Source organism: Theropithecus gelada, chromosome 20, assembly GCF_003255815.1.
Source record: "Theropithecus gelada isolate Dixy chromosome 20, Tgel_1.0, whole genome shotgun sequence".
NCBI lineage: Eukaryota > Metazoa > Chordata > Mammalia > Primates > Cercopithecidae > Theropithecus > Theropithecus gelada.
In genome coordinates this window covers 71157133-71300825 of record NC_037688.1, presented here as the reverse complement: position 1 = coordinate 71300825, position 143693 = coordinate 71157133, and the positions used below count along the sequence as shown (strand labels likewise).

The 143693-nt window shown below is 49.3% G+C and overlaps 2 protein-coding genes and 1 pseudogene across 9 annotated transcripts in view; 1 reads left to right on the top strand and 2 right to left on the bottom strand.

The window, feature by feature from the left end:
- Window positions 1–22574: 22574 nt before the first annotated feature.
- LOC112613897 (vitellogenin) lies at window positions 22575–108142 on the bottom strand. The gene is made up of 34 exons (XM_025369763.1): window positions 108076–108142; window positions 107913–107945; window positions 102762–102922; window positions 99378–99448; window positions 96563–96728; window positions 96351–96485; window positions 94715–94895; window positions 88631–88770; window positions 81721–81824; window positions 80447–80612; window positions 74132–74317; window positions 73717–73869; window positions 71796–71940; window positions 68790–68948; window positions 67289–67413; window positions 65370–65564; window positions 58994–59152; window positions 57608–57792; window positions 56556–56738; window positions 55420–55511; window positions 51064–51227; window positions 48935–49094; window positions 48613–48692; window positions 41154–41361; window positions 40007–40162; window positions 39503–39636; window positions 38916–39074; window positions 36221–36401; window positions 29719–29930; window positions 28023–28211; window positions 27079–27218; window positions 25898–26060; window positions 25700–25786; window positions 22575–22616 (listed from the first exon to the last, which is right to left on the bottom strand). Exons 1-34 carry the CDS (start codon window positions 108140–108142, stop codon window positions 22575–22577), a joined length of 4881 nt encoding a protein of 1626 aa, XP_025225548.1.
- LOC112614898 lies at window positions 47096–47184 on the top strand (annotated as a pseudogene).
- Window positions 108143–129334: 21192 nt separating the features above from the next.
- Window positions 129335–143693, bottom strand: part of LITAF (lipopolysaccharide induced TNF factor) — an 82523-nt gene continuing 68164 nt past the window's right edge. For all 8 annotated transcript variants that reach the window (XM_025371576.1, XM_025371577.1, XM_025371572.1 and 5 more), the window contains 3 exons: window positions 138145–138369; window positions 134881–135037; window positions 129335–131089 (listed from right to left, as the gene is read on the bottom strand). In XM_025371576.1, coding sequence (XP_025227361.1) covers window positions 130981–131089; window positions 134881–135037; window positions 138145–138364 — 486 coding nt within the window. In that variant the 5' untranslated portion in view covers window positions 138365–138369 and the 3' untranslated portion in view covers window positions 129335–130980. The remainder of the gene's footprint in view (window positions 131090–134880; window positions 135038–138144; window positions 138370–143693) is intronic.

Below are 143693 nucleotides of genomic sequence, written 5' to 3'. Positions count from 1 at the left end.
TCTGGCTCAAGCGATCCCCTGCCTCAGCCTCCCGAGTAGCTGGGACCACACACCGGTGCCACCACACCTAGCTAAGATTTCTATGTTTTAAGCCAACCGGTGTGTGGAAAACTAATCCGCCTGTCTCAGGAATTAGGTCATTGATGGGCAAGGCTGTCCTGGTTGTCCTAGAGCCCAGAGCCACACTGGGCTTGATGGGGGTGCCACCTGGGTCCAGGCCTGAGGCTGCTGGGCTGGCCCAGGCATGGAGGAAGCCAGCTCCGCAGTCCCGGGGCTGTGCACTGGGTGCCTCACCGTGTATCTGCAGCTCAGCGCTCAGGCAGGCCTCGCCTGGGAACCCTGCCCACAACAAGGCCTCACTGTTATGCCAGCTCCGGCCGGAGAGCTCCAGGTGCCCATCACGGTAACAGCAGCTCATGGAGTAGTTGAGGAACGTGGGCCCCATCACGACGCGTCCAGAATGCTCGAAGCCGGAGCTGCCGTTGTGAATGTCCACAGAGACCTGGAACGACACCGAGGAGACGCTGGACCGCCCTGTGCAGAGAGAGCCAGCCTGGGGCCAGCTGGCACTGGCTCCCACAAACCCTGGGGTTATCAGTGCCATTCACGTCACTGTGGTGGGAGGAACTCACACCCTCTTGCAGGAGATTTGATGACCAACGTGGTTACTCCAGCTAATTACACATGCACCCAGGAGACCACAGAGAAAACCCGCAGAAACCAATCAGGAAGCGGGGCAGGCAGGGGAGAGTAGGCCTGGGGAGGATGGCTGGAGAAAGGCTTTGGGAAGACCAAGATCTCCTGGCTGGTGCGAAACAGGTTGCAAACCACAGCCTACATCTGTTCTTGTAAACAAAGTCATTGGAACACAGCCCTGCCTGTTTGTCGGAGGCATTTGAACCAGAGCAACTCCATCTTGAATAGACGCTGCGTAAAATAAGGCTGAGACCTACCAGGCTGCATTCCTAGGAGGTTAGGCATTCTAAGTCACAGGACGACATAGGAGGTCAGCACAAGACACAGGTCATAAAGACCTTGCTGATAAAACAGGTTGCAGGAAAGAAGCTGGCTAAATCCCACCAAACCAAGATGGAGATGAGAGTGATCTCTGGTCGTCCTCACTGCTACACTCCCACCAGCGCCATGACAATTTACAGATATCTTAGCAACGTCGGGAAGTTACCCTATATGGTCTAAAAACGGGAGGCATGAATAATCCACCTCTTATTTAGCATATCATCAAGAAATAACCATAAAAATGGGCAACCAGCAGCCCTGAATTGTTTCTTGCCCAAGATCCAAGAACCCTCCCTTGGGGTCTGGATTGAGATTCCCTTCCGGTAACATGTTCACATCCTATTCCCGTGACTGCTTTCACAACACAACAGCAGCGGAATGGAGGCGCTGCGGCACAGACTGCAGGGCCACAGAGCCTAGAACGTTTACCATCCGGCCCTTGATGGAAAAAGTTTCTCAAACTTTGCTGTGAGATGTAATTCCCTCCCATGCCACCCACAATTGTCTCGGTAAAACCTTCAGCAAGGCCAGGCGCACTGGTTCACGCCTATAATCTCAGCACCTTGGGAGGCCAAGGCCGGTGGATAACTTGAGGTTAGGAGTTTCAGACTGTCCTGGCCAACATGGCAAAACCCCATTTCTACTAAAAATACAAAAATTAGCCAGGTGTGGTAGCAGTTGTCTATAATCCCAGTTACTCAGGAGGCTGAGGTGGGAGACTCTCGTGAACCCAGTGGGCGGAGGTTGCAGTGGGTTGAGATCACGTTACTGCACTACAACCTGGGCAAAAGAGCGAAACTCTATCTCAAAAAACAAAAACCTTCAGTGAAATCTCCACCACCTCTTCCACCACTATCAAAGGAGCTACCAAGGCATGAAGGAGCAGGGATGAATGAGGGAGGTGGAGAGGACACCTTGGGCCCCTGTGACCCAAACAATGAGCTGCGGCCCAGCCGTGACTACATCACCTGGACTGAGAAATGCAGGGTCTCAGGCCCCACCCCAGACCTGCTGAATCAAGCCTGCATTTTAACGCCCTCCCTGGTTATGCCTGTGTACTGGGTGTGCAGGAAGCCCCACTTTAGGCAGAAGGCCGCATCTGCCGTGTGACCCCACAGGAGGTCCAGGTCTGCTGGGCTCTGATCATGTGCCACCCACCCTCTGGCATGACAGCCCAGGACTCAGGGCTGGACTTATCGTAAGTTTCAGGGGCTCTGTACTGCTGGCCAGCTCTGCAAGACCTTCCCCGTCCATCCTGGGCCACACCCAGGCCTGCCTGCTACGCCTCTGCTGGTGTCACCGCTGACCTTGATGGCACCAAGGAGACTCAGTGTGAGAGCAGAGAGGCCATGGCTGAGCTCTCTGTCACTATCCACGGAGCGCTTCCCTGCACCCCAACCCCAGAGGGCAGAGCTGGGGAAACTGAGGCCTGAGCCCTTATCAACACATAGCTGGCTCCCTGGACTTTCCCCCCAGGACTGGGCGTTCCCAGGGTCCAGTCAACCCTAGACCAGGGGTTGCAACTTAGTGGCCCTTGAGCTGGTAAGTTTTATGTGGTCACTCACTCTGATATTTTTTGTGTTGTTGTTTGTGAGACGGAGTCTTGCTCTGCCACCCAGGCTGGAGTGCAATGGCGCAATCCTGGCTCGCTGCAATCTCCGCCTCTTGGGTTCAAACAATTCTCCTGCCTCAGCCTCCCAAGTAGCTGGGACTACAGGCACACACCACCACGCCCAGCTAATGTTTTTGTATTTTTAGTAGAGACAGGGTTTCACCATGTTGGCCAGGCTGGTCTCGAACTCCTGACCTCAAGTGATCCACCTGCCTTGGCCTCCCAAAGTGTTGGGATACACGACATCATGTATAATTCCGTTTGTATGAAATTTCCAGAATAGACGAATGCATAGGGATGGAAGGCAGATTCATGGTTGCTGGGGACCAGGGAGGAGGGGATGGGAGGGACTACTGATGGATATGGGGTTTCCACTGGAGTGATGAAAAGTTCTGGAACTTGCAAGCACCGATGATTGTAGAATAGTGTGAACGAACATAGCGTCCCCGAGTTGTATGCTTTAAAACAATTTTACATTATTACACACATTTTACTACAAGAAATGTGAAAAGATACATATGATGTAGAGGGTCTGAGACGTGGCACACACTCTGTAGTTCCCCACACAGCTCAGTGACACATTTCAGTTCTCCGCCTGGCCCCCAAAGGCTCTCAGTTTGCAACCCCTGCACCCAACTCACACAGGTTTATCATTGAAACAGCAGGAGCAGGCCAGGTGCAGTGGCCCACGCCTGTCATCCCAGCACTTTGGGAGGTTGAGGCAGGCGGATCACTTGAGGTCAGGAGTTCAAGACGAGCCTGGACAACATGGTGAAACCTCTCTATTAAAAATACAAAAATTTAGCTGGGCGTGGTGGTGGACGCCTGTAATCCCAGCTACCTGGCAGGCTGAGGCAGGAGACACTTGAACCTGGTAGGCAGAGGTTGCAGTAAGCTGAGGTCATGCCACTACACTCAAGCCTGCGCAACTGAGCAAAACTCCATCTCGGGAAAGGAGAGGGGAGGAGAGGGGTGGGGGGGGAGACGTTTAAGACCCTGTCTTAAACCTGGGGATACTACCAGGCACGAAATAGAAATGCCTGAGCCCATGACGCTTAGGTGGCAGTGGTGGGAGGCAGACAGGACAAGGAGAAAGGCATGGTGCTTCCTGCCTGCTCCCTAGTCAGAGAGAGCTTGAAGCCACCTGAGCCGAGCCGCACGCCAGCCCTGAGCTCCATGGTCCACTTGTCTCATGATGCTAGGACATGCCCACCACCAGTCCAGCTGTCCACTAACCCAGCTGCCCATAACAGAGGTGGGCTTGCAATCCTTGGGGCCTGGTTGACGTCTACCTGTGTTTGCAGATGGGACCACGCGAAGACCCTCAGGTTGAGCTGATGCCCCTGGGAACTGGGAGTCCAGGTGCATGTCACCAGGGATGTGGGGGGTCTTGAAGGAGGGGGACCATGTGAGTATCTCCTGGCAGTGACCTCAGCCCCGGGCCACACCACAAGCAGCCCCTGTGATCAGACTGTGCCAGCCCTGCTGAGGGGGTCCACTATGGACCACAACCATCCCGCCCAGGACAGAGACCCCATACCTCGAGAGGCTGCCCAGCGATGTCTCCTCGGCACCATCCTAACAGCTGGGTGGGCGAGGCGTCTCCACTGCAGTTGACCTACAGAGACCAGTGGGTGGGAAGGGGCTGGCTTCTTTCCCGACCCCACAGTGAACTGTCGTGGGTGCCAAGATCCCACTTGACCCTACCCTGTGGGGAAGCCACCGAGGGCAAACAACCCGAAAGAGAGGTTTGCACAGAGACTTGAGGGCGAAGCCACAGCCTCATCATCAGATGAAGGTAAGCAGAGCTCCCCCCATGCAGGGCCTCTGCGCCAGGCACGGTGCTCACTGAACCTTAGAGTAACCATGGAAGGAGGTGGCAGATGAGGAAACTGCGTCACCCGAGTCAGGGAAACAGGAAGCATCTTGCGTGTGGTCACACAGTCGGCGATGGTGCAGCCTGGCTTCAGGCCAGCAGCCCTGGTCACTCACATTCCCTCTCCCACCATGGACGGTTTAGCCACCCTCAGGGACGGGCACCGAGGTGGTCTTGCTGCTTTTCGTTTATGAGAACAATGAAGAAGACAGCTGCAGGTGCGGGGCTTCTCCAGGGTGGCGGCCCCAGGGAGGAACTGAGGGACCAGGGCCTCCATCGTCTTCATTCTACCAGGCAGGGCCTGGTGCAGGCTGAAGCCTGGCCCACATGGGCACCCGACCCACTCACCTCCAGCTGGGAGGGCAGGGTGCCCTGCAGCCCCGAGAGGCCATGGTGCAGCCCCAGCACCAGCCACTGGCGGCCATCCTCTGCCTTCCTCTCCAGGGCTGCGAGGAGCTGCTCACCATCCAAGTTTACCGTCAGCCCGGCCGCCAGACTGTGTCCCGCACTCTGGGCAGAAGCAAAGCTGTTGGGTGTCCCTGGGACCTGGTGTCCCCTGGGAGGGCCTGGGTGCAGCCCCCTCCTCACTCACCTGGAAGTGCCCGTGGCCGTCTATGGAGAAGGGGAGGCCCCAGTGCTTGAGGCTGGGCATGGTGTGGGTGTGGCGGAGGCTGGCATGGAGCTGGTGGCCTGGGGACTCGGGGGTCAAGTCCTCCAGGCCAAGGGCAGCATCTAGCTGACCCCCCGCGTTCCGCAGTGCCAGGCGTGCTGAGCAGTTGGAAGCCATGTGGGTGAGAGACAGGAGCATCCCTGCCTCGGAGGGGAGTCCTGGAGGAAGAGGCCAGAGGGCAGGAGTGGGCAGAACCCCAGAGGCCACTGAGACCAGTCCACCACATTTAGTCACGACGGAAACATGACAGGGGCCTGGCCAGCACACCTGCTCCCTAGAGGATCCCCTGAGCTCCACAGCTCCAGGTCCTACTGTCCCCAATACACCAGGTTAAACTATCTGAAACTGTCCACATCTCACAAAAATGGCGATTTCATCTGGTCCAACCTCACGGCACAATTGCCACATGCAGCCGGTGATAAGACCCATGTCCCCTATAAGATTTCTAGCTCCCCAAGGCAAGAGCCCAAATCTCAGAGGGAAACAGGGGTCTGATCATGTGTCCTCCCCTCGCTGCTGTACCTGGGGGCCCCTCCAGACCTGGAGGGAACATCTGGGAGCTCGAGCAGGGGCTGCTGGGATTATTTCATACTGCGGTCCCAGGGGGCATCTTTTGGGTCCTGGCTAGGCCAGGTATCCACGCTGCATGAGCTGTCCCAGGGAATGGGGGGTGGGAGGCCTGGAGGGGGCTGGTGGCAGGGGCTGTCACCATCTGATTTGAAGCATGTCAATATGGTAACAACTGGTGCCCTGAACCTGAATCACAGCCCAGGGAAGGAGATGCAGGAGTGCTGGGGAAGCCAGCAGGGGAAAGAAATGAAGGTGGAATGTGAATCAGGGTTGGAGGCTCATTTATCCCCTCCCTTGGCTCCAGGACTTAGGAGTCTTGGAGGAAGAAGCTGTTCTGCCTGGACCACTCGTCCTACCTGCATCACTCAGCGTGCTGATATTGTGTGTCAGGCCAACCACAAGCTGGCCGTGCCTGGGGCCCCAGGAGCAAGCGCCACCCAGAGCCAGGCTGGCCGCATGAGCCCGGATGCTGGCCTGGGCCATCAGGTTCCTCGTCTGGGCCTGCAGCCGGCCCTTCAGCTGGAGCTCTCCAGGCAAGGCCTGGCTGCTGTTCTGGGCAAGGACACAGGTCACGCTGCGCACACTGGTGCCATTCCCTGCCTTCTCATGCTTGTCCCGCAGGAGGAAGCCCAGCACAGCTGAGTCAGCAGTGACCCTGAGGGTGCCTGCAGAGGATGGTGGAGAAGAACAGAGTAGGGGCGGCTCAGGGAAACGAGCCGTTTTGGAGAGGAGGGAAAATAATTTGGGGGCAGGAAGTCGCTAAATTCACGATGTCACACTTGTAACTCATGTCAGAAATGGTACATTTGTGAAATCCAGAGTACACTAGCTCCCTCCCAGGACGCTCTGAAAATCAAGTGAGCTAATTCACAAAATAATTCAGAAAATCTGAATAGCTCTCTATTTATATAGGGCTATACATTTATATAGCTCTGTACGTTTTTCAAAAAACGCTCCAGACGTCTTTGCTGGTAGAGGCGATCAGACGTTTAGGGAACATCGCCACCAATCTCACAGAAACTCCTTCAGAAAAGAGAAGAGAATACCCGACTTGGTTTATGAAAGTGGCATAAACCTCATCCCAAACCTGACAAGAGCTTTGTGAAAAAAGGAAACTTACAGCCCAATAGTGCTATAAACACATACACCAACTTTTTTTTTTTTTTTTTTTTTTTTAGATGGAGTCTCACTCTGTGGCCCAGGCTGGAGTCCAGTGGTGCGACCTCAGCTCACTGCAACCTCCGCCTCCTGGGTTCCCACCATTCTCCTGCCTCAGCCTTCCAAGTAGCTGAGACTGCAGGTGCCTGCCACCATGCCTGGCTAATTTTTTTGCATTTTAAGTAGAGATGGGGTTTCACCGTGGTAGCCAGGGTGGTCTCGATCTCCTAACCTCGTGATCCACCCACCTTGGACTCCCAAAGTGCTGGGATTACAGGCGTGAGCCACTGTGCCCGGCCAACACCAACTTTCTTAACAAAGTATTAGGAAACCAAATTCAATTACGTATAGAAGGAAAGAAAAATACATATGAAAAAATGCAGGGAATCCCACTAAAGCAAGGTCGGTTTCACACTGAAGACCAATTTAATTCAGTCTATTAAGAAAATTAAGGTGGAAAACCATATGAATATGTACTAGATTCAGAAAAGGCATTTGATTACATTCAACATCCATTCTTAAGAATAAAATCTGGCCAGGCACGGTGGCTCACGCCTGTAATCCCAGCACTGTGGGAGGCTGAGGCAGCCAGATCACTTGAGGTCAGGAGTTCGAGACCAGCCTGGCCAACAAGGTGAAACCCTGTCTCTACTAAGAATATAAAAATTAGCCGGGTGTGGTGGCGTATGCCTGTAATCCTAGCTAGTCGGGAGGCTAAAGCAGGAGAATTGCTTGAAACTGGGAGGCGGAGGTTGCAGGTTGCAATGAGCAGAGATTGCACCACTGCACTCCAGCCTGGGAGACAGAGCAAGACTCTGCCTCTAAAAAACAAACAAACAAAATAACTCTGCAAAACTAATACCAAATGTTAAAATTATTCGTGGAAATTTTGAATGTCTTCTTTGTAAGATTGAGAACAGGTAAGAATGTTTGCTCTTAGCATTTTTATTCAATATTATACTGTATTTCTTTGCCAAGGCAATAAGAAAAAAAAAATCTAAATGGCATAAAAAATATCAGGCCAGGCTGGGCACAGTGGCTCACGCCTGTAATCCCAGCACTTTGGGAGGTTGAGGTGGGGGAATTGTCTAAGCTCAGGCATTCCAGACCAGCCTGGGCAAAAAAGGGAGATCCTGCCTCTAAAAAAAAAAAAAGTATCTGGGCATAGTGGCATGTACCTGTAGTCCCAGCTACTTGGGAGGCTAAGGCAGGAGGATTACTTGAGCCCAGGAGTTTGAGGCTGCTGTGAGCCATGATCATCCCACTGCACTTCAGTCTGGGCAACAGAACAAGACCTCATCTCAAAAAAAAAAAAAAAAAAAAAAAAAAAAAAAAATCAAAACGGAAGAAAATATTCTATTCCAGAATATATAAAGAGTATCTGCAACTCAATAAAAGACAAACAATAAATGGGCAAAAAAAATTAATGTGACCTGTCTCAACTGTCTCAAAGGAAGCTACATGAACAAATAACACACAGGAATAAGTGCTCATCCAGGCGCAGTGGTTAACACCTGTAATCCCAGCACTTTGGGAGGCCTAGGTGGGCAGGTCACCTGAGGTCAGGGGTTCAAGACCAGCCTGACCAACATAAAGAAACCCTGTCTCTACTAATAATACAAAAAAATTTAGCCAGGCATGGTGGCACATGCCTGTAATCCCAGCTACTCGGGAGGCTGAGGCACAAGAATCTCTTGAACCCAGGAGGCAGAGGTTGAGGTGAGCTGAGATGGCACCATTGCACTCCAGCCTAGGCAACAAGAGTGAAACTCCATCTCAAAAAAAAAAAAAAAAAAAAAAAAGTGCTCAACATCATTCATCAACAGGGAAATGCAAATTAAAGCCACAAGGAAAAACCACTAGATACTAAAATGATTATTTTCTTGAGACAGGGTCTCACTGTTGCCCAGGCTAGAATGCAGTGGTGTAATCATGGCCCACTGCAACCTCAACCTCCCAGGCTCAAGCGATCCTCCCAGCCCAGCCCCCACGTAGCTGGGACTACAGACATGCACCACCATGTCCAGCTAATTTTAAAAATTTTTGTAGCGACAGGGTCTCCCTCTGTTGCCCAGGCTGGTCTGAAACTCCCAGCCTCAAGCAATCTGCCCTCCTCGGCCTCCCAAAGTGCTGGGATTATAGGTGGAAGGCACTGCTCCCAGCTGAGATGTGCACATTTCATTGTCTGTAAATTTTACATCAGAGGAAGGAAGAAAGAGAGGGAGACTAAGAGCAGGGAGAATTGTAAGCAAATTTTGAGCTTTAGTTCATGATGTGTATGATAATCCGTTTAGTAAGTAAGGTGTTCTGATGTCTACAACTCACTCTGAAAAGCATCAAAAATAACATAGATGGACGTGTTACAGGAAAGGGGTCTGGATCCAGACCTCAAGAGAGGCTTCTTGGATCTCCTGCAAGAAGGAATTCAGGGTGAGTCCATGGTGCAAAGCAAAAGCAAGTTTATTAAAAAAGGATAGGAATAAAGAATGGCTTATTAAAAAAGGAAAGGAATAAAGAATGGCTACTCCAGATACAGCAGCCCTGAGGGCTGCTGGTTGCCCATTATTACGGTTATTTCTTGATTATATGCTAAACTAGGGGTAGATTATTAATGCCTCCCCTAAAAAAAAAAATTAGTTCCTGTAATCCCAGCTACTCCGGAGGCTGAGGCAGCAGAACTGCTTGAACCTGGGAGGTGGAGGTTGCAGTGAGCTGAGATTGCTCCATTGCACTCCGGCCTGGGGGACAAGAGCAAAACTCCATCTCAAAAAAGAAAAAAAAAGAATTACGTCTGCAACCTGGAAAAACACAATTCAGGAATAAAATAATACGTTAAATATATGTACATATAGAGAGAATATGAATATGAGAATGATAAAGGAAATGTAAAATGTTAGTAGCTGGTTAATCTGGACAAAGGGCCTGTGGGATTCTTTGCACTGTTCTTGCAACTTTTCTACAAGTCTGGTGTTATGTCAAAATAAAAGGTATTCCAAAAAATATGCCTGGGAAACCCTGCACCCAACTCTTCCTTCTGGAGATATACAATGTCCATTAGCATGTTAAAGGCTCTGACAAATCCTGCATAAGGAAACCTATTCAGTTTTTAATGGGTAGATTTTTGTCAGAATGTATATTTCTCACAAAGGGGAATCATCCATACCCCTTTATCTAAACCTATGGATATGCCAGTGTGAGATGCTGGAGTTGGAGCATCACTGGACTTGGGTGGAACTGAATCTACCTTGCAGTTCCATAGAAAGTGCTTGCCCCGCCCCCATGGCGTTCCCCAGGCCCTCACCCTCTTGAAGTGTCTCCTTCTGCTTCAGCCTTCCTGTGAGTGTCAGGAGGTGGGGCATCGCTGCCCAGCCAGCCACCGTGTGGCGGGTTTGGCTCTGTAAGGTCAGGACCCGGCCTCCCCTCCGTTCCTCAGATGCCTTGAGGAGCAGCTGTGCTGTGTTCTGGTCCAGCAGTGCCTTGGAAAACAGCCAAATCCTAGGCAGTGAAGTGAGGGGGTTAAGATCATGGGCTTTGCAGTCAGGCAAATCTGGGTTCCAATCTCAATGCTGCTACTCACTAACGGGATGACCTGGGAGAAGGACACAACCTCTCTAAGCATCAGTTTCTCCTTCTGCAAAGTGGGGAATAAAGTGGAGAAACTGATACTTAGCTTTTTTTTTTTTTTTTTTTTTTTGGGAGACAGGGTGACTCTGTCACCCAGGCTGGAGTACAGTAGAGTGATCTCAGCTCACTGCAACCTCCACCTCCTGGGCTCAAGCGATTCTCCTGTCTCTGCCTCCCGAGTAGCTGGGATTACAGGGATCTGCCACAACAGCTAAGTTTTGTATTTTTAGTAGCGATAGGGTTTCACCACATTGCCCAGGCTGGTCTTGAACTCCTGACCTCAGGTGATCTGCCCGCCTCAGCCTCCCAAAGTGCTGGGATTACAGGCATGAGCCACTGCACCTGACCTTGAACTGATATTGATATTGATACTGACAGGTACTCACCCAGATGTGATACAGTGTGTTTGCACCTATGGCCGGCTCTTCCTACACACTCTCCTGCAAGGTGACTTTGCCACTCCTGCATTAACATGTGAGATCTATTTCCTCTCCCTCTGAATCAGGGCTGCCCTTTGACCTGCGTTTTGGTCAATAGAATGTGGCAGAAATGACACTGCAGAACTTTCAAGGTTGGGCCCTAAGATCTGCAACTTTCACCTTCTCACATGAATGCTCCCTCTTGGAACCCAGCCACCTGGTAAGAAGTCTGAGCAGCCTGAGACCGCCATGATATGAGGAAGCCCAAGCAGCCACTTGAAAAGAGTGGGGGGGTTTGCACATGGAAGAGCACCGAGGTGCCAGACATGTGAAGGAAGCCTTCCTAGACTTCCCAGTCCACCCCCGCCCTCAGCCCATGCACACATCTGTCTAGGAACTGACTCAGCTGAAGGCTGATGTTAGCCAAGAGTCCCAGAGAATGACCCCTGCCAAAGTCACACAGAGCAGAACTGCCTAAGCCTTGTGTAAGTTCCTGACCCACAGAATCATGAGCAAACAAAATGGTTGTTCTTTAATCTCTATGCTTTGGGGTAGCTTGTTATGCAGCAACATCTAACCAACACACTCTGCCATGCACTGTGCACTTTAGATGCATTGTCTGACTCCTTACAAAAGCCCTGTGAGTTTTGAGAATATTATGATCCCCAATATACAGATGAGGAAACAGGTAGAGAGAGAGAGTAATGAGCTCAAAGCTCAAATAGGCAGTTAGCAGTACCTAAAGCACAGTATTGTTTAGAATTAAATGAACTTTGGAATATAAGATGCCTGCTCCTGGGTCAAAATGAGTGACTGATAAATGTGAGAAAAAGAACAGCCCCAAGAAGCTTGCTGTTAAACTTCCTGGAAAACTGGGGCAGGGGATGCAGTCCCTATCATCACACAGTGAGTTCCTGTATGACACCATTGGAGAGATTTCCCTTGAGCTTCACCACCAGGAACAAGATGAGCCATGCATTTCATGGTGCACAGCTGTTAACTGTGTGTGTGTAAACTTCCTGAGGGCCACTGCAAATATTACTACTTGTTGGTTTCTCTCTCTGCATTGGCTGCTAGGAAGCTCAGATCCAAATCTTCAGCTGAGCTGTACATAACACAGATGAACTCATAGCATGAATTTTGTTTACTGACACTACTTGGAGCAGCTTCCCATTTTTCCTATTTTTCTTTTCCCTTCTCCCTAGCTTCCTCATGTATCTTTTTAAAATTTTGAACAAGGGTTGGAAAGCTACAGCTTGTGGGCCAAAGCTGGCCCACCACTTCTTTTTATAAATAAAGTTTTATTGGAGCACAATCATGCCCATTATTTATGAACTGTCTATGACACTCTTGTGCCGCCATGGCAGGGTTGAGTAGTTGCAACAGAGACCATACGGCCCATAAAGCTGAAAATAGTTGCCATCTGGCCTTGAGAGTTTGCCAACTCCTGACCTAGAACAAGGTACATTTTAATAATTTGCCTCAAATCCTTTTCAGACTGGGGATAAGGATGGACAGTTGGACAGGTGGAGGGACAGCTGTGGTGGCAATTCTGAGGACACGGTTATCTAGGATCATGTCCACAGCCCAGGGGCTCCTTAAATCCATGCCAAACCTGGAACAAACATGGGACTGCAGAGGACCATGTTCTACAAAAAAGACCCTGTTCCTACAAAAAAAAAAAAGTACAAAAATTAGCCAGGTGTGGTGGTGAGCCTGTAGTTCCAGCCACTAGAGAGGCTGAGGGGAATGGTGTCTAAAGTTGGGGGCAGTCTTGCACACTTAACCTGTGGGGGTCTGATGCTACCTCCAGGTATATAGGGTCAGAACTGAGTTAATTTGTAGGACACCCAGTACGTGTCCACCAGAGAACTGCTTTATGGGGAAAAAGACCCCTGCTCCTGGCCACAGAATTATCCTGTACTGAGCATTAAGAGGATAGTAGCCAAAAAGAGTTTGTTTTTTCCGATTACACCTGCAGCAAAGATGGTAGCCAGCTATGGAGCGTGCTCACTGGCCCTCGCTTGGAACTCACATGCAGGGCTCAGTTCATCCTTAGGAAAACCCTAAAAAGCAGGTGGAGAAACTGACGCACAGAAGGGCGAGTGGTCCCAGAGGCAGCAGTGGCAGAGTCGGACTGGAACCCAAGTGGTCACCCCTGGCTCCTGAGCACCTCACCATAGTGGACACATCAGTAGGTAAATATATACTCAGACATGAGACCAAATGGAGATACACATTCCTTGGGATCACTAGTGATTTTTGGTTCATTTCTCTTTACATGATGATTATTATTAATACTATTTTAGAGTCAGGCTCATTTCACTGTCACCCAGGCTGGACTGCAATGCTGCAATCACAGCTCGCTGCAGCCTCCAACTCCCAAGCTCAAACAATCCTCTAACCTCAGCCTCCCGAGTAGCTGGGACTACTGGTGCACGCCACCACATCCAGCTATTTTTTAATAAAATTTTTGTACAGATGGGGTCTATGTTGTCCAGGCTGGTCTTGAATTCCTGAACTCAAGCAATCCTTCCACCTCAGCCTCCTGAGTAGCTGGGACTACAGGTGCACCCCACTATACCAGGCTAATCTTTTTTTTTTTTTTTTTTTTTGAGACGGAGTCTCGCTCTGTCAACCAGGCTAGAGTGCAGTGGTGCGATCTTGGCTCACTGCAAGCTCCGCTTCCCCGGTTCACGCCATTCTCCTGCCTCAGCCTCCCAAGGAGCTGGGACTACAGGCGCCCGCCACCTCGCCCGGCTAATTTTTTGTACTTTTAGTAGAGACGGTGTTTCACCGTGTTAGCCAGGATGGTCTCAATCTCCTGACCTCGTGATCCGCCCGCCTCGGCCTCCGAAAGTGCTGGGATTACAGGCGTGAGCCACCGTGCCCGGCCTAGCAGGCTAATTTTTATTTATTTTTTGGAGAGATGGGGTCTTGCTATATCGTGCAAGCTGCTCTTGAACTCCTGAACTCAAGCAATCCTCCTGCCTCAGCCTCCCAAAGCCCTAGGGTGTGACTCATGGTGCCCAGCCCTTTATACATTATCGTTTAAGCCGTCTACAATGAACACTCTCATAACAATGCAAAAAAAATAAAGGGTAAAAGTGAAAAACTGAAAACCACCCGCTTTTCATGCCCTCAGTGGCACCGATGGGGCTGACTTGGGTGTGGTCTCGGAGGGAAAGAAGAGGGGCCTCTCAGTGAGGACTGCCCAGGCCTCAGCCTTTTGGCCTCTGTGGTCTCCCCGCCTCCTTGCAGACCACCTGGGGACCATTACCTTGCTGGGGTGATCTTTCCAGACAGCTGCAGCCGAACAACCCTGGGGGCACTGAGGACAGCCTGGTGGAGAAGGACACTCACACCCCAGCCCCGGCTGCTTCTCCGAGTGTCCTGGCTGGCGTCGACCTCCAGCAGAACCAGCTCCCGGCCAGACATATGCACAGATAGAGACACGTTGAAGCTGCACACTCTGTAGCGCCTGGCAGCTGCCTGCACCTACAGGGAGGCGGGGGAGGGACAGGAAGGGTCTATGGGATCCTGGGTGTGGGGTAGGGCTGCCTCCTCCTCCAGGAAGCCCTCCTGAGCCACTCCAACTTTGAGCAGTCACCAATCATGGTAGACAGCACACAATCAGGAGAAATGAGACAGAGGGAGGGATGAGGGAGACAGCCTACCCTGGCTCCAGCACCTGGCCCAGGGGTACAGTCCCATCTTTCCACATGTGAAATGGGAGTTCTTATTGTACAAATGGGGAAACTGAGGCTCTGAGAGGGTCATATATGCCACCTGAGTCTGCCTAGCTCTACAACTCGTGCTGGTGGGGGAAGCAGAGGACATCTTTGCAACTCCTCCACGGAAAAGGAGGCCCTGTAGAGTGCCCCGCGGGAACCAGAGAACCCAGAACTTCTGGGGTTCAAAGAGGATGGCATCTCGGTACCCAAGCAGTGAGGCGGGGGTGAACACGTAGTCAGCCCCAACAAGGGTGTTGAAGGGAGCAGTGGGGAGGGGAGCAGTGGAGGGTGGGAGCAGAGAGGCCCAAGGCTCCACCAGCTCCACAGGACCTGAGCCTCTCCTTTTCCTGAACTGAGCCTCAGTTTCCCCATCTGCAAAGCAGGTTTAGCCCCATGGTTCTGAATCCAGCCTGTGTATTGCAATCACAATGAATTTTTTTTTTTTCCCCTGAGACAGAGTCTCATTGTGTCATCCAGGTTGGAGTGCAGTGGCGTGATCTCAGCTCACTGCACCCTCTGTCTCCCAGGTTCAAGTGATTCTCCTGCCTCAGCCTCCCGAGTAGCTGGGATTACAAGTGCCCGCCACCATGCCCAGCTAATTTTTTTTTTTGTATTTTTAGTAGAGATGGGGTTTCACCATGTTGTCCAGGTTGGTCTCAAACTCCTGACCTCAGGTAATCTGTCCGCCTCGGCCTCCCAAAGTGCTGGGATTACAGGCATGAGCCACCGTGCCTCGCCTGGAAAGGTTTTAAAAGAATGCCTGGTGCTTCCACAGATGAACTGCTGAATAAAACATGATACACCCAGACAATGGAATATTATCTAGCACTAATATAAAATGAGCTATTAAGCTGAAAAAGACATGAAGGAAACTTAAATGTATATTACTAAGTGAAAGCAGCCCATCTGAAAAGGCTGCACACTATATTCCAACTCTGTGACATTCTGGAAAAAGTCAAAACCACAGAGAGTAAGAAGAACAGTGGTTGCCAGGGGGTGGAGTGTAGGAGGAGGGATGAAAAGGTAGAGCCCAGAGGATTTTTTAGGGCAAGGAAACTGCTCTGAATGATGCTGTCAAGGCAGATCCATAATGTCTGTCAAAACCCATAGACTGGTAGCGCACGATGACTCACACCTGTAACTGCAGCACTTTAGAGACCAAGGCAGGAGGATTGCTGAAGGCCAGGAGTTGAGACCAGCCTGAACAACAGAGCAAGACCCCCATCTCTACAAAAAATTAAAACATTAGCTGAGTGTGGTGGCGTGCACCTATAGTCCCAGCTACTCAGAAGGCTGTGGCGAAAGGATGGCTGGAGCCTGGGAGGTGGAGGCTGCAGTGAGCCATGTCATGCCACTGCACTCCAGCCTGGTTGACAGAACAAGACACTGTCTTAAAAATTAAAATTAAAATTAAAATTAATGTTTGAGCTGGGCACAGGAGCTCACACCAGTAATCCCAGCACCTTTGAAGTCTGGCGCAGGTGGATCACTCGAGGTCAGGAGTTCAAGATCAGTCTGAAATCCCATCTCTACTAAAAATACAAAAAATTAGCTGGATGTGGTGGCGCATGCCTGTAATCCCAGCTACTTGGGAGGCTGAGGCACAAGAATCACTTAAACCCGGAAGGTGGCGTTTGCAGATCCGAGATCATGCCACTGCACTCTAGCCTCGGTGACAGAGCAAGACTCGGTCTCAAAAAATACTAATGATAATAATATTTGCACCCATTAGATGACCCAGCATCCAAGCTTCCAGGGGAACCCACCCCCAGTCCCCGATGAGTTCGGGGGATCGATAGCACGGGCTCTGAAACCAGAACGCCTGGGTTCCCACCCAAGATCTTCCACTGCTGAGCTCCATGATCTTGGGCAAGTCACACCACCTCTCTAAGTCTCAGAGCCTCATCCACAAAATGGTACAACAGTGCTCCACGCCTCCCCACAACAGCATCGTGAGGTGACCATGAGATAATCCACAAACAGGGTTTAGAACAGAGCCTGCCAAGCAATCACTCCACAGACATCAGCCCCTAGAACAAATGGTTACTATGATGGCATTTCCTCCCATCTAAAATGCCAGCAGCTCTCAGATGGGCCGTGATCTCAGGGAACTCCACAAAAGCAAAAGGCTGCTAGTGAAATGGTGACCTGTGTCAATGTGAAGATAGAGCCTGGCTTCAGGGACATCAACCTGTGAAAACTCGTGCCTCTAAGAATAAGCAGTTCCCTCCGTTCAGAGCCACTCTCGGGCTCCATTCGAGTGTCAAAACCCAACACACAGGGAATGCACAGCAGGTGTTTAAAAAATACTATCAGGGCTGGGCATAGTGGCTCATGTCTATAATCCCAGCACCTTGGGAGGCCAAGGGAGGAGGATCACTTGAGCCCAGGGGCTCATTGCCAGCCTGGGCAACATCGCGAGACCCCGTCTCTGCCAAAAAAAAAAAAAAAAAGTACAAAAATTAGCTGGGTGTTGCGGCATATGCCTGTGGCACCAGCTACTCAGGAGGCTGAGGTGGAAGGATTGCTTGAGCCCAGGTGGTCAAGGCTGAAGTGAGCTGTGATTACGCCACCACTGCACTTCAGCCCAGCTAACAGAGTGAGATCCTGTCTCAAAAGAAATTTTAAAATGCTATCAGGCTAGGTGCGGTGGCTCATGCCTGTAATCTTAGCACTTTGGAAGGCTGAAGCAGAAAGACAACTTGGGGCCAAGAGTTTAAAACCAGCCTGGGCAACATAGTGAGACCCCACCTCTAATTTTTTTTATCGCTATCAAATTAAAGGTCTGCCCCACGTCTCCTAAGGGCCTCATCCCTGTTGGGATTTCCTATTTACACCTCCACATCCTTGAATTAGTCACCCTCTAATTCCTATGGCACACACCATGCACAGTCTGCTCAATGAAGCTGCAAACTTGGTGGGGGGACGGGGCTCCCACCTGGATGTCTTTCTCCACCTCCAAAATACACTGGATCAACAAAGCTCTCTTGAAGGATTACACAGCTTCGCCAAAGCCCAAATACAGGGCAGAGTTTGGAGGAAAACTCTGTTTCTGTCCATTTTCAAGAGTGAAATGAGATCCTTCACCCCCTTCAGCCTGGACCATCACTTCCAAATGATGGATGTGGAAACCTCCCTGCCATCTGTTCTTGATTCTGCAGAGGCTGTTTGGCTAAGCACAACACTACAAGTGTGGCCTCCCTCCCTCAGGCCCCCATCCTGCCTTCCTTCCGCCCATCCCCAGCAGGCCAGCTGCTCACAGACAACTCTTGGCAGGCAAGTCAAGGTCATCCGCAAGGAAGCAACGTCCATACCTGGAAGTTTGGAGGAAATGTTGGTCTGTGGGGATGCTTGAGCTGGAAGAAAAATGCAAAGTCGAAGTCAGATCCGTTCAGCTGGACCGAGACCTGTTGTGGGGAGAGTTGAAGAGGGGTCAGAGGGAACAGAGAGGGAGATGCAGAACCCTAGGAGGTGGCTACTAGGCAAACGCATCCCAGAATTTGCCCAAAGCTCAAACCAGAAACTTCTGTCCTCCCTCAGTGTTCCTCACCCCTCAATCTTACTCAGGCTGTGCTACTGAACAAGGTTGCTTAGGAAGTGTTGTCCTGGATTTGGGGCTGGAAGACCACTTTGGGACCCCCTACTCCCTGCCATGGTGCCTGCTCATGCCTCCCACAGCCACACCACCTTCTAGTTGACCCTGACTGTGAACCAGGCACTGTGCTACCAGGTTCACAATGACTACTTCATTTAAACCTCAACACTGCTTTGCTGGGTTGCTGTTACCATCCCATTTCCCAGCTAGGAAAACTGAGGCTCAGTGGGACTCAGTAATTCACCCAAGGTTACACAGCTAGTTAACAGTGGAACTGGGAATTGAACTTGAACTTACATAACACTAAACTGCCCACTAGATTGAAACCTGTCAGAGATGGGAACAGAGATGGGGACAGAGTCACCCATGCATCCCCAGTGCACATCACAGAGCCTGGCACACAGGAGATACAACCTATCCATGCTGAATGAATGGATATGAATGCACATGCCCATGGATGAACAAATGAACAATCATGAATGAGTAAATATACCTACAATGGCTGCTATATATTCACCAAACTGCATTTCCTTTTCTTCCTGGACATACAGCTAAAACTACATTTCCCAGCCTCCCTTGCAGCTAGGTGGGATCATGTGATGAGAACCCAGGCAGGAATGACCTTTCCACTTATGGGTCTGGCTCATAAAAGCCTCCTGCATAATTCTCTACTCTCTCTCCCTCTGTCTGCCCACTGGGGCAGAGCCACAAGGTGGGGAGGCCTGGATCCTGAGAGACTGTATGGAGCAGAGCCATGGTGAACTGAGACGTGAACACTGGCCTTTCACAAAGAGCCAAACATTTGTTTACAACAGTCAATGCATCCTGACTAATCACAAACACATTGCCAAAATAAGGACTGTGCTGCTGGCTCTCCAGGGTCATGTCTCCTGCCACCTCCTCAGACATCTCATATAGGTCACCTTCTCTAAAGGTTATTAAGACCCGGCCTCCCTTGGCAAGGGAGCAGAATTCAGCCTCCTGACCTGGGATGTGACATTGTGGTTGACGGCAGCTCGTGCATCCACACCGAAGTTGAATGTTCCTTGGGGACTCTGTCTAAAGATGATGCCCCCATCCAAGTTCAGGGCCTGGGGGAAGCTCAGCTGGGAAGAAAGAGACAACACCCTTTACTTCTGCTAACAGTCAAGCTCTGTGTGGAGGGCACAAACCAGCGTCTGCCCAACCTGGGGACCCATACCTGGTAGGAATGGGCCAAGTCCAGGGCCAGGCTGTGCCGGATTTCCCCATGCTGAGATCTGTCACGATGTAAACCCTTCAAGTGCAGCACAACTTTCCGGTTGACTTTCAAAGTAGCCTCAATCTCCCTGTTCTTAGCCTGAGTGTGTGAGAACCAGAGGCACTGAGAGAGGTCTCATACCATCTCTCTGTGCCTGCGGAAGCCACCCTGGGAACCCAGCCGTCAGAAGAAAGTGGTCCAAAGATTGATGGGTTGGCCGGGCGCGGTGGCTCAAGCCTGTAATCCCAGCACTTTGGGAGGCCGAGGCGGGTGGATCACGAGGTCAGGAGATCGAGACCATCCTGGCTAACATGGTGAAACCCCGTCTCTACTAAAAATACAAAAAACTAGCCGGGCGTGGTGGCGGGCGCCTGTAGTCCCAGCTACTCGGAGGCTGAGGCGGGAGAATGGCGTGAACCCGGGAGGCGGAGCTTGCAGTGAGCCGAGATCGCACCACTGCACTGCACTCCAGCCTGGGCGACACAGCGAGACTCCGTCTCAAAAAAAAAAAAAAAAAAAAAAGATTGATGGGTTATGGAGCAGTCTACACTCCTCCACTTATAGGGCAGGAAGTGGGCACGGGTACACAGGAATGGTAAACTCCAGTGCCTACAGCTAAGATTAGCAGGGTGGGCTTGATGGAACAAATGTGAATGTCTGTGTCTTGTTCAAAGAAAGTGCCTTGGGAGTAGTGTATTTTGTTCATTGCCATATTCCTAATACTTAGCACGGGTCCTGGCATGTAGTAGGTGCTCAATAAATACTTGGACAAACACAGAATCACTAGCTACAGCCTGAAACTCCAAGGACAAAGCTGAGCTAGAGTGAAAGAATGTGTAACTCATAGTGGAGCTGGCAGAAGATCATTCCACGATGAAATCCATGTCCTCATCACTGGAACCTGTCAATATGTGACCTTTCATGGCAAAAGAGACTTTGCAGTGTGACTGGATTGAGGATCTTGAGATGAGGAGATTATCTGGGTGGCCCTAGAGTAATCACAGAGGTCCTGTGAGAGGGAGGCATGAGGGTCAGAGTCACACAGAGATTGGAAGATGCCACGCTGCTGGCTTTGAAGATGAAAGAAAGTCCCATAAGCCAAGGCATGCAGGCAGCTTCTAGAAGCTGGAAAAGGAAAGGAAATGGACTCTCCCCCAGAGCGTCCAGAAGGAACACAGCCCTGCTAACACCTTGATTTTAGCCACATGAGATCCATTTTGGGCTTCTGAATTCCAAAATTGTAAAATAAATTTGTGGCGTTTTAAACCATTAAGATTGCAGCGATTTGTCATGGCAGCCATACCAAACTAATACACAATGGCTCTATCGTTTATTCACTCAACAACCATTTAGCTTCTGCCATAGGCCAAGTACATAGTAGCACGTTACCATCTTTTCCTACCTGTGTTGACTGAGAAGTTAAAAATGCCTGCCAAGGAGCTTTATCATTGGAATGCATCTTTAAAGGGGTGCATCTTTAAAGGGGTGCTCGGCTTTACTTTAAAACCAAGACGGAGGAAGAGAAATAAGGGTCCAAGAGGGGGGAAAAAATGCATGTCATTAAACAGACTTATTTTATTTTGAGACAGTCTCTGTCACCCAGGCTGGAGTGCAGTGGTGCAATCTCGGCTCACTGCAACCTCCACCTCCCGGGTTCAAGCGATTCTCCTGCCTCAGCCTCCCCAGTAACTGGGATTACAGGCGCCTGCCACCACGCCTGGCTATTTTTTTTGGATTTAGTAGAGATGGCGTTTCACCATGTTGTTCAGGCTGGTCTTGAATTCCTGACCTCAAATGATCCGCCTGCATCGGCCTCCCAAAGTGCTAGTATTACAGGCGTGAGCCATCTCGCCCAGGCTAGACACGGTTTTAAAAAGAGTAGACAGCCAAATTATATGAAACTAAACGATTGCCATTTACTCAGTCTGAGCCTGTTGTTGTCAGCTGGGATTTGAGGCCTGGTGTGGTCACGCCTTCTCAATTTTTTTCTTATAAACACCAGAAATCTGGGTTTTACTCAAAATCTTCTGATTTTCAGTGGTAGCAATTAATTTCCTTAAAACATTTAAATGCTAAGCAGACCAAACAAAACCCATCTGCAGATTGAATTTGGCCCATAGTGCCGGCTCTGCGATCTCCGGTTTAAGAAACAGCAAACACCATCGGGAACCACTTCTGCAGGTGTCTGAGGCTGTCATCCTGCCGTCTGTTTCCCCCTAGAAGCTCCAAGAACTGTACTACCTTATCCCTGGGGAGCCGCACGCAGCCTCGTTTAACTAATGGTGAAGGGAGCCCCCAGAAGGGTGGGTCTCACTGCTCAACAGCTGCCTGGTTCATCCTCCTTCCCAGGGGCTGTTTTGTATCTTGCAAAGAGAAACGGCCAGGTGCAGTGGCTCATGCCTGCAATCCCAGCACTTTGGGACGCTGAGGCGGGGGGATCACCTGAGGTCAGGAGCTCGAGACCAGCCTGGCCAGCACGGAGAAACCCCATCTCTACTAAAGGTACAAAAATTAGCCGGCTGTGGTCATGGGAGCCTATAATCCCAGCTACTCGAGAGCCTGAGGCAGGAGAATCACTTGAACCCAGGGAGTAGAGGTTGCAATGAGCTGACATCGCGCAGCTGCACCCCGGCCTGGGCAACAGAGCGAGACTCGGTCTCAAAAAAAAAAAAAAGAGAGAGGGAGAGAGAGACACAATGACTATCTTCCTTGCATACAGTAAATCCTCCATAAATGCTCGCTGAAAAATACGGTGCTCTCCCAGAGTATCAACTCCTCCAAAAGGTGTCAGGGAAGGCAACCTGGATCAGGTTCTAGTAGGCATTTTACAACACTACATTGTAATCCTCACAGCCACTGCATAGAGATAAGCACTGCTGCTCCCATTCTGCAGACAAGGAAACTGAGGTCCAGAGACACGAAATAATTAGCCAAGGATGCACAGGCAAAAATAAGTTTCACCCCCAGGGAANAAAAAAAAAAAAAAAAAAAAAAAAAAATGGTGGGAGGGGTCTGTGCATCAACCTGGGAGGTGGAGGTTGCGGTGAGATGAGATCAAGTCACTGTACTCCAAACTCCAGCATGGACAACAGAGTGAGACTCTGTCTCAAAAAAAAAAAAAAGAGAGAGGGAGAGAGAGACACAATGACTATCTTCCTTGCATACAGTAAATCCTCCATAAATGCTCGCTGAAAAATACGGTGCTCTCCCAGAGTATCAACTCCTCCAAAAGGTGTCAGGGAAGGCAACCTGGATCAGGTTCTAGTAGGCATTTTACAACACTACATTGTAATCCTCACAGCCACTGCATAGAGATAAGCACTGCTGCTCCCATTCTGCAGACAAGGAAACTGAGGTCCAGAGACACGAAATAATTAGCCAAGGATGCACAGGCAAAAATAAGTTTCACCCCCAGGGAACCACAAGCCAAGATCCTCAGCCAGGTTTGGTGACTCTTATCTGTAATCCTAGCACTTTTTTTTTTTTTTTTTTTTTTTTGAGACCAAGTCTCTCTCTGTCACCTAGGCTGGAATGCAGTGGTGGGATCTCGGCTCACTGCAACCTCCGCCTCCCGGGTTCAAGTGCTTCTTGTGCCTCAGCCTCCCGAGTAGCTGGGATTATAGGCACCCGCCACTACACCCAGCCAATTTTTATAGTTTTTTAGTAGAGATGGGATTTTGCCATTTGGGCCAGGCTGGTCTCGAACTCCTGACCTCAAGTGATCCACCCGCCTTGGCTTCCCAAAATGCTGGGATTACAGCTGTGAGCCACCACGCGTGGCCTAATCCCAGCACTTCGGAAGGTGAGGCAGGAGGATCCCCTGAATCTAAGAGTTCAAGACCAGCCTGGGAAACATAGTGAGACCTCCATCGCTACAAAAAATTTTAAAATGAGCTGGGTGTGGTGGTGTACACTTGTGGTCTTAGCTACTTAGGAGGCTGAGGTGGGAGGATCACTTGAGCTTAGGGTGCAGTGAGTGAGCCATGCACTCTAGCCTGAGTGACAGAGCAAGACCCTGCCTCAAAAAAGACCCTCTAAGTCAGGGGTCAGCAACTACAGCCCCGGTCCAAATGTGGCCTGTTTTTGCAAGTAAAATCCTGTTGGGACTCAGCCACGCCGTTCATTACGTATTATCCACAGTGTTCTTGAATTGCAACGGCAGATATGAGTCAACAAGACCTGAACCATGTGGCCCATGAAGCCTCAACTAGTTACTATCTGGTTCTTTCCAGAAAAGTTTGTTGACTTCTGCTCTGGATCCTGGCATGCGATGGGTGTTAAATAGCATCATGGCAGCAGCTATTCATTGAGCACCTACTGTGTACCAAGCCCTATGGCTACAGTGTAAAGTACTTGTGGAGATCACGAGTTTTCCAGAGTAGCAAAGAAGCCAGTGATGGATGAATCACAAAAATAGAACTGGGGCCAGGTACAGCGGTTCACATCTGTAATCTCAGCACTTTGGAGGCCAAGATGGGAGGACTGCTTAGAGTCCAGGAGTTCAAGACCAGCCTGGGCAATATAGCAAGACTCTGTCTCTACTAAAAATAAAAATAAAAAATAACCAGGTGTGGTGGTAGTGTGTGCCTGTGGTCCCAGCTACTTGGGAGGCTGAGGTGGGAGGATCACTTGAGCCTAGGAGGACAAGGCTACAGTAAGCCGAGATTATGCCTCTGTACTCCAGCCTGGGTGACAGAGCGAGACTTTGTCTTAAAAAAAAAAAAAAAAAAAAAGAACTGGGATTTGTGATAGGTACTAGAAGCAAAAGATACAGGGCAAGCTGGGTGCAGCGGTAATCCCAGCACTTTGGGAGGCCGAAGTGGGCAGATCACTTGAAATCAGAAGTTTGAGAACAGCCTGGCCAACATGGTAACACCCAGTCTCTACTAAAAATACAAAAAACAATAGCCAGCAGTGGGAATGCACGTCTGTAATTCCAGCTACTCGGGAGACTGAGGCAGGAGAATCACTTGAACCTGGGAGGCAGAGGTTGCAGTGAGCTGGGATTGCACCACTACACTCTGTCTTGCGTGACAGAGTGAGACTCTGTTTCCCAAAAAAAAGAAAGAAGAAGATATAAGGCATCGCCAGGGTAAGCAGGGGTGTGTGTGAGGTGTTCTGGGGGTCAGGTGAGAGGATGCTTGAGCTCAATCCTAAAAGATGAAAAGGGAAGAGGCAAAGCTGAAGGAGAGGGTGACGGCTCCAGGCACACAGGACACACAGAGGTCCCGAGGCAGGAAAGAGCCAGGTGAGGAAATGAGAAGAGGCTGGAGGAGGCGGATGCAGGCCACGAAGCGGGGCTGAGGTGGCGGGAGTGGGGCTTCATCCCAAGAGACGTTGTCAGAGTTTGAGAGCAAGCAGGTGGCAGGGGTGTGCTGGCCTTTAGAAAATATCCCTCTGACTGTCACACAGACTGTACTAGGGAGGACCAAATTAAACAGGGAACCCAGGCAGGAGAATTATTTTTTTTGGGGGGGCAGAGTCTCACTCTGTGGCCCAGGCTGGAATGCAGTGGCACAATCTTGGCCCACTGCAACCTCCACCTCCCAGCTTCTCCTGCCTCAGCCTCCTGAGTAGCTGGGACTGCGGGTACCCACCACCACACCCAGCAAGTTTTTGTATTTTTAGTAGAGATGGGGTTTCACCATGTTGGCCAGGATGGTCTCAAACTCCTGACCTCAGGTGATCTGCCCGCCTTGGCCTCCCACAGTGCTAGGATTACAGGCAGGAACCACCACGCCTGGCCAGGAGAACTTTTTTTTGTGGGCCAGGGTGCGGGGTAGGTGTCTGAGTCTTGCTCTGTTGCCCAGGCTGGAATGCAATCGTGCAATCATAGCTCACTGAAGCCTCAACCTCCTGGGCTTAATTAGATCCTCCTGTCTCAGCCTCCTAGGTAGCTGGGACTACAAGAACATGCTACCACGCCTGACTAATTAAACAAATTTTCTTTCCTTTTTTTTTTTTTTTTTTTTTTTAGAAACAGGGTTTCCGTATGTTGCCCAGATGGATCTCCAGTTCCTGGTCTTAAGCGACCTTCCCACCTCAGCCTCCTGAGTAGCTAAGATTACAGGTGTGACTCATTGCACTCAGCCCAGATAACATGTTTTTAATTCTACTGAGAGATGGCAGCAACTCGAACCAGGGCTGACTGGGATGCAAAGGTCCCTGGGGTCTCCGCTCTTACCATGTGCTGATTCCAAGCAACCAGGCACCCCTCTGTGTTCCTGGGGATGACTTTGCCATCGTATGGATGCATCAGACCTGCACAGACCTGGGAGGGACAACCACATACATGTACACACGCACACAGGGGGTCAGGAAGCAGCTGGGGCCTTCCTCCGGCTCTCAGACCCCTTCCCAGCTATGCCCTGGACCCACTCACGTAGGGGTGTCCAGCCTGGCAGCCCAAGACCACAGTCTGCAGGGTTTCCTCTCGGCCATTCAGGACAACTCTAGTCTCCAGGGAATAGCGCTGGTGTCGCCTATCAGCCGTGAAGGTCTCCTGCAGGAGGAGGCTCTGCGGGATGGGCAGGTGCAAGGGGTGCCTGGTGTGCAGAGGGAAAAACAGGCCAAAGCCATTAAAGCAGCTGGTAGTGTTGGGGGATAATTGTGCCCCACGTTCTCAGCCTGGGCCTGTCACGAGCTTGCAGAGTTAAGATTATCACAGAGAAGAGAATATAGGACACCTGGCAGCCCTGTGCTTTACAATTTGGCATCTGGAAGCCTTCACCACCTCACTGTGCCAGTGAAGTGGGCATGGCTGGGCTCCCCATCGCCATCTGACAGCAAAGACCCAAGGGGATAGATGGCACACAGCATCTGGTGTCACTGACTGGGACTGGAATCCAGGCACGGTCGTTCACTAGCTGTGTGACCTTGGGCAAAGGACTTGATTTTTCTGTACCTCAGCTTCCCCATCTGTAAAACGGGGTCTAAAATAATATTGATTGGACACAGTGGTCGGGATTAGAGATAACATATATGAAATGAACGCAAGCTCCCCAAGGGCAAAGGTTTCTGATGTTCTGGTTCTCTGCCATTTTCCACGTGCCCAGAAGAGCCCTTGGTCCATAGTAGGTGCTCAACGAACGTAAGTGGGATAAAAACACAAATGAACACCATGCAAACGATGCTGCTCTTCCTTTGTCATCACTGCTGCTGTTTAGGCTGTAGGTGACTTATCTGAGGCCACAGAGCTGCTCAATGCATAGCCTGGAGTCCAAGATGGCTCTGCTCATCCCAACCTCGTGCTGTTGCCTGCACACAGGGAACTGCTTTTCTAATGAGCTCTGTCTCTAGGAAATGAGAAGACTACCCAAGCAGCTCCAGGCTAGGATGATGAGACTCACTTCTGCTCCCACCTCAGCAACTAATGGAGGGGGCGAGGGATGTGGGAGCTTTCAGGGGAGGTGGCTCTCCTCTGGCATTTGGGTTCCATCTGGGCCCTAGCAGGTCAGCAGGGTTTCTCCAGGTAGCTCTGCCCATCCTGTTCCCCTGGGGACCCTCCATGCTGGAGAAGGGGAAACTTGCAGGGTGTCAGCCGAGGAGAAGGGACGCACACACCTAAGGAGCAAGGTCCCCCGTTTCCGGTACAATGTCCTGTCTTGCCTCAGCTCCTCCAGCTCTCCCTCCAACTGCAGGCCCTGAGCTTGGCCCTGGGCACCAGTCCGCAGAGCCGTCAGCGACACCTGGGTCTTCTGGGGCTGCAACAAGATCCAGGCTGAAGGGAGGGACGGGCCAGCAGGACCATGCTGCAGACCTGCCTTGCAGTAAGGCAAGGGGTAGCCCCCCACAGCCTGCCCATCACCCCCAGAAATGACTATCCGAGAATGACTACCAAACTCCACCCACAACCTCCACCCTGATTAGATCACATGATCCCACCGGCACACCACCATGTCTAGACCTCCCTAGGTACCCAGGGGGAATGAAGAACTTGGATTTCTCAGCTAAAGGAAGCCAAGCTTCGCTCCCGGATCTGTGCTAATGTGACCAGGGTTCATTTCACAGAACAAGAAACTAAGGCTTGTCTGGGCGCAGCGGCTCACGCCTGTAATCCCAACACTTTGGGAGGCTGAGATGGGAGGGTAACTTGAGCCCAGGGCTTTAAGACCAGCCTGGGAAACAGCAATACCTTGTGTCTGCCAAAAAAAAAAAACCAACAATGCATGGTGGCATGGGTGGCATGTGCCTATAGTTCTAACTACTTGGGAGGCTGAGTGGGGAGGATCCTTTAAGCCCAGACGTTTGAGGCTGCAGTGAGCTATGACTGTATCACTGAACTCCAGCCTGGACAACAGAATGAGACTATCAAAAAATACGTAAGAAGAAAAGAAGGAAAAGGAAAAAGGAGAGAGAGAGAGAGAAATAGAGGCTCCAGGAGGCCCAAGGTAACGGGCCAAGCCAGTGGCACAAAACCGTTCTCCATCCCAAGCAGGGAGAGAGATAGGAGACCCAGGTGAGGCATTTGGTGGTCTCTTGGCTGCACAGGCCTCCTAGGCTCTTACCCACTCCAGGTGCCTGTAGGCGGCTGTTAGGTTCAGCTCCTGCCGGGGGCCTTTCAACCAGCAGTTCAGGATCTTACGGTCCCGGCTGTTCTCAGCATGGATCTCACCCTGCACTGCTGCGTTCCAGGATGACTCGACTTCACTCCAGCTGTGGAAGAGGCTCTGTGCCAAGACTGTCACCGTGGAGACCTGCAATGAGGTGAAGAGGGGGACCAAGGACTTTGCACACCCTATTTCCTCCCCCGCGGATACCCTTTCATCTCTTTCCTGCTTGGTGAACTCCTATTCATACCTCAAAACCCCTTCAATGCCATTTCTGTGAGACCTAACCTGACTGGGGCAGGTAGGCTAGTTTTCCTACAGGGCCTTGAGACCAAAAGAAAAACTCCTCTCTGTCGTCCTAACCCTGAGCAAGCATAATTTCCTTCTCTCCTCTTCAGTTTGGGGAGGGAATCTGACCTTGCTGGGCCGCTATTACTAGTAGCCAGGGTGTCTGTACCCTGAAGGGCACATGCTGGCGGGTGGCCTTCTCTCCCTGCACCATCACCATTGTCTTTGGGAGTCCTAGGAAGAGCTGTCTGTGATCTGGCTCGTTTCAGAGCTGGGGAAGATAGACCACTTGCAGCCACCACCCTGGCACAAGCCCTGCATGGGATGGTGCCCTCTTGGCCGCCCTCCCTTGTTCACACAACTCGGGGGTCTCACAAGGAGAAGTGACAAGGACAAGACAGGGTTTAGGACGTGGCTGAGCCTCCAACCCAATACCAGAACTTCATAACACTTTGTCCCACATCACTGATCCTTGGTTCCCCACCGCCAACTTCTCCATTTCCTAGAATGGCACTTCCATCCCACCAGACGCTTGGGCCAAAACCTCAGAGCCATTTATTTCCTTTCTTTCACCCCCTCCCCACCGCCAATCCATCAGCAAATCTGGCATCTCCAGGATCTGGACACTTGCTGGCACCTCCATTGCCACCACCCTGGACCAGGCCGCCATGCCCTCGGGTTGGGTGAAAGGTGGGAGCCAGCTAGCCAACCGTACCTCGCTCTCCTGTCTTGGCACCCTCGGCTACACGGAGGCCTCCTCGTGGTTCCTAAGATTATCACCGCTCTTGACTCTACCCTGGTGCCACCCAGCCCTGCCTCAGAGGGGACTGCGCTGCCCTTGGATGAGCCCAATCAAGCCCGGACCTTCCCCACATTCACGCATCAGCCAGTGCAGGGAGACAGTCCATCCGCCAGGCTCCCTCAGCCCTGCAGATGACACTAATGGGTTTTCTCCCAAACCTGTTCTTGCTTCTGCACCAAACGCATGCAGAGAAGCAACTTCATTACAGTCGGTAGTTGGGATCAAACCGACTTATGTCCTAGAAGTTTTCACTTTTTTTTTTGGCAAAAGCTGAATGTCTGCCTATTTCCTAAGTCCTGTTCGACTTGCTTTCCTATTTTATATTTCTCTCCCCTTCAGCTGCTAAGCAGGCATATGGGAAATCTAGATTTTCTTTTTTTAGGTCTAATTTTTCTACGTCACTTAGGAACTAACTCTGATAGTTGTAGGCACTGGGAGGGCCCAACTTCACACATGTGTGAGCTGCTATCTGCCCACAGGCCTCAGATTTTATCCACCTCTGCACCAGAAAAAGGTCTCAGTGGCAGGGGATCAGGCATGTGCTGGGGGCCGAGCACTGCTCACCCGGAGGTAGGTGGTAGCTGGGGTGTAGACCTGGATCTTGCCTTCCCTGTTGGGGCCCTGACTCCTGCAGGCCACGCTGACCACCAGGTCCTTCAGGGTCCAGGCCTTGCCCAGTGTTAGCTCCAGGACAGCCTGGAACACAGCTCGGTGTGGCCAGTATAGCCGGTGACCTGCAGAGACCATCAGCCATGGACTATCCAGGTTCAAGGCTCCTGCAAGGGAAAAAGGAGAATCTGGTACGCAGGGGAGAGGAAGCTTCTAGCAGGGAGCAAGAGTCTCATCATAGCCACAATGGACAAATCTCAAAAGTGGGAATAACTAGGCATGAGGGAACTTTCTAGGACATTGGTGATGTTGTGACTTATGACAGGTGTTTGGATCACCCAGGGGTATACGCCTGTCAAAACTCATCCGATCATACTGTAATTTATGCATTTCACTCTGCTTAATGAACACATACTGAAACGTTTAGGGGTGAAATGTATCAATGTCTACAACTTACTTTGAATTGCACAGAAAGAATAAGAGGGCTGGATATGTGGATAGAGAGGTGATGAGGCAAGTGGGGTCAACTGTCAATAGCAGAACCTAGTATGAGAGGACGCTGGTGATCACCGTACCATTCACCCAACTCTCCTGAATGTTTGCAGTTTTTTCATAATAAAACGTTGGAAGGTCGGGCGCAGTGGCTCATGCCTGTAATCCCAGCACTTTGGGAGGCCAAGGTGGGAGGATCACTTGAGTCTAGGAGTTTGAGCAACAAAGTGAGACCCCACCTCTACAAAAAATACAAAAATTAGCCAGGCACGGTAGTGCTCACCTATATCCCAGCTACTTGGGAGGCTGAGGTGGAGGTTGCAGTGGCTGTGATGGTGCCAGTGCACTCCAGCCTGGGCAACAGAGGGAGATCGTGTTTCAAAAAAAAAAAAAGAAAAAAAAAAGAACACAGGTAGAAATGCTGAGGGCTGTGAAGAAAAACAATACAGAAGGAATTTGATAAAAACTGGGTAGGTCAGCAAAAGCTTCTAGGAGGACGTTACCATTTACCTGATACCTAAATGAAAGACAAGGGGGAGTTAATAAAAGGGGCAGGCAACCCACCCCTGCTGGAGACAGGAGATTTACTGTCTGGGGAAACTGAGGCAGACAGGCTCAGATGCAGGGACAAAGACACAGTAAGGGGAGGGAGGAGCTGCTCAGTTGAGAACAGGGAGACGCTGAAGAGTGGGCAGCCTAGTCCCTGCCCAGTTGCTCCCTTCTCATGGGAAACGGGAAGATGGCACCACAGAAGAACAGAAAGAAGGCATGGATCCCTGGAGAGCCAGGTCCCCACCCAACTGCTTGATTGACAGGGAAGCCTACCAGTCCGCACGTGCGCCCACCTATATGTAGCGCCTCCTTCCAAACAAGTATTGAGTCTCCAATTTGTTTTCTATTTCATTCATGTTCTTTCATAGTGATAAAGATCTTATTTCACTTTATAGATCACAGTTGCGACCTGGCAAGCTCGGGCCCTCCAGAACATATCTCTGGTTGCTCAGTTTTTGTTGTTGTTGTTGTTTTGCTTTTGAGGTCATGGTCATTCATTTATTTCTCATTACACTGGGCTGGACCAAGGGTCATGTGCCAGTGTATAGATTATGTTATTCTGTTGCTTTCAGACAGAATTGGGATCCAGGTTCTAATTGTCTCCCAAGTTCAAGACCTGGATCACAACTAGAAGAGAGCGGCTGCTGCTGCAGGCGGCTAGGGGCTGCTGGAGGAAAGGCAGGAAACAGACTTAGAGCTGACCACACACAGGGTTCATGATCAAGGGCGCCCCTCTGGGTACTACAGGATCCTGCACACAGCCTATGGATTGGGGAGCCCACAGCAGCTTCTCAAAGTGAATGGGGATGGCACAGGCCTGGGTTTGGAACTCCGGAGCTGGAAGGACAACTGCATCTGCCCAGGCAGGACCTGAAAACATTTTGTCCTTCCATCTGTATCCGAAAATCCTGTGTAGAGCATTTCCATGACGACAGGGCCAGGGCTGGCTCCTGGGTCTCTGGATGGCCTCATGGGTCATCTGGTAAAAGTTCTGCAAACTTGTCACCATCTGGGGACATTCCTGCCAGTTCTTCTCCATGCCCTTCTGTGTGAGACACTGGGCAACTGCTTTAGGCCATTCATGATTCTTCTTCCTCAACTCTTCAAATTCAGTAGATTTCTAATCTTTTAGAAAACTCTAGATCTCCAGTTACTCCAAAGGTGAATTAACTGGTCTGATGATTTTTCTGGTTTCTCAGTTTCTTTTTCCTTCTTTACTTGCTGAGGGCTTCTAGTCATTTTAGCCAGATGTCTCACTTTCTCCACTTTTATTCCTGAGTTTTCTACTGGGATCCTTGTTATGGGCAGTCTTAGGGCCTAATCCTGGGTTGGCAGAGAACTAGCACTCACTCTCCCCTAATGGGATCCAGGAAAGTCAAGAGGCGCCCAAGTGTGGAAATGTGTTCTCTCCTCTCTGTTTCGGCAGGTCTCTTACTCTAAGTTTCATAAAAGGATTTTAAGAAGAATAGATTTTTTTAAACAAACTTTTAAATCTCTGCTCCAGAATATGAGATCCCTAACTTTGCTAAACTGCTGGTTTTAATTAAGTCCTCAGGCAGCTTCTGAGTACACTCAAAACATAATTACCCTGTTTGAAAACAGGGTAACCAATATTTAGCAGCCGACTCAAACATAAACACATATCCAAGGCTGGCTTAGCATTTGGGGGAAAGCCTCCAACAGGAAATACAGAAATAAAAAGAAAAAAGAAACTCGGAGGAAACAGATAAAAATCCCCGAAATTCTGTAACTTATACTCTAAGAGAAAACAATTGCATTCATGGAACAGGACGATGTTAGAAAGGAACAAAAAAACAGAGCTCTTGAAAATATAAGATAATCCAAAATAAAAATGCCAGCAGAAGGGCTGGCATATGAAGTTGAGGAAATCAGCATTTAAACAGAACAAATGGACAAAGAAATAGAACAAAAGAGAAACAAGGAGGCCGGGTACAGTGGCCCACACCTCTAATCCCAGCACTTTGGGAGTCAGAGGCAGGAGGATCACTTGAGCGCAGGAGTTTGAGACCTGCCTGGACAAAATAGTGAGACCCCAATTCTCCAAAAAAACAAAAAGAAAAAAGACAAAAATAAAAACTAGTTTGAAAAGAGAAACAGAGAAAACATTAGAAGCTCATTTTTCTGAGGACCGACACCTAACCAATAGGAATTTCAGAACAAAGAAAGGAAATTCTCAAAAAAACTGTAAGAGAAAATTACCCAGACCAAAATGACACGATTCCAAATTGAAATGCCCTATGCTAAAGACCCAGTACAACAGAGGAACATAGGTCCATACTAAGGTACCTCGTAATGAAATTTACCACTACCAGGACTAAGACGAGTTCCTAAAAGCTTCTAAGACAGTGAGAAAAGGGTCACATACAAAAGATGCTAAATCAGAAAAAGCATCAGATCTCCCAAATAATTCAAAACAATGGAGCAATTCCTTCAAAATCCCAAGAGAAAATTATTTCCAACCTAAAATTCTCCACTCAAACTCCCCCAGTATTATCAACATTTAGGGTCTCAAAATGTTTGTATTCTGTTATGGATTAAATTGTGTTCCCCCAAAAGATTAACTGAAGTCTTAATCCCCAATACCTCCCAATGTGACCTTAACTGAAAATGAGGTAATTGCAGATATCATTAAGTCAAGATGAGGTCATAATAGAATAGGACAGGCCCTTAACCCAATAGAACTGATGTCTCTATTAGAAAAGAAAAATCTGGACACACACACACACACACACACACACACACACAGGGAGAATGCCATGTGACAAAAGAGGCAGACATTAGAGAGGATGTGGTTGTAAGCCAAGGAACACCAAGCTTCAACATCCATCACCAAATGCTTGGAAAAGGCAAGGGAGGGTTCTCCCCAGAGCCTAAGAGGGAACATGGCCCTGGGGGCTCCTTGACTCAAACTTACGGCCTTCAGAACTGTGAAAGAATAAATTTCTGTTTTTTTTTTTTTTTTGAGACGGAGTCTTGCTCTGTGCCCCAGGCTGGAGTGCAGTGGCGCGATCTCGGCTCACTGCAAGCTCTGCCCCCCCCAGGTTCACACCATTCTCCTGCCTCAGCCTCCCGAGTAGCTGGGACTACAGGCGCCCGCCACCTCGCCTGGCTAATTTTCTTGTATTTTTAGTAGAGATGGGGTTTCACCGTGTTAGCCAGGATGGTCTTGATCTCCTGACCTCGTGATCCGCCTGTCTCGGCCTCCCAAAGTGCTGGGATTACAGGCTTGAGCCACCACGCCTGGCCAAATTTCTGTTGTTTTAAGCTGCCCAGTTTAGTAATTAGTTACAGAAACCCTTGGGAATGAATACACCTCCCATCTATGCTTTCTCTGGAAGCTACTGAAAGATGTACTCCATCAGAACAAAGGAATAAACCAAGAGAGATGACACAGGTTTAAGAAAAAGGGGTTGTGACCCAGAGGAGAAGTGAAAAGAAATCCAGGTTGATGGAAAAGGGAGGCTACAGAACCACAACTGTGCAACTGGTCTACTTTGGAGCAAGACACAGGCTCCAGGAAGAGGGTCCCCAACAAAAATATCAGAACTAATTGAAGTCAATGAACAATCTGATGTGTCTGACCACCTGGAAAAAAGTTTTGCAATGCTGCTGAAATTCTGTAATTATTTATCAAAAATTATAGAAAACTAATCAAATAGAAAAACAAAGGCAATTACAAACTCCAGAAAAAAACAAAAAGTCACCATGATAGTACACCATATATCTAAGCTATATAAGACATTTATAGTTATAATTCTGTAAGCATCAGATGTTAACAAAATGTAATTCTTTTAAGAAAATGGGGAGAAATACGTATTTGAAAGGGGCACCAATCTAAGAGTTAAATTCTTATCCTCTCTAGTAAGAAACCTATGGAGAATGACCAAAGCTGAATATTCAAGAAATAACTGCATGATTATATTATTTTAAAAGATGGAGAATATAAACAGAAAAATTGGCTGAAAGAATTTAGAGTGCTTGCTGTTTTAAGCAAGACTTGGGGTAGGTGCCAGTCACAGCAGCTCACACCTGTAATACCAGCACTTTGGGAGGCAGAAGAAGGTAGATCCTTTGAGCTCAGGAGTTCAAGACCAGCCTGGCCAACATAGTGAAACCCCATCTCTACTAAAAATACAAAAATTAGCCAGGTGTAGTAGCACACACCTGTAATACCAGCTACTCGGGAGGGTGAGGCAAGAGAATAGCTTAAGTCTTGGATGCAGAGGTTGCAGTCAGCCAAGATCATGCCACTGCGCTCCAGCCTGGGTGAGAGAGTAAGATTGTCTCAAAAAAAAAAAAAAAAAAAACAAAAAAAACCCCACAAGGTAGGCAGGTGTGACACTGAGGATATCTTTCTCTTATAAACTTTAATCAACTTTTAGAAAACGTAGTTCAAGTCTATACAAGAGCAAAGAGCATAATACAATGACCCCCCATGGGACCCATCTTTGACAATGAGCAACTCAAAATCAAATTCACTTTTAAACAAGGTATCACCTTAAATAAAAATAAAAATTGAAAAAAAAAATTCATAGATAAACTATGGTGAATTTTTTTTTTTTTTTTTTTTTTTTTTTTTTTTTTTTTTTGAGATGGAGTTTCACTCTTGTTGCCCAGGCTGGAGTGCAGTGGTGTGATCTCTGCTCACTGCAACCTCTGCCTTCCGGGTCCAAGTGATCCTCCTGCCTCAGCCTCCTGAGTAGCTGGGATTACAGGTGCCTGACACCACGCATGGCTAACTTTTGTATTTTTAGTAGAGATAGGGTTTCACCATGTTGGCCAGGCTGATCTCGAACTCCTGACCTCAAGTAATCTGCCCCCACTCAGCCTCTCAAAGTACTGGGATTACAGGCATGAGCCACATACCCAGCCAGTGGATCCATTTTCCATTTTTTAAAAGTGAGAGATGGTGTTTTCCAGACACAAAGATCTATAAATGCAAAGGCCCTGGAGTGTGTCTGGGGAGCAAAAAAAGGCTTCTGAGTCTGCGGGATAATGAGCAATGGGAAGAGTGGGGTGGGACAAGGCTGGAGAAGGAGGCAGGGACCTGACACTTGACTGGCAAAGGTAAGAAGTTAGGATGTAATTATAAGCATGATGGGACTCTTTAAAGATAAGGGTTTTCATGTGTTTGTTTCTAAAATTAAGACAGGTTCCCACTATGTTGCACAGGCTGATCTCAGACTCCTGGCCTCCAGAAGTCCTCCTGCCTCGGCCTCCCACAGTGCTGGGATGACAGGTGTGAGCCACTGTGCCTGGCCCAGTTTGAGTCTTGAGTTAGCCTAGCCTATAAAAGGAAAAGGTGTTCCAGGAAGGAGGCATAGCTTGAGGAAAGGCCTGGAAGTCAGAAATCTGAACTGCTAGCCAAGGAGGCCCCACAGCCAACACTCACCTTCCCACTTCCACAGGGTGGCCCGAGATGTGTCCTTCCACTGCCCGCCTGCCACAAACAGCGGCCGCCCATTGTACTGCACCTTCAGGTGACTGCTTCTCTCCACATAGGGCAAGCGGAGGCTCAAGTGGTGCAGTTGCACACGGCAATCCACCTGCCTCTCAGGCACCTGCAGCACAAACTGGAGAATGCCCACCCCCCCCCCAAGATGCCAATGAGATCATGCCATCCCCGGCCTAGAATGTGCCCAGGAAATCGAGGCAGCAGTGAGCCAAGATTGCACCACTGCACTCCACACGAGCAATGAGAATGGAACCCAGTCCAAAAAACAGAAAACAAGAAGCTCTGGTAAGGATGTGGAGAAATCTGAATTCTCAAACGCTGATGGTGGGAAGGTAAAATACTGCAGCTACTGTGGAAAACAGTGTGGCAGTTTTTCAAAAAATTAAAGATCGAATTACCATATGACCCCAGCAATGACACTTCCAGGTGTATATACAAAAGAACTGAAAGCAATGGAAACAACTGAAAGCATCAGTTCATAACAGCATTTATTCACAATAGCCAAAAGATGGAAGCAACCCGCATGTCCATCAACAGATGAATGGATAAATAAAATGCTGTCTATACAGACAATGGAGTATTCAGCCTTAAAAAGGAAGGAAATTTGACACATGCTATGATATGGATGAACCTTGAGGACATGCTAAGTAAGCCAGCCAAAAAAAGGGCAGGTAAGGCATGGTGATTCACACCTGTAATCCCAGCACTTTGGGAGGCTGATGTGGGTGGATCACCTGAGGTCAGGAGTTCAAGACCAGCCTGGCCAACATGGTAAAACTGCGTCTCTACTGAAAATACAAAAAATTAGCTGGGGCTGGGCGTGGTGGCTCACGCCTGTAATCCCAGCATTTTGCGAGGCCGAGGCAGGCGGATCACCTGAGGTCAGGAGTTCAAGACCAGCCTGGCCAACATGGCAAAGCCCCATCTCTACTAAAAAATACAAAAATTAGCCGGGCGTGGTGGTGGGCGCCTGTAATCCCAGGTACTTAGGAGGCTGAGGCCCAGAGAATTGCTTGAACCCAGCGGCAGAGGTTGTAGTAAGCCAAGGTCATGCCACTGCACTCCAGCCTGGACAACAGGCCGAGACTCTATCTCAAAAAAAAAAAAAAAAAAACTAGCCAGATGTGGTGGGCAGGTGACTGTAATCCCAGCTACTTGGGAGACTGAGGCAAGAGAATCGCTTGAACCTGGGAGGTAGAGGTTGCAGTGAGCCATGATCGCGCCATTGCACTCCAGTATGGGCAATAAGAGGGAAACTCCATCTCAAAAAAAAAAAAAAAGATAAATACTGTATGATTCCACTTCTGTGTGGTAGCTAGAGTAGTCAAAAGTCCAAAAGAGAAAGTAGAATGATGGTTTCCAGGGACTGGGAGCAGGGGAGAATGGGGAGTCAGCATTTCCTGGTTACAGACTTGCAGTTTTGCAAGTTCTGGACATAAGTAGTGGTGATGGCTGCACAAGAATGTAAATGCATGTAATGCCACTAAACTTCAAAATGGTTAAAATAGTAAATGTGGCTGGCCGTGCTGGCTTATGCCTGTAATCCCAGCACCTTGGGAGGCTGAGGTGGGTGGATCACCTGAGGTCAGGAGTTCGAGACCAGCCTGGCCAACATGGAGAAACCCCATCTCTACTGAAAACACAAAAAAATTAGCCAGACATGGTGGCAGGCGCCTGTAATCCCAGCTACTCGGGAGGCTGAGGCTGGAGAATCACCTGAGCCCAGGAGGCGGAGGTTGCAGTGAGCCAAGATTGTGCCACTGCACTCCAGCCTGGGCCGCAGAACAAGACTCAGTCTTCAAATAAATAATTAAATTAAATAAATAACATAAATAGTACATTTTATATGACATATATTTAACCACAGTTAAAATCAAAGTTAATATTTAAAAGACCATTTGCAGGACTGGATCTGAAAAGGGAAAAAAAATTCCAAACCAATTTTTAAATAAACATACAAGGTTAAATAGTGCTGTTTAAGAACCACCACCTGGGCTGGGTGCAGTGGCTCAAGCCGTAACCCCAGCACTTTGGGAGGCCGAGACGGGTGGATCACGAGGTCAGGAGATCAAGACCATCCTGGCTAACCCGGTGAAACCCCGTCTCTACTAAAAAATACAAAAAACTAGCCAGGCGAGGTGGAGGGCACCTGTAGTCCCAGCTACTCGGGAGGCTGAGGCAGGAGAATGGCGTGAACCTGAGAGGCCGAGCTTGCAGTGAGCTGAGATCCGGCCACTGCACTCCAGCCTGGGTGACAGAGCGAGACTCCGTCTAAAAAAAAAAAAAAAAAGAACCACCACCTATTCAGCTGCTGAGCACACCATCATTCCTAACTCAGCAAAAGAACCCACCCTCAGGGAAAAACTAAACGCGAACCCCTCTTTCCAAAACACATTTTTACAGGTGGAAATCTGTGTTTCCCAAGCCCTCCTGCCAGTCCTTGGCCCTATGAGAAGCGTTTCTCACCCCTGGGGACGTGGCGCTGGAGGTGCAAAACGGAAAGTCACCAAGGCTGAGTTTCAGTTGGCTGCATCCTTGTAGCCAGGGCCAGAGGGCCATGCGGGGGTTCCCCAGCTCCCACCATCCATGCTGGACTCATGGGGCATGGCTCTGCTGCAGTGGCCAGGCTCACCTCCATGAAGTGATTGCTCAGGGCGGGCCCGGAGTCATTCTTGAAGGTCTGGCTAACACGGAGATGCCTCTTGTTGCTGTTCTTGTCCCAGTGCTTCCCATAGCTCACCTCCAGCTGTGAGAGCAGGTGGCCCGAGTCCTCCTCGTGCCAGAGCTGGACCTGGGACACACATGGGTGGTGAACTGCCCATGGAGGCTCTGCCCACTCAGTCCCTGGGCCTCCTCACAGCCACCCACTCCAGGGATATCAGCTTTGTTTTCAGAAGAGACGGTTCTGTAGGAAGCACTATTATGGTTTGTTTGTTTTTAATTTATTATTTATTTTAGAGACAAGATCTCACTCTCCCACCCAAGCTGGAGTACAGTGGCGCCATCTCGGCTCACTGCAACCTCTGCCTCCTGGGCTAAAGCATTCCTGGATGAATAGATGTAAGACTGAGGCTGAAGTTCCAGCCCCGGATCCATTCCCATATGGCTATGTGATTTTGAGCAAGTCCATCTCTTCGGAGATGAGCTCAGGGTACTCAGATCACCACTTGCCTGACTCTGGTGCTCTCTCTGGATGTCGCACCTGGCCTGGGCACCCACCTTGTGGCTGAAGGCTGGGATCTGTGTGCAGTGGAGCTCGTGGCCCAGCTCCAGCCTGTAGGCGCCATTCGAGCTGCTCTCTGCCTGCAGCTTCTGGCTGGTGCTACACTCGTGTGCCGGCTGCTTCGCCTGACCTGTGTGGATTAACCTATAGACCCCTGCCCTCCTCTGCCAGGCAGCCCTCCACCAGGGCTCCAAGAGGAGGAGGGCCTGGCCCACCCTGGCCTCAGCCACAACCCCATGCTCTACTCCACCCGTCACTCCATTAGAACCTGACGATGGGAAGGTCTTAAGACATGGGGGTGAACGTCCCCTTAAAAGATACACCTTTTTTTTTTTTTTTTTTTAATGGACAGGTACTCAGTCCTACTCAGAACCAACAGAGTGACTAATGGAAAAACCCTGTGGTGACAGCGTATCTTAGCTAACGGAGCCACAGCCCTAGGAAACGGGGCAGGCCCTGTCACCTCCACCTGCCCCGCAGCCAGGCACGCAGCACCTTACCCAGAAGGCTGTACTGGATCCTCAGGTAGTTGGTCCAGAGCCGGTCCCATTGCTGCAGCAGGCCAATGGCACGCAGCCCCACCAGACCTGGCACGAAGAGCTCGGCACCCAGGGTGGCCACCCACCGTCCATCCTCCTCTTTCCTCTCCAGCAGTGCTGCAGGGACAGAGAGCAGGCAGATGAGAGGACCAGCTCCTGGGACCAACATCCCCACCCCCAGGCAAAGAGGGGACTCGGGAATCACCGAGGGGCCTTGGCGTTGGGGGCTCCTTGAAGAGCCAACACATGTGCACCCTGCACAACAGGCCACAGACAGGCCTGATCACAGCTTACTGTAGTCTTGACCTCCCAGGCTCAATCGATCCTCCCACCTCAGCCTCCCAAGTAGCTGGAACGACAGATGTGTGTGCCACCACACTTCGCTAATTTTTGTATTTTTTGTAGAAGCGGTGGTCTCACTATGTTGCCTAGCCTGGTCTTGAACTCCTGGGCTCAAGTAATCCTCTTCGCCTTAGCTTCCCAAAGTGCTGGGATTACAGGCGTGAGACACTGCGCCTGGCCCAAAAATAAACTACAAAAAACCAAAATCGAACAAGACAGAAGAGAAAAGAAATAACAGCGCATGGTGGGTTGTCGGGTCAATTTCACCTTTGGAAGCTTCTGAGACACAGAAGCTCAGCCAGAACACACAGGTGAAACTGAGCCAGCTGTTATGACTCCCAAACGCCCACATCAGAGGGTCGACAGCCACTGCTCCAAGAACCCCCAGCCCCAGCTCCTGTCCTTACCCTGGAATCTTCCGGAACACCCATGAGAGGCACACCCAGGCGCCACCACCCCACCTCCAGCACCAGGGCCAGCACCTGCTCTGTCTTAAATGCCCAGTGTATTTTAGATCAAAACATTACATGTGTTTCTTATCATGGATCAGAATAAAAACACTCCAAAAGCTGCCATTTGAAGGTTTGTGGATGCAGTTGGAGGTTGGGGGAGGTTCTGGGGGCTCACATGGAGCCTGGATCTGCCCTTAGATGGGATGTTGATATTAAGAGAGGCTGGGGAGATGAGGAGCATAATGAGGCACTTGGGCCACCACACCTTACCCTGGCCACAGAGCAGAGGGCGCAGAAGGGGTCTCATCTCCTACCTGTCATGTGGGCCTGGTCACTCAGTGGATGGCTCAGCCATGCGGAGAAGGCCAGCTTGCTGCCCGCCTGCCGTGTGACGTTCCCGGCAAAGACAATGGGGCTGCCCCCCGTCACCAGTTTCACCTCCAGCTGCGCCTGGAACCACTCGGCCTCACCACCCACGGCTGGCTGCAGGTCACTCCAGCCCTGAAAAGGCTTCAGTGTCACCTGGGAAGACAGGCTTGGCCAGCAGGCCCAGCCCTGACCACATGAGCTGGGACCAGACAGGGCAGCAGACAAGCCAGCTGACAGCCTTCTACACTGATCCTTCCCCAGTTTTTGTTTTTCCTTGAGACGGAGTCTCACTTTGTGTCCCAGGCTAGAGTGCCGTGGTGGGATCCTGGCTCACTGCAACCTCCACCTCCCGGGTTCAAGTGATTCTCCTGCCTCAGCCTCCCGAGTAGCTGGGATTACAGGCACGAGCCACCAAACCCAGCAAATTTTTTAATTTTTAGTAGAGATGGCGTTTCACTTTGTTCGTGAGGCTGGTCCCAAGCTCCTGAACACAAGTGATCTACCCGCCCTGGCCTTCCAAAGTGCTGGGATTACAGGCATGAACCACTGTACCCAGCGCTTCCCCCAATTTTTTAAACTCCGGATTTCTCAAAATCAGAAACCTGTGTTACAAATTTAGACATAAATACAAGGGACTCCTCTTCTCTCCTTGACATCCCCCTCTTTCAATCCATCAGGAACTGGAGTCCACTGTCCCTATGGAATGGGTCTAGAATCAACCACTTCTGCCACCTCTGCTGCCTCACCAGCTGGAGCCCCGGTCATCGGCCTGTCTCACTGCAACGTCCTCCTGGCTCTCCCGGCTCCCATCCCACCGCTGGCAACTGATCTCCACATGGCAACCAGACACGTTGAACAATGGCACACTAGCCTTTCTTACGGTACAATCCAAACTGCTTGCGAAGGCCAACGAGGCCAGAATTTTCTCTTTTGGTCAGTGGTGCAGACCTGGCCATGGGAAGACACTGGCAGATGGACCATGGGGACAGCTCACTACACACTCCACGGCCCCGCAGAGAAGATTCTCTGGAAAAGCCATGAGCAACTGCAAATATAATCTTTCACGGCCCTGCCAACCTGCAGTCCCCCAACCCCACATCCCTCTGATGGCCACCAGCTGGTCAGTTTACCCAAAAGACGTCAAAGCAACGCTCGCTATTACCAGACTGCCACTACTTAACGCTCTCTTTCCCTGCTCCCCATAGATGTGTACAAATGTGTGTGGATGTGTGTACAGATGTATCTACATGGATGTGTGTGTATACAGGGGTGTGTATAGACATGTATGTATACAGACATGTGGGTGCACCCAGGTGTACCTACGAATGTGTTTGTACATGGATGCGTCTGTATGTAGATGTATGTATGGACATGCGTATAAACGTATGTGTACGGATATGTAAAGAGATATATATATATGGATGTATATATATGAAAGTATGCATACAGATATGTCTACATGTGGACTGTGTGAATACGGATGTGTGTACGGACATGTAAACAGATATGTATATATGGATGTGTGTGTAGAAATGCATACAGACGTGTATATATACGGACGTGTATATATGAACGTATATCCAGATGTGTCTACATGTGGATGTTCGTGTGTGAATATGGACGTGTATGGACAAATATGTGTATGGACACGTATGTGTATGGATGTGTGTAAAGAAGTGTATATATAAATGCATGTATATGAATGTGTACAGATAATGCCCACACGTGGATTGTGTGAATACGGATGTATATGGACATGTGTGTATGGACATGTAAACAGACATGTATAAATATGGATGTGTGTACATAAATGTGCATACAGATATGCCTACATTTGGATGTGTATATGCAATGTCCTCATGACTCTCCCAGCTCCCATCCTGCCACTGGCAACTGATCTCTACATGGCAACCAGACATGTCGAATGATGGTACACTAGCCTTTCTTATGGTACAATCCATAGCCCTTGCAAAGGCCAGCAAGGCCAAAACTTTCTCTGTTGAATGTGCACACAGATGTATGTACGAATGTGTTTGTACATGGATGTGTCTGCATGTAGACATGTGTATGGACATGCGTGTGTATGAACGTATGTATGTGTAAAGAAGTGGATATATGGATGTGTGTATACGAACATATGCATACAGATATGTCTACATGTGGATTGTGTGAACACAAATGTGCGAATATGTTGGATGTGAATATGGATGTATGTGAATATGAATGTGTGTATGGACTGTATAGACGTGTACAGATATGTATATGGATGTGTGTATATATGAATGCATATACAGATGTGTCTACATGTGCATGTTCATGTGTGTAAATATGGGCATGTGTATGGACATGTGTATGAACATGCGTATGGGTATGTGACATGTTTATGGATGTACATGCGTGCACACACGACTACAGAGACACACCCTTCTCCTCTTTTTGCAGAAACAGATGCTGGCTCTCTACTCTGCTCCCAGCTTTTCCTGCTGGCAGGCACATTCTGGCGATGGCTTTCTCCAGTCTGGACCAGACGCTGTGTGGTGCTCGTCAGAGCTTCCTCAAGGTGCACATGAACAGGGTGAACACAGAATTTCTCACCCAAACCAGAACACTTTGCAGTTAAAGAGAATGCTACTTGTAAATGTGTCAGGTCAGCAGGCATAACCTGGGGTCTCCAGGCAACCCAGGACCCAAACCCTGCACACTAGCGGGAGGGGGCACAGAATAGAACACTCTTCCCTAAACCAATGTTAAATCCCATAAGCTTTGAGACAAGATGAACCCAAGCTCTGGCACTTTGTATTCATGAGCTCATCTGCCTCAGTTTCTTCATCTTGTATGGGGTTACAGAGAGGACTTGAAGGGGGGACCTCATGTCTGCTGAAACAGGCTCCAGAAAGTTCCAGAGTTCTGGAGCTCCAGCTGTTACTGTACTTGTGATGAGTCTGGGGCAGGTGGAACTAGAATTTCTCCAAACGTTTCCAGGCTGCAGGCAGCTCTATAGGGACCAGCAGGAAGGTCCGCGGGGAGGTAGAGGCAACTTGTGCTTGTACATTTGACAAACAACTAGAAGTTCGAGGGCCCCTGATAATTCTGGAAATGAGGCATAACTCTCAGCCACCAGGCAGGTGGGGCTTTAGGAGGACAGCTCTCCCCTGACATAGATCTTCCCCCAACCCAGGCTGACGGCACAGCTGGAAGTAGAGAATGTATTTTTGCAGCAAGAGATCCAGCTCCAGCTTCAGATGCTCCACTCCAGGCCTCTCTGAGAAGACACTGGGAACTGAGGCAGAATCAGGAGATCCACTGCCAAACTTGCCCAGCAATCATGCCTGTTGGGATCACAAGTCTAAAACTGCTATTTGTACCCTGGCTCTAGTGCAGTGTCACGATCTTGACTTACTGGAACCTCCACCTCCCAGATTCAAGCAATTCTCCTGCCTCAGCCTCCCGAGAAGCTGGGACTACAGGTGTGCGCCACCATGCCCAGCTAATTTTTGTATTTTTAGTAGAGACAGGGTTTCACCATCTTGGCCAGGCTGGTCCCAAATTCCTGACCTCCAGTGATCCTCCCACCTCAGCCTCCCAACATTTGTACACTTTTTGAAGTCACAGATCTGCTTGAAAAGGGGATGGAAGTTTTAAATCTTCTCCGCAGGATGGAGGGTAGACACAAAACTTCAACAGAATGACAGGGGCTTCAAGTGACTCACTAAGTTTCGACCAGGTACCCTTGGGTAAGAACCCTAGAAAAGCACCTACTAAGATGTAAACAAGCCTAGACAGCATAGTAAGACCTCATCTTCACACACACACAGAAAGAAAGAAAGAAAGAAAGAAAAATAGAAGGGCGTGGTGGCACAGGCCGTAGTCCCAGCTATTTGGGAGACTGAGGCAGGAGGATTGCTTGAGCCCAGGGATTTGAGGCTGCAGTGATCTAGGATCATGCCACTGCACAGAAGAAGATGTTATAAAAGAAGAGAAGGCGGGGAGGTGGGCAGAGAGGGAAAAGAGAGACAGGCGAAGAGGGAGAAGACATGGGGGAAAGTGGGGGAAAGAGGTGAGAACAGAGAGGGAAGAGAGAGGGAATAGACGGCGGGAAAGAGAGAGAGAGAAAGGAAAGGAAGAAAGTAAGAAAAGAGAAAAAACATATAAACCTTGTGGCCAGGGAATTCCATTGTTAAGAATTTACTCTGCAGAGAAAATGGTGTTCACAGCAGAATATTTGTAAGAGCGGAAACCTGGCAAAAACTCAAGAGCCCTTCATTATTAAACTAGCTGAATAAATTCCATTCCACGGACTATTACACAGTCATTCATGCTACACAGGAGGCACTTATTTTCTTTAAAGTGGATATATTAACTCCATGTGCTGACTGTGTGCATAGACCATCTCAGAAACGAATCACCAATAAAACCCTAACAGTGGTTGACTTTCAGGAGGGGTGGGAGAGAAGTTTTAAGGCTACACCAGCACCAACGAATAGAACTTTCTGTAATGAGGGCAATGTCTCAGGGCTGCATGAAGCTTTAGAGCACCTGAAATGTGGCCCATGCAGCCAAAGAACCAAATCTTTAATTTTCTTTAATTTTAATTCATTTAGGTTTTTTTTTTTTTTTTTTGAGATAGTCTCGCTCTGTTGCCCAGGCTGGAGTAAACTGGCATGATCTTGGTTCACTGCAACCTCCGTGTCCCCACCCCCATAGGTTCAAGCAATTCTCCTGCCTCAGCTTCCCAAGTAGCTGGGATTACAGGAGCCCGCCACCACACCTGGCTACTTTTTGTATTTTTGGTAGAGATGGGGTTTCGCCAAGTTGGTCAGGCTGGTCTTGAACTTCTGACCTCAAGTGAGCCACCTCCCTCGGCCTCCCAAAGTGCTGGGATTATAGGCATGAGTCACCGCACCCCGCCTCACTTAGATTTCAATAAACATGTGTGCCACTGGCTACCATATGGAAGAGTCAGTTCTATACCCTTTCATAGCTTTTGAACTTTGAATCATTTAAATGCATTGCCTATTTAATTGTAGAATGTAATAGTATTTAGATTGAATTAATCTAAATGAAATCTACAATAGAATTTAAATTGTATCAGCGCATGCTGGTCTAAAAAGATTGCCACGGTGTATGTACATATATGTGTATTACGTGTGTATGTATATATACATATATATATACACACAAGCGTGTGCGCACACACATATATATATATATTTTTTGAGACAGAGTCTCGCTCTGCCACCCAGACTGGAGTGCAGTAGTACAAAATCATCTCACTGCAACCTCTGCCTCCTGGGTTCAAGTGATTCTCCTGCCTCACCCTCCTGAGTGGCTGGCATTACAGGCGCCTGCCACCACACCCGGCTAATTTTTTGTATTTTCAATAGAGATGGGGTTTCACCATGTTGGCCAGGCTGGTCTCCAACTCCTAGCCTCAAGTGATCCATCCACCTTGGCCTCCCCAAGTGTTGGGATTACAGGCATGAGCCATGGCGCCCAGCTGCCAAGGTATATTTTTGAGTTAAAAAAAAAAAAAAAAAAAAGTCCTTACAAGTTAAAAAAAAGAAAAAAACTGGGAAACTGGGAGTGGACGCTCATGCCTGTAATCCCAGCACTTTGGGAGGCCAAGGTGGGCAGACTGTGTGAGCCCAAGAGTTTGAGACCAGCCTGGGCAATGTAGTGAGACCCCATTTTTACACAAATATAAAAAAAATAGCCAAGCATGGGGGCACATGCCTCTAGTCCCAGCTACTCGGGAGGCTGAGGTGGGAGGATCGCTGGAGCCCAGGAGGTCAAGGCTGCAGTGAGCCATGTTTGCACCTCTGCACTCCAGCCTGAGCGACAGAGCAAGACCCCGCCTCAAAAAAAGAAAATAAAAATGAAAAAACAAAACCTAAGCATGAAAATTGGGTTTTCATGCTATTGTATGATGTGTGCCTCCCTCAAACCTTGTTACATCATCACATCACCCACCTGATGTGAAAAAGAAAAAATAAAACCCAGAAACCCAAACTAAAAATATTTGCAAATCTATAGTGTTACGGGTTGCACTGTGTCTCCCTGCAAGATGCTGAAGCCCTAAGCCGCAGTATCTGTGAATGTGACCTCATTTGGAAATAAGGTCTTCACACATGATTAAGCTAAGCTGAGGTGATGAGGGTGAACCCTAATCCCGTGTGCCTGATGTCCCTGTAAAAAGGGGATGTGTGGACATCAGACACCTACAAAGGGAAGATTATGTGAAGACGGAGACAGAAGAGCACCTCCAAGCCAAGGAGCTCTGGAGGTTTGTAGAATCCAGGAGCGAGACCTGGGACAGATCCTCCCTAACAGCCTTCACGGTGGGGGAAAAAACAGAAAAACCTCGATTTCAGACTCCTGGCCTCCAGAACTGTGAGAATAAATCCCTGTAGCTGAAGCCACACAGTTAGGGTACTTTGTTAAGGCAGCTTTGGGAAATGAATACAGATTTCTCGGCACGTGCATCAATACTTCTGCAGGAAATTTCGGACGCGGCATGCTTTAACTTACAATTTATACCTTTCTCTATTCTGAATTCTTTTTTTCAGAGACAGGGTCTTACTTTGTCGCCCAGGCTGGAGTGTAGTGGCACAAGCATGGCTCACTGTAGCCTCAAACTTCTGGGCTCCAGCAGTCCTCTTGCCTCAGCCTCCTGAGTAGTTGAGACTACAGGCACACGCCACTGTGCCTGGGTAACTTTTTAAAATGTTTTGTAGAGACTGGATCTTGCTAAGTTGCCCAGGTTTATCTCGAACTCCTAGCCTCAAGTGATCCTCCCACCTTAGCCTCCTAACTTTCTGTAATTACAGGTATAAGCCATTGTACCTGGCTTTTATTTTTATTTATTTATTTATTTAGAGACAGAGTCTTACACTGTCTCCCAGGCTGGAATGCAGTGGCATGATCTCAGCTCACTGAAACCTCCACCTCCTGGGTTCAAGTGATTCTTTTGCCTCAGTCTCCCAAGTAGCTCGGATTACAGGCACCCACCACCACACCCGGCTAATTTTTGTATTTTTATCAGAGGCGGGGTTTCACCATTTGGCCAGGCTGGTCTCGAACTCCTGACTTCAGGTGATCTACCCGCTTTGACCTCCCAAAATGCTGGAATTACAGGCGTGAGCCACTGCATCCCGCCTGAATTCTTAAAAGCATGTTTTTGTGTTATTGATATCCATTTTTAACATCAACGACGGTGGAATTTGAGCCCATTTTTTTCTTCTTTATACATTTCTGGGTAACAGAACTAACACTTCTTAACCGGCAGGTAGAAAGGGAAGATCCCAGAGGTGGTGGCAATAGTTAACAGGGCTCTGGGACCCGGGTAGGAAATCCCTGGGGAGGTGGCAGGTGCCGACACAGGTGGGCCAAGGGTGTGGAGCAAACCTTGATGTAGTAGACATCCCTGTCATCCAGTATCAACTCCAAGTGACCCACATGGGCACTCCCAAGAGCCTCCATCTTTCCTGGGGGTACAAAACCAGAGTTTAGAGACAAGCGTTCAACATCTAGATCTGGCCCCTCCATTCCCCTGGGAGGACAGCCTGCCCATTTTTTAATCTCTGAGCCTAAGATGCATCACCTGTAAAATGGGGCTGGATTTCAGGAGGTCACAGACAAACCTATGAGCCAGCTCACTGTAGGGGCCCAGCCCTGGGTGTGGCACCGAGTCAGGGGCGCAGGGAGCAGGGAGGGATGTTGACATTACCGTCCAGCTTGATTTTCTTCTTGGGATGGAGAAGCTTGAGCCGGAACTTGCTCTGGGGCAAGCTGTAGCTGACGTCCACCCCGACATCCCTTGGCACTTCTGACCCCGGCGTGCCCATGAAGATGTGGGCTGTGGCTTCTTGAGGGAACCAGCTGTCCTTCTGGAAACAGCAGAGTCCTCAAGACTGAGAGCCTCCACCTCCACCCTTCAGACCCTAGCACAGTTATCCTCGTAATTCCTCAATGAGGAGTTTCTCGGGCTTCAAAATCGCCTGCAGAAGTGTAAAGCTCTGCAGCACAGCCCAGGTCCACGCCCACAGGGTCGCAATTTATCCAGCAAATGGCCAGGGAGAAGCAGCTGCAGGGCATACCCCCGGTATCCTGTACAAACCCCTCCCATCCTTTTTTGTTTTGAGACCCAGACCCACCCTGTTGCCCAGGCTGGAGTACCGGGGCATGATCTTGGCTCACTGCAACCTCTGCCTCCCAAGTTCAAGTGATTTTCCTGCCTCAGTCTCCTGCGCAGCTGGGATTACAGGTATGCACCAACAAGCCTGGCTAATTTTTGTTTTGTTATTTTTAGTAGAGACAGGGTTTTGACCATGTTGGCCAGGCTGGTCTTGAACTCCTGACGTCAAGTGATCCACCTGCTTTGGCCTTCCAAAGTGCTGGGATTACAGGCGTGAGCCACTGCACCCGGCCTCTCCCATCCTTTTAACCAGCTTTGTGTCCTTGTCCCCCAGCTTCTGCAAGCTCTGCACTTCCTGGCTGTCACCTGAGGGCTCCAGAACATTGCCCTCCAGCACTGCAGCCAAAACTCCCAGCACCCTAGCCCAGAGGGGAACACACTCTGCAAGTACCTCGTGCTCTGGGGCTCCCCGTGGGGCCAGGCTGAGGCTGCAACTTCACCTGAAATTGCACCCCTCCCAGCATCTTCCCCCGGCCTGTCCTAATTTCTCCGCTCTTACTGGGTCCCCCAGAGCCTTTTCTTAATAAATCACTTGTACCCGAGTCCAAGGCTTGGGTCTGTTTTCGGGAAAGTGCAGCCTCAGCCACAAGCCCCATTCTGAAATGCCACGGCAGCGTACATCTGTTCAACACCAACAGAGACGCGCTGCTGAGTGGAAGATGACTGAGCATGACATATGCAGAGTCCCCGACCGCACGGAGCCTGCGTCCCAGTGAGGAGGCACAGGCCCACCAGACGCAAGAATGGTAAGATAGCAACCTCCGGTGAGTGTGCTGGCAAAGTCAATGGTTTAGGGGCCCTAACTAGGGCACTGGTCTAGACAGGGGGGCCTGGGAAGGCAGCCTCTGAGGGGTCCCATTGAAGGACACTTGAAAGGAGCGAGGGAGGCAGTTAGGTGGCTGTGCCAGGCAAGAGTGTTCCTGGCAGGGGAAACAGCCAGTGCAGAGGCCCTGGGGCAGGCATGCGCATGGCCTTGAAAAGGGGGCCAGTGTGTCTTCAGGGCAGTGAGTCTGGAGGAGAGTCAGGGAAGGAGGCCAGCAGGGGCGGGACTGCCAAGGGCCTGTGGGTCACGGCGTCTGGCTCTTACTCTAAGGGTAACAGGAGCTACAGCGGGGTGTTTCATGCAGAGGAGGGACACGATCCAGCTAGGATTTCAGAGGGCCCATCTGGCTGCTGGTTAAGATGGTTAGGAGACCAGAGCAGGAGCTGGGGGGTCAGACAGGAGGCCGCTGAGTGCCTCCTCTGGACCAGATGCTGATGACACAGGGGTAAGTAAAACAAACCCTGAATCTGCTCCCAGGAACTGAGTCACCAGCAGGGAAGACAGACATTAACTAGCTAGCTTCACTGAGAAACAGAAGTGATCAAAAGGGAAGAAACGTGGATGTCTTAAGACAAGTCACAGAAGAATATGATGTGCTCTGGGGTAACCAAGGCAGGCTTCCCTGAGGAAGTGACCCCTGAAATGAGATCTGAAGACTGATTCAGAGTTAATGCGTCATACAGCCCCAGACAGAGAATCAGTATGTGCAAGGGTCCAGAAGAAACCTATAGCAAGAGCAGCACAGCCCAACAGCGCCACAGAGGAGCCCCACATCCTTTTGGGTGAGCCCAGTGCTGACCTAAGGAGACCCACCACATGGCTGTTCCCTAGGGCCCACCTGGGGCTGCAGGGTATACGCAGCTTCCAGCAGATACTGTCGGAGCCCCGGGTCCCGCTTCTGCAGCATCACGGCCGCAAACACAGGCAATGAGAGCACGTAGGGCTGGCCAGGCACCGGCCAGGTCACTTCAGTGCACAGCCGCCAGCCCCAGGTGTAGGACACTGCAGAGAGAGGTAAGCAGGCAGCACTGGTCAGTGGAGACCCAGAGGGCTTTGGGCATGGGCGCCTACCGCTGCCACATCAGCGAAGAAAGCACTTCTCTGATTTCTTCTGAAGAAAGGCACCATGTAGACAGGAATCCTGTGAGGCAGTGGTGTGTAGACCAGGGTTTCTCCACCTCAGCACTACTGACATTTGGGGTCAGATCATCTTATCTGGGGGGCTGTCTTGTGCATTATAGGATGTTTTGCTGCATCGTGGGTCCCTATCCGCTAGATGCCAGTTACCCTTACCAACAATCAAATATTTCTGCACATATTACCAAATGTCTCCTGTGGGGTCAAAACTGCCCCAGCTGAGAACCCCTGGTAGACTTTTTTTCCACACAGAGTCTCGCTCTGTCACCCAGGCTGGAGTGCAGTGGCACAATCTCAGCTCACTGCAACCTCTGCCTCCCAGGTTCAAGTGATTCTCCTGCCTCAGCCTTCTGAATAGCTACGTCCTAGAGAGGAGGCACAGGACGACCACACACAAGAACGAGTAAGACGGCAGCCGCCAGTGAGTGTGCTGGCAAAGTCAATGGTTAGGGGCCCTGACAGGGGTGCTGGTCTGGACAGGGGGTCCCGGGAAGGCAGCCTCTGAGGGGTCCCATTGAAGGACACTTGAAAGGAGCAAGGGAGGGAGTTAGGTGGATGTCCTGGGGAAGAGTATTAGTGGCAAGGGAAACACCCAGTGCAATGCCCTGGGGCAGGCATTAGTGTGGCCTTGAAAAAGGGGCAGTGTGTCTTCAGGGCAGCGAGTCTGGAGGACAGTCAGGGAGGGAGGCCAGCAGGGGCGGGACTGCCAAGGGATGATTACAGGCATGAGCCACCATGCCTGGCTAGTTTTTGTATTTTTAGTAAAGATGGGATTTCACCATGTTGGCCAGGCTGGTCTTGAACTCCTGACTTCAGGTGATCTGCCTGCCTTGGCCTCCCAAAACGCTGGGATTACAGGCATGAGGTACCGTGCCTGGCTCCTGGTATACTTTTTAAAAAGAGTGTCAGGCAATACTGTGTAGAACACAGGCTCTGGAGCAAGAATGCCTTGTTCAAATTCTAGGCTCAGCCACTTCCCAGTTGTGTGACCTTGGACAAATTACTTAACCTCTCTGGGTCTCAAAGTTTCTTTTCCATTATTACTATTGCTATTACTCCCTTGACTGACTGTAAGGGCGTCAGTGTTTCTCATCTTGTACTGCTAATGATAATAGTTCCTGTCTCATGGCATAGCTGTGAGGACTAACAGGTCAGTAAGTGTTGAGAACAGCACCGGGCCTACACTAATGTCTTTTGTAGTAACTCTTAACCCAATTATAAAAATGTACTTGTTGGCTGGATGTGGTCACTGATGCCTGTAATCCCAGCACTTTGGGAGGCCAAGGTGGGCAGATCACCTGAGGTCAACAGTTCGAGACCAGCCTGGCCAACACAGTGACACCTCCATCTCTACTAAAAATAAAAAAAATTAGCTGGTCATGGTGGCAGGCACCTGTAATCTCAACTACTCAGGAGAATCACTTGAACCCAGAAAGCAGAGGTTACAGAGAGCCAAGATTGCGCCACTGCACTCCTGTCTGAGCAACAGTGCAACACACTGTCTCAAAAAAAAAAAAACAAAAAAAAAAATGTACTTGTTGCAGAAAGTTAGAAAAATTGAAAGATTTTAAAAATTTTTTCTGTATATGTTCTGTATTGTAAATGAGTTTATTTACAATTCTAAATACAAGTTAAATGCAAAAAAGGAAAATTATCATGAAGCAAAATTTATATCACTTCATTAAAAAGAGCCCTCCCCAACCTTACTAATATATATGTATACACATATATAGACACATATATATGTATATACACATATATACACACATATATATGTGTGTATATATATTGCAAGATGTGCTATTATTTCGCACATTTATTTCCTGTCTTTTTACCCAGTTGAGATCATATTCAGTGTTGCTGCCTCACACTTGGTATTATTATTAAAGAAGTTTCTCACTAAAACAGCTCACTCATAATGGAATTTAAAAGTTTGGGAGACCAAAGCAGTCAGATCACCTGAGGTCAGGAGTTTGAGACCAGCCTGGCCAATGTGGTGAAATCCTGTCTCTACTAAAAATACAAAAATTAGCCAGGCGTGGTGACATGCACCTGTAATCCCAGCTACTTGGGAGGCTGAGGCAGGAGAATCACTTGAACCTGGGAGGCAGGGGTTGCAGTGAGCTGAGATTACATCATTGCACTCCAGCCTGGGTGATGAGAGTGAAACTCCGTCTTGAAAAAAAAAAAAAAAAAGTTATGCAGTATGTCAATCACTTACCAACCCAGGAGCCAGCAAACGTTCTTGGTAAAGGGCCAGATTGTTTAGTCAGTTACCTAGCTAGCTAGCTAGAGACAGAATCCTCCTTGGGCACCCTGGCTTGAGTGCAGTGGCATGAACACAGCTCACTGTGGCCTCGACCTCCTGGGCTCAAGTGATCTTCCTGTCATCCTTCCAAGTAGCTGGGACTACTGGTGCATGCCACCATGCCTGGCTACTTTGTTAATTTTTGTGGAGACAAGGCCTCACTATGTTACCCAGGCTAGTCTTGAACTCCTGGACTCATGGAATCCTCTCACCTCGGCCTCCCAAAATGCAGGGATTATAGGCGCGAGCTAGCTGTCCGCCGGCCAGATAGTCAACATTTTATGCTTTGGGGTCATACGGTCTAGCTTGCAAGTACTCAGTTTTGCTGTTGTGGGAGAAAGCTATAGGTTATATGCAAATGAAGGGGGTGTGGCTGTGTTCCCATACAACTTTCTTTCTGGACACTGAAATTTCAATTTCATGAAGTTTTCATGATACAAGATATTCTTCTTTTGACTCTTTTTAACCACTTAATGTAACAACCTACGCTTAGCTCACTGGCCCTTATAATTACCCATTTTGCCTACTCTGGAATATTTGAGTTGCTTCCTATTTTTTGTTCTAAATAATGATGCAACGAACATCTCTGTGCACAGAGCATTTTTAAGTGATTTTGCTTTGCTTTTATAGGGTAGAGTTCTAGCAGCATTATCATTGACAGAAGTGGTTGGTAAAGGAAAAGAAAGCCAGATGCAAGTGGCTCATGCCTGTAATCCCGGTACTTTGAGAAGCAGACGCAGGTGGATCACTTGAGCCCAGGAGTTTGAGACCAGCCTGGATAACATGGTAAAACCCTGTCTCTACAAAATACGGAAAAAAAAAAAAAAAAAAAAAATTAGCTGGGCAGGGTGGTAAGTGCCTGTAGTCCCAGCTACTCAGGAGGCTGAGGTGGGAGGATCACTTGAGCCTGGGGAGATGGAGGCTTCTGTGAGCCATGATAGCACCACTGCACTCCAGTCTGGGCGACAGAAACCCTGTCTCAATAATAATAATAAAAGTACAATCTTGGGATCCCAATTCGCTATGCCAAAGGAAAATATTAAGCTGGAAGCGGAGTCATGCAAAAAGCTGCCTTCTCTTTTGTTCCCAAGCAGGTAGCTACAGATAAAAGGTTAAATATTTGCGCAGCTATTCTATGTTCACCTTATTTTATGTAAGGCGTTGATTTATTGAGCAAGGATGAATATGTAAGTGACTATTCCCCTCCCTGTTCCTTTCCTCTTATAGCCTGTGGATTCAGTCATGTGACCATACCCTCCCCTCTTTCCCCTCCAGCCTTCTTTTCTCCTTTAAACAAAGGGAGGGAGGGTATTAGGACAAATACTAATGCACGCAGGGCTTAAAACCTTGATGACGATGGGTGCAGCAAACCACCATGACACATGTATACCTATGAACAAACCTGCGCATTGTGCATATGTATCCCAGAACTTAAAGTAAAGACAAAACAAAAAAAAGCAAAAACAAAACAAACAAAAAAAAACCTTGAAGCTTTCAGAATCATCTCTGGAAAAAGGCAAAGACCACAGATTGTTCTGTGGATTTGTGTTCCTTTATTTCCAAGCATGTCCTTAACCTTGGCAAAGTAAACATCTAAATTGATTGAGACCTGTCTCAGATACTTTTTGGTTTGCAGAATATGAATACTTTTAGGGCAGGAGAGCAACTCTGGGATCTGGAGCTGGCATTTCTCCCTTCAACCCCAGGATGCCCACCTTGGGACGATGGCATGGAGGCCCCGCTGCCTACCTTCCTCACCAGTACAGGACTGGGCCTCAGAAGGGCCAGGGATGTGTCTGAGGCTCCTCATGCCATCCCTGGTGATGAGGTATAGCTGAGAGCTGGGTAGGGAAGGAGGACAGTGTCAGACACCTTATTTTCATTCATTCATTAGAGAAGTAACACCTTAAGCTGCCAGAGCTTGGCACAGGGGCAAATTCTACCCTGAACAGGGCCAGCCTTTGGGCAGTGCACAAGCTAGTGGAGTGACACTCCATGGGCACAGGGACAGATGCTGAGGACCACAGAGACTGACAAGTGCTGTGAGAAACCCACATGGAGGTAGCATGGCAGGGGGCTGTCTCAGAGATAGAGCAGCGCCTCCCCTAGCTGCAGTAGAGGGAGTTCTCTGCAGAGATAACATTTGAGCAGAAATCCAAAGGATGAGAAGGAGCTATTTTCCACACAGAGGACACAGCAGGTGCAAAGACCCTGGGGTAGTAACGAGTTGGCCGCTTTAGGAGCATGGAAAGAAGGCTGGCGGGAGGGGGTCAGGATGGAGGGGGACAGTGAGTGAGGGGCAGCAAACAGGGGCAGGTGGGAGGAGGGAGGAGCCAGGTAGGCAAAGTCCCCATGGGACAGGATTAGGGAAAGAATGTGGGTAGGTAGGGCAGCCTGGACTCTCACTCCCTCTGAAATTGCCCCTCTCCAAGAGTCACCTCGCTAGAGGTCACAGACAAGCATGCCCCAGAGGGACTGCAGGAAAGAGCTGAGGGGTCTGAAAGTTCTCCAGCTATCATCTCTCAGCTGCCCACGGTCCCTGTCAGACACACCCACCCCTCACAGTCAACAGGCACACATGCTTGTGGACACACACGCACTCCCATAACACACTCACTCCTCACTGACACACTCACGGACACACCCTCATGCACACAGCAGCTCACACACGCGCTCATATGGCAGATTATGTGTACTCAGACACAGGTTCAAGGGTGCACATACTAACACACTTGCATGCTAATGTCACATCCATACCCATGCACGTCCCCATGCACACATGCAGACATGTGATCACACACTCACATGCATGCACACACACCACACACCTGCTCACCTGCACCCTGGCGCTCATGGTTCCCTTTCTGCCAGCACTGGGCACCCACCTGAACCTGAGCAGCTCCATGGCCTCCTCGGGCATGTTCAGATGCACCTTGAGGTCCTGGCCCTTCTGCATCTGGATCCCGCCATCCAGGCTGGTGGCGCCACGGACGCTGGTCACCCACCTCAGCCCGGCCTGCCCCAGGGTGCCCGCTGTGCCCATCTGAGCCGAGATCTGGAGCAGGGCACTGAAGGACAGGCATGTACCAGCTACATCCCGAGGGCCCTGGGGCCACAGACCCCGCCTACCACCCCCAGCAGCCCCCTTCAGTCTTGAGCCACAGCAGCCCCTCCACCACTGCCCCCCACAGGCTGTACGTGCACCAAGCACTTTCCAGTCCTCACCAGCACTAATCCCTCTTACGGATGGGGAAACTGAGGCTCAGAGAGGTGAAAGCACCTGCCTGGGTTCCATGACTGGGACAAAGCATGCGGCTGGGACACGTGAACCCTGGCTGTCTAAGTCCCAGCCCAGGCTCTTCACACCAGAGAGCACCCAGCCTAGGGCATCCATGTTCCCCATGTCAGACCCAGGACCCAAGGACAGCTCAGCTGAGGGGCTGGGGACAGATGCTCAGCAGCACCACAGCAGGTTCTGGAATCATACCAAATATTGCACACATTCTGCTCAGGTGCTCTGGCGCCATGTGGCCCCAGGTTGTCAGTGTCCTCACCTTCAACCTTGGTTTCCTCATCTGTCAGTGGGAAGAAGCAGCACCAGCCTTGCTTGGTCGGGAGGGGGTTGCACGAGTTCAGTGAGCTCAAGGCTAACTGCTCTCCTCCCTTCTGAGTGGGGTAGATGGAAGGGCATACGGTTGTGGCCAGCCACCTTGCATTGCAGTGTGACCTTGAACACGTGACCGGACCTGAGCCTCAGTCTTCCCACCTGTAAACTGGATCTAACCACCTAGCATCTCTGCACACAGTCTCTTGGCACAGGTGTTCTGCAGAATAGGGATTCCCTTTTGCCCATGTGGATGTCACCCAGGCCTCTGCAGCCCTTTGTAGGGATGGGATCATGCCACCTAATCTGTGCCAGCTCCCAGGAGCTAGATACCTGGGCTTGACATAACCATTCACGGAGAAATCCGAGCGCTGCTGGAAGTCAGCAGTTCCTCGGACCCGAATGCTGATGGCAGCTGAAGCGTTTAGGGTCAGCCGGGCAGGAAGGCCAGACACCGTGGGAAAGACCAGCTCCTCTGTGGCCAGGCACAGCCTCCGGTTAATCTGCACCTCCTGCCCCTGCAGGCAAAGAACCATAAGCGGGGGCCGGGCGTGGTGGCTCAGGCCTGTAATCCCTCTACTTTGGGAGGCTGAGGTGGATGGATCACTTGAGCCCAAGAGTTCGAGACCAGCCCGGCCAACATGCGGAAACCCCATCACGACTAAAAATACAAAAATTAGCTGGCGTGGTGTTGCATGACTGTAGTGCCAGCCACTTGGGAGGCTGAGGCAAGAGAGTTGCTTGCACCGGGGAGGCAGAAGTTACAGTGAGCCGAGATCATGCCACTGCACTCCAGCCTGGGCAACAGAGCAAGACTCCATCTCAAAAAGAAGAAAGGAAGGCATGCAGAAAGACAGATAGACAGAAAGAAAGAAACCATAAGGGGACACGTGGCCACCCCTGTTGTGAGCCAGGCACCCTCTGAGTACTGAGTACAGTAGATTTCATTTGTCCTCAAAGGGCACGTGATCCCAGTTTCTGGATGAGGAAACTGAGACCACAAAGATAAATGTCCCATCAAGGCCTGGTAACTAGAAAGGGATGGAGCTAGGTATTAACCCAGGCAGTTTGCTTATGAGAAAAGGTCAGGGATCAGGTTCAGTTAGGTGGGGAGGAACGTGGATCCTGCCGTTAGTATGCACCGGGCAAGCTGAAAGCATCTTGCTGCGTTTTCACCATATTAGCTCCTTTAATACAATTGCTCTATGAATGGATATTCTGGGTTTTTTTGTTTTGAGATGGTGTCACTCTGTCGCCCAGGCTGGTGTGCAGTGGTGCAATCTCTGCTCATTGCAACCTCTGCCTCCCAAGTTCAAGCGATTCTCCTGCCTCCGCCTCCCAAGTAGCTGGGACTACAGATGCCCTCCACCACGCCTGGGTAATTTTTGTGTTTTTAGTCGAGATGGGGTTTTGCCATGCTGGCCAGGCTGGTCTCAAACTCCTGATCTCAGGTGATCCACCCACCCCGGCCTCCCAAAGTGCTGGGATTACAGGCGTGAGCCACTTCGGCCAGCCAGATATTTTCTTATTTTTTATTTATTATCCCCGTTTCACAGATGCAGAAACTAAGACCATGGTAAGTGAATCAACAGGTTCGAAGAGGTAAATGACAGAGCTGGGATTTGACCTTGGGCAGCCTGACTCCAAATTTCATGCCCTTAACTGTTATGTTAAAGTGTCACAGGGCAGATGGCATGGGCAGGGGCAGGCAGGAGCTACCTTCATGAGCCTAATGACGAGCTCGGCCAGGTTCAGGGACCGGTGGTTCACGTGACTCCCTGTGGCTCCGCAGTTCACAAAGCTCAGCTCCTGCCCCAGCACCTTCATGCTCAACTCGCATCGCAGAGCCCGCTGGGTGGCCTCACGCCTCCGGGTCACCTGGGGGAGGGCCCAGACAGGTCACAAAGAACAGGGTCAGGGTTAGCAGAGTGATATGCTTTGGCTGTATCCCCACCCAAATCTCATCTTATAGCTCCCATAATTCCCACATGCTATGGGGAGGACCCTATGGGAGATGACTGAACCATGGGGGCGGGTCCTTCCCGTGCTGTTCACGGGATAGTGAATGGGCTCAGGAGATACGATGGTTTTAAAAATGGGAGTTTCTCTGCACAAGCTCTTTCGTTGCCTGCTGTCATCCATGTAAGATGTGACTTCCTCTCCTTGACTTCCACCATGATTTTGAGGCCTCCCCAGCCACTTGGAACTGTAAATCTACTAAATTTTCTTTGTTTCGTAAATTGCCCAGTCTCTGGTATGTCTTTATCAGTAGCACGAGAACGAACTAATACACAGGGCCAAGTGCCTGTACTTTGGGAGGGGGAAGAGGTGTCTGGAGAGAAACGTCAAGAACTTGTGGGGTCCAGATGAGGCTTGCAAAACTCCTAGAGCATGAACCAAATCCCAACCCAGATGTGTTTTCTCTGACTTGCACAGTAGTGTGTGTGTATGTTTTCATAAAGGTTTTATTCTAGAATAATCTTAGATTTATGGAAGAGTTGAAAACTGACTTGGCATAGTAGCTCATGCCTCTAGTCCCAGCACTTGGGAGGCCGAGAAAGGAGGACTGCTTGAGGCCAGGAGTTTAAGACAAGCCTGGAAAACATATCAAGACCCTGTCTCTACAAAATTAGGAAAAAAAACAAAAACAAAAACAAAAAACCCAGGTATGCTGGCAACCGTCTGTAGTTCCAGCTACTTGGGAAGCTGAGGTGGGAGGATCACTTGAGCCCAGGATTTCAAGGCTGCAGCGAGCTATGATCATGCCACTGCACTCCACCCTGGACAACAGACAGAGCAAGACCCTGTCTCTGAAAAAAAAAGAAAAAGAAAATAAAAAAAAGGAAAATTTGCAAAGACAGTACAGAGAGTTCCCACGTATCATTCAACTGATTTCCCCATTGTTAACATCTTACATTACCAGGATGCACGGTGCAAGCTGACAAATCAACATTGGTATGTCTCCATTAACTAAACTTGAGAGTTCATTTACATTTCACCAGTTTTTCCATTAATGTCCTCTTTCCACCCCAAGATGCAATCAGGCAAACCCCACTGCCTCTTGTTGCCGTATCTCCCTGGTGTCTGGTTCATGGCAGTTTTTTAGTCTTTGATTGTTTTTCATGCCACGTACGTTTTTTTATAAATTGAATTTGGAAATTGGGAGATTTTACATAAAACCCAGCTCTCCGGCTTCTCTATAAAGAGAAACATCGGGCTGCCCACCCTCCCCACAACAAGGGACAACAAAGGACCAGAGCTGAGCAGTGGCTGCCACTTTAGCTGGGCCACAGGCTTCCTCTGTCCGCCACAGTCCCCACCACTCCCTATTGTCTCTCCAACACTGAGGCCAAGTATCTGCTGCCATTCATCACTGCGCTCATGCAGAATATTTCTCGGGATGTGAGTCTCTAGGAAAAGTGAGAAAACAACAGACCAAGGGGATTGTGCATTCTATGAAAAACTGTTTATACCTAGCCCATCTCCCTCTTTCAAGTCTCTTGCTGCCCCCAGCTCTAGTCCAAGATGCTTTTAACAGCAGAGATTATTGCCCTGCTCATCCTGGTATTCCCAGGCCCTGGTTTTATACTTGGTGGTTAGGAAACATGTGACCAAGTGAACCAAGGTCCCAACCATCCACTTTGGTCACTATCAGATGTACACGGCAATGACATTTCATAAGAGCAAAATGTTGTCAATAATCTAAAACTCCATCAATGGGAAAACGGTTAGGTAAACTGTGGTCCCTACCCATAGGATGAATATTAAAATACCTGCACATGTTGAGCTTCTAAGTAAGAAAATACTCAAGTGATAATAATAAGAGAAAAAGTAGGTTAAAGATATATACACCCTAAGACTAAGCAATTTCACTCCTAAGTGTATGCCTGACAGGTATGAATACACACGTCCCCTAAGAAGGCAGACCCAAGAGTCTTCACAGCACTGTTCGTAATAGCCAGCAACTGATGGATACAGAAATTGTTTTATGTTCACACAATGCAATACTATGCAGCTATGAAAAGGAACAAATTATAAATCCAAACCACAGTATAGCGAAATCTCACCAATTTTAAACCAAAGTCAGACACAAAGGAAGTATAGGAGCAGCACTATTCAGTCACCAAAAGGCAGAAACCACCCAAATGTCCATCACTGAATGAATGGATAAACATGTGGTACATCCATTCAATGAAACATGACTTGACCTTAGACAGGAATGGAGTACTGAGCTACGCTACAATGTGGGTGAACTTCCAAAACACTAGGCTAAGAGAAAGAAGCCAGACACAAAGGTCACATATTATATGGTTCCATTTATATGAAATATCCAGAAGAGGTAAATCCACAGAGACAGGAAGCAAATTGATGGCTGTCGGAGACTAGGAGGAGGAGCTGCTGGGGAGCGACTCATGGATACAGTGTCTCCTTTAGGGGTGATAAAAATGTTCTGGAACCAGACAGAAGTGGTGGTGGTATAATACGGTGACTATACTAAACACCACGGAATTGTTCACTTTTTTTTCTTTGAGACGAAGTCTCACTTTTGTTGCCTAGGCTGGAGTGCAATGGTGAGACCTTGGTTCACTGCAACCTCTGCCTCCTGAGTTCAAGCAATTCTCCTGCCTCAGTCTCTCAAGTAGGTGGGATTATAGGTGCCTGGCTAATTTTTGTATTTTTACTAGAGACGGGGTTTCACCATGTTGGCAAGGCTGATCTCAAACTCCTGACCTCAGGCAATCCCGCCCACCTCAGCCACCCAAAGTGCAGGCATGAGCCACTGCACCCAGCCCTATTCGATTTATTATTATTATTATTATTATTATTATTATTTTTGAGACACAGTCTTTGTCACCCAGGCTGGAGTGCAGTGGCGCTATCTTGACTCTTGACAATCTCTGCCTCCCCGGTTCAAGTGATTTTCCCGCCTCAGCCTCCAGAATAGCTGTAATTACAGGAGTGCACCACCAGCCCAGCAAATTTTTTTTGTATTTTCAAGAGAGATAGGGTTTCACTGTGTTGAGCCGGCTGGTCTCGAACTCTTGAGCTCAAGTTGTCTGTCTACTTCGGCCTCCCAAAGTGCTGGGATTACAGACATGAGTCACCATATCCGGCCAATTGTTCACTTTAAAATGGTTATTTTTACATATGAGAATTTCATCTCTTATAAACAAGAGTACACTGTGAATGATTCCATTTATATAATGTTTACAGAAGGAACTGGATGTGATTTCTACTGCTGACCAAATTGGACTCATGAAGACTGGGATCAACCTCCCACAGGAAGCAGCTGGTAACCCAGATGACACAGGCTCAACAATGGTCCCCAAGACACAGACATCAGGCAACCCAAGATGATGCACTCCAAGAGATGGAAACAAGTGAGATGAGCACAGTTTCCCACCTGGAGTCAGTGTCCAGGCTGCAGCACAAGGAAGGGGAATGGAGGCTGAGCTGGGGGACTCCCTGAACTGAGGAGCTGGGGGTGTGGGGAGACCCTGGCAGCTGGACTTTGCAGGGGAGGGTACCAGAAAGCAGAGAGCTGAACAGAGAGCATGCTCGGAGGTCTGCAGAAGGTCCTATGAGAATCTCTGTAACATCCCATCGGGCAAAAATGTCTGAGCTGTAACAGTCGAAGCACTATCAGTCAAAGAAACTAATAAACTTGACTTCATCAAAATTAAGACTTCCTGCTATTGTTTGAAAGACACCATTAAGAGAACAAAAAGACACACCACAGACTGGGAGAACATATTTCTGAGTTACATGTCTAATGAAGAACTTGTTTCTGGTCAGGCGTGGTGGGTCACACCTGTAATCCCAGCACTTTGGGAGGCTAAGGCAGGAGGATCGCTTGAGGCCAGGAGTTCAAGATCAGCCTGGGCAACACAGTGAGACCCCATCTCAACAAAAAGAGAAAAAAACTTCGCCAAGTGTGGCAGTACTGCCTACAGTCCCAGCTACTCAGGAGGCTGAGGCAAGAAGATCACTTGTGCCCAGCAGGTCAAGATTGCAGTGAACTATGATCACACCACTGCACTCCAGCCTGGATGACAGAACCAGACCTCAACTCTAAAAAAAGAAAGAAAAGAAAAAACTAACAACATGTTTCTGGAATATAGAAAGAATTCTCAAAACTCAATAATAAGAAAACAAGCCAACAAAATAAGATGAGCAAAAGATTTGAATGTACATTTCACCCAAGAAGACGTACAATAGCAAATGAGCACGTGAAAAGATGATCAATGTCATTAGTCATTAGGGAAATGCAAATTAAAGCCACAAGATACAACAACACATTATTGGAATGGCTAAAATTAAAAAGTCTAACCATACCAAGTGTTGGTGAGGATGTAGAGAAACTAGAACTCTCACATACTGCTGGTGGGAATGCAAAAATAGTACAACCACTTGGGAGAATGGTTCAGCAGCTTTAAAAAAATTAAACATATACCTGCCATATGATCCAGTCACACCTACTAATTATTCAAGAAAAACAAAAGCACATGCCTGAAGACTTGTACACAAATATTCATAGCAGTTTTATTTTTAATAGCCAAACCCTGGAAACAACTCAAATGTCGACCAACAGGTGAATGGAGAAACAAACTGTGCTATATCTATACAATGGAATACCACTTAGCAATAAAAAGAAACAAACTATGTTATAATCTATAGCATGGGTGAGTCTCAGAATAATTATGCTGAATAAAAGAAGCCAAACAAAAAAAGAGTACATGCTTTTTTAAAAAAGGACATGTTCTCAAGCACAGTTACTCACACCTGTAATCCCAGCACTTTGGGAGGCCAAGGCAGGTGGAATGCTTAAGCCCAGGAAGATTGATATCAGCCTGGGCAACATAGTGAGACCCCATCTCTACAATATTTATTTTTTAAAAAACTAGATAGGCATGATGGCACATGCCTATAGTCTCAGCTACTCTGGAAGCTGAGGCAGAAGGATTGCTTGAGCCTTGGGGGGCAAAGGATGCAATGAGCCGAGATCACGCCGCTGCACTCCAGCTTGGAAGACAGAGTGACACTGTCCAAAAAAAAAAAAAAAAAAAAGGACATGTTGTGTGATTTAATTTATGTAATATTCTAGAAAATGCAAACAAGTCTACGGTGACAGAAAGCCTCTCACTAGTTTCTGGGGACAGAGGAGGAGCAGGAGGAAAGGGTTTTTTTTTTTTTTTTTTTTTTTTAGACGGAGTCTCACTCTGTCACCCAGGCTGGAGTGCAGTGGTGTGATCTTGGCTCACTGTAAGCTCCGCCTCCTGGGTTCACACCATTCTCTTGCGTCAGCCTCCTGAGCAGCTCAGACTACAGGTGCCCGCCACCTTGCCCAGTTAATTTTTTGTATTCTTACTAGAGACAGGGTTTCACTGTGCTAGCAAGGATGGTCTCGATCTCCTGACCTTGTGATCTGCCTGCCTTGGCCTCCCAAAGTGCTGGGATTACAGGCGTGAGCCACCATGCCTGACCGGAGGAAGGGATTATTAAGGATCTGGAAGAGACTTTTGGGGGTGATGGGTATGTTCATAAGCTTTATCATGGTGATGATCTCATGAGTGTGTACATGGGTCAGAATGTATCAAATTGTTCACCTTAACCATGTGCTGCCATTCACCTTAACCGTGTGCTGCTGTTCACCTTAACCATGTACTACTGTTCACCGTGTGTCAATTAGATCTCAGCAAAGCTCATTTTTAAAAAGTAGAACGAATTGATGCTGCCAGAAGTCAGAAGAGTGGTTACCCCTGGTTAAGGACGGGTATTAACAAGAACAGGAGGACAAAGGGGAGGCTGGGAGCTGAAGACGGTCTGGGTGCTGGTGACATGCGTGTGTTGAGGTGGTGGACAGGCAAGCTGTACACTTACAACTTAGGGACGTTCCCATGCATAGGATCTATTTCAAGCAACAGTTTTTCCAAATAAAGCCAGTTGACTACTCAGATTTGAACCAGCCACTCAGTTCTGTAAGGAGGGGACAGGGTCAGAGTTCACAGACACCCAAGTCTCAGGTTCAAAAGCCCAAGCATGAAGTGAGGTGGCCTGCCTGGGGGAGTAGGGTGGGTGTGGCCACCTCCCTTACCTTCTGCTGTAGGTCTCTCATCCTTCTGTCTCTGTCTCCTGGACACTCGGGGCTGGCTGGCTGTGGTGCAGGCCCTGGTTTTGGCCCTGGGGGCTTCTCTGGCTTGGCCTCTCTCCTGTCTTCCTGGCCCCAGAATGACTTCCTGCCAAACAGCCTGTGAGCAATTTCCTCAGCATTTTCCAGCCGGAGCCCAAGCTAGGAAGGGAAGCCAGGGGCTCAGGGAGGAACAATTCAGTTACAGGGGTGATGATGAGCTGTCAGGCTGGGGATATGAATGGGGGACCCAGAGGCTTGAGCAGGCCACTCCAGGCTCCCTGGTGCCCACCTAGGCTTAGGTTCAGGGACACGACCTTGGGAAATCCATCACTCTCTGTATCTGCTTGGTAGACACCACATGGCAAGAATTCTTGCCAATTCTTTAAGGCTTGGATCAAATGTCACCACCTCTAGGAAGCCCTCCCTGAACTCCCATGTCACTCTCTTCCCACCTCCTCTGCCCCACACACAATATACTCAGACTGGAATGTGTGTCTTCCTCGAAAGATCCATGGTGAGGCCAAGGACTCATATCTCAATCACTAGGCACCTGCATGACGTGATCTGGGCATGGAGGTGCTCAAAATTTGATAGGTGAATAAGTGGATCCTTTCTTCTGTCCCTCCTGTCTTCCATCTGCCCATCCGTGCAACCCTCTGTTCACCTATCCTTTTGTCCTTCCCATCTATTCATCTATCTGCCTCTCCACCTTCCATCTTTTCTTTCCTTTGTTCTATCCATCCTTATTCCTATCCATCCATCTACTTTTCCTTTCTTATGGACCTCTCTCCTTTCATCTATTCTTTCTTCCCTCTTTCCATCTAGACATCTGTGATAGCATTTTCAGAGAAGTCACCAGAGACCAGACCTTGGTGATGACTGGTGAGTGGATGGATGGATAATGGATGGATGTGTGACTCAGAGGATGGGCTGCTGGATGAATATGGGTAGACATGGATGGCTAAGTGAATGAAAGATGGATGAGTAGGAGAACAGATGAATAGATGGGTAGGTTAGACAGCAGACAGAGAGATGGATGTGAAATTACATGGATGGATGGACAGACGGACAGACAGATGGGTAGGGTGGGTATGTCCATGGATGGGTAGATGGGTGGACAGATGAGTAAGTGAATGGATGGATGGTGGGCGGGTGGTTTGGTAGGTGGATTAATGAATGAGTGAATAGATGGATGGATGGATGGATGGATGGGTAGGTGGGTGGATGGATCATGGGTGGGTAGATGGATGGATGATGGCTGGATAGATGATGGGTGGGTGGGTGGATGATGGGTGCGTGGGTGGGTGGGTGGATGGATGGGTGGATGATGGGTGCATGGGTGGGTGGTTGGGTGGATGGATGGATGAATGGATGATGGGTGGGTGGGTGAGTGAGTGGATGAATGGATGGTGGCTGGGTGGGTGGGTGAGTGGATGAATGGATGATGGGTAGGTGGGTGAGTGGATGGATGGATGGATGGATGATGGGTGGGTGGGTGAGTGAGTGGATGAATGGATGATGGGTGGGTGGGTGAGTGAGTGGATGAATGGATGGTGGCTGGGTGGGTGGGTGAGTGGATGAATGGATGGGTGGGTGAGTGGATGGATCAGATGAATGAGAGGGATGTGGGTGGATTGACAGATGGACAGATGAGCAGGTGAATGCATACATGGAGGGAGGGATGGATGGAGGAATGGAGGCATGTAGGTGAATTGATAGATGTATGGACATATCTATGGGTGGGTGGGTGACTAGATACTGGGGGAGGGGACTGAACAATGGAGTCAAGGGATGGATGGACAGACAGCTAAGTGAGTGGGATAGTTTTTGGCCCCAAGTCTAGGAGAGGCCCTGCAGAGGCTACAGCAAGGCTCCCCTCTAACCTCCAGGAGGTTGAAGGCACGGCCCATGGTGTGGATGGTCAGGTTGACTGTGGCAGAACGGGGGAGAAAGGAGGCAGGAGAGAAGAGAAGGGTCCCCTCCAGGTTGGCTCCCAGGCTTCCAGACACTAGGAGTAAAAAAAGAACATCAGTACACTGTGTGCACACTCAGAGTGGGGTCTGGCTATTACCATGGGGCCATACCCTGAGACAGAGCCAGACACATGGTGTTGTCTTCCCACCTCTCCATGGCCAGGATGGGAAACAGCCTTAAGCCTTTTCAAGAACAGAGGGAGTCCAGGACCGAGAGTCACACACACCCACTTCTGCTGACAGGCAGAGAGGAGGTACCCAAAGCACCCAAACCCCAACCCCAGGCTTCCAAGAATGGCTGAGGTAGTTTTGGAGCCTTAGCTTGAAAGAGATTCCCTTTTTCATTTTCTGTTTAATTACAACAAAGAGGCAGTCTCAGTGTGGGGCTAATCTCTCTTCTTAACACAGGAAAAAACTCTTCTCAAAATTCACAGCCCTCAGCAAGTCACAGAATCCAGGAGAATTTAATAAAACAGTGTTTCAGCCAGGCGCAGCAGCTCATGCCTGTAATCCTAGCTTTGGGAGGCTGAGGTGGGCAAATCACTTGAGGCCAGGGGTTCGAGACCAGCCTGGCCAGCATGGTGAAACCCCATCTCTACTAATAAAAGTACAAAAATTAGCCAGGCATGGTGGTGCGCACCTGTAGTCCCAGCTACTCGGGAGGCTGAGGCAGAAGAATCACTTGAACCCTGGAGGTGGAGGTTGCAGTGAGCCAAGACTGTGCCACTGTACTCCAGCCTGGGCAACAGGGCAAGAGTCTGTGTCAAAAAATACATATATATATATACACACACACACACACACATATACACACACACACACACACACATATATATATACACACACATATGTATACAAATATATCAGTGTTTCATTACCCACCTCTGGGTGTACAGTATTTCTTTTTAGGACTATCTTCTCTTTACAGAAAGTTAAATTGATTTTCTATTAATGGTAGTGATAGATAATTTCCTTTTTAACATAAATCTAAGGTACAAAGAGCCAATTTAGAGAAAAGATGTAAGTATTTAGAAAACCATAAAATAACTGATATGACTTCTCTAAAAAAGCAGCAGGTGCTATGGAAATATTGCAAAAAAAAGTTTGAACAAGCAGCAAGTTGGTTTTGTTTTTTGTTTTTGAGATAGGGTCTCACTCTGTCACCCACGCTGGAGTGCAGTGGTGCAATCATGACTCACTGCAGATTCGACCCCCTGGGCTCAAGTAATCCTCCTGCCTCAGCCTCCCAAAGTGCTGGGATTATGGGTTTGAGCCACCACACCCGACTGGCATGTAAGTATCTGACCGCTTGACACAACGTCTGATCTGTGTGCTCTCGAGAGCTGGAGCTCCAGGGTCCCCAGCCTTTGTGGTCCCAGAGCAAGACTGGGCTTGCCCAGGATGGCCATACCTGATCGGAAGGTGACATCAGAATAGGACGAGTGTTTCCACATTTCCGGGTGGAACTCCTGGCTGAGGATGTCCTCAGGGAGGGTGTCCCGGAGGGCCCATTTCAGGGGGTCGCGTGTCTCCAGCAGCTGCAGGAGATGACTCCACACAAAAGAACCCACTGGAATAGAGTCGTGGGCAGCAGGGAGGGGACATGAGGAAAGGGCCTGGAGCTGGCACTGTCCAGAGAAAATACCCTCCCCCGACCCCCATCCCAGTCCTGCAATTCTCTCACACGGGGGCTTCTCAGGAGCCTGGCTACGGAGACCTACGTCTTCTCTCAAGAAACAGCAGCCAACAAGTTGTGCCTTGACAGAACGTGGAAATCCAGCCCGTGTATGGAATTCTGACACACTTCCCAGAAGAGAAAGGAAGGTGTCATAGGCTCAAAAGTCAGGCCTGAGTCTGAACCCAGTCCCAAAGCTCAAAAGCTGTGTGACCTCGAGGTGGTTCCTCTGCCTCTCTGAGCTTCAGTTTCCTCATCAGTGAAAATGGGAAGTCAGACCTGATTTCAAACCCTAGTTCCACCATGTACCAGTGTGGCCTTAGATGTTCCAGCTCTTGGAACCTTAGTTTTCTCATCTGAAAAAGGAACTAACAAAGTACCTTGCAGGGCTTTTTGGGAAGATCAGTTAAAAGCAGAGCCTGGACCTTAAAAGACTAAGTATGTTTCAGGATCAGCAAAAGGTGACGTGTGACCCATGAGGGTCCCTGGAGGGATAAAGATCAAATGAGAGCCTCATGGGATTGAGTCCAATGGGGAATATTAGAGTCTTACAGGGAGCCCCCAACCCTCCCCACATTGTCCCGGGCTCTTAGAAGGTCCAGTCAGGGGCTTCTGGAACTATCTGTCAAAGAATAGAGCAGAATGTGGGTTTTTAGGGATAAGGTGCCCACTTGTTCCCATTGGGCAATACATCAGGTGGTACCCCAGGGCCACCGTGGAGGATGAGCCCCTCAGCTGATCCCCTGAGGAGGGGTTCAGCACACATCCCACTCCAGGCCTGAAACTCCTAATGCAGAGAGCTGTATCTTCCAATAGTGCCATTTCTTCAGAAGGTAATTCAACAACATCACATCAGACTTTTAAATGTGCATACCCTTTACCACAGTAACTTATCTTCTGGGAAATTATCCTAAAGTGAGATTAACTCAAGGGCCAAAGGTAGCTGTGCAGGTAGGTTTGTGGTTGTTGCTTCTACTGGCAAAAGACAAGAAACAGCCTAAAGGTCTATCAATGGAGATTGGCAAAATGGGTTATAGTAAAACTTCTGGTGGAACAGCCACACAGCCACAGATAAGAGTCTATAAGAGCTATAGATGAGAAATGAGCTCCCAGACATGGTAAAGACAAAAAGCAATGAAGAGGCTGGGCCCAGTGGCTCACCCCTGTCATCCCAAGCACTTTGGGAGGCTGAGGTGGACAGATCACCTGAGGTCAGGAGCTCGAGACCAGCCTGGCCAACATGGCAAAAGCATCTCTACTAAAAGAATACAAAAATTAGCCGGACATGGTAGTGCACATCTGTAATCCCAGCTACCCAAGAGGCTGAGGCAGGGGAATTGCTGGAACCCAGGAGGCAGAGGTTGCAGAGAGCCGCGCCTGTGCCATTGCACTCCAGCCTGGGCAACAGAGCAAGACTCTGTCTCAAAAAAAAAAAAAAAAAAAGGCCAGGTGCGGTGGCTCATGCCTGTAATCCCAGCACTTCGGGAGGCTGAGGTGGGCAGATCACGAGGTCAGGAGATTGAGACCATCCTGGCTAACGTGGTGAAACCCCATCTCTACTAAAAAAATACAAAAAATTAGCCGGGCGTGGTGGCAGGCACCTGTAGTCCCAGCTGCTTGGGAGGCTGAGGAAGGAGAATGGCGTGAACCTAGAAAGTGGAGCTTGCAGTGAACCAAGATCACGCCATCACACTCCAGCCTGGGCAACAGAGCGAGATTCCGTCTCAAAAAACAAAAATAAAAACAAACAAAAACAAAAACAAAGCACAAAAGCACAATAACAAGTAGAACATGATCCTGAGATGCTACTGTTAAGGAGATACATGTGTATGTTTACGTATGTATTACATGTACAGGAGAATTGCTCACATTATGTATCTTCAGGACACAGGAAGATATTGGGGGGAAGAGGAAGGAAGACTCATTTTCCATTTGTCCCTTGCCTATGCTTTAAAATTTTGATCATCTAGCTATACTGCATTAATAACAGCAGTAGTGATTACAACATTAAAAGCAAGAGTCATACATATGACGCACTATGCACTCTAAATGTCTGTGTATTAACTCATTTTATGCTTGCAACACTCTATGAGGGAGGTACTAGCATTATCCCTATTGTAGATTTTATCTGTACCTAAAATATACAGGTACAGAAATGGAGCCTCAAAAAGGTTTACTTACTTGTCTAAAGGCATACAGGAAGGAAGTGGTGAAGCTGGGATTTGAACCTGGGCTCTCGGGCTCCAGGCTCTCACCCCACTGTGCATTATGGAAATTTTTTCAACCATCAGTTGAACTTATTTTCTTTGAATTTACATCTGTGGGTTCAGGTGCCTGTATAAAGGGAATTGTCTCACTCCAGAAGGAATCTGAGATTTGCCGATGCCATCCCTCTTCTATCTTAGGTCTCTCTTTAGGATACTGTGTCATGATCTGGCCAGAGCTAAAAGAGGACTGATTCCCATCCCATTTTACAGATGAGGAAAGTAAGGGCCAGAGAACAGAAGCAACTTCTCCAAAGTCATTCAACAGCAGAATGGGGACTAGAATTGCCACGTAGGGGAGGGAAGAATACAGCCCCTTATCAAGACAGTATGGTAGAGAAACAGGGGAACAAGAAGACAGGAGGATACCAGAGGAGTGGAAGGAGAGGATGCTCTCAAACCCCCTGCACTCTCCAGGAGGTGCCCTCCCAGCCCCACCCCTGCCCACACCCCTCCCACGCACACACCCGTGGCTCACCCTGGGTAGACAGCTCGCCTGCCTGGGTGCGCCGCACCTGGGCAAACACCTCCTCACTAGGGCATCTCATCAGGGCCAGGTAGGCATTGATACGGATCTCAGCATCCTCCTCCGGAGATTGATACAGACGGGAGAGCACCGATCGCTGGCTCAGGCAGAAGGAAGGCCATCACCCAAGGCTCACCTATCTCCACCCAGGAGTATGATGTCCCTGGCTCCAGCAGGTGGACCTGCCGCCTAGCCCCAGCTGTCCTGATGTCCCCACTGTGGGAGGCTTCCCCGACACACACTCACCTGTGGCGCAGTTGTGGGAGGTAGCAGGGGTTCACTGACCGTGCCTAATTCCCAGTCTCTACAAGCCCCAGCCTAGAGAGCCTCATCAATTCCCCAACAAATGGGCATGGCTACATTCCAATAAAACTATTTACAAAAACAGCATAGTGTCTTGCCACACAGTAGGTCTTTAAATGTCTTGGCCTTCCTGGGCACTTTCCTAAGCAAGCCACCTCCCCACATTGTGACTCCCTCAATATCTACTGGCTTCCTCCGCAGCCAGTCAGCCACCCACCCATCATCCATTCCCCCACCCACTCATCCATCTAACCATTCACCCATCCACCCACCCATCATCCATCCACCCACCCATCCATCCATGCAACAAATATTAACTAAGCAGCAACTGTGCACCCAACACTGTGCTAGGTGACAGCCATAAACAAGACCAGCCCAGCTCCTGTCCACCTGAAGCTGTTATCCTAGTGCAGAGAGACAGTCAATGAGATTAGCATGTGAACTATATAAAAAGTTAGGTGGTGGCCGCGCACGGTGGTTCATGCCTGTAATCCCAGCACTTTGGGAGGCCGAGACGAGAGGGTCACGAGGTCAGGAGATTGAGACTGTCCTGGCTAACATGGTGAAATCCCATCTCTACTAAAAACACAAAAAAATTAGCCAGGTGTGGTGGTGGATGCATGTAGTCCCAGCTACTCCGGAGGCGGAGGCAGGAGAATGGCGTGAACCCAGGAGGCGGAGCTTGCAATGAGCAGGGATTGCGCCACTGCACTCCAGCCTAGGCGACAGAGTGAGACTCCATCTCAAAAAAAAAAAAAAAAAGAAAGAAAGTTAGATGGTAATAAACCCTAAAGACGGAAAAATGAAATGGGGAAATGAGGAAACAGGGTGAAAGTGCCTTTTAAGCTAAGACCTACGGGAGGTGAAAAAGAAAGGCCTGGAGACATCTGGGGGAAAAGTGTACCAGGAAAGGGGACAGCATGTGCAAAGGGCCTGGGGCAAGAGAGGGTCACAAGTGTTTAAGGAAGAACAGAAAGAGCAATGTGCTGCGGAGGAGGGATGGGAGGTGAAAAGAGCAGGTGAGGTCCAGAGGTCAGATCCCTCAGGGCCTGGGAGGTCAATGAAGGGACTACGACTTTGAGTAAGAAGGGAGGTACTGGCCCAAGGATAAGCAAACTTTTTCTGTAAAGGGACAGAGAACTCTTTTAGACTCTGCAGGCCATGCAGTCTCTTGCAATGAGCTGACTCTGCAGGTGGAGCAGGAAAGCAGCCATAGACATCACATAAATGGGTGGGTATGGCTGTGTTCCAATAAAACTTTATTGACAAAAACAGACAAAGGGCCAGGAAGTAGCCCATGGCCCATAGTCTGACAAACCCTGTACTACAGTGGGGCACAGATGGCACTGGTAATCATATGGTTGTTTGTGTGTTTGATAAATAATCTGCTTCCCACACTACACACAGGCTTAGACCTAGATACCTATTCACACTAGTACCCAGCCCACAGTAGGTGCTCATTAAATACATGATAAATGAATGAACAATGGAAGAAGTGACTTAGCAAACTGTGGTTCGAGAACTACCACCACCCAACCCCAACCCAGTGAAACAGCACACAAGGGCTCACGTCTGCAGAGCAGAGGACCCTCCGGAAGGCCTGGATGGCCCCCAGCCGGATCTCGGGGGCGCTGCTTCTCAGAGATGCACAGGCACTCAGTGTGGGGGTGAGAGCCATAGCTGCCAAGCCTGCGTTGCCGATCGCCTTCAGCACAAGCCGGAGCTAAATCGAGATGGAGGGAGGACCATGAGGGGAGTGGTGTGGGGAGGGGCAGTGGCATAGGGAGGGGCAGTGGCGTGGAGGGGCAGGCAGGAGGGTAGGGAGATGGGGTGAAGGCGGGAAGGGGGGATGGGGGATAGGAGGAAGGGCAGAAGCAGGGAAAGTCGGGGAACGCATCCCCACCCTCTCCACCTGGAGCTTGCTGCTTCGCTTGGGCCACACTGGGGGCACTGAAGCCGGTACTCAGGACACTGGATGTCCTCACCTTGTCATCATCCGAAGGCTCCTGGATGGTACAGTTCTCACCCAAGGCATCTCCCAGGATCCTCACTAGAGAGCGGACTCCAGGCAACTGTCCGCAGGGCACATCCAGAGAAGCACAGAGGTTGTGCACCAGGGCTGAGATGCCCAGGAAGGCGCCAGGGCTGGCCCGCGGGGTCTGGAGCAGTGGCTGGGGACAGAAATGGGCCCCCACCCAGAGAAGGTGGGTAAATGCTCTTCACAGGCCTCACCCTGGCCACACACCAACTCACCTGGGGCATTCTGTAATACGGAGCCGAGTCCCCCAGAGTCTAAACAAATTGCTCTGTTCAGGGAAAAGCACCCCAGAGGCTGGGCACGGTAGCTCATGCCTGTAATCCCAGCACTTTGGAGGCCAAGGCGGGTGGATCACCTGAGGTCAGGAGTTCGAGACCAGCCTGGCCACCATGGCAAAACCCTTTCTCTACTAAAAATACAAAAATTAGCCAGGCGTGGTGATGCACGCCTGTAATCCCAGCTACTTGTGAGGCTACGGCACAAGAATCCCTTGAACCCGGGAGGCAGAGGCTGCAGTGAGCTGAGATTGCACCACTGAACTCCAGCCTGGGTGGCAGAGCGAGATTCTGTCTCAAAGAAAAGAAAAAGAAAAAACGCACCCCATGTGACCCACCACTCAGACGCCCAGCTACCCTCACTCCAGGGCACTGAAGGCTTCAGCAAAAGGAAGGCAAACAGGAGGGGGTTCAGGACAGAGGTGCTCCCAGCCCCAGGCACCTCAGAGAAATCAGACCAACAAATCTTTTTTTTTTTTTTTTTTTTTTTTAAGACGGAGTCTTGCTCTGTCATCCAGGCTGGAGTGCAGTGGTGCCATCTAGGCTCACTGCAACCTCCGCCTCTTGGGTCCACTCGACTCCCCTGCCTCAGCCTCCCACGTAGCTGAGATTACAGACACGTGCCATCACGCTCGGCTAATTTTTGTATTTTTAGTAAAGCCGGGTTTCACCACGTTGACCAGGCTGGTTGTGAACTCCTGACCTCAAGTGATCTGCCTGCCTTGGTGCTGGGATTACAGGCATGAGCCACGCTCTAGGCCAATAAAACTTAGTAAACAAATTGTGTTCACTATAAGCCAGACTGCTGATAACATGTCACACACGTTGCCTTTCTTATTTTCATTTTGCAGACGAGGAAACTGAGACACAGAAAGGGTAAGGAACGTACCTCAGGTAGCCCAGCTGTAAAAAGCAGAATTGAGATTTAACCCAGGAGGGTCTGGATCCCAGGCCAGGCATGATCCCAACACTCACTGCTTCTCAAAATGCAAATTCTGGGCTCACCCTAAAATCCAGCCCTGGCGGGCCTCTGTGCTAGACCCACACGACTCTAGAACAGGGACCGCTTGGCAGGTGTGAGGAAATAAAATCTCTGCCCAGCGCTGTCCCTTCCCACCCCGAGATGGTGTCTCGCTCCTGTCACCCAGGCTGGAGTGCAGCGACACAATCTCAGCTCACTGCAACCTCTGCCTCCTGGGATCAAGCGATTCTCCTGCCTCAGCTTCCTGAGTAGCTGGGATTACAGACGTGCGCCACCATGCCCGGTTAATTTTTGTATTTTTAGTAGAGATGGGGTTTCACCATTTTGGCCAGGCTGGTCTCGAACTCCTAACCTCAGGTGATCTGCCCGCCTCCCAAAGTGCTAGAATTACAAGCGTGAGCCACCATGCCTGGCCTGCCCAACTCTGTTCTTTCCTTGGATTCGTGAATCTTCACCAGGTTTGTGTTATGCTAGGGTGTGAGCACACTGTGTGAAGGTGTGAACATGAGCATCTGTGTGTGTGCATATTGGTGTGTGCTGTGGAATCCCAGTGCTTGTGGGTGTGTATGTTCCCATGTGAGTCTGCAGGTATGTCAGCTCACTCGAGTACCCTAGTATGTATGTATTTCCTGGTGGATGCCTGTGCACACGTGTCCCCATGTGGGCACCTCGTGTGTCCCAGTGGGTGTGTGCATGTGCCCATGTATCCAGGTACGTGTGTGTGCACTGTGTGTCCCTTGTGTGCCCATGCACAGCCGAGTGTATCTTGGTGTGCCCGTGCATGTGTCCAGGTGTGGGTGGCTGTCTCCACACGTCCCACTGCGTAAGTGTCCTGCTGTATGTGCATGTCCTGCCATGTGTTCACATGTGCACACGCTGGGGTATATATCTGCATCTCCAGGTATATGAGTCTTGGCATGTATGCCTCAATATATATATGTGTATGTGTGTGTGTGTTGACAGGTCTATGTTGTGGGTGTGTGTCCCTGCATTTCCCCATGTGGGTGTCCTTGGAAAGCCTGCCTCGGTGTGAGCCTGCATCAATGTGTGTGGGGGTCTGTGTGTGTATACATGATCCAGCATGTGTGTGCATATCCCTGTGTGTTTGTATGTCCCTGTGCCTTGCTGTGAGCCTGTGTCAGTGTACGTGCGGGTCCGTGCATGTACACATGATCCAGTGTGCGTGTGCAAGTCCCAGTGCAATGGGGGCATGCTTCAGTGTGTGTGGGGCGTGTCCTGTATACACACACGTGTGCTCAGGATGCATGTGTGTGGGTCTTGGCGTGTGCATCTCACTGCATGTTTTTTTGTGTGAAAGGACAGGGGTGTGTGGAGCCTGGAAAAAGCACATTTAATGTTTCCCTATATTTGGGCAAGGAAAACAAAGCTGTCTGTTTTCTTAATACAGAGCAGGGCAAGCGGGCTGGGCTGGGAGAGCAGGGGTTATAAAAAGACTAAGAAGCTCTCGGGCACGTGGGAGGGGCTGCCTGCTGGAGGTTCCCGCCTCTGCCTACTGTGCCCAAGAAAAGTGGTGGGGGCACAGAAAGGGCAGGCTCGGGCCTGTCCCAGACCAAAGCTGGAGCCAGAAGCCTGGTCACGCCCTGCAGGGCTGTGGGGCAGGCTGGTGCCACTTGGCTGGCAGAGAGCCCAGATCTGTGAGCCGCTTCCGGTGGCCCCGCCAGGAGAGCTGGGCCAGCATGAGGCCTGGGTGCTGAGCAGTCCAGACAGTAATGACCCAGTTGGTTCTGTGTATGGCTGCCCTGGGGATGCGCCCAGAATGGCCAGCCTTCCCTGTTTTCACAAAAAACAGAAACCACATCACAAAGAGAAGAACCAGTAATTTTGAAAGAAAAATACCACATCACAAAGAGAAGAACAGGTAATTTTTAAAGAAAAATAAATTTTAAAAAAGAAAAAAAAGAAAGCGGGAGGAGAAAAAAAAACAACGCAAAAATCTCTAACTTATGAAGGCTTACTTACACTTCAGTTAAAAGTCTGTTTAAAATATTCACTCTTTTTCATTTTTAAAGATGGAAAAATAAAATTATCCTCAAACCTGTGACCCTTATTGAGCTGATTTCACTTTTCCAACATGATTCTAAAGCTCAGTCATCATGCTCAAGCCAACCCTCCCTGAAAAGGTAAGAAAACAGAGCTGGGAGAAGACAAGACAGGAAGCGTCGGGACCTGAGGGAGATCAAACACCAGCTCGAAAGCGTCAAGAAGCCGCACTTCACCAACATGAAGAACTTCTGTTCATTGAAAGACACATGAAGAAGACCGGGCGCAGTGGCTCATGCCTGTAATCCCAGCACTTTGGGAGGCCGAGGCAGGCAAATCCCATGAGCTCAGGAGTTCGAGACCAGCCTGGCCAACATGGTGAAACCCCGTTTCTACTAAAAATACAAAAAAACTTAGCAGGATGTGGTGGTGTACATCACAATCCCAGCTACTCACGAGGCTGAGGCATGAGAATCACTTGAACCCGGGAGGCGGAGGTTGAAGTGAGCTGAGATCGCGCCACTGCACTTCAGCCTGGACAACAGAGGCTCTGTCTCGAAAAATAATAAAATAAAATAAAATAAAATAAAGGCACCATTAAGAGAGGAAACTACAAGGAGGCAACTGAGTATGGCTCAGCTTGGGAAAGAACAAAGTTCTCGCACACACAGCGGCACGGACCAATCCCACAGAGGACGTGGGTGAAAAGAATTCGGCCTCCAAGGCCCATGTGAATCTCAAGAGCAGAAGCGTCAGAACTGTGGTGACCTTTGGACATCACCAACTGGGAGGGGCACTAGGGAGCCTTCTGGAGTCAGAAACGTCCTCTCTCTTGTTCTAGGGGTGGTGACACAGGTGAACAAACAGAGTTGTAAAAATTCATGGACTGGGCACGGTGGCTCATGCCTGTCATCTCAGCACTTTGGGAGTCTGTGGTAGGCAGATCACCTGAGCTCAGAAGTTTGAGACCAGCCTCAACAATGTGGCCAGACCTCATCTATACAAGAATTACAGAAATTAGCCAGGTGTGGTGGTGCATGTCCCAGCTACTCAGGAAGCGGAGGTGGGAGGATCACTTGAGCCCGGGAGGTTGAGGCTGCAATGAGCCATGAATGGGCCACTGCACTCCAGCCTGGGTGACAGAGAGAGACTCCGTCTCAAAAAAAAAAAAAAAAAAGAAAAAAAAAATTGCCCAGCTTGTACACACGAAAACAGACACGTAATCATCGGAGAGCTTACAACGTGATTAAACCTCACACCCACTGACAGCAACGGGGTGCGCTGGAGGAGATTCCAGAACAGACAGAGCACATTCATGGAAAAAGTGGGGAATCACAGCAGTCTGGAGTTTCCTTGGTGGGAACAGACCCACTCAGCCGCTCGGTCAGGGCCAGTGCTTCCTGGTGGCACAGGACATTCACGGTTGGGAAACCCTGGTGAGGGCTAGACAGAAACACCCTCTGTTAACCTTGCAATCTTTTTTTTGGTAAATCTAAAATTATTCTGGACCAGGCACAGAGACTCATGCCTCTAATCCCAGCACTTTGGAAGGCCAAGGCAGGTGGATCACCTGAGGTCAGGAGTTCAAGACCAGCCTGGTCAACATGGCAAAACTCTTTCTCTACTAAAAATGCAAAAATTATCCAGGCTTGGTGGCAGGTGCCTGTAATCCCTGCTACTGGGGAAGCTGAGGCAGGGAGAATCGCTTGAACCCGGCGGGGGCGGAGGCTGCAGTGAGCCAAGATTGTGCCACTACACTCTAACCTGGGCAACAGAGGGAGACTCAGTCTCAAAAATAAATAAATAAATAAATAAATAAATAAATAAATAAATAAATAAATAAATAAATAAATAAATAAATAAAAAAAATTATTCTCAAGTAAAAAGTTCATTGAAATACTCTCTCCCTGCTTGCCCCTCACTCCCCACTCCGCCTCCTTCCCCCTCCCTCTCCCCAGGCTTCACAAAGCCAGCGCATCCCCAGAACCTGCCAGAGATCATGCAGGGCCTCCTAACTCGAGGACAGAACAAGAAAACACGACCCAGAGAGGCATGAACTCTGGCCTGCAGGTGGAACATCGCACGTGAGGCAGGTACAGTAAGCTGCCCTACCTCTTTGGGCCTCAGTTTTCTCACCTGCAAATTGGGGATGATAAGAGCACTTACTTCATAGAGACAACTCAAGGGTTAAATGAGACCTTCCCTATTGGCAGAAATTATTGACCTTATCTCACGCAGATTTCCTAATTTCCAGACTCATTAAATATGTGTGTTTATAAAAATAATAGCAGCTCTGATTTCAAGCGCTCAGAGTTTGTGCCAGACACCAGGAGAACCACTTCACACGCAGCAATTCATTCCTCACTATGAGCCCAGGATAGAGGTACCAATTCAATTCTCCTTTTAGAGATCAGAAAACAGCCAGGCATGATGGCTCACACCTATAATCCCAGCACTGCGGGAGGCTGAGGCGGGTGGATCACTTGAGGTCAGGAGTTCCAGACCAGCCTGGCCAACAAGGTGAAACCCCGTCTCTACTGTAAAAAAAAAAAAAAAAAAAAAGATACGAAACTTAGCAGGGTGTGGAGGTGGGCGCCTGTAGTCCCAGCTACGTGGGAGACTGAGGCAGAAGAATCGCTTGAACCCGGGAGGTGGAGGTTGCAGTGAGCTGAGATTGCACCACTGCTCTCCAGTGTGGGTGACACAGCAAGACTCCGTCTCAAGTAATAATAATAATAATCAGAAAACAGGCTCAGAAAAGTTAAGTCACTTGCCTGGGATCACACAGGTGGGAGGCACAATGCTGACACTTGAACCCGGAACTCTCTGATACCAAAGGCTCCCTTGAACCTGCCACAGTAGCCCAGGAGGTTGGGCGGTCTGGCCCCCTCCACTGATCCTACAAGGGGCTGGCACAAAAGAACCAATCACCTCCCCCGCATCTAACCAGCAGCCAACCAGGGAGGGAGGACACCCGGGCTCTGGGTGGGGTGCAGGGACTCACCAGCAGCATGTGAACCATAGCATCTGTGGGCTGTGAGAGGAAGGCCAGTGATGACAGCCACGCCTCCGCCTCGTCTGCCTCCACCTCCCCGGATGCGATGAGTTCCTTCATGAGGCCCACACAGTGCTCTGTCCCACAGGAAGGCAGGGCATCCAACAGTGGCTGCCTGAGATCATCAAGGTGACCCACACGTGCTGAGTGCCTGCAAGCCTCATCTCACCGAAGTCACCCGGGGGTAAACTGAGGCTTAGAGAGGTAAGGTGCAGACATTCCCACCCTCACACCTTGGGAGGGGCTGACCCGGGTCTGGGATCCCTTGAGCCTGGCTGACGCCTGTGCTCTTAGCACAGCAGCACCCAGCCCAGACCCTGGCAGCTCTACCCACCCAAAAAACACAGTGGTTTGGGAAAACACAAGTCCACACCCAGTGCTCTGCTGAAATCCACCCAAGCAAATGTCACCGAGTAGGAGTAAAAATCCCTAGCGGAACAGGAACCAACAATCAGCAAATGGTCTCTCGTTTAAACCTCAGATACTCAGCACAACATCAGGACATTTATTTTTTCCTTTTTTCTGAGACAGCGTCTCACTCTTGTCACCCAGGCTGCAGTGCAGGGGTGCGATCGCACCTCACTGCAGCCTCTACCTCCTGGGCTCAGGTGATCCTCCCACTCGGCCTGCCAAGTAGCTGGGACCACAGGTGTTCACCACCACCTCGAGCTAACTTTCAAATTTGTTGTGGAGATGGGAGCGTTGCTTTGGTGCCCAGGCTGATCTCAAACTCCTGAGCATAGCCCTGAGCTGACCGAGTCAGTGCCTCAGAGATTCCCCTCCGAGATTAGGAGTCTCTTTACCCCCCTTACTGGCTCCAAATCACCAAGGTCTGGGTGGTGGAATCCCCGCCCTGCCCAGCACCTCCCAGCCCTGACTCTCCACCCCCGCAGGAGGGTACCCTGGGCGCATTGGAATGCTAATTCCAGCAAGAGGGTCCCCGTCTGGGGAAGGGAACAATGGCTGTCTTTATCCGCCAGGCCCTTCAGCTTCTGGTCTCACGCAGGATCAAGCTTGGGCCCCGTGGGAACCTCCAGGCTCCCCACTTAATCTCCTTCTTGGTGCACGTTTTCGGACCGAGGACAAGTCAGTGTCGTGGGGACGGGATGAGGCATCAGCATCCATCCCTCACTGGGAACCCGGGACAGCACCAATACTCCCCACAACCCAGGGATGCCCCCAGCCAGCTCCTGGTCCATCCCCCACCCGGAGAGGGGCCTTACCCGTTGTCTCGGCATTTGAAGGAAGAATGTCGCCAGAGTTCCATCAGCTCAGCCCCGGAAAGGCCCTGGAGCTGGGACACCAGTGTCAGGAACAAGTCCATGGCCTGAGATTCAGAGGGGGCAGCATGAGACACCCAGCGGTGTAGGGGATCCCCGAAGTTCACCTCACCCGTCCCCTGCCTGCAAGCACAACTGTGAGGAAAGTAGGAAGGACCTGCTACCTTCTCCCAAGGTGTCCTGAGACCCAGTGAGATGAAGCTCCAGGTCTGGCTTCTCCCTCACTACACCCCCAGCCCCTACAAGCACACAGGTTGGCTCATTTTTCTTTAATTTAACAGGTATTTATTGAGCACCTACTATGTGCCTTGCATTGCACTCAGGATATGGCAGTGAAAGAACAGGCATAGTATCTGAATCTGTGGCATCTAATAAAAGCCCAATAAATGTTCACTATGATTGTAATATAATTATTCTAATGAGTCTTAGCATATTTCAAATATTTACTGAGGTAGCAATCTTTTCCTATATAATATATATATATATTTTTTTGAGACAGTCTCACTCTGTTGCCCAGCCTAGGGTACAGTGACACGATCTCGGCTCAATGCAACCTCCATCTCCTGGGTTCAGGTGATTCTCCTGCCTCAGCCTCCTGAGTAGCTAGGATTACAGGCACCTGTGACCATGTCTGGCTAATTTTTTGTATTTTTAGTAGAGACAAGGTTTCCCCATGTTAGCCAGGATGGTCTTGATCTCCTGACCTCATGATCTGCCCACCTCAGTCCCCCAAAGGGCTGGGATTACAGGCATGAGCCACCACGCCTGGACTATTTTTTTTTCTAAGAGACAGGGTCTCCCTCTGTCTCCCAGGATGGACTGCAGCAGCACAATCACTTCTTACTGCAGCCTCAACCTCCTGGGCTCAAGCGATCCTCCCACCTCAGCCTCCCGTGCAGCTGGGAATACAGGCACGCATCACCATGCTCAGCTAATTTTTTTGTATTTTTTATAGAGATGAGGTTGCACCTTGTTGCCCAGGCTGGTCTCAAACTCCTGGGCTCAAGTGATCCACCCACCTTGGCCTCCCCAAGTGCCAGGATTCCAGGCGTGAGCCATCGTTCCCACCCTTTTCCACTATTTCTAATTTTAAAAAATGTAATTGTTTTATACAATTATTAACAGTGATGACTAATAAAGGGCATTATAGGGGATGCAGAGGGCCCAAAGCTCAAGAAATAAAGGATTGCACTCAGAGAACAGCCCCTGGGTTTAGGACACATTTAGTTTGGGAAACCTTCCCTTCTGGTACCCCTGTAGTCTCAGGCTGACTGCATGGCCTGAACCCAAAGCCACAGAAAGAGCAACAAGGTAGAAGCCAAGCCAAGCCAGGTCCTGGCTTCCTGCAGGAAAGCCCCCATGCTTCCCGCAGGCTTGACCAGGGCCAGGTCTGAAGCCCCCACCCACCCAGGGTTCCTCCGAGACTGGGACCTGCTTCCCTGACCCTGGACCTCCCTGCTGTGTGTGGCTGTGACGGAATCCCTGCACACACAGCTCGATCTCAGCAAGACACAGCCTGCAACACAGACCCTAACTCGTCACTCGGCCCACCTGCCAACGTGTCTGCCTGCCAGAGTCCAGGCAGCCTTCCCAGAATGTGCCTTCTGTGGGCAGAGCCAGTGGCAACCCTCAGCTCTGTCTTTCCTTCCTCCGGCGGGACCCACGAGCCAGCACCTGCTGCAGACTAACTGCCACCATCGCAGCTGGCCCTGACCACTGGTAGCCTAAAAGACTCTATTGCCCAGTTTGGGTCTGCTATCCAAAAAAATTTCAGTTCCAGTCCTGCTTCCTTCCTTCCTAATGGGCTCGGCCACATTTCCATCTGGCTGGTGGCTGCCTTTCCCCGACTGCCCTTGGCACCCTGGGTTGGGAACACGTGTGCAGAGGAGCACCTGGAGATGGTGCCTGCCCGGGACCACTCCTCCTGCTCTAGGCAAGCCTCTGGCCACAAGTGTTACCCTGAAAATGGGCCTTTCAGATCCAGCCACAACAGGAGGGATCATTAGTGGCTCATCCTGGTTTCCCTTCACTGGGAGAAGAAGAAACTCAAAAGGAGAAAAGAGGGCAGATCTAGGCAGGCTATGGATGGAGACAAAGGGTCCAAGGCTCCTGCCTAGAAATCAAGTCTGGGGCCTGGCGGTAGTTCACGCCTATAATCACAGCACTTTGCGAGGCCGAGCAGGGTGGATCACTGGAAGTCAGGAGTTTGAGACCAGCATGGCCAACCTGGTGAAACCCTGTCTCTACTAAAAATGCAAAAATTAGCCAGGCATGGTGTTGCATGCCTGTTAATCCCAGCTATTCAGGAGGCTGAGGCAAGAGAATCACTTGAACCAGGAGATGGAGTTTGTAGTTGCAGTGACCCGAGATCACGCCACTGCACTCTCCAGCCTGAGCAACAGAGCGAGATACCGTCTCAAAAAAAAAAAAAAAAAAACAGACATGTAGTTCAATAAGAAACCTGCCACCCCCATCACCACCAATAACACATGATAATAGCAATAAGGCTGGGTGCAGTGGCTTACACCTGTAATCCTAGCACTTTGGGAGGTCGAGGCAGGCGGATCATTTGCGGTCAGGAGTTCGAGACCAGCCCGGCCAACATGGTGAAACCTCATCTCTACCAAAAATACAAAACCTAACTGGGCATGGTGGCGCGAGACTGTAATTCCAGCTATTCAAGAGGCTGAGACAGGAGAATCACTTTAACTCGGGAGGCAGCGGTTACAGTGAGCCAAGATCGCACCACTGCACTCCAGCCTAGGTGACAGAGCAATACCGTCTCAGAAAAAAAAAAAATTGTAATAATAACTACGCCACTAGTTACTTAGCAAGGAGCCTTTACTACGTTCCAGGCACTGGTCTAAGCTGACAGAGAAGGAAAGTGACATTCAAGAAGTGTTTGAGTCAGGTGCTGCCGGCCGCATGCTACTCAGTAGCAGAGCAGAGACCTGAACCCAGGGCACCAGCTCCTAAACCCACATTCTTAACCAGCATCCTATATGCAATGGCTTTAAAAAAAAAAAAAAAAGTCCTGATTTGTAGCGTTTGCCAATTCCCATGGTGTAAATACACCCACCATGGTCAATTTCAGGCAACCAACATGCAATTGCTAAGGACAGACCTGGGAAGAAATGCACCTTAGCACATCATATCATATTTCCACCATACAGTTACAACAAACATGACTAACCTCTAATGGAAAGACAATAGTAAAATGTAGTAAAATAACCAGGTAGTCGTGGTTTGGAGTACTTAATACCTTTGTTTCTAATATAATTATTTTTATTTGATTTTTAAATTTTTCTTTTTTTTTTTTTGGAGAAGAGTCTCACTCTGTTACCCAGGCTGGAGTGCAGTGGTGTGATCACAGCTCACTGTAGCCTCAACCTCCCAGGCTCAAGGCAACCTCCTGCCTCAGCTTCCCAAGTAGCCAGGACCACAGGCATGTACCACCATGCTTGGATTGTTTTTTGTAGAGATGGGCTCTTCCTATGTTGCCCAAGCTGGTCTCAAACCCCTGGGCTCAAGTGATCATCCATCTCAGCCTCCCAAAGTGCTGGGATTACAGGTGTGAGCCACCGTGCCCACCCTATTTACTTGTTGATACACATTAGATGCACATATTTTCAGGGTACCCATGAAATAATTTGATACATTCATCGAATCAAATCAGGATAATTGCGATACCCATCACCATAACTATTTATCTTTTCTTTACATTAGAAACGTTCAAATTATTCTCTTCTAGCTATTTTTAAATGTAGCATTGTTAATTATAGTCATCATAGGAATCTATCGAGTATTAGTCTGATTTCTATTGAAGTCTGTATTTGTACCCATTAATCACCTATGTTAATACAACTATTTATTTTGTTTTATTTTATTTTATTTTATTTATTTATTTGAGGTGGAGTCTTGCTCTTGTCGCCCAGGCTGAAGTGCAGTGGAGGGATCTCTGCTCACTGCAACCTCTGCCTCCTGGGTTCAAGTGATTCTTCTGTCTCAGCCTTTCAAGTAGCTGGGATTACAGGCTTCTGACTAATTTTTCTATTTTGAGTAGAGACGGGGTTTCACCATGTTGACCAGGCTGGTCTTGAACTCCTGACCTCAGGTGATCTGCCTGCCTCAGCTTCCCAAAGTGCTGGGATTACAGGCACGAGCCACTGTGCCTGGCCACAACTTAATGTTTAAAACAGCAGTGTTTAACAACCAGTCTGCGGGACACCTGGAAATCTACTCACCCACTCTTGTGAGCCAGTCCCGTTCTGCCACTGCCCATGCCGTTTCATGACTGCACACAGTCAGCCCTTAATAAACACCTGTAACTCCAGCTCCTTGTTCTCAGAACACCCAAGATTGGTGATTAGCCATGCCCTCTCCCAGGCATCTTTCCTGGCAGCCTGGAGTTGGCCCCGCTGGCTCCCTCTGTCTGCCCCTCCCACCCCCAATGCACTCTTGCTTCTTCCTCCTTTGTTCCTTAGGGATGCCCTTGGCCATCCCACCCTCTGCCCCCCACATCGAAACTCCGGGGCCTCTCCACAGAGGGCCCGACTCGGGGGTTTGCTTCTATTGAGCGCTGAGTCCTGGTTTTGTTTCCGGACTGAAAAACAAACCTTGTCTCCCACCCACCATCAATGGGGAGGGGCAGAGGCATTTCAAGCCAAAGCTCATGAGGTCTGTCCCCCTGGCAACCCAGGCAGGCCCTCAGCCCTCCCAGGGGCCCAGGAGCTGCTTGGTGTGCACCGATGTGGCCCTGCAAAGCCATTTCCAGCAACAGGGTCCTCAGCTTTTTACCCCTCAGCCCAGGGGACCTCCCTGGTGGCAATAACTTCTCTTTCAGTCTGTAAGTAAAAGACAGCCACACAGTGCCCTCTGGGGCTAGCTCCACCAGCATCCAAAAGTGGAGACCCAGGCCTGCAGCCCTTGCCCTGAGCCACCCCTGCCAGGGGAAATGTCCAGTTAGGTGGTCAGGCGTGCTTTTAAGGCCAAAGAACGCAGTCCTGTCTTCCCATCAAGCCATGAGGTTCAGCAGTGCAACGGTTACAGCACAGGTCACAGAGCAGCGGTCCCCTACTGGTGACAACTGTGCTCCCCAGGGCCATCTGGCTGCCACGGACTACAGGTGGGGATGATGATAACATCTAGTGAGGAGAGGCCAGAGATGCTGCTAAACATCCCACATTGCACGTGACAGCCTCCCCGACATCCCCGACAAAGAATGACCCAGCCCTCAGTGTCCACAGCACCCAGGGTGAGAAACCCTGCTTTGGGCCAGGCTGCCTGGGTTAACAGCCCAGCTCTATCAGTTACTAGCAGTGTGGCTTTAAGCACATTTCCTAAACTCTTCAAGCTTCAGTTTGCTCAGCTGCAAAATGGGCACAATGATATGAATATCACTGAGATTAAATTAGGTAACACAAGTGAGGCCCTGGAGCTTATTGTCTGAGCATACACTAAGTGCTCAACTAAACTATAAAGACTTGGCAGAGTGCAGTGGCTCACGCCTGTAATCCCAACACCTTGGCAAGCTGAGGTAGGAGGATTATTTTTGTCCAGAAGTTCAAGACAAGCCTGGGCAACATGGCAAAACCCTGTCTCTACAAAAAACAGAAGAATTAGCCAGGTGTGGTGGCATGCACCTGCAGTCCCAACTACTTTGGAGGCTGAGGTGAGAGGATCGCTTTAGCCTGGGAGGTCAAGGCTGCAGTGAGCCATGATTGCGCCACTATACTCCAGCCTGGGCAACAGAGTGAGACGCTGTCTAAAAAAAAAGGCTGGGCACAGTGGCTCATGCCTGTAATCCCAGCACTTTGGGAGGCCGAGGTGGGCGGATCACGAGGTCAGGAGATCCAGACCATCCTGGCTAACACGATGAAACCCCGTCTCTACTAAAAATACAAAAAAAAAAAAAGTTAGCCAGGTGTGGCGGCAGGTGCCTGTAGTCCCAGCTACTCAGGAAGAGGAAAATGGTGTGAACCTGGGAGGCAGAGCTTGCAGTGAGCCAATACTGCACCACTGCACTCCAGCCTGGGGGACAAAACAAGACTCTGTCTCAAAAAAAAAAAAAAAAAAAAAAACATTGTAGAACACTGAATGGATGCCCCCAAAATTATATGTCTATGTCCTAAGTCCTACAACCTGTAAATTTCCCTTATTTGGAAAAAGGATCTTTGCAGATGTAATTAAGTTAAGGATCTTGAGATATGATCATCCTAGATTATCTGGGCGAGTCTTCAATCCAATGACACATCACTTTCCTCCCCCAGGGACAGTACCATGCTAAACCATCTCTCTCATGCTTTGCATCTTACATGTGGGTTCAGGGCCCTCTCTCAGAAAAAGACAGTCGGGGAGGAGAATCTCATCATCACAGCTCAGCCTCAGGGTCTCAGATTCTTGATGATCACCAAGGAAGGAACGGGCCATAAGTCTCAAAGCCACATCTGCCTCTTGACTTGAAACAGCCAGGAGTTTTGAAGGAGGCCTGGGCCATGTGTTTCTAACTTTGCTGTGGGAAGTCCTCAATGCTGAGGCTCACATGTGGCTAGGTCTGGGAGGTTACACTGCGAGTCAAGAGGACTGTTGTATGCTCCGAGACAGACAGAGGAGAAAAGGCTTCCCCTCTGCCCACATCCAACCTGGACTGGGGCACCGGCTTGGCATACAACATCTAGATTTCCTTGCTTTTGCAATGAAGTACAGTTGTGCAGTGCACAACCTACCCACCCATACATGACAGCCTTGACATTAAATATGAGAGGATGGGCCATGATATGGGCAGGAAGAGGAAGGTGTCCTAGGGACTCAAGGCCAAGAAAGACTCTGGCCTGGGGCTGGAGAAGCCACTTACCTCCATGCTAGTGGTCTGAGCCAGGCACAGTCTCCTCACTAACGTGGCTGCAGTGGCCACCATGGCCTGGGATGGTGTCTCCTCCCACTCATACAGCAGGCTGCTTGGGGTCATGTCTTTATCATCTCCAGCATCTGGATCTGAGATGGGAAGAGATGGATGGGATGACCATATGGGGAAAGGCCAGAGTGAGCTAGAAAGCCCTCTAGGAGTTGCCCCCATCCCCACCAATGCTTCCTTCAGCATGTTTCAGGCAACAGGTAAGATGGGTGTCTATGAGGGAAATCATGGCACCATCCTTGCAAACAGCCTAAGATAGGAAGCACCTATGTACCCACCAGCGGGAGCTGGGCAAACTAACTGTGGACCACTCACACCAGGGAACACTGAGTATCTTTTTTTTTTTTTGAGACGGAGTCTTGCGCTGTCGCCCAGGCTGGAGTGCAGGAGCACTATCTCGGCTCACTGCAAGCTCCGCCTCCCGGGTTCACGCCATTCTCCTGCCTCAGCCTCCGGAGTAGCTGGGAATACAGGCACCCACCACCACGCCCGGCTAATTTTTTTGTATTTTTAGTAGAGACGGGGTTTCACCATGTTAGCCAGGATGGTCTCGATCTCCTGACCTTGTGATCTGCCTGCCTCGGCCTCCCAAAGTGCTGGGATTACAGGCGCCTGCCACCACGCCCGGCTAATTTTTTAATATTTTTAGCAGAGACAGGGTTTCACTGTGTTAGCCAGGATGGTCTCAATCTCCTGACCTTGTGATCCGCCCGCCTCGGCCTCCCAAAGTGCTGAGATTGCAGGCATGAGCCACTGCGCCCAGCCAGCACTAAGTATCCTTTAACAGAAACAGGTCAGCAGGACACGCCCTGCTTTGGAAAGATCTCCAAGCCATTGAGTGACCAATGCAAGATGCAGAACAGTGTATGGTTCAAAAATAAAAATAGACTGCTCTAAGACAGGCACAGAGGCTCACGCCTGTAATCCCAGCACTTTGGGAGGCCAAAGTCGATGGATCGCCCGAGGTCAGGAGTTCGAGACCAGCCTGGCCAGCATGGTGAAACCTGTGTCTATTAAAAATACAAAAAATTAACTGGGTGTGGTGGCAGGTGCCTGTAGTCCCAGCCACATGGAAGGCTGAGGCAGGATAATTGCTTGAACCTGGGAGGTGGAGGTTGTAGTGAACTGAGATCACGCCACTGCACTCCAGCCTGGGCCACAAGAGCGAGACCCTCTCTCAAAACAAAACAAAACACCAGACCAACCAAATAGACACAGTCGCCTATGTATCTGTAAGTACACAGAATTAGTCTGGAAGAGTATACTTGAAGCAAGGAATGGTGTCAGCCTCTGGAGAGGGGGGACTCATTTTAACCATGTCCTTTTGTACCATGTCACACATAACCTTGTCAAAACAATAAATCTTCATCTCTCTCATGAATTCAGTCCTGTGACTGCTTCCTAGTAACGATGGGTGACGGCAGAAACTGCCCTCTGCTCTGCACACAGCCATGGTGTTAACCTTTCCTAAGCCCCGCTTGGACCCCCACACCTCAGCCAAAGACCTACCCTCGAATCCACAATCCACACCTTCCTCAGCTTCAATGCTCCTTGGCAAAGGCGTGCGCCTTCTAGATGCTGTCCACCACCACCTGGCCGCCTGCAGGCCTGGGCACCCGCCCTCACAGTGTATCTGGCTCCACACAGGTGCACACATTCATCCATATAATCCTCAGACCTCTCCTTAGCCCCCCAGGTGCCTGGGACACACAGAGGTCGCTCCTGCCCCAGGGAAACACTTCCTGTTTCCTCCCTGAATGCTCTTTCCTGCATCTTCCCAAAGCTGATCTTGTCTTATCCTTCAGCAAAATCATTACTTCCTCAGAGGCCCTCTTACCCACCACCCCCACCCCACCGCCGCCCCGTCTAAGTCACTAGCTGTCATGCAGCTGTTTAACTTCTTTCCTGACACGGATCACAGTCTCAAGCCACCCTGACTGGGTTTTTTCCCCCATCTGTGGTTCCCCCCTCCCAGGAGGGTGTCAGCCTCAGTGTGACGGGAATGGAGTCGACCATGATCACAACCCTGTCCCCAGAGCCCCAGCAGTGCTTAGCACCAACAGGTGCTCAGACAGGCATTTGGGGTAAGCATGAATGAAAACACACTCCTGATGACCTGCCAAGAATCTGCAAACCTAAGGAGAATTCTCCCATGACAGCTGGGAACCAGATGACTCCAACCCAGGGAGAAGGACAGGGCCAAGTCAGGGCCATCTGAACCCAGTGCGGAACTTCAAGGAGGGATAAAGGCTCATTCCCGAGTGTGCCTTTGGGATCAGGCCCTAAAGAATGGGGCCAGGAGGATGTGAACGTTCATAGACGCCACGTGTCAGGTGCTTAGCTAAAGGCAGTGATGATTTTTTTTTTTTTTTTTTTTTCCAGAAGGGGTCTCACTCTGTCACCCAGGCTGGAGTGCAGTGACGCGATCACAGCTCACTGCAGCCTCGACCTTCTGGGCTCAGGTGATCCTCCCACTTCAGACTCCCAAGCAGCTGGAATTACAGACTCACACCACCATGCCTGCCTGATTTTTTGTATTTTTCACAGTGACGGGGTTTCATCATGTTGCCAGACTGGTCTCGAACTCCTGGAGTCAGGCAGTCTGCTCCCTTTGTCCTCCCAAGGTGCTGGGATTACAGGCTTGAGCCACTGTGCCCAGCTGACCATTTTCTGTAACTTTCCCCATAACCTATGGGGTAAGGGGTGACCTAACCATATATTTACAGCTAAGGAAACTGAGGCACAGAGAGACGCTATCAGCCCAAGTCACACAACATAGAGTCAGAATTAGAATCGAGTTCTGACTCCAAACGCCTCCTGGGAATGACAGTGAAAATATGAAAAAACTCCTCCATACAATGGAATATTACTCAGCAAAGAAAAAGAAAACATTCCAATTCAGGCCACAACATGGATGAACCTTAAACATTGTGCTGAGTGAAGAAGTTAGACACAAAAGCGCACACTTTATGACCACATTTATATGAAATTCCAGAACAGGAAAATCAGAGGAAGAAAGTAGTTGAGTGGCTGCCAGGGTCTGGGAAGATGAGGGCTCATGAGCACCAGGTTTGTTTTTAGGGTGGTGACAATGTTCTCAAGTTGATTAAGGTGGACCACAGTGGTTCACACCTGTAATCCCAGTACTGTGGGAGGCTGCAGCAGGAAGATCACTTGCAACCAGGAGTTTGAGACCAGCCTGGGCAACATAGCGAGACCCTCTTTCTACACAAAAAGTTTAAAAAATTAGCCAGGCATGGTGGCGCACAGTTGTACTGGGGAGGCTGAGGCTGGGGGAATCCCTGGAGCTGGAGAGGTCGACGCACCATTGCATTCCAGCCTGGGTGACAGAGCAAGACTGCCTCTTTAAAAAACTAAGTTGGCCGGGCGCAGTGGCTCAAGCCTGTAATCCCAGCACTTTGGGAGGCCGAGATGGGTGGATCACGAGGTCAGGAGATCAAGACCGTCCTGGGTAACATGATGAAACCCCGTCTCTACTAAAAAAATACAAAAAACTAGCTGGGCGTGGTGGCGGGCACCTGTAGTCCCAGCTACTCGGGAGGCTGAGGCAGGACAATGGCGTAAACCCGGGAGGCAGAGCTTGCAGTGAGCTGACATCTGGCCACTGCACTCCAGCCTGGGTGGCAGAGCGAGACTCTGTCTAAAAAAAACAAAAAAACAAAAATAACTAAGTTGAAGACGGCACGGTGGCTCACGTCTGTAATCCTAGTACTTTGGGAGGCCAAGGTGGGCAGATCACCTGAAGTCAGGAGTTCGATCCCACCCTGGTGGTAAAACCCTATCACTACTAAAAAACACAAAATTAGCTGCACATGGTGGCAGGTGCCTGTAATCCCAGCTACTCAGGAGGCTGAAGCAGGAGAATCGCTTGAACCCAGAAGGAGGAGGTTGCAGTGAGCTCAGATCACACTACCGCATTCCAGCCTGGGCAACATCTCAAAATAATAATAATAATAATTATAATAATAATAATAATAATAATGGGGCCTGGCACAGTGGCTTACGCCTGTAATCCCAGCAATTTGGAAGGCCGAAGCAGGCGGATCAGACACCTGAGGTCAGGAGTTTGAGACCAGCTTGGCCGACATGGGGAAACTCCATCTCTACTAAAAATACAAAAATTAGCCGGGCATGGTGGTAGACACCTATAATCCCAGCTATTTGGAGGCTGAGGCGGGAGCACTGCGTGAACCTGGAGAGGAGGTTGCAGTGAGCTGAGATCACGCCACTGCACTCCAGCCTGGGTGACAAAGCAAGCCTCCATTTCAAAATATAAAATAAAATAATAATAAAGTTGATTGTGGTGATGATGGATGTACAACTCTGAATATACTAAAACCAGTGAACTGTACACTTTAAATGCTGAATTGTATGGTATGTGAATTCTGTCTTAATAAAGCTGTTAAAAAGGAGGAAAAAAAAAAAGAAATCTCATCCAACTCAGTGGGACACCACTGGGTCCTGGCAAGCCTGGATGCCCTCAGGCACAGCTAGTTTCTGCAGCTGAGGGTTGATGTACGGGGAGGGCAGACCAAGCTGGGATCCTAGAAGGCGTCCCGTGGTGCAGAGTGAAGCCAGGAAAATGCCAAGGTCCCATCTAGAGGGTTCTCCCCTGGGGGTGCTGGGAGCCTGCCCTCCAAGGCAAACACAATTACCAGCCAGGGCTGTGGAACACACGGCAGGAGTCCAGGTCCCAGCCCTGCCTCTCACTGACTGAGTGACCTTGGACAAGTCATTTGACCTCTTTGAGCCGCAGGTCACTTATCTGAAAAATTTAATTGGTGGGGCACAACGGCTCACACCTGTAATCCCAGCACTTTGGGAAGCTGGAGTGGAAGGATAATTTCAGCCCGGGAGTTCGAGACCAGCCTGGTTTATGAAACCCAGTCTCTACAAAAACAAACAAACAAACAAACAAATGAAAATTAGTCAGGCATGGTGCTATGTGCCTGCAGTCCCAGCTACTTGGGGGACTGAGGTGGGAGGATCACCTGAGCCTGGGGAGGCTGAGACTACACTGAGCCCTGATCGGACCACTGCTGTCTAGCCTGGGCAACAGAACGAGATTGTGTCTCAAAATAAATAAATAAATAATTTATTTCTTGAGATGGAGTCTTACTCTGTGACCCAGTCTAGAGCGCAGTGGCATGATCTTGGCTCACTGCAACCTCCACCTCCTGGGTTCAAGCGATTCTCTGGCCTCAGTCTCACGAGTAGCTGGGATCACAGGCGCCCACCACCACTTCCAGCTAATTTTTGCATTTTTAGTAGAGACAGGGTTTCTGTATGTTGGCCAGGCTGGTCTCGAAACTCCTGAAATCAAGTTATCCGCCTACCTCGGCCTCCCAAAGTGCTGGGAGCCACTGCACCCAGCCAAAATTTTTATTTAAATTTAACTAATAACAGTACCTTCCTAATGAGCTTTTGATGAGAATTAAATTAAATACACATAAAGGGCTCAGCACAGCTACTGGCCCACAGTAAATCCTTCCAAAATCCCAGAAGTGAGAATAACCGTTCTTATGTCATCGTTCAGGAAGATAACTGGTTTCCAAACATGGAAAAGCAATCCTCCCCCGAGACACAGGCCTCGCTTGTCTCATCCTGTGCGAAATTGTAGGAGGGCACCAAGTCCCAGGTAATGCTATGTGTTAGCAGGAACTTTCTGGAAAATCAGAAAACCTGGGTCAGTTTGCCCCTAAAATGGGCAGACTGAGGGGTCGCTGAATTTAAGGTCGAGAAACAGAAGATTCCATCTTCACCAAGGACATCCCAGGGAAAAGGGGCTCAACCAAGCCAGGACCATTTGATCTGAACCGGCAGAAAGAGCCTGAAGAACCTTCTAGAAGTGGCTAACTCTCCTGATGATGACCATTTTCAGAAATAGGTCAGAGGTGTCCAGGCCGGGACAGAGGGATGGAGCCTGGGCCTGCTTGGATCCCTCTGGCCAGACCACCCTCACACCACGGTCAGGGGGTGGCCACCAGGGAAGGCTAAGGTCACCTGTGCCCGCTGGATCTTGGGGCATCTCGTGCAGCAGGCTGAGTGAGGAGAGGGTCCGCATCTGCACAGTGCTCGCCTTTGCAGACAGTGGCCCTGCAGCGTCCAGCTCTGTGCAGGAGGCCTCCCGTAGCACGCCGGCCCGGAAGTTCTGGACGCAGGTCAGGCGGGAAGTCAGTCCGGGCTGCAGACCAAGAGGGGAAGAGACAGCTGAGGTCAGGATCTAGCCATCCACAAGACCCAGCTGGAACCAAGGGGAGGAGGAATGAGGGCCCCATCAGAGCCACAGGCCCCATCCTTCTCTCAGCAAGGCTGGGGAGGAGATGCTGAGGGCTGCATCCCAGCATCACCCACCCCTGGCTCGCCTGGATTGTGGCAACAGCAGCCAAGGCAAAGGCAGATGGGAGGTGACAAGGACAAGGGGAAGCAAGAAAGTCTAGCAGACAGTGACCCCCAGGAGAGGAGTGATAAATATATGAAAACATTCAAATCAGCAGAGGCCCACCTCCACCTCTCAGATGCTAAGACTTTTGATAACAAGTCAACATGAACAATGATCACTTCTCCTCCTCCTGCAGATGTTTGCTATTTACAAAGCGCTTGCCTCTTCAGGGAGCTGGAGACAGAGGAGTAGAGGAGGGCTTGGGGAAAAGGACAGAGGGGCGGGTGCGGTGGCTCATTCCCATAGTTCCAGCACTTGGGGAAGCCAAGGTGGCAGGAATGCTTGAGCTCAGGAGTTCAAGATCAGCCTGGGCAACATAGCAAGACATCATCTCTACTAAAAATAAAATAAAATAAAAAATTAACCAGGGATGGTGGTGTAGTCCCACCAGGTGTAGTCCCACCTACTTGGGAGGCTGAGGCAGGAGGATCAATTGAGCTCAGGAGTTCAAGATCAGCCTGGGCAACATAACAAGACACCATCTCTACTAAAAATTAAAATTAAAAAATTAACCAGGAGTGGTGCCTTGTGCCTGTAGTCCCAGCTACACTCGAGAGGCTGAGACAGGAGGATCACTTGAGGCTGGGAGTTGAAGGCTGCACTGAACCATGATCACACCACTACACTCCCGCCTGAGTGACACAGTGGGATTCTGTCTCTAAGGAAATAGATACATACATACATACATACATACATATATACATACATACATAAAATAAAATTTCTTGAAAGAAAGAGGAGAAGGGAGGGAAGGGGAAGGGAGGAGAGGAGGTAAAGGAAGGAGGACCAAGAAGACAAGGAATTGGCAGAGAGGACAGGAAGAGCTGAGGAGGGAGGAGAGGAGGAGGGAGGAGCGGAGGAGGGATTGAGGAGGAGAGGAAGAGGGAGGAGGAGAGGAAGAGGGAGAAGGAGAGGAAGAGGGAGGAGGAGAGGAGGAGGGAGGAGGAGAGGAGGAGGGAGGAGGAGAGAAGGAGAGAGGAGGGAGGAAGAGGGAGGAGGAAGAGGGAGGAAAAGGGAGGAGGAGGAAGGAGGAGGGAGGAAGAGGGAGGAGGAGGAGGGAGGAAGGAGGGACAAAGGAGGCAGGAAGGAGGGGAAGGAGGGGAAGGAGGAGGAGGAGGAGGGAGGAGGAGGAGGGTGGAGGAAGAGGAAGAGGAGGGTCTAAGAGACTAGTAGTCAGGGGCCCAGCCCAGCACTCACGGCCACTCCAGGCAGGGCCTGAGAATGCAGCAAAGAGCGTCCCCTGCGCAGGGAGCACTGTGCCAGGTCCTTGGTCTTGTGTAGCCAGTCCCCATGGCGCTGGTATGTGGTGGGACATCGGCCCAGGATGTCCACCTGGGCGGACAGGGTGGGAGACAGGTCAGCCTTCCGGCCACCCCCACCCCCACTCCTTTCCCATCTCCTGGCCTCACCTCATCGAGGGTGTTGGGGCTGTGGGCCCCCGGGGGGCCCTGCAGGAGGCTCAGCACAGCACGCTTCACGTTCAGCACCCAGCGTGGCTCAGCAGGGTGGGGACACAGGTGGGCCACACGCCCAGAGTGCAGGATGAAGCGGAGTGGGTTACGGCCCAGGGCAGCACTGCAGGAGGGCAGACAGGGGTCAAGCGGCACCCTCCAGTGCCCCAGGCCACCTGCTGACTGCCAGAGGCCACAGCATCCCTGCCCTCCTACAGGTCAGCCCCCATGGGAAGCTCCCAGGAAACCCCACATCCCCCCACCAGATAGCCTTTCTTCCTTCTGCAGCTGGGCTCTGGGGCAGCCAACTGTGCTCTGAGCCACCCCAGCCTTTTCACCCCCGGGACAAATGGACAGGTGTGGGAGACAAGCGTCAAAGAGTAAAAGGCTGAGACCCCAAGCTTTGGAAACCTGCCTGCTTTCCGAAACGCCTCACTTAATCCCAAGAAGGAGCTGAAGGCGGTCTGGATGTGCCACCCCAAAATATGCCACTTGGGTATATTGACCTTTTTGCGGACCAGTCTCACTCTGTTGCCCAGGCTGGAGTACAGTGGCACGATCATAGCTCACTGCAGCCTCAACCTTGTAGGCTTAAACAATCCTTCCGACTCAGCCACCGGAGTGGCTGGGATTACAGGGCTGGGACCACAGACATGCGGCCACCATGCTCAGCTAATTTTTAAACTTTTTGTAGAGATAGGTTCCTGCTATGTTGCCCAGGCTGATCTCAAACTCCTGGGCTCAAGCAATCCTCCAGCCTCAGCCTCCCAAAGTGCTGGGAATACAGGCATAAGCCACTGCACCCCAGCCTCTTGTCTATTTCGAACCAAAGACTGTATTTGTTGAGAAACAGCAAACATGGGGAGAGGCTTTCTCTGAACTCCCCACTTCTGCCTAAAGACAGATCCGCCAAAAAGAACCTAATTATCATCAATCCCCTCCAGGGAGTTTCATCCACCTGGGGAGAGCAGCTCTCACCCTGAGAGAGGATGGTGCAAGTCAACACCACACCCAGACAAACTTCATCCTACACTAGCACATCTCCTGTCTCTTCTTCCTCTTTCCTGGAAACCATCTACTCCCCTCTAACTTGCCTTCCTCCCTCCTCCCCTTCCCCCATGAAAATGGTATATAAGCTCCCAAGTCTCACTACTACTCTGGGGGGCCGTCACTCTTTCATTCTGCGATGTCCCTGTGTGTATAAAAAAATCTACCTACCTCTTCTCCTGATGTCAGTTCATTTCTAGACAGAGCTATTGAATCCAGGAAGGTAGAGGGAGTCTTTCCCTCCCCTACAGATCCCACCAGGGAGGTAATTACCCTCCCTCTACCCACATTCCAGATAAGGAAACAGGCTCAGAGCAATGCAGTCTCTTGCTCAGGGCTCCAGCTGGGATTCGAACCCAGGCAGGCTGGCTCTGCAGTCACAGGCTGCAGAAACCCTGAACTGGAAGTGACTTGAGACTCTGTCATTGTTGAGACAAAGAAATGAGGTCCCGAGACGGGGGCCTTCTTGGGGGATATCACACAGTGAGTCAGGGGAGGAGCTGGCACCAGAATTCAGCCCAGTGCTCCTCCTGCCTGCCCTTCCCCTGGCAGACAGGTGTCTGGGTCTGGTATCTACAGAGTGAAGGGATGGGGAAGGTGGGAGGTGAGGGGTGGTGACGTCCCCCTTCCCTGCGTGGAGGTGGAAGACAGAGATGCTCCAAGATGAAGGGGAAACTGCCAAGTCCCCAGACCCTACAGGCTAGCAAGACAAAACCCTGGGGAACAGATGTGCCCCCACTTCTACTTTCCAGGGGGGCAGCGGTCACTCTCCAGCTCCAATTAAAGCCTAGGGGTCTTCCTAAGGCAGTCCCCCTGGGTCCCAGGCCCTGATGGAGAGAAATGCTAATGGCACCCACCACTCCCAGAATAGCAAGTGTCAGTCTGGCCTCCAGGAAGTGACAACCCCTGGCCCCGCTGACTTAGCATTTCTGATGAGGAGCTGGGGGACAATAGTCCCCTTGGAGGAGACCCTCCCCTTGCCTTTCAGTGAGGATCTGTCTGTCCCTCAGCAGCATCCCCCATCCTGGTATCCCTAGACAAAGGCTTTATTTCTTAACAAATGAATTTGCAATAAAAACGGAAGAGGAATCTGCAGAGAAGGAGATGTCTTCAGCCTGGCGGCCGCTCTGAGCTCTGAGGCCACCGAGGCCACTGTCAGGGAGGCCTGGGAAACGAGCCACAGAGAGAATCCCAGGCTTGGCTGGGTCACAAAAGAGGGTCTTAGCTTGGGGTGGGAGAGGATGGGGTCCCGGCAGAGTGGGGGAGGGGAAAAGGCAGACCTCCGTGGGCCTAGCAGTCCCATTAGCCGGAGTCTTCCAGAATACACTCAACAACGATGCCCAAGGGGTGATCGGCAGGCGTGAAATCTGGACATACTGGGGGTGACAGGCAGAACTACGGGATGAGTTCCTCCCACCAGGTAAGAGAAGAGCACCTATGGCTCTCTGGAGTCACCCAAGGCTTCTACATGAAGGCAATCCCCCAGCGGTCTTCATCGGTGCTTGACAAGGTCAACATAAATACAGAAACTTGTTTGAACTTCAGTCCAAGATGGCATCTCTTTGCTGCAGATGGGTCACTCTAACCGGTTGTCCTAATCTAATTCAGTGCACCCAGAGCCCGACAGTGGTTAGAAGATGGTAGAGGGCTCACACCTCCAGCCCCATCGTGGGCAGGTCCCAGCCCCATCGTGGACAGGTCCCAGCCCCATGGCCAAGTGTCTTACCTCAGGCTCTCTGATTCCTTCAGAAGCTCCACCTTGGCCCCCAGGATGGATGTCACCTGGAAGTCTTGGAGCTGAAACGGAAAGCACCATGAGTGAGTGACCTCTCCTGGGATACCCCACGACCTCACCAGCACCCCACCCACAAAGCAGTTCTAGGTCCCAGGAGGATACATGAACCCATGTTGGGGGCAAGGCAGAGAGACCCCTCCCTTGACCAGGTACAAAGCCTGGGTGGTGAAGGCTGAATGTCTCACTGAAATAATCAAGTACCTACAGCTCCCTGCTAAAGGTTTGGAAAGTTCTCATTTTGCCCAAAAAGACACTGGAAGCGTGGTTGAGGGATTCATGGGACTATACAGTACCAACAAGAATGTGTTACATCATAGAGCAGACAAAGGCTTTGCCCACGATGAAGACTTGAATATCCCAGTGTCACCACGGGGTGTGTGTGTGTGTGTGGTGGTGGTGGTGGCGGGGGAAGGGGGTTGCAAAACAAGGTACACTTTCTAAAAACGGAAAATATCCTCCCTAAAATAACTGATTTCACTGTTTAAATTTAACAGAGCCAGTCATGATGGCTCACACCTGCAATCCCAGCACTTCGGGAGGCTGAGTTGGGTGGATCACTTGAGGTCAGGAGTTCGAGACCAGCCTGGCCAACATGGTGAAATCCCATCTCTACTAAAAATACAAAAATTATCTGTATGTGCTGACAGGCACCTATAATCCCAACAACTCAGGAGGCTGAGGCAGGAGAATCACTTGAGCTGGGGAGGTGGTGGGTGCAGTGAGCCAAGATCATGCCACTGCACTCCAAAAAAAAAAAAAGAAAACGAAAAAAAAAAATGTAATAGATTTCAGCCGGGCGCAGTGGCTCACACCTGTAATCCCAGCGCTTTGGGAGGGCAAGACAGGCAGATCGCTTGAGTTCAGGACTTCGAGACCAGCCTGGCCAACATGGTGGAACCCCATCTCTATTTTTTAAAATAAATGAAAAATAATTTTTTAAAGGATGAAGTTCTGCTACATCCTACAATGGAAAGGAATCTTGAAAATGTTATGTTAAAGTGAAAGAAGCCAGACACAAAAGGTCGCATATTATGTGATTCCACTTATATGAGGTACCTAAAAACAGGCAAGTTCATACAGAGAGCAGAATAGAGGTGACCAGAGTCTGCAGGGCAGGAATTGGAAGTTGCTGTTCAATCTGTACAGAGCTTCTGTTTAGGATGATGATGAAGTTCCAGAGATGGAGGGTGGTGATGGTTGTACAACAATGTGACAGTACTTAATGCCACTGAATTACAGACTTAAGATGGTTGAAATGGTGTATCGCATATTATATTTTAATCACAGTTAAGAAAAAATAAAAATAAGCCACACACAAAGGAAAACATCCTGTACAATTCCATTAGAGAGAAGTTCAAAGACAGGCAAAACTCATCTACGGTGATAGAAATAAAAAAGGCAGGCTGGGCGCAGTGGCTCATGCCTCTAATCCCAGCACTTTAGGAGGCTGAGGCGGGCAGATCACTTAAGGTCAGGAGTTTAAGACCAGCCTGGCCAACGTGGTAAAATCCTGTGTCTACTAAAAGTACAAAAATTAGCCAGGCGTGGTGGTGCACACCACACACCACCAGTAATCTCAGCTACTCAGGAGGCTGATGCAGGAGAATCGCTTGAGCTGCAGAGGTGGACGTTGTAGTGAGATAAGATTGTGCTTCTGCACTCCAGCCTGGGCGACAGAGCAAGACTTCATCTCAAAAAAATAATAATAATAATAAAATAAAAAATAAAAAATAAAAAAGCTGTACCCTCGGGAGAAGTGACCAAGAGGAAGGATGAAGGAGGCTCTGGGGGTTATATTTTGTTTCTTGCTCTGGCGATCGCGCCATAGGTGTTTGGTTTATGAAAATTTCTTCTTTAGAAGATTTGTGATTTTTACACTTTTTTCTCTAAAAATAAATTAATTAACCTCCCAAGGGGCCAGAAAATTTCCATTTTCTCCTAGAATCTTTGAAATACACCAGTTCTTTATACCCTTGCCAACATTTGACATTAGCAGCTTTTCTTTTGAGACGGAGTTTTGCTCTTGTTGCCCAGGCTGGAGTGCAATGGTGCAATCTCGGCTCACCACAACCTTCGCCTCCCAGGTTCAAAGCGATTCTCCTGCCTCAGCCTCCCTAGTAGCTGGGATTACAGGCATGTGCCACCACGCCCAGCTAATTTTGTATTTTTAGTAGAGATGGGGTTTCTCCATGCTGGTCAGGCTGGTCTCGAACTCCCGACCTCAGGTGATCCACCCACCTCAGCCTCCCAAAGTGCTGGGATTATAGGCATGAGCCACCACACCAGTCAGCAGCTTTTCTTAAATGCTTAAAGCAAACAAATGAATAAAACCACAACAGAACACAATTTGCTTTGTGAAAAACGGCCCTGCAGATTAAAAACAACCGCAAGTGTTTTGAAGGGTGTGAAAGGATAGCAAAGACTAATAAAGCAGCCGCTCTGACATACTGGACACCCTAAGAATTCAGAGGCAGCTCAGGGCCACTCCATCAAAGATCTCATCCTGTGGTCTACATGAAAATACAACAAAACCGTTTTGAGAAACTCTTGTTAGCAAGCGCTCCAGTCAGTACAGATATGAATCACAATACGAGATGAGACTCTAACAGAAACTAAAAGGCCTTTTATGTGGGTTAAGAGGGTTTATCCAGGAAAAATATGAGGGTTATCAGAAATGGGACAGAGGCAAATGAGCAAGCACTTCTGCTTGCAAGAACATTGAGGAGCTTCCAGAAAATCTTAATGAAAAGAAATCTGCAACGACCAAGTGGGCCTAGCACATAATTCTGCCTTAACTCAGGACTAACACCACTGGACCTTAGTGTTTGCCTGTAACCTGAGCCTGTGGACCCAGGTACTGCAAGGCTAGTGTCCAGTAGAAAACAGGCCAGGGCAGGCTTTCCTGGGAGTAGACTTCTACACCCAGTCTACTCCTTTGTCCAAAGGCCTTTACTTGGTTTGACCTTGCATACCCTTGGACTTGCAGACATGGTTCTCAGTCCACCCCTAGGGCACAGTATGTCCCCTTTCTATGGCTCTTCTCACTCCAAGGAACTCCCCCAACCTGCCCTAAAAATATTCCTTCCTTAACCTCTGCTATTCCCCCATTGGGCCCCTCTGCGGCACCTCTTACAACCAAAATTGCACCATTTTCCCACATTCCTCTCAAGGATCCTCACTTGCCAAATATAAGATTCCTCAGAAAGCTCCTCTGTTGATTAAGCAAATTGGAAATTGGAGGTGAGGGGCTGTGGCTTCCTATTAGTCCTCCCCAGTGTCAACATAATCATCTCCCAGTTGCCCAAAGACACTCACCCATAAAGCCATCTGACATGGGCCAAGCACATCAAGGACAGCCAAGCCTTGGAGGCCAAGACCACTCTCCTCCACCGGGACCTCCTGCAGGCTGGTGCTGGTGTTGGTGGAAAAGTGATAGGTGTATCTGGTACCCACAGGGAGATGGGGCCCAGCTGACCCTGGAGGGCAGAGAGAGAGCAATGTCACCTTGACAATCTGCAGCCCTCTGGGATCCCCACACCACCTACGGGCATCCTTGCTCACACCTCTCTCTCTCCATCTGGGCTCCGAACTGCCTGTCCCCAGCTTGGGGAAAGGTTGGGTAGCTGCACACCCTCATAAGGGTGAAAAAGAAAATAAAGATAATAACAGTAAGTGCTCAATAAGTGCTAGCCAGTGTCATCATGGGCTAGGCCTTCTTCTAATATTAAGGTTTCTCTGCCTGGGCGCTATTAATAGTTGGGGCCAGAGAATTCTATTTGTGAGGGCTGTCCTGTGCGTTGTCAGGAAATTTAGCAGCATCCCTGACCTTTACCCACGAGATGCCAGTAACACAGGCCAGTTGTGACAATGAAAAATGTCCCCAGACTTTGCAAAATGTCCCCAGGGAGGGAGGACGACAATCACCCCAGTTGAGAAGCATCCATCTACAGTAATTCATTTAAGCCTCCTAACCAACTCTGAGGTGAATACTCTATTTTCTCCATTTTACAGAGGAAGAAACCGAGGCTCAGAGAGGTTAACTAACTTACACAAGGTCACACAGCTGGGATTCCACCCTTGGGAGTCTGACTACTCACCTATCACCTTGATAGATATCAAGTGGTGCTGGGGGTGGTGGGGTGACGGGGTGGGGGAGAAGGTGGCGGCGGTTGTTATCCTGGTCTTCATAGAAGACAAAGGTGTAAAGCCAGCCAGCCTTGGGGGAATCTGGGGGTGAGGAGAGTAACTGCTCTGGGGAAGAGCTGATTTAGGGAACAGAGAGGTTTGTAATTCTCAAGCCAAATCTCTTTCTATTGAGGCCAGGGGATCAAGTGTGACATCTAATTATAACATCTCACCCCTCCCCATGGCTTATGATTGAACTGACATTTTCATGTCAATTTCCTTGAGACAGAACCACACCTCATATTCCTAAGGTGCTTCTCTCTTTCCAAAGAATTTGTTCCCAAGGCTTTTTCATCTGCTCCACTCCAAAATGCAAATGGCATCACCTGACCAAAGACATTTATTCCACCTGGGGCCCACGGGTGTGAGTAAAAAGCCTTGGAGGCTGGGATGGCTTAAGGCATTTTACTCTCGGCTTGCTATTCATTTCTCTAACTCTGTGGGTGGCCTTTGCAGAACTGGCCTTGGTCCTCCCAACTGGTATCTTTGGGAACATAGCCAGGGCCCTCTGGGGCTGTCTCTAATCCCATCTTACAGCTTCACCCCCATCAGGCCCCGTGCTGGGCTCAGGCTCCTGGTCATGAGAGGTGTGATCAGGCGTCCTGAGAGAATCGCTCACCTGTGCATGCAGTCATGCAGGAGGCCGCCTGCCCCACCTGTGAATCTGCAATTTCTGAAATCACAAATCAGATGGAACCAGAGTGAGGCCAGAAAGAGGCATAGGATAGCCCCACGCTGTGGGTCACTGACCTTACTCCAGGAAGATGAGGAGTGAAAATGCCAGCTCTCCCCAGACTTTGTGAAATGTCCTCAGGGGAGGGAGGGCCACGAAGACTGGAAGCCATTTCCCTACCCTTTGTCCAATTTGCTCTTGCCCATCTTGGGTACTGGCACCATTATCCCTGATAGCTCAAGCTGGCAATCATTTGTGTGGAAGCACCCCTCATCACCCACCACCTGATTCCAATATGTCAGTAGGCTCTGCCAATTCCATCAACAAATGCAGGTCTCCATTCCTCCCATCCATCAGTCCATCTACCCATCCCCACTCCCATCCACCCACCCACCAGCTCCCTGCTCCTATCCATCCATCCAGCCAGCCACCCCCACCCCTCCTCCCATTCACTTACCCCCAACACCCCTCCTATCCATCCACCCACCCGCTCCCCTCTATCCATCCATCTACCCACTCCCCATATCCCTCCTATACACCCACCCCCCAACCCCCCTTCCTATCCATCCATTCACCCACTCACCCATCCATCCTCCCGCCCACCACCCCTTCCTATCCATCCATCCACCCACTGACCCACTCCCCCTCCTATCCATCTATCTACCTACCCCCAACCCCCCTCCTATCCATCCATTCACCCACTCCCCATTGTATCCATCCACCTGCCCACTACCCCCTCCTATCCATCCATCCACCCACTCACCCACCCCCAGACCCCTCCTATGCACCCACCCACCCACCAATCTAACCTCCTATCCACCCATCCACTCACCACTCCCACCTCCTATCCACCCATCCACCCATCACTCCCACATCTCCTATCCATCCATCCACCCCCCAACCCCCATCCATCCATCCACCTACCCACTACCCTCTCCTATCCATCCATCCACCCACCCACTCCCCCCTGCTATCCATCCATCCACCCACTCATCCACTCTCCCTATCTATCCATCCACTCACCCACCCCCTCTTCTCTCCTATTCATCCAAGTGACTTGCCCAGGTGCACACAGCTGGTTAACAGTGGAGCCTTGGGATTTGAACCCAGGCACTCTGGCTCCAGACTCCCCAGCCATACCCTCATCCTGAATGAATCAGAGAGTAAGTGAGCAAATGAGTAATGAATGGAACACCAGCAAGACCAAGAGGCTGCTGCAGGAAATAGCAGGAGCTGGTGTTCCTTCCTGTTGAGTGTCTCCCTTCTCCCACCATGGAAGGGGCAGAGAACAACCAGGGCATGAGCACACGTGGTGAGGTGGCCCCTCGGCCCCCAGCTCAGGCTGCTGAGGAAACTGCCAGGGATTCCCAGAGCTCCCTCCCTGGGAAGGCCAGCACCCCTCCCTCCCTCCCTCCCGCCATCCAGCCATTCCATTTCCACCTACTTTCAAGCCTTGTTTCCCCTTCCATGCCAGCGGCTTGCGGGATCTTTCCCAGGCACCACCCGTGCCCTCCTGTGCCTTAATCAGGCGTTTATCTGCAGCTGTGTCCATAGGATAGCGTTTCAATAACACCACTTCCATCCTCAAAACCACTCCGCTGCACCTCGACTGGTCATTGCTACACGTGCTGACCCGTTTAATCCCTCAAAAAACAAATTGTGGCTGGGGGCAGCGGCTCATGTCTGTAATCCCAGTACGTTGGGAAGCCAAGGTGGGTAGAGGGCTTGACCTCAGGAGTACGAGACCAGCCTGGCCAGCATAGCGAAATCCCCTCTCTACAAAAAAATACAAAAATTAGCCGGGTGTGGTGGTGCACACCTGTGGTCCCATCTACTCAAGAGGCTGAGGTGGGAGACTGGCTTGAGCCGACAGGTGGAGGCTGCAGTGAACCGAGATTGCACCACTGTACTCCAGCCTGGGTAGCAGAGTAAGACCTTGTCTCAAAAAAAAAAAAAAAAAAAAAAGGAAAAACAAATTGTTTCTCCAAAATGGGGAGGGGTGGGGGCGGGGGTGCGTTATATACTATTTTATTTTGACCCTTTGAAACAATAGAACATGGTAGGCTTTCTGGCAGGGCTTTTTTTTCCCCCTAAATATTTTGGCACATCTAACAAAACCTTCTTTGCATTCAAGTAGAGTATCAACAGATAAAACCACATGTGAAAGACATTCAACCCAATCAATTTCCATTCCAACTTTCCTTCAACTCTTTGATCACTTGGACACTGGGCACCCAATTAAACATATGTGTGCATAATCATTACGTTCTCCATTGTGCACAAGCCCAGCATTCTGCTTGTTTGCTCTACAGACAATCCCTACATCTGCTTTACTGCTCAATTAGGCTACAAAGCAGCCTGACCCACCAGCCTCCATCCACCATGACCTGCAGAAGTGAGCGGAGCTCTGAGGGCATTGTGCCTGTATTAAGCCTGTACCCCTTCCATTTCCTGAGCACTTAAACACATTTAAAATATTTTTTAAATTTCAGAAAAATGAAGTTCATGCCATGATAAATTCATAACAGATTAACCAAGGATGGGAAAACGCTGCACACTGGAGGTAATAAATTCTTCAATCAGATCCTATGTACTTCTAGGAAGAGATCTGAAATAGACCGAAATCAATGTCATCTCTAGCCAGCAAATGAAATGGAGTCCCATTTCAGCTTTCTCAGCTGTCAATTCTGATCAGTGTGCATTCTTTTATGAAACCAACACAATATACCGAGTACCTATGGCACGCCAGGCAGTGTTATATGCTGAAATAAAAGCCTAAATATCAAAACAATTACATCATTTACAACAACTAAAAGACCCCACAATCTGGCCTGCGCTGTCCAGTATGTGGCTATAAAGAATCCGAAATGTTACTAGTTACAGATAAACTTTTCATTTAATTTTACTTAAACAAAAAACCAATACTCCATTCACTTATTAGAAGACTTTCAGCCGGGTACAGTGGCTCATGCCTGTAATCCCAGTACTTTGGGAGGATTGCTTGAGTTTGAGACTAGCCTGGGCAACATGGTGAAACCCTGTGTCTACAAAAAATATTTTTTTAAAAAAGAAAACTTTCAAATATGTTTCAAACAACTTAGCACAGTAGCTAAACCTACTTTCTCAACGCTATGTTTTAAGAAATCTAAAGACAGATCAAGTATTTGCTATGAAAATTTAGCATCCAAATTGAAATATGTCATAAGTATAAAATATATATTGAATGTGAATGGGAAATGTATCTCATTAATACTTTCTATTGATTACGTTTTCTAATTATATATTGGATATATTGGGTTAAGCAAAATATGTTATTAATTTCACCTGCCTTTTTAAAAATTTGTATGTGTAGGTTCTACAAAAATTAAGATTACTTGCTTTTTGTTGTTGTCGAGGCAAGGTCTCACTCTGTCGCCCAGGCTGGAGTGCCGTGGTGTGATCTCGGCTCACTGCAGCCTTGACCTCCTGGGCTCAAGCTCAGTAGGCCCAGAAGGCAGCATTTTCTCACTCAGGGCTTCATATCTGGTCTCTGAAGCTCCCCAACCCCTGCCCTGTCTGAGTTTCCAGAGGATGCTGGTGGAGCATGTGAGTAAGACCTGAGGATTCACCTGTCATCTCTTGCTCCTCTTCCCCATGAAAAGCTAAACAGAAGGTGACAGTGTAAAAGCAGGTCAACAGGCATCTGGCTACAAAAGCACAGTCCCAGGCGCGTCTGGGCTGCCCCTCGCTTCGCTCCAGACAGGAGCAGGAACACGCAGCAGTTTTACTTACCCTCCACAGTCACTGCCATCAGCAGCCAGAGCAGGACCAGACTGAGGAGCCCCATGGGGTCCGGCATCACTCTCTGGGTCAGCGCGGTGCCACCAGCCTCAGGCTCCAGAGCAGCTCGGCGTGGTCCTGAAAGGAATCTTTTTCCCCAAAGAGGAGGGCTCAGCTTTAACCCACTCTCTCAGCCCAGGAGAGTAGAAGGGGAGGTGGGGGGCATTCAGAACAGAGATCCAGCCAATCAGAAGCCTCCGATAGATATTAGCACCCCACCCGACAAAGAGGAGGGGAGGGGGCTCCTGACCAATGAGGAGAAAAAAAGCCTAGAGGGGAAAAAAAAAAGGAGCTTGCCTACTCTTCTAGCCTTGTAAACAGAGATCTGGGGGCAGAAGGCAACATGGTGTAGTGGTTGGTTCTTTTTAATTGCGGTATGATTACATTTTAAAAACATAAAATTGACCATTTTAAGCATTTCATTGATTTTAAAAGACAGGGCCTCAGCTGGGCATGGTGGCTCATGCTTGTAATCCCAGCACTTTGGGAGGTCAAGGCAGGCAGATCACAAGGTCAGGAGTTTGAGACCAGCCTGGCCAACACAGTGAGACCCCATCTCTACCAAAAATTTAAAAATTATCTGGGCATGGTGGCGGGTGCCTGTAATCCCAGCTACTTGGGAGGCTGAGGCAGGAGAATCACTTGAACCCGGGAGGAGGAGGTAGAAGTGAGCCAAGATCGCTCCACTGCACTCCAGCCTGGGCGACAGAGCTAGATTCTGTCTCAACAAACAACAATAACAACAAAGTCTCAATCCATCACCAAAGCTGGAGTAGTGTTGCAGTCATGGCTCACTGCAGCCTCCACCTCCCAGGCTCAAGCGATCCTCTTGCCTCAGCCCCCCAAGTAGCTGGGACTACAGGCAGTGTGCCACCACACCCACCTAATTCTTGTTTTTGTAGAGATGGAGTTTCACTATGTTGTCTCGGCTGGTCTTAAACTCCTGGGCTCAAGTGATCCACCCGCCTCAGCCTCCCTAAGTGCTAGATTACAGGCATCAGCCACAGCACGCGGCCCATTTTAACCACTTTAAAGTATTCAGTTTAGTGTCATCGTGTCCACTCATGACATTGCGCAACCATCACTACTGTGTAGTTGTGTAGTCTGATGTTGGGTTTGTCTTTCCTAGCGCTCAGGTTAGGAAAAGCCAGTGGGAGGCCTGGCTTAGCACGGCCTTTGGAAACGGCTCTTACCCTAGCAGCAGTGGCTTTTTCAAAGCTCCAGGTTCGAAGCCTCCCAAGAGGACAAGGAAGTAATTCGGGAGGCCAGGGGCCTGCCCACACCTGCTCAGCGTTCATTCTACGTCCCACATCTCTGCCTCTCTCCCTCAAACTCACCTCCACCCACACCTTTTGGGTTTCAAGGTGTGGTGTTTTGTTTTGTTTTTTTAAAGACGGATCTCACTCTGTTGCCCACACTGAAGTGCAGTGGTGTGATCACAGCTCACTGCAGCCTCAACCTCCTGGGCTCAAGTGATCCTCCCACCTCAGCCTCCCAAGTAGCTGGGTCTACAGGCACACGCCACCATACTTGGCTCAATTCTCCCATTTGAAGCACACAACTCACCCAGTGTGGTGGCTCACGCCTGTAATCCCAGCACTTTGGGAGGCCGAGGTGGGCAGATCACCTGAGGCCAGGAGTTCAAGACCAGCCTGGCCAACATGGTGAAAACCCGTCTCTACTAAAAGTACAAAAAAATTAGCTGGGCTTGGTGGTGGGCGCCTATAATCCCAGCTACTCAGGAGGCTGAGGCAGGAGAATTGCTTGAACCTGGGAGGCGGAGGTTACAGTGAGCCGAGATTGGGCCACTTCACTACAGCTTGGGCGACAGAGTGAGACTCCATCTCCATCTCAAAAAATACGTAATTAAATTAAAATAAAGCGTACGACTCAATGGTTTTTAAGATAGTCATGGAGTTTGGCAATCATTACCACGACCAATTTCATAATATCCTCACTGCAAACAGAAATCCCATACCTAGTAAACAATCACTTCTGGTGCCTCTGACCCTAGTCCTTGGCCACCACTGATCTGCTGTCTTTATGGATGTGCCTATTCTGGACATTTCACACAAATGGAATGGTTCAGTAGATGGCCTTTTTGTCTGGCTTCTTTCACTCAGCATGACGGTTTTGGGGCTCAGCCATGTAACGTGAAATCGGGCGTCATTCCTTTCTGTGGCTGAATAATGCACTGAAAGGATAGACCACTTTCTATGTGGCCATTTATCTCTTGATGGACAGTTAAATGTACTTTTAATAGAATTTTCTTGGAGTTAAATTAAGACACAGTTGACTGGTTGGCACACCATGTTTTATGAAAACTTAATCATTTATGCTTTTAGACTTGGCCCATTTTCTTTTCATATTTTGAAACCAATGATTCTACCTCCCTTTCCCCAAGCTCAATCATTTTCCTTTTTTTTTGTTTTTGAGATAGAGTTTCGCTCTTGTGGCCCAGGCTGGAGTGTAATGGCACAACCTCGGCTCACTGCAACCACCACCTCCCTAGTTCAAAGCGGTTCTCCTGCCTCAGCCTCCCAAGTAGCTGGGACTACAGGCATGTGCCACCATGCCCGGCTACTTTTTTGTATTTTTAATAGAGACAGGGTTTCACTACGTTGGCCAGGCTGGTCTTGAACTCCTAGCCTCAGTTGATCCACCCTCCTCGGCCTCCCAAAGTGCTGGGATTACAGGCATGAGCCACTGAGTCTGGCCCCTAGCTCAAGCATTTTCTCTAGCAGGGTTCAGGAGCCCTGTCCCATAGGGATGAAGACCTAAAAGACCCTTCAGTTCACAGCTGCTTGGGGACTGTGATGAGTTCTGGTGTGGCTGCTAAATGCTGTGAGGAAAAGCATCTTGGGGGGTGCTGACTTGGAGGAGCCAGTGGGGAAATGAGATACACAGGCAGAAGATTTTCAGCACATCACAGAGACCTCACTCAGAGAAAGAAATCGTGGAAGCAGTTTACAAAGGAGAGATTTCCTTGGATCTCAAAGAATAGATGGCACTGTTGTTAGGATTGTCAGGCACTAGGCAAAGCATTCCTTGTATGTTGACTCATTCAATCAATTCCTCCTGCGAAATCCCTGCAAGGTGAACTAGGTCATCCCATGGTACAGATGAGGAAACAGACACAGAGAGGTTAAGACACTTGCCTTAAGTCACACAGCTCAGGAGGATTTTAATCCCATCTGGCTCCCAGAGGCCCTGCTCTGTTAGCTCTGGCAGCTTTAGTCAGAGACTCAAGTCTCTGACCATAGGCCTGAATTCCTCCCCAGTTCAAAGCCAGGAGCCCTTGCAACCCTCAATGCGATGGTTTCCTCATCAATGCAGCAATGTCAGTCACAGGGGATACTGGCTACAAACGCAGATTCCCAGGTCCATTCCAGGACAGGACAATCAGACTCCCTAGCGGGGGGGCTCTCCCTCCAGGCCATTCTGGTGACCAGCTGGGTTTGCATTGCCCCAGCCTACCCGAGTCTGCCTGGGAAGGGTCCCTGTACCTCTGGCCTTACTTTGTGTCTACATTGTCACAGGCCCAAAACCCAGAGTGTGGGGACATAGGACTCGATTCACAAAGACTCAGACCCTCCTATACAAGCCACCCACCGTAGATCCAGCCTCTCACCTCCTGTTCCTCTCACCAGAGTTCTGCGTCCACCTGGAGGGAATTTACGGGGCTGGGTTTGGGTTTGCCAGTGACTGGGAATCCAGGTTCCAGTCAGTGTGAGTTCAGCTGGAGTATTGATTGAAGCCCATCAGGCTCAGGTCAGAGTCACCAGAGTTCAGAAGCCCTGTCGGTGGGCGCAGTGGCTCACGCCTTTACTCCCAGCACTTTGGGAGGCTGAGGTGGAAGGATTGTTTGAGCCCAGGAGTTCGAGACCAGCCTGAGGAACACAGGGAGACCTTGTCTCTACAAAAATAAAAGCTGGGTGTGGTGGTGCACACCTGTAGTCCCAACTACTCAGGAGGCTGAGGCAGGAGGATTTCTTGAGCCCAGGAGGCTGAAGCTGCAGTGAGCTGTGATCACACCACTGCACTGCAGCCTGGGTGACAGAGCAAGACTGTTTCCAAAAAAAAAAAAAAAAAGGCAGCCTTTTCATTTGTGTATTAGCTTGTTCTCATACTGCTATAAAGAAATACCTGAGACTGGGTAGTTTACAAAGAAAATAGAGGGTTAATTGGTTCACAGTTCAGGAAGCGCGGTACCATCTGCCTCTAGGGAGGCCTCAGGGAGCTTTCACGCATGGCAGAGGGCAAAGCTGGAACAGGCGTCTTACATGGCAGGTGCAGGACCAAGAGAGAGGCATGGCGGAGGTGCCATCAACAGCCAGATCCCTCTACTCCATTAATCCCTCCCTTTCCCTTACCACCCCCACCGCACCAACCGCAAAACCGCTGATATTTTTACTGTCTCCAGTTTCACCTTTTCCAGAATGTCCCAGAGTTGGAATCCTACAGTGTTTCTTCAGTTCTTTTCAGAATGAAGAAGTTTTTGTTTTTGTTTTTTTGAGACAGAATGCAGTGCAACCTCCACCTTCCAGGTTCAGGCGATTCTCCTGCCTCAACCTCCCAAGTAGCTGGGATTACAGGTGCCCGCCACCATGCACGGCTAACTTTTGTATTTTTAGTAGAGACGGGGTTTCACCATGTTGGCCAGGCTGGTCTCTAACTCCTGACCTCAAATGATTCACCAGCCTCAGCCTTCCAAAGTGCTGGGATTATAGGTCTGAGCCACCACACTCGGCCTGAAGAAGCTTTCTTTTTAAACCACCAAAAGATATTTTGCAGAGCTAGGGTAAGCGGGTGAGAGAGCCATGGATACCTCATGGTAGAGAAGTAACCAGCAGGGGGCAGTGAGCTCCTCTTGCCTTGCCTTCATGAAGCACTCACTGCTGCTGCCTTATGAACAAGAGGCCGGGCTAGGTGGCTCACGCCTGTAATCCCAGCACTTTGGGAGGCTGAGGCAAGCGGATCACTTCAGGTCAACAGTTCGAGACCAGCCTGGCCAACATGGTGAAACCCTGTCTCTACCAAAAAACACAAAAATTAGCCAGGTGTTGGTGGCACATGCCTATAATCCCAGCTACTCGGGAGGTTGAGGCAGAAGAATCACTTGAACCCAGGAGGTGCAGGCTGCTGTGAGCCAAGATCACACCACTGATAAAGAAATGCAAATTAAAGCTACAAAACTCAGACTGGGTGCGGTGGCTCACACCTGTAATCCCAGCACTTTGGGAGGCCATGGCAGGGGGATCACTACTTGGAGATTGAGGCAGGAGAATTGCTTGAACCTGGGAGGTGGAGGTTGCAGTGAGCTGTGATCATGCCACAGCACTTCAACCTGGAGACAGAGCAAGACTCCACCTCAAAAAAAAAGAAAAAAAAAGGAAGAAATTTTTAAAATTAAGTGAAAAGGCTCTGAAGCCTGGATGAAATAATTGGCAACTAGTGGAGAAAGAGGACACGGGCTCTCAGGGAAAAGAAAGAGGAAACAGCATGTTGAGGCTTCGCAGGTTAAAGGCAAATGGCAGATCACTCCACATTTGGAGTGTGTGAAACACAAGCAGTTTAATCTTTTCAAGGGCAAAGACCATCTTCCCTTTTGTATTGCTCATAAGACCTTCACATTGTGGCCATAAAAATGCTGGCTGGTTGGGGAAGGGGAAGCACATTTTCTCCATTCTGGCAATTCCCTTTCTAGAAATTAACCCAAGCCAAGCACAGTGGCTCACGCCTGTAATCTTAGCACTTTGGGAGGCGAAGGCAGGCGGATCACCCAAGGTCTCGAGTTCAAGACCAGCCTGGCCAACATGGTGAAACCCTGTCTCTACTAAAAACACAAAAATTAGCCGGGCGTGGTGGCAGGTGCCTGTAATCCCAGCTACTCCGGAGGCTGAGGCAGGAGAATCACTTGAACCCGGGAAGGGGAGGTTGTAGTGAACCAAGATCGCACAGCCTGGGTGACAGTGCAAGACTATCCAAAAAAAAAAAGAAAGAAAAAAAGAAGTTAATCCTGCAGGTCTTCACACAAAGTAGAAACTAAAAAAATATTCAGAACCAACACATAAGTGGGAGCTAGAGAGTAGAGTTTGTGTGCCTCACAAACTCCGTTTTACAATTTTAAAAAATGAAACACTCATCCTTGCACTGCTTTTGGGTGGGGGATACAGTGACACAATCACGGCTCACGACAGCCTTGAACTCCTAGGTTCAAGCAATCCTCCCACTTCAGCCTCCCAAGAAAATGGGACCACAGGTATCCACCACCATGCTTGGCTACTTTTTAAAAAATTTTCTAGCGAGATGGGGGTCTCAATATGTTGCCCAGGCTGGTCTGGAACTCCTGGCCTCAAGTGATCCTCCTGCCTCAGCATCCCAAAGTGCTGGGATTACAGGCAGGAGCCCCCATGACTGGCCATTCTTTCATTGCTTCTCAATACAATGTTCTGGGGACAAAGTGAAAATTCTCCTTGCTCTGTCTGGTACTGGGAGGTCTCTCATGAGCTGTACTCTCCTGGAGTTATTCATTTTCCTTAGAAAACCCAGATGAGACCACAGGCCCTTTGAGGTTAGCTCAACATCTTTTCCCGAGATTAAGGATCTAACTGAATTGACCACATGCCTTGAGGTATCAGAGGGGACCCTTTGGCTGGGCACGGTGGCTTACGCCCGTAATCCTAACAATTTGGGAAACTAAGGCAGGCAGATTACCTGAGGTCAGGAGTTCGAGATCATCCTGGGCAACATGGAGAAACCCTGTCTCTACTAAAAAAAAAAAAAAAAAAAAAAATCAGCCAGGCGTGGCAGCGTGTGCCTTGGGAGTCCCAGCTACTTGGGAGGCTGAGGCAGGAGAATTGCTTAAAGCTGGGAGGAGGAGGTTACAGTGAGCTGAGATCAAACCACTGCACTCCAACCTGAGCAAAAGAGACTCCGTCTCCAAAAAAAAAAAAAAAAAAAAAAAAATCAGCCAGGCGTGGCAGCGTGCACCTGTACTCCCAGCTACTTGGGAGGCTGAGGCAGGAGAATTGCTTAAAGCTGGGAGGTGGAGGTTGCAGTGAACTGAGATTGAACCACTACACTCCATCCAGCCTGAGCAAAAGAGTTAGATTCCGTCTCCAAAAAAAAAAAAAAGGGAGGGGCAACCCCTCACACATGCCTGGGCTCCATGGAGCTAGGAGAGTCTGAATGACCAACAGTCAGAGCAGCTGGGATGTCAGGGCTGGCGATCCCAGACTTTCCCCACCCACTGCCCACTCTGTGGCTTTGACTGTGGCTCAGAGAGAAGGAGGACATACCCAGTATGTGGCAGCTGGAAGAGCTGAGGCAAGACAGGACCGCAACCTGGGGCCTCAGACCTTGTCCCAGCACCTTTTGAAGGCCTGTTAGAGGAACACGTGCTAGCAGCAGCTGGTGGACCTCGGTGCCTGCCTTCTGGTCAGAGTCTCGCTCAGTAGCATCTGGGACTGGAGTTACCTGCTAGTCCCATCACCTGAGTCTGGTTCTATTCTCCCCCACTGTAGACAGCTCCAGGGTCATTCTATACTAAGCACTATGCTGTAAAAAGTTAACCTTGGCTGGGCATGGTGGCTCACACCTGTAATCCTAGCACTTTGGGAGGCTGAGGCAGGTGGATCACTTGAGGTCAAGAGTTTGAGACCAGCCTCTGCAACTGCGAAACCCCATCTCTACTAAAATACAAAAATTAGCCTAGCATCATGGCATTCACCTGTAATCCCAGCTACTTGGGAGGCTGAGGCAGGAGAATCGCTTGAACCCGGGTGGAGGTTGCAAAGAGCGGAGATTGCACCACTGCACTATAGCCTGGATGACAGAGGGAGACTCTGTCTCAAAAAAAAAAAAAAAAAGTTAACCTTGTCCCGCTCCTGGAAGGAAACTCCAGGCCCTTGGAATGTGCTGCCTGATAGGAATACAGTGTCTTTGTTTACGTGGGGGCCTAGGACCACACCAGCTAGTCTCTGCTAATGACATGATTTATGATGGGGGGTTTGGGCCAGGTGATATCAGCATGACCTCTGGAGGGACTGGAGACTGAGGTCAACTATGGGCCACTGGCCATGACCGATGGCCAATAAAAACACAAGACTCTGGTGAGCTTCCTTGGTTGGCAATGCCCTGTGCACATTGCCACATCCTGTGGCTGGAAGAAGTAAGTACCGTCCACAGGGAGAGGACATCTGGGAGCTTGTACCTGGCCTCCCTGCCCTGTGCATCTTTTCCCTTTACTGATTTTACTATCTTTCCCTGTAATCAACAGCAGCCATGAGTGCAATGGCTTTTCTGAGGTCTGTGAGTCCTAGGAAACCATAGAGGCTGAGAGTGATCTCAGGCCCCTTCCAAAATGCAAACATCTACTGTGTGCCAGTCAGTGTTCACTGCAGATACAGCACCAGGCAGACGAAAGCCCTGCCCTCAAGGAGCTGACTTTCTAGTGCAGGGAGACAGATCAGAAGCAAGACAAATAGGCTGAGTGTGGTAGCTCAGCAATTTGGGAGGCCGAGGTGAGAGGATGAGGAGTTTGAGATCAGACTGGGCAACATAGTGAGACGCCGTCTCTATGAATAAGAAAAAAAAAAAAAAAAAAAGATGACAAATAAGTTTATCTTTCAGGAGCAGACTTACAGGGGGCCAGGAAACCCCTCGGGACACGAGCTTGGCACCTATGAGCCACTCTCCATTAGGACCAGGTCATGCTCAGCTTTGATAAGCAGGAGTGGAACAAGTCAAGCAAGTGACACTCAATTTTGCAAGCAGCAGCCACCTGTGTCCCCTTCTCATCATGGACTGTCAGGTGTAGGTGTCAGCATTAGCGCACCTGGCTCAGGTGAGGATGAGCTGGTGGTTACCTCTGTGTCATTTGAAAGCCACCACGTTTCTTTCACAGGCGGACCATGGGGGGTGCCTCCTGCCCAGGAAATAAAACACGTAGTTTATGAGTGCAAACAAGAAAAAAGTTCAAGCACAAAAACGATACAAAATGTCTCTGGGAGGGTTGACAGGTTAGCTGAGGAATCCCAGCTTGGAACCTGGGACCGGTAACTTCACCTGTCAGAATTTCAGTTTGTCTGTAAAATGGAGAGTGGATGTTCATCTTACAGAATCGTTGTGAAATTCAATGACAGAATGTGCCCCACCCGTGGCAGGCACTCAACACAGCACTCGCTGCTGCTCTGCGATGGGGATATCTACAGTCATTGGTCACGATCCCCCTGGCATCCAGAAGCCTACTCACTCATTTACCTTTACTGTTTACAGGTTGACATCGTTTCACAATCAAACATCGAGTCCCAATTCCTGTGGCTGTCAGGAGTTCAGCTGAGCTGGAAGAGGGCGGGCTGAGCTGTCAGATGTCAAAGCAATAAGCCAAAAAGCACAGCGTTACGCCCGCGATCACTCACCGTGATGGTACAAGCAGTAGGCTAAAACCGGAGAAAGCACCAACTGCCCTTCTCCCGTTTCCCCACCAAACAGAGCATCGGCTGAGGATCTGGTGTATCATCCAGATATGGGGGAACCGGGCAACAGGCTCCTGGCAGTTTTATGGACCTGGGTTGGGGGCAAGAGATAGGGCTAAGAGTGGAAAAGTACTGAGTAACAAGCCAGGGTGGAGAAAAGGGTCCCCTTTTTCCTCCTTCTGGCCCATAAGAGGCCCCTAAAGAAGACCCCTGCCCAAGGCCTCAGATAAGGAGACCTAGGAAGGCAGGCAGTAGGGCTCAAAGTGCAGACATGCATCAGAGCAGAGCCGTGGGGACTGAGACCGCGATGCAACCCCCTCCAGAGACCACAGGGCACTGGCTGTGCCCCAAGTCTGGTGTGGGGAGGGCAGCTCCCCCTAAGGCCTGCCAGGTAAAGCCTTCAGAATTGCCTGTGGTCAGGCCTGAAAAAAAAAAAAATCACACGTGGGTTTTTTGAGACAGAGTCTCGCTCTGTCACTCAGGCTAGAGTGCAGTGGCTCAATCTCGGCTCACCGCAACCTCTGCCTTTCAGGTTCCAGCGATTCTCCTGCCTCAGCCTCCCAAGTAACTGGGACTACAGGTGTGTGACACCACTCCCAGCTAATTTTTGTACTTTTTAGTAGAGATGTGGTTTCGCCACATTGGCCAGGCTGGTCTCGAACTCCTGACCTTGTGATTTGCCCGCCTCGGCCTCTCAAAGTGCTGAAATTGCAGGTGCGAGCCACATCTGGCCACATGTGGGTTTTTAACCAAAGGTCACGCTCCTCTGCCGTGTTATCTGGGGCCTGAAGCATTGAGACAGTGCATTCCTGTTACCTGGCCCAGGAGTGGGGCGTCCAAACATTGGGCGTGCCCAGGACAGCCCCAAAACTGCTACCTGGCCTACTCATTAACAGCTGCCCATTCGTCTTCGACATGTGCTACCTAGGCTTACCCTAATAATTTTTAATATAGAAGAAGATTGTCAATCATTTTACTGAAAAATGGCACAGTGTTTTTTTTTTTTTTTAAATAGCTGGTACAATGAGTAGCAATGATACAGCCACAGACTTTTTAACGATAAAAAGGTAACTATCAACAGATAAGCAAAATGTGGTCTACGCACACGATGGACTACTATCTGGCCATAAAAAGGAATGGAGCAATTACGCCTGCCACAGCATCAGCTGGGCACGGTAGCTTACACCTGTAATCCCAACACTTTGGGAGGCTGAGGCAGGCGGATCACAAGTTCAGGAATTTGAGACCAGCCTGGCCAACATGGTGAAACCCCGTCTCTACTATAAGTACAAAAAAAATAGCTGGGCGTGGTGGCGCACACCTGTAATCCCAGCTACTCAGAAGGCTGAAGCAGGAGAATTGCTTGAACCTCGGAGGCGGAGGTTGTAGTGAGCCAAGATAGCACCACTGCACTCCAGCCTGGGCAACAGACCAAGACCCCGTCTCAAAAAAAAAAAAAAAAAAGCCAGGCACAAAAGACCACATATGCTGTGATTCCATTTACATGCCATATACAGAATGGGCAAATCTATAGAGCTGGAGAGTTGATCAATTAATTGCCAGGGGCTGGGAGTGGCAGGGAGGGAAGATTGAGGGTTGACAACTAAAGGGTATGGGATTTTTGGTTTTGTTTTGAGACCATGTCTCACTCTGTCGCCCAAGCTGGAAAGCAGTGGCATGATCTCAGCTCACTGCAATCTCCGCCTCCCAGGTTCAAATGATTCTCCCACCTCAACCTCCCGAGTAGCTGGGATTACAGGCACCTGCCATCATGCCCAGCCCATTTTTGTATTTTTGTAGAGACAAGATTTCACCATGTTGGCCAGGCTGGTCTGGAACTCCTGACCTCAGGTGATCTGCCCAGCTCGGCCTCCCAAAGTACTGGGATTACGGGCATGAACCACCACTCCTGGCCCAGGGTTTCTTTTTGAGGTGATGAAAATGCTCAAGTTGATTGTGGTAATGGTTGCACAACTTTGTGACTATCCTAAAAAATAAACCATTAAATTGTATGCTTTAAAACTTTGTTTTAGAGACAGGGTCTTGCTCCTGTTGCCCAGGCTGGAGTGCAGCAGTTCAATCACAGCTCACTGCAGCCTTGACCTCCCTGAGGCTCAAGCAATCCTGCCTCAGCTTCCTCAGTAGCGGGGACTGCAGGCACACACCATCATGCCCAGCTACAATTTTTTTTTTTTTTTTTTTTTTAAAGAGACCGGGTCTCACCTTGTTGCCCAGGTTGGTCTTCAACTTGTGGCCTCCACCAACCCTCCCACCTCGACCTGCCAAAGTGCTGGATTACAGGTGTGGGCCACCACGCCCGGCTGAATTTTACACTTTAAATGAGTGAATTGTGTGATATGTAGATAACATCTCAGTAAAGCTACCACCAAAGAAGCCAAAAAGTTCTTACCTCAAAGCCCTGTGAGACTGGCTGTTTTAGAGCAGAGTCTACGGTGAGGTCTGAAAACTTCTCTCTGCGTTAGGAGGTCTGCCTCTCCCGACACTTTTCCCCCTATTTCTTGGCTACTCAGAGATTCACCAGCCCCTTCACCTGGGGCTCAGCTCTGTCATTGACCCCTGCTTCCATTCCCCACGTCCTCCAAACAGAAATACACCTGCCCAGGATCGCATGTACCCCAGCTGCGAGGGCCTCCGTGGTAATGAGCCCTCATGTGAAGACGACAGGCCCATGCCCAGTCCCTTCCTGCCCTTGCTTCCAGGGAATGGGCCCTGTTAACCATGCCTCCGAGCGGGACACACACACAGCCCTAGATCTGTAGACACAAGACTCACTCCAATGATGGCATTCTCAGCTCAGGGAGGGAGGCAGCCCCCAGGGCCCACAGGTGGAAGGAATGTGGAGGCTTTCGAATGACCTGCAAAGGTGGCTCCCGGCCCCATCTTCACCTGAGCCAGTTGTGTGAATACAGATGCCCGCCCCTGGCAGCAGACGGTGGAAAGGAGACACAGGGGGCTGATGCTTGCAAAGTTGAGTGTCACTTCTTGGCTTGTTCCACTCCTACGTATCAAAGCTGACCACAGCCTGGTGCTCACTGAGACCTGTGTCTTGAGGGTTTCCTAGTTTACCCACGAGCTTGCTCCGGTGGGCTGCAAGGCAAACGCACCTGAACGCAATAATCTGCGCACATCCTTAGGATGACCTGGATGGCAGACGCACCTGAAGGTGTGTCCCAGCTACGGAATCCGGGAGTGGCCAATCTAGAGATTTGTTTCCTGTCTATGAGAAACATCTGAGCCCCTGGCCCATCCTATGAAACACAAGCCCTCCAACGGATTGAGACTCTGAGTTTTAGGGTACATGAAGGTTGCCAGGTGGAGGTCGTTAAGGGGAGGGTGCTAAGTGAAAATGCTGAATAAACTGCATGCTGTTTGCAAGTGACTGCAGTTTTCCTCTCCAGCCCACCACCACCTGCACTCTCTCCCCTGTATCTAAGTCCCTAATCAAACCCCATGTCTCCTTTGCTGGCTCTGCATTTCTTCTTCAGCCTCTTGAATTGGTTGCCTCCCTAGTGAAACTAATAGGGTTTCAGCACAACATAGGCCAAAACAGCAAGCCCCTAGCATATTCCAGCATGTTCTGGAATGTTCCAGCAGGTACTGTCGTCTCCCCCAGACCTGTCCATTTCCTAAAACAGACTTTTAGCGCTGGAAGAATCAGCCTACCTTTTCTTGGAAAGGAGAGCAACTCAGTGTGGGAAGCTCAAATGACTTGTCCCAGCCCTGCAGCAGGTTGCAAGTGGCTCAGTCATGGTTCTTGATGAATCAAATGCTTTCACTTTACTTTCTTCCCTAATTCAACAAGCATGTACTGTACATTTTAACCCAACATTGTACTGGTTCCAAAGATGTTGATACTGAGGTCCTGTCCTCATATTCTACCATTTGCTTTATAAGGATTATTTAATTATATGTTACAGTCTTTTTTTTTTTTTTTTCCCCCCCTGAGACGGAGTCTCGCTCTTGTTGCCCAGGCTGGAATGCAATGGTGTGATCTCAGCTCACCACAACCTCTGCCTCCCAGGTTCAAGCAATTCTCCTACCTCAGGTTCAAGCAAGTCTCCTGAGTAGTTGGGATTACAGCGTGTGCCACCACGCCTGGCAAATTTTGTATTTTTAGTAGAGATGGAGTTTCCCCACGCTGGCCAGGCTGGTCTTGAACTCCTGACCTCAGGTGATCCGCCCGCCTCGGCCTCCCAAAGTGCTGGGATTACAGGCGTGAACCATCCTGCCCGGCCATTATATTATAGTCTTAACACACTTGTTGATGGTTACTACCTCACTGAAACCTCCATTCTGATTTATGCTGCATTCACAGTTCACTCCATCCTCATTTTACCAGTTGTCACATGAAACGATACAAATTGGCATATTCTCTTTGATTGAGGTGAGATTCACCTAGTACAATTAAACAATTTTACAGTGACCAGTTCAGTGGCATCAGTACATCCACGTTGTTGTAAAACTGCTACGTCTATCTAGTTGCAAAACATTTTCTTTTTCTTTCTTTTTTGTTTTTTTTTTTTTTTTTTGAGACAGGGTCTCACTCTGTCATCCAGGCTGGAATGCAGTGGCGCAATTATGGCTCACTGCAGCCTTGACTTCCCAGGCTCAAGCGATCCTCCCACCTCAGCCTCCCTAGTAGCTGGGACTACAGGTGCCTGCCATTACACCAATCTAATTTTTTTCGTATGTCTTTGTAGAGAGAGGGTTTCACCATGTGGCCCAGGCTGGTCTCAAACTCCTAGGCTCAAGCGGCCCTCCTGCCTCAACCTCCCAAAGTATTGGGATTACAGGCACGAGCCACCATGCCTGGCCTGCAAAACATTTTCCTCACTCCCAAAGGACACCCCAGATTCATGAAGCAGTGACTTTCCATCCTCCCCTCTTCCCAGCCCCTGACAATCACCAATTTGTCATCTCTGTCTATGGATCACCTATTCTGCATATTTCATATAAACGGAATCATGTAACAGGTGACCTTTTCTGTCTGGCTTCTTTCCCATGGCATAACGTTCCCGAGGCTCATCCACACTATGGTATATGTTACTGCTGCATTCCTTTTTATGGAAATTGGCGTATTTTAACAATGTTTGGGTCAGTGAGAGACACCCGATCCCCAAACACGGGCAATGTTTCCTTTGACCCAAGCACTTTGCCCAGGTGTTCTCAATGGGGTGATTTGATTTTGTTCCTCCAGAGACATTTAGTGATGTCTAGAGTTTTTTGTTTTTTTGTTTTTTTTTTTCAGACAGTTTCGCTTTTTCGCCCAAGCTGGAGTACAGTGGCACGATCTCGGCTCGTCGCAACCTCTGCCCCTTGGTTCAAGTGATTCTCCTTCGTTCAGCCTCCCGAGTAGCTGGAATTGCAGTCGCTTGCCACTACGCCCAGATAATTTTTGTATTTTTAGTAGAGATGGGGTTTCACCATGTTGGCCTGGCTGGTCTCGAACTCCTGACCTCAGGTGATCCACCTGCCTTGGCCTCCCAAAGTGCTGGGATTACAGGAGTGAGCCACCGCGCCCGGCCTGGAGTATTAATATTTTTTATTGTCACAACTGAGGACTGCTACTGGCATCTATCTCTGGGTAGAGGCCAGGGATGCTGCTAAACACCCTCCAATGCACAGGATGGACTCAGAACAAGGAACGATCCGGCCCAAGGTCAAGTACCAAGGTCAAGAACCCTCATTTCAGTTCCTTCTCTCTGGCTGATCTGATCCCAGGCCACATGGAACAGCATTTCTCAACCTTGCCTGCCCTTAGGAAACACCTAGGCACTCCTTCTTTCTCATTCTCTTTCTTTCTCTTTCTCATTCTCTTTCTTTCCTGCTCTCTCTTTTACTCTTTTTGAAGAGATGAGGTCTCCCTATGTTGCCCAGGCAGGAGTGCAGTAGCACAGTCATAGCTCACTGCAGCCTCTAACTTCTAGGCTCAAGCAATCCTCCCACCTCAGTCTCCCAAGTAGCTGGGACTACAGACACCCTGCCTTTTCTTAAAAATGCAGATTCCTGGGCCCCCTCCCAAGCCTTCTGAATCTGAATCTCCAGGCATGTAGCTTGGGAATCTGTATTTTTAACATGCCCAAGGTGAATTTTAGGACCAGAAGAAGTTGCTCTGTTATGAATTGCGTGGCAGCCCTGTGTAAATCACACTCATTCCACGCCTCCGTTCTTTTACTTGTAAAACGATCGTGTTTTTCCTTTTTATCTAGAAGAGTTCTTGGCAGGATTGGTGGACGCAGTAGTTGAGGAAGCATTTATATGCAAGATCAGGTTATCATAATATGCAAAGCAAGCGTAACATGATGACGTTTTAGTTTAAATTCCCCAAGAGCAAGGAGCCGGACTCTCCTATTTGCTCCTGTATCCTGGGAACATGTTACACACCCAATAAGCACTTACTGAATGAACAGAGGCCCTAGGGACCACAGCATCAGTGATGGAGCCTCACACACTCACACCAACCCCCCAAGCCAGGTCAGTGTCCTGGGGCCACGCTGCAGCTACAGGCTGATCGGGGCAGCGTTAGCACGTCAGTGGGCTACTTCCTCCATAAAAATATATTTGAACATGTATTTTATGACTGTGTTGGTATAAAGAGAAATATAATCCAGGCTGGATTATTATATGCAGGCATTTTTCCCTCTTATGAAAACAATGATACAATTAAAGGCTTCTTGTCGCCCCAGTATGGCTGTGCCCCGGGACAGGTCGGCACTGATGCCTCGTGGCATCCTGAGAGTTTCTAATCCAGTTGATCTGGGGCATGGCCTGGGCATGGAGCCTTTTAAATGCTCCCCCAGGGAATTGTTTTTTCTTTTTCTTTTTCTTTTTTTTTAGAGCGAGGGCCTCACTCTGTTGCTCAGGCCAGAGTGCAGTGGTGCGATCACGACTTACTGCAGCCTTGAACTCCTGGGTTCAAGTCATCCTCCTACCTCAGCCTCCGGAGCAGCTGGGACCACAGGCACGCCCCACCATGCCCAGCTAATATTTATTTATTTATTTAGAGACAGAGTTTTGCTCTTGTTGCCCAGGCTGGAGTTCAATGGCGCAATGTCAGCTCACTGCAACCTCTGCCTCCTGGGTTCAAGCCATTCTCCTGCCTCAGCCTCCCGAGTAGCTGGGATTACAGGCCTGTGCCACCACACCTGGCTAATTTTGTATTTTAGTAGAGACAGGGTTTCTCCATGTTGGTCAGGCTGGTCTCGAATTCCCGACCTCAGGTGATCCACCCTCCTTGGCCTCCCAAACTGCTGGGATTACTGGCGTGAGCCACCATGCTCAAACTTAATTTTTATTTTTGTAGAGACGAGGTCTCACTATGTTGCCCAGACTGGTTTTTAATTCCAGGGCTCCAGCAATCCTCCTGCCTTAGCCTCCCCAAAGTGCTGGGATTACAGGCATGAGCCACCACACCCAGACTCTAATGTACAGCCGTGGAGTCTGAGGATAGTGGCCCTGGCCCTGTTTTACAGGATTCAGTAAGAGTCTTTCCCATCTGGAATCATCCACCAGCAGCCGGACACAACAGTGATTGACAAGGTCGGGAGGCCAGGCGTGGTCCCCAACACTGCATAACAACAGAAGGAACAATCGTTCCTACCCTTTAGTCCCTAAGATCGGCGAGGCAACCGTCATTTATCTTCCCCCTGGGGGTGGTTGGCCTGAAAGTCCTTGCAGGGCTGCTGGAGGACTGAAGGCTTCCAGGCCAGCGCAGCTCCAGGCAGCTCGGCCCCTTCCCCTTACGCTCCACACACCCAGAGACACATACACATGTGGATGCACATACACACGGGGCCAGACACTCATAGACAGCTACGGAGACACCCGGAGCCCAGCTCACACACATGACAGACACATAGACCCTCCAACAAACACCCACAGACACACCCACATATACACAGACACAATCCTACATATCCCCCCACACACAGCCCCCAATACACACACACACACCCCTATAGAGACACCCAGACCTCCGCCTCTCACATGTACACATGTGGACACTATCTGCTCACTGATAAAGGCCTGAATCGATTTAAGACTTTAAGACAGAAGGCAGGCAGAACATAAAATGAGGAGGCCATTTAGTTAGACAACTAATGCAGGGAAGGGCAAACCAATGCAAGCACAAAGAAAGACCTTCAGTGAAAATGGGAAGGCCAAGCACGGTGGCTCATGCCTGTAATCCCAGCACTTTGGGAGGCCAAGGCAGGAGGATCACTTAAGCCCAGGAGTTTGAGACCAGTCTGGGCAATACAGAAGACTCCAACTCTACAAAAAATTTAAAAATTAGCTGAGTGTAGTGGCGTGTGCTTGTAATCCCAGCTACTCAGGAGGCTGAGGCAAGCAGATGGCTTGAACCCAGGACTTTGAGACCAGCCTGGGCAACATAGTGAGACACCATCTCCACAAAAAATAAGCCAGGCACGGTGACATGCACTTGTAGTCCCAGCTACTTGGGAGGCTAAGGCAGAAGGATCGCTTGAACCCGGGAGGTGGAGGTTGCAGGGAGCCGAGATCACGCCACTGTGCTCCAGCCTGGGTGACAGAGTGAGACTTGGTCTCAATCAATCAATCAGTGAACCATACAGGTAGAATTACCCTATAACCCGGCAATTGGATTCCTAGGTATACACCCAAGGGAACTGAAAACATGTCTGTAAACACATGCCTGTAAACAAATGTTCTCAGCGGCATTATTCACAATAGCCAAAAGGTAGAAATAACACAGACATTCATCGAAGGATGAGTGGATTAACCAATTGTGGTCTATCCACACAATGGAGTATATTCATCCACAAGACGGAATGAACTGCTGGTCCACGTCACCATGTGGATGAACCTTGAAAACATGATGTTCAGCAAAAGATGCCAGACGCAAAGATCACGTATTCTACGATTCCATTGATATAGTATACCCACTATAGGTAAATCCAGACAGAATGCAGACTGATGGGTGCCAGGGGTTGTGGGGAGGAGGGAATGGGGAGTGACTGCTAATGGGTTTGGGCTATTATTTTGAGCTGACGAAAATGTTTTGGAACTAGGTAGAGGTGATGGTTACACAGTACTGTGAATGCACTAAAAGCCACCTGATTACCTACTTTAACACTAGGTGAATTTTAGACAGAAAGAAGGAAGGAGGGAAGAGGAAAGAGGAAGAAATGTTGGCGGGGCAGCGCTAAGTCCACTGTTCACTCTTCCTAGGCAGGGTCGCGCTTTCCACCCCAACGCCTGCGACAGAGCAGGAGTTAATCAATAATAAACAACGTGAAATCCACAGACACCAACCAGAGGCTTCCAGATGTTACCCTTCACACTTACTTTACACCGTGACCCATCCCCCAAACACACACATCTATATATCCAAAAGTTTTACAGATAATACTCAGATCTATTATGAGTAATGCACTGTGACTTTTGACGAACCCATTAAATTGATTTTGCCCATTTGGGAAACAGGCCAAGATCACTTAAGAGGCACTGCAGTACTAAGAGCTTTAAGAATACTTAAATGCTGAGGCCAGGCATGGTGGCTCACTTCTGTAATCCTAGCACTTTGGGAAGCCGAGGCAGGCACATCACTTGAGGTCAGGAGTTTGAGACCAGCCTGGCCAACATGGCGAAACCCCGTCTCTACTAAAAATGCAAAAATTAGCGAGGCAGGAGGGAGCGCACCTGTAGTCCAAGCTACTCAGGAGGCTGAGGCATGAGAATCACTTAAGCCCTGGAGGTGGAGGTTGCAGTGAGCCGAGATTGTGCCATGGCACTCCAGCCTGGGCAAAAGAGTGAGGCTCCATCTCAAAAGAAAAAAAGAAAAGAAAAAAAAAGGAACAGAAAGGGAAAGAGAAGGAGAAAAGGTACTTAATGGAGAGAACATCTTTTTAATACTGCAGAGAGCAGTTACAAGGTGGTTAGTACATGGTTACGTGCACTAGACTCTATACTTGGTGGTGAGCTATTCATTTATTTTTTCGTTTTAATCTGAGCTCCAGAATCTTATTTAAAATTTAGATTAAAAAAAAAAATGCCAGGCATGGTGGCTCATTCCTGTAGTAATCCCAGCACTTTGGGAGGCTGAAGTGGGCAGGTCAGGAGTTCAAGACCAGCCTGGTTAACATGGTGAAGCCCCATCTCCACTAAATATACAAAAAGTAGCTGGGCACGGTGGCAGGTTCCTGTAATCCCAGCTACTCGGGAGGCAGAGGCAGGAGAATCGCTTGAACCCGGGAAGTGGAGGCTGCAGTGAGCTGAGATCATGCCATTGCACTCTAGTCTGAGTGACAGAGCAAGACTCCCTCTCAAAAAAATAAAAAGCGAAACTACCCTTAATGTCTCTTTCATGGCCCCTGGTAGATCTACTTCCAATTCACTCATGTGCCTGCAAAAAACAGGTGACTCATTGTAAACATTTCAGTCATACAGGAAGGAGAGGACCGAGGAACCAAAAGGCAAATCAGAATTCTGCAAGTAAAATTCCAACGTCTAGATTTACTCCTAACAGAAATCCTGAGCCCAGAAAGTCAGAGAAGGATTTTTAACATCCCAAACACGTCAGACTCTCACTGGAGAGAAAACTGAGGCCAAATGGTGTGAGTATATGAAGCCCTGTTTATAAATAGTTCAGTATCCAACAGAAGTGTTCTCGTTAGCAACTGGGAAGCCAGTTGTCCCAGAGAAAAAATCTTCACGGGTAACGCTGTGGTCAGCAAGGAATCCATCATATGCTTAAGTCTGGCTTCAAGAGATGCAGTAGCTGAATAATTTGGGTAAGACACAAACCAATACTTCTTAGAAAGCCACCTCGCCTAGATGGACATAACAGAATATAAGATAAATAGCCACTTTTGGTTTCAGATTGGTAAAATTCCTCTTTGCGGTCCAAGCAGGCAGGTATAAAGCCCTTTCATTAATTGAATGTGAACCAGTGTTTGCAAGAGACTCTCAAGTCCCCATCAAACAGCGGCAGAACAAAAGAGCCTTTTAATTTGATATGTAAGTCCATACTTTGAACAGTAAAATGGAATATCCAATGAACGCTTCGTACTCCAGGCATCTGACATGAAAGTTTCGCGTAATACATGTTTTTACTGATCCTGAAATAGGGCTCTTGTTTTGAAGACTTTGCATGTGTAATTAATAATAGCTTGAGATCATGTATATGCCACCATCTGAGCCAAACTGCTAAATATGCATGGCCCCAAAACTACACAATCAAGATCTGGAAAGCAGCAATTTTTCAAGACTGTAATTTAGGGTTTAAATGACAATGTAAGCCACACCAAGATGACATTATTTCCTTGCATCTAGCAAAATGAAGCTGTATCATCAGGTAGCAAAGGAGGGGGGAAGGCGGCATCCATATTCCTGACATGTTACAATACCCTCTTTTTAGCATCTCACAAAGCATGTTTTGTTCACAGAATGAATGAGGACAGCTCTCTTCTGTGCATTTTATTAAAACTTGAAAGCTATGGCTTGCCGCCATCAACGACGCCTATTGGGTTCCAAAAGCCTCATGTTCAAATCTGACTCGTTAGCAAATACCCAAATCAACATCGCTCATCTAGACATTGCAGGATATTCAGCAAGTCTGACGTTTTTAATCGGGAAGGATTTTCTACCGTTACTGAGCAAATAAAGGTTCTTTGTAGCGATGGCTGGAAACGCAACATGAGCCCTTTCTTCACACCAAAAAAACTCATAAATAGTTCACCGGGTGAACCAAAGACTTTATTTTTCAAAAGCAGGTAACACCAAAGTACTATGTGGTATCCGTATTCATTGCAAAAATGATAATTACTGGAATTTTCCAAACGTCAAATGAAGTAAGGGGGATCAATGGTTACCACTATCATTTTCAACCAATATACAGATGTTCGCTCAAGGTCTAGGTTTTATTTTTACATAGTAGTATTCACATGAGTTCCCTAAGCTGAATTATTGTCAAATCGAGGACTCTTGAAGGTCGAGCCCAGCTTTGTCTTGACTTCAAAGATGACACAGCAGCCAACCTTGAATCCTGGCTTGCTGCTTGAGTCCTGGAAATCATGTCTTCTGATGTTTTACAACAAGCCGTGTCTCTGAAAACTAAAATCAGACTTCAGAGTCCTCTGAAACAGCTCCGGTTCCCACGTGTTCCACACCATGGTACCCAGACATGCTCAAAATGTGCTTTCCCTTATCTTTCAAAACCCACCACCAGGAACCCAAAAGGGACCCCACTTTGGGAGTTCCATGATGAAGGTGTTTAAGAACCACATCAACCCCAAGTAAAGGCAGCGGATGAAATTATCCATTTCCTTTTCTTTTTTTAAGTGAGACTACACTGGCAAATGGGAAAATGACACCGATCATATGATTAGAGAAAATGGTTTTATAAATCCTCCTCTTGAAATTATGTTCAGGCCCCACACGGTAGCTCATGCCTGCAATCCCAGCACTTCGGGAGGCCAAAGCAGAAGGATCACTTGAGCCCAGGAGTTCGAGACCAACCTGGGCAACACAGTAAGACCCCGTCTCTGTTTTTGTTTTTTTTTTTTTTTTAAAAGAAAGAAATTCTGTTCAAAAGTATTTCAGACCAAAAGGAGGTCATAAAAACTGTTCATATAATTACCTATGAGAAAAAATTCCCTGTATGGAAAGGGGCACTGAAGATCTGGCACAGAGAAACAAGGGGAGACAGGGCAGTGATAAAATCCAGCTCTAGTTTTCTAGCATGCATTTATGACCTCATGGATATGTCTGTACTGGGTGTTAATAGCCCCTCTTTGTACTTAAAAAAAATTAGGAAATTAAAGTGAATCTGTGTGCTAATGAAGTCTGAAGTTACAGAATCTAAAAGCCAAGCCTGTAAAGTCTGTAAGGCAAGATCTTTATCATCAGGGATGGGAACAGATGGACAAGATAATGGTAGGCACTAAAGGCTGGTTCAGCTGAGCTCTAAGCAGAACAGCCTCAAAAATAAGGCAACTGTGGCTTCTCAGTTTGAGACTGCCACCAGAAAGGCCCACGGAGGCAGGAAAAAAGAGCCACTGATGGCAGATCACTGGAAGATACTCGGAGAGGGCAATGATCACAGTTAGATGGGAGGACTCAGGGTCACAGGGAGGCAGGAAACCGTTGAACTGACACTCAAGGGGAATGTCTTTGCAAGTCCTATGCACGACTCCAAGCAGCAATTTTTGGGGTTTGGAGGTTTGTTAGTTTTGCGACATTTCCCCCCAGAAGAAGACATGAAGGTGGGCCCCCTGGAGAGGTGAGACCACCAGGGCAGAACCTCCACCAGGTGTGAAGCTTGATGAGAGGTGGAAAGGACTTCCTGCGACACCCGGCTCCCTCCACGTCTGGCTGAGTCCTACAAACGCTTGTAGGTGCCCAGGAGAGCTCTGCAGTTGGGACAGTAATGGTCCACGTCCTGCAGGGCGTCCACGCAGAAGGGGATGAAGCAACAGCCCGCTACGCACCTGGGAGGGGAGAGAGACACATGGAGCACGTTACTGACCACAATAGGATGGACACTGGCTGCCAAAAACATGTTCATGTCCTTCTTTGTAAAAAGGGTCTTTGCCAGTATAATTAGGAATTTTGAGATGGGATCATCTTGGATTATCCAGGTGGACCCCCAAAACCCAATGACCTTAGAAGAAGAGGAGAGGACACACAGAGATACAGAGAGGGCAGAAGGGCATGTGAAGACAGAGGCAGAGGCTGGAACGATGAGGCCATAACCCAAGAAACACCTGGACCTACCAGAAGCTAGAGGAGGCAAAAAAACATTCTGCCCTGAAGCCTTAGGAGGGAGCGTGGCCCTGCTGACATTTTGGGGTTTTTTTTTGGTTTGTTTGTTTATTTGTTTGTTTTGAGACGGAGTCTTGCTCTGTTGCCCAGGGTTCAAGCAATTCTCCCTCCTCCTGGGTTCAAGCGATTCTCCTTGCCTCAGCCTCCTGAGTAGCTGGGACTGCAGGTGCATGCCACCACGCCCAGCTTAGTTATGTATTTTTAGGAGAGATGAGGTTTCACCATGTTGGCCAGGCTGGTCTCAAACTCCTGACCTCAAGTGATCCACCTGCCTTGGCCTCCCCAAGTGCTGGGATTACAGGCGAGAGCCACCACGCCCGGCTCCTACTGACATTTTGATTTTGCACTTCTGGCCCCTAGAATTGTGAGAGTCAATATCTGTTGTTTTAAACACTAGGTGTGTTGTAATTCGTGATGGCACCCCTAGGAAATTAACATGCCAGCCAACGCCAAGGCTCCTCCTAAGGACAGACCCCCTTTGAGCATGATTTTCAAATCTTGAGTCATTTGGGAATCTTTCAAAGTCTTAGATGGGCTTGGTGAACTTTTTTTTGCAAAGGGCCAGATACTAGATCTTTTAGTCTTTTTGTTGCTGTTCTTTGTTTGTTTTTGTACAGATGGGGTCTTGCTATGTTGCACAGGCTGGTCTTGAACTGCTGGCCTCAAGTGATCCTTCCACCTCCGCCTCCCAAAGTGCTGAGATTACAAGTGGAAGCCACCACACACCCGGCCAGATACTTTCATCCTGATGAGCCATGGAGTCTCTGTTGCCACTACTCAACTCTGCCCTTGCAACGAGAAGACAGCCACAGAGAATCCAAAAACCAATAGGCGTGGCTATGTTCCCGTGAAACTGCAAACAGGCGCCTGGCTCCAGGGCCGTTTTGCCAACCCCTGTCTTACTGATCTCTTTCCCATATACACAGGCTGCTTCTTACAGCAACCAAGTAGAATTCCCCAAATAACAACTCTTAACCTACATAATCCACCATTGGCACACACAGGCAGGAACGTCAGACAGCCTGACAACCAATGTTTGTCAAAAACGTGGTTAAAACTCAACCTTTTATGGGAAGACGCTGGTTTACATAAGGCAAAATTTGGAAACATTCTGATGAGGAAATTATCTCATGAAAGAAATTTCCTCCTATTGCCTAAGCTTTCCAGAGCTCAAATAAGAGCAGTCAGTCCGTTCAGCAGGAGTCCTAACCTATGGCTTACAGGTGCAGGCACGGCTCCAGGCAGCACACACATATATTTTATCCTCGGCAGCCCCTGAGGTGGGCCTTATTGCCCCGCCCCCCCCGTCTATAGATGAGGAACCGAAGCACAGAGAGGTAAAGTCATTTGCCCATGGCCACACAGCTAGTGAGAGGCAGGATTTGAACCCACTCTACCATGTTTAAGGAAGGAACAAAGGGAGGGAAACAAAGGCTGCCTCAATTTGTAAAGCCACATTGGCAGAGGCCAATACTCAGTGTAAGTTTCTATTCCTCTATAATTCCAGCACTTTGGGAGGTCAAGGCGGGAGGATTGCTTGGGTCCAGGAGTTTAAGACCAGCCTGGGCAGCATAGTAAAACCCCCGCTTCCACACACACACACACACAAATTTTTAAATTAGCTGGGTATGGTGGCACACACCTGTGGTCCCAGATACTCAGGAGGCTGAAGTGGGAGGATTGCATGAGCCCAGGAGGCCAAAGCTGCAGAGAGCTACGATCGTACCACTGCACTGGGCAACACAGCAAGACTCAGTCTCACACAAAACAAAACAAGGAAGTTTCTATTCTGTCCTTTCCCTGATTTCAAAGATAAAAATTTGTTTTAATACAAATATCCAGAGGCAATGGACTCTTTTTTTTTTTTTTTTTTTTTTTTTTTTAGCATTTTCTGCCCATGGGATGAAAACAACTGCAGAGTCCTGTGGGCAAGAGGGGGAATCAGGTGCCCAGAAAGCTGTTTTGTCTCCTTCCTTCCTTATTTAACACATGACCTCGAGGAAGTTAACTAAACTCTCCGGGACTCTGAGCCTCTTACTGAAGTTAGGAAGAGAAATATTGTTCCTTTTCAACCTCAAGTCACCAAAGGACAATGTGGAGGAATGTGTTGGTTGCATGAGGCTCCTGAAACTCACAAACATCGGTTCCTTTAAGGAAAAGAATGGAGCCCCTTGGGGTTTTCTGAGTGGCTCACGTGGCCAGGAATAAGGAAGCTACTTTTACCTGCTTGGTGGGAAACAAAAAATTGATTGTGTTTCCTCAGATTTTTCTCCCAGAACAGAAACTATTATCTCTTTAAACATAATACCCTGGGTGCAGACATAAATATTTACATAATTCCCGCGCATGGGCAACGGGAAAAATACTTTGGGTCATAAAAGGATAAGAAGTTTTGAAGCGATTCCTATGAAGAATTTTAATGTACAGATTGTTTAAAGCTTCCCTCGGGCTCCAGCAAACATTATTATTTAGGTCATGAAATTCTAGAAGAAAAGGAACCCCTGAGGGTATTGCCCTACACACAGCTGGAAGCAGCTGTGAAGCTTGTCCCCACGCGCAGATAAGCAAGAAGAAAAGACGGAAGACCAATTTCTGGGGACTGATAGAGCAGCAGGGATGACTTGGCCTCCCAGGGGGTATTTTTGGTCAGAAGTGGGGAGCGTAGTGCTCCTGGCATCAAGCGGGTGGGGGGCCAGGGACGCTATTCAATATCCTACAATGCACAGGACACCCCCTACAATCAAGAAATGTCTTGGGCCAGGCATGGTGACCCATGCCTGTAATCCCAGCACTTTGGGAGGCTGAGGCGGGCGGATCACCTGAGGTCAGGAGTTCGAGACCAGCCTGGCCAACATGGTGAGACCCTATCTCTACTAAAAATACAAAATATTAGCCGGGCGTGGTGGTGCACACTTGTAATCCCAGCTACTAGGGAGGCTGAGGCAGGAGAATCGCTTGAACCCGGGGAGCAGAGGTTACAGTGAGCCGGGATCATGCCACTGCACTCCAGCCTGGGCAACAGAGTGAGAATCCGTCACAAAAAAAGAAAGAACTGTGTTAGGCCAGGCACGGTGGCTCACACCTGTAATCCCAGCACTTTGGGAGGCGGAGGCGTGCAGATCACCTGAGGTCAGGAGTTTGAGGCCAGCCTGGCCAAGATGGTGAAACCCCGACTCTACTAAAAATAAGCTGGGCGTGGTTGCGTACCCCTATAATCCCAACTACACAGGAGGCTGAGGCAGGAGAATCGTTTGACCCTGAGCAGTGGGGGTTGCAGGGAGCCGAGATTGCCCCACTGTACTCCAGCCTGGGCGACAGAGTGAGACTCCATCTCAAAAAAAACCAACACAAATGTCTGGCCTGAATGCCAAGCATGGTGCGGTTGAGAACCCACCCCGCCGCCAACACCCGGAGAGAAGGGCAGGAGGGCTTGGGGCCAAGTGGGAGGCAGACTCACCCCAGCAGGCACAGGCTCCCGCAGGACAGCCAGGTCAGGGCACCGGCATTATAGGACAGCTGACTCACGATCATCTTGTTGCAGGAGGGACAACACATTTGGACAGGGCGATCCAGAAAGGAGATGGGGTGCTGCACATAGACCGTCTGCACGGTAACTGATGAAAGGGAGAGGGACAAACACAGGCTGCTCAGGAAACAAGGCCAATAGCATTCACAACAGGACAAAGAGAGGAACGCAGGGATGCCAGCAAATACTATAATTGTACATCCGTGTTCATAGCATGCGTTCGTCATTTGGCTACCTGTGAGAGCCAAAAGGGGAAGGAACACAAGTGTCCATTGATGGACCAATGAATTAACACAGCGAGGTTTCTCCATACACCAGAATATGATTCAGCCTCAAAAAAAAGGAGGACCGGGCGCGGTGGCTCATGCCTGTAATCCCAACACTTCGGGAGGCCAAGGTGGGAGGATTGCTTGAGCCTAGGAGTTTGAGATCAGCCTAGGCAACATGACAAGACCTCATCTCTACAAAAAACTATAAAAATTAGCCTGGCGTGGTGGTGCATGCCTGTAGTCCCAGCTACTCAGGAGGCTGAGGTGAGTCAAGGTGATCACTTGAGTCTGAGACATTGAGGCTGCAGTCAATCATGACTGTGCCACTGCACTCCAGTCTGGGCAACAAAGTGAGATTCAGTCTCAAAAATAAATAAATAAATCTTAACCAGCCTCACACTGTGCCTAGTAGCCCTTGATAAACAATCCACTCTTTTTACACAGACCCTTTGATAAACTCTGACACCCAATGATAAGGGTAGAGTTTACCAAGCCAGGAAATGCAGGTCAACTTTGTAAGACAATAAGCTCGTGAACTGTGTTGATACAAGAAATGAAAATATGAAATAATGCTCGGAAGAAAAAGCTATGTGAAACCATGTTTGAACATTCACAAGAATCAGAAGAGATCCATGCCGGGTGCGGTGGCTCACACCTGTAATCCCAGCAAATCCCTTGGCTTTGGGAGGCCGAGGCAGGTGAATCACCGGAGGTCAGGAGACCAGCCTGGCCAACATGGTGAAACCCTGTTTCAAAAAGACAAAAATTAGCCAGGCATGGTGGCGTGCACCTGTAGTCCCAGCTACTTGGGAGGCTGAGGCAGGAGAATCATTTGAACCCGGGAGACAGAGGTTGCAGTGAGCTGAGATCATGCCACTGCACTCCAGCTTGGGCAACAGAACAAGACTCTATCTCAAAAAAAAAAAAAAAAAAAAAAAAGAGAATCCAGGGTGATGACAATCATTAAGCACTTCAGTTGTTAAGCTCATATTTTTGTCAAAGCAACTTCCTTCTGTTCCTTTTTACGTTGTTAGAATGCCATTTATGTAACAAATGGATTAGGAGAATATTACTGCCTAGAGTTAACTGAACTTAGTAATACAGATAAAACCCTCCTTCCAGAAAAGTAGTACTGAATCATACTTGAGCACTTATGTGAAATTTCTTTTTGAGGAGGGGACAGAGTCTTGTTCTGTTGCCCAGGCTGGAGTGCAGGGGTATCATCGTAGTTCACTGGAACATCAACCTCCTGGGCTCAAGCAGTCCTCCCACCTCTGCCTCTCAAGTAGCTGGGACTACAGGTGCAAACCATCACACTCGGCTAATTTTATTTTCATAGAGACAATGTCTCACTATGTCACTCAGGCTGATCTGGAACTCCTGGCCTCAGGTGATCCTCCTGCCTCCATAGCTAGGATTACAGGCACAAGCCACCACACCCAGTTCATACATTTTATTAAGTGTTTTTAGGGTTCAAAAATAAGTTATTTGGGCCAGGCTCTGTGGCTCATGCTGATAATTCTAACACTTTGGGAGGCCAAGGGAGGTGGGAAGATCGTTTAAGCTCTGGAGTTAAAGATCAGCCTGGTAACACAGTGAGATCCCGTTTCTACAAAAATTTAAAAACTAGCCAGGTGTGGAGGTGTATGCCTGTAGTCTCAGCTATTCCAGAGACTGAGGTGGGAGGATCGCTTGAGCCCAGGAGGTCCAGGCTATAGCGAGCCGTGATTGCACCACTGCACTCCAGCCTGGGCAACATGGTAAGACCCTGTCTCAAAAAAAAAAAAGAGAAGAAGAAACTATTTATTGATCACAGGATGGTCTAAGAATCCAGCTCAAGGGGTCAAAATAACTTGAACACAACAATAAGAATTCACTTCTATCGAATGAGTACTCTGTATTTGGCACACAGAACTTTCTTTCATGTTAACAACCCACTGATATTTGTAAATAGGTACTGGATGAAACCTATTTTACAAATGGGGAAGCTGAGGCACAAGGAGGTTATGTGAACCCAGGTGGTCTGATTCACGGGTCCCCTCTCTGAGCTAAAGATTTCTTCCAGAACTGCCTGTGATACTGAAGCAGTGACATACCAGGGCACACTTGGGCGGAAGGAAGCACCCAAGGACAGGGACCATCTGGTTGCTCAAAAGCAGAAGAGCAACTTGCATTGAGGGTGAGCTGGTATGAAAACACAATCACACACTGCTCAGGACAGTTTCTTCTCCCTGTTCCTACCTCAGCCCTGGCCTCAGGGCAGAAGTTCTGCATCAGACCTTAGGAGGAAGGGTGGGGGCCCTTAAGACACAAACTCCCATTCTCAGAAGAAAGTTGGTTGTGCCTGCATGAGACATGCCAAATGATTCGTATATGATGATCATGGGAAAGATCCTAAACCATACTTCATTATAGAAAAGCCATGAGCCTCACCAACATGGAATCTAAAAGACTGTGTGTGGCCAGGCGCAGTGGCTCCTGCCTGTAATCCCAGCACTTTGGGAGGCCGAGACCGGCGGATCACAAGGTCAGGAAATTGAGACCATCCTGGCGAACACGGTGAAACCCCGTCTCTACTAAAAATACAAAAAAAATTAGCCGGGCGTGATGGCGGGTACCTGTAGTCCCAGCTTCTAGGGAGGCTGAGGCAGGAGAACAGTGTGAACCCGGGAGGCGACGGAGCTTGCAGTGAGCGGAGATTGCGCCACTGCACTCCAGCCTGGGCGACAGAGCGAGACTCCGTCTCAAAAAAAAAAAAAAGACTGTGTGTGGAATTTCAAGGTAAGGGGGTAAAACTGGAACATACTGGCACTTCACTTAGACTCTTTGGCAGAGTCACTTCGGTCACTCTCCTGATTCCCACTCTCCTGACTCCCAGGGTGGAGGGCCAAGGAATGGTAAGGGAGGCCTAGGAGGCCACACGTACTTGGATTGTTATTGGGGATGGGCGCTGCCTGGGTAAAATACGAAGGAGGATTCATGCCCTTCCCATCAGGCCCTGTCACAAGCCCTGTAGTTGGCCCAGGCATGGGAGCTGGAGGCGTGGGGTAATAACTGTTAACAGCCACTGTCTCTTCATAGGATGGAGGTGCAGATGGCGCTGAGGAAGGCCCAGTGGCCGCCTGGTAAGGTCCTGGAACCGACATTTTACCTAAAACAGAAATAGAACATAACAGATGAGAAATTCAATTGATCCCTCCCTCTCCCTTTTTCACCCAAGTCTTCAATTTTCTTTCTGGCAAACAAAAATTCTGAGAAAATGACTTCAATCCAGCTTTGTCCAAAACCCAGGAAGAGGGTTAATGTCCCTTCAAGACCCCAGAATTATTATCTTAATGGATTCCCTAAATAAAAATCAAAAAGTAAATAATTTCTACCAAAAATCACCAAAACCTGGAAAATCCCAAGTGGAAACATCAACCAAATACGAGTTACTTCTTCTCCATATCTTAAACCATTACCAGACAATGACCTATCTTCCATAGCTGATGTTTCTTCTTCTTTTTTTTTTTTTTTTTTTTTTTTTTGGTTTTTAAACCACTGTGGTTTTCACTAACTGTTTCAGGTAACGGAAGGGATAAAGGCATTCAAAAACCAACCACAAACTATCGCATCGCAAATAGCAAAGGGGCCAGATGCCACAAAATGAACACTGTATGATACTATTTAAATAAAGGTCAGAAATAGGCAAAATGAATTCATGGGGCGGTTACTCTTGTACTCTTGGGAGAGGAAGAAGAATCTGGAAAGGGGCATGAGGGGGCCTTTGCAGGGGGCGGGTCCTGTTCTCGTTCTTCACCTGGGGGCTAGTTACAGAGATATGTTCAGTCTGTAAAAAGCTGAGTTGTACAATTAAAATGTATATACTTTTTAGTATGTGTGTTATAGTTTTTTGTTTTATTTTTTTGAGACAAGATCTCACTCTGTCACCCAGGCTAGAGTGCAGTGGTGCGATCTCAGCTCACTGCAGCCTCCACCACCCAGGCTCAGGTGATCTTCCTGCCTCAGCCTCCCAGGGACTACAGGCCTGCGTCCCTGTGCTCGGCTAATGCTTTTATTTTTTGTAGAGACGGGAGGCTCACTTTATTGTCTAGGCTGGTCTTGAACTCCTGGGCGCAAGTGATCCTCCTGCCTTGGCCTCCCAATGTGTTGGGATTAAAGGTGTGAGCCACTCTGCCCAGCCTGTGTGTTATAGCTTTTTAAGAAGGAAATACACATAGACTGCAGTTCCCATTTTGAAAAATGAGCACCAGAGCAGCCAGGCACACATTTTCTTTTGTGAGGGCAAAGAAAGGATTTCCCTCCAGCCCTGGCAGAGCTGCTGGTCGCCTAGAATTACACCCTGCACCCAGAGTGTGCTCCTGTCTGACGTTCCGTGCTCCAGCAGCCATGGGGCAGCTGCAGGCAGACACAGTGCTGTTCTTTGTGTGGCTGTTTTTCTAACTGGGCAGGGTTCAGGCTGCCTTAGAAGAGCCATTCAAATCTGTCTCGGGAGAAACGGGAAACGAGGCTCCAGGGCAGCGAGCCACAGCACAGGGCTCGGACAGGCCTGCCACCTCTCCCCTCTCCCTACACTGTCTGCCTCATTTTCTAGAACTCGTGGGAAGCCAAGGCAGCAATTAATCCCACTGCAGGGAGAAGGGTGGAGTCCTTCTCGTAAGCCCTGCCTCTAAACCAAGCCCCAGGGGGGGCCTTCTCTGGAGGAACCGAAGAAAGGGTATTCACCTCACAGTGGAAACAGAGACCAGGTGCGGTGGCTCACACCTGTAATCCCAGCACTTTGTGGGATCGAGGTGGCAGGATAGCCTGAGCCCAGGCAGGATCTCAAGACTAGCCTGGGCAACATGGTGAGACCCCCATCTCTAAAACAAAACAAAAGGGCTAGGTGCAGTGGCTCATGCCTGTAATCCCAGTACTTTGGGAGGTTGAGGCAGGAGGATCACTTGAGCCCAGGAATTCACGACCAGTCTGGGCAACATAGTGAGACCCTGTCTCTAAAACGAATAAAAAAATTAGCCAGGTGTAGTGGCACATACGTGTAATCCCAGCTACTTAGGGGGCTCAGGCAGGAGGACTGCTTAATCCTGGGAGGTTGAGGCCTCAGTGAGCCATGATCACGCCACTGTACTCCAGCCTGGGCAACAGAGCGAGACCCTGTCTCAAAAACAAACAAAACAAAGTGGAATAGAGGCGTGGAGAGTGAACATGATAAAAAGAAAGTCAGTAAGTAAAGATGGGTTGGGGCTGCGTTCCAGAAAACTTTGAAGGTCTCTTGGAGAACACGTGTTCAAGACTTCATTCTATCATCAGAGAGTGCTGTTCAACAGAACCTTCTGTGATGACTGAAATGCTCTGTATCTGCTGCCCGATATAGCAGCCACCAGTCACGTAGGGCTGTTGGGTACCTAAAATGTGGTTTGTGACCAGGCACAGGGACTTATGACTGTAATCCCAGCACTTTGGGAGGTGGAGGCAGTTGGATTACTTGAGCCCAGGAGTTCAAGACCAGCCTAGACAATATAATGAGACCCTGTCTCTACAAAATTTTAAAAATTAAAAAAATTAGCCAGGCATGGTGGTGCACGCTTGTGATCTCAGCTACCCAGGAGGCTGAGGTAGGAGGATCACCTGAGCCTAGGAGGTGGAGGCTACAGTGAGCCATGATCATGCCACTGCACTTTAGCCTGGGGATAGAGCGACATTCTATCTCTAAAAGAAAAGAAGAATTGAGCTAGTGTGAGTGAGGAACTGAATTTTTTTTTTTTTAGCTTTCTTTCATCTTTTTACTTGCCAATGAATTTTTGCTTGTATTTAAGTTTAAGCAATTTAAACTTAAAAACTAACAATTCAATTATTGGGAAGCTTCCATGGAAGTCTGGGACGACTTGGGTATGTGAATCTACTTTTTCAATAGTAAATTTGATAACCACTGAATATAGATCAAAATGTTTTTTGATAAAAATTTAGCATTCAATTTGGGATCGAATGTCAATGTAAAAATACACCCTGGGTTTCAAAACTTAGTAGGAAAAAAACGAATGTAAAATATCTCATTAATAATTTCTTATGTTGATATATTAAAATGACCACGGCTTAGATATATGAAGTTAAGTGTATCGTTAATTTCACCTGTTTCTTTGTACCTTTCAAAATGTGGCTACTGGACCAGGCATGGTGGCTTACACCTGTCATCCCAGCACTTTGGGAGGCTGAGGCAGGAGGATGGCTTGAGCCCAGGAGTTCTACATCAACCTGGGCAACATGGGGAGACACTGTCTCTACAAAAAAAATTAAAAATTAGCCAGGCATGGTGGTGCACCCCTGTGGTCCCCGCTACTTGGGAGGCTGAGATGAGAGAAACACGTAAGCCCAGGAGTTCAAGTGACCCGTGACTGCGCCTGGGCAAGACTCTGTCTCAATCAGTCAATCAATCAATAAAAAAAGAGGCCAGACACGGTGGCTCACGCCCGTAATCCCAGCACTTCAGAAGGCCGAGGCGGGCGGATCACCTGAGGTCAGGAGTTTGATACCAGCCTAGACAACATGGTGAAATCCTGTCTCTACTAAAAAGACAAAAATTAGCCAGGCGTGGTATAGGGCGCCTGTAATCCCAGTTACTCAGGAGGCTGAGGCACGAGAATCGCTTGAACCTGGGAGACGGAGGTTGCAGTGAGCTGAGATCACGCCATTTCACTCCAGCCTGGGCAACAGAGTTAGACTCTGTCTCAAAAATAAATAAATAAATAAATAAAATGTGGTGGCCAGGCGCGGTGGCTCATGCCTGTAATCCTGGCACTTTGGGAGGCTGAGACGAGTGGATCATTTGAGGTTGGGAGTTCGAGACCAGCCTGGCCAACATGGTGAAACCCCATCACTACTAAAAACAAAAAATTAGCCAGGTATGGTGGCGTACGCCTATAATCCCAGCGGTTAACCCGGGAGCCAGAGTTTGCAGTGAGCCGAGATCGTGCTACTGCACTCCAGCCCGGGCCACAGAGCGAGACTCCATTTCAAAAAAAAAAAAAAGAAAAATGTAGCTACTAAAAAATATTAAATGACGTAATGAAGCTTGCTTTCTGCTCCTAATACACAGCAAAGCTATGAGCCATGGGAGTCACAGAAGGTTATAGAGAAGGGGAAAGGCCCAACCCCAGAAAAGACAGATGAGACAGAAGGTCTCTCAGAGGAGCAAGAAGCAAAGGAGAGAAAGCCACAGAAGCAGGAGGGCAGGGTGGGGGAGTAATGAGATCACAGGAGGCGTTTGTGAAAACAGGCTCGGGTTTAACACTGAGACTGACGGTGTAAAGTGGTTTGAGGCATGTTGCTAGTTTCCTCTGACATACAGGAATAGAAATGCAAAAGTCCCAGCTCGCCCCTAAAGTCAGCTGACCTCCCTTCCAGAGGCCCCCCCGGGAACCCGTGATGTCTGCTTCTGGCCTTGTTGAAACTTCCAGCAAAGGGAACACCCTGGGGCTCTGGAGTGACCTACATCCGGGTTGAACGTCGAGGACTCGCCGTCACAGCCCCAGACCCACCTCCACAATTTATGATGAAAACTGACTTGTATAAAAACTTACAAGACGAGAAAAAGCCAGTGTGTACAGAAATCTTCAAGGAGCATGGTTGATCGTGATTGCCAACGGAATGCTTTGAGGGAAAACAAGGCCTGGGGCATCCTAAACCTCCAAGAGGCAATGGCTGAACTGGGCAGCAGCGCAATTCCTGCAAAAACCACGGCCTCTCCTCCCAAAGTCAGGAAACGGCATTTTTTTTTTTTTTTTTTTTGAGACGGAGTCTCGCTCTGTCGCCCAGGCTGGAGTGCAGTGGCCGGATCTCAGCTCACTGCAAGCTCCCGGGTCTACGCCATTCTCCTGCCTCAGCCTCCCGAGTAGTTGGGACTACAGGCGCCCGCCACCTCGCCCGGCTAGTTTTTTGTATTTTTTAGTAGAGACGGGGTTTCACCGTGTTAGCCAGGCTGGTCTCGATCTCCTGACCTTGTGATCCGCCCGTCTTGGCCTCCCAAAGTGCTGGGATTACAGGCTTGAGCCACCGCGCCCGGCCAGGAAATGGCATTTTTAAAGAGTCAACAAACAGGTGTGGGGGATGGGAGGACGGGAGCTTTCTTCTGATGACCCTTAAAGGATGGGTGGACCCCAGTTTCTCATTCTGGAAATTAAGGCTTTGGCCACTGCCTCTCCCCCTTTATTGAGACCATCTTTCATGTGGTCACATCTTATCTTCTGGGACTTTGAGACACTGCCTCTTTTGAGCATTGCTTCGAGATCAAACAGCCACACAAACACACTTATAATTCTGAAAAGAACAAGAGCAACAGGCCAGAATAGTAAAAAACACTCATAACCGCTGGTTTGGAAGTTTTCTAAATAAATTCCACAGTCTTCCCTCTCTGAGGCCCCAAGGCCAGAAAATGCCACCACGGTTAGTCCCATTTTGTTTTTCTTGTTTTGTGCCTTC

Excerpts from the sequence above, each read along its gene's own strand:
- LOC112613897 (XM_025369763.1), bottom strand. The coding sequence starts at position 108,142 with ATGCCGGACCCCATGGGGCTCCTCAGTCTGGTCCTGCTCTGGCTGCTG. Across the intron at positions 56,739-57,607 it reads AATGGTTATGTCAAGCCCAG|TGCCCTGCTCCAGATCTCGG; the intron begins GTATCTAGCTCC and ends CCTGTCCTTCAG. Across the intron at positions 22,617-25,699 it reads TTGCTTGGAATCAGCACATG|AGTCTCACTCTGTTGTCCAT; the intron begins GTAAGAGCGGAG and ends TTTTTGAGACAG.